The sequence below is a fragment of the Neolamprologus brichardi genome, chromosome 4, assembly GCF_056152115.1.
Source record: "Neolamprologus brichardi isolate AB-2024 chromosome 4, ASM5615211v1, whole genome shotgun sequence".
NCBI lineage: Eukaryota > Metazoa > Chordata > Actinopteri > Cichliformes > Cichlidae > Neolamprologus > Neolamprologus brichardi.
The window spans coordinates 3,339,134-3,473,754 of record NC_142107.1 but is presented as its reverse complement, the minus strand read 5'-3'; the positions used below and the strand labels follow the sequence as shown (position 1 = coordinate 3,473,754).

Below are 134,621 nucleotides of genomic sequence, written 5' to 3'. Positions count from 1 at the left end.
TGATGCAGGTTTTTCTAGAAAAGTAAGCCACAGTATTTCTAAAATAGATCCAGATGAATTAATTCTCAAGTTCCTCCAGAGTTTTGTGTTTTTGCAGTGATTCAGAATTATGATCCAGGGACTTTTTCACAATGCAGCTATAGCCCTTCCTGTTTCGTCTCATCCTGTATTAACATGCATTTAAAATTTATCTTTGGAATAGAAATTTAAGGCTTTCCATATTAGATCTTTGCATTCTATTTTCTAATTATTATTTATTTATTTATTTATTTTTACCAGAAATAATGTACATTAATAAACATTTCTGTAAATTAGCCACAGGTTAGTTTAAACTAAATTTCATCTGTAGTTCATGGCTACATATTTAAAGCACCTAATCAGTGAAGAATGTATGTAACAAGATTTTCAAAGTTAAGTAAGCTGTACTTTTGTAAAATTTTCTAAAACATTTTCAGTGTTCTACTATATAGAGACTGAAGCCAGACTGTGACCATGTAGTAATACAATAATTAATATTGTATTAAAAATGTGTTAATTCTGTTCTTATAACCCTATAATAGCAAATAGCATTTTCTTTATATTCATGTCCTCAGGCTTAAACCCTTAAACCCAGGTTTTGATTTGGTCATGGTCTCCTGACCATGGGCAGTTTTGCTACATTTGTTGCAGTTATGTCTTTAAATATTTTCACAATAGCCTCATTTTGCAGTTTTTCCTCTGTAAAAGACAAATTGGTCACTGTGAGTTCAGTATTTTCATCCTACTATAAAGCCAGTTCTTATATTTAAAATGATGTATTGGGGGATGTGTCTAAAATGTTAAATTAATTCATGCTCTGGACAGCTGGTTGTTTGTGGTCTTCCAAATACCCTTTTCCAAATGGGAAGTTGCAGAGTGCCCTCTGGTGGACAAACTATGCAACATCCGTCATAGCATAGTTGTAGGACAGGGACATTAGTCTCATTTTACATTGTGGTCCACTTTGATCTTAAGCAAGCCAGACCAATTCAGTTCAGTTCAGATCATTTATATCGTGCCAAACACACACAAAGCACCACTAGTAAAATTTCTGTTAATGTACACATTTAATCCCTGAGATATCTTCATAATAGAAAAAGAAGCCTAATTTGAACTGCACATCTCCGTCTTTCTATATGATGAAGAAATGCTGCTCCAGCAAAGAAAGAAATCAGTCAGCATGACTCTGTGGGATTAAGCTGTTCTCAACATGTGTAAAAATGCAGAATAAGATTCTGGGAGCTCATTGCCCAGACTGGGCTGTAAGTATAAATAAGAAGATTTTTATTAATTCACAGAAAAGAAAAATAATAACTTTTCTGTCATTTGATTGTTTTCTATTACTTAATTACTTTGATGTAAGATAAATGTAGCAAAAGCTGTAAAACCTATGAAAATACAGTTAGAAGTCCAAAAATTTTCCAGCGCTATGGAGCGCTAAGGAGCAGGATTGAAGTCTTTGCCAGACTGAAATCTGGCCCTGGGGCCTTATGTTTGACACCCGTGTTGTAGGGCATTTCTCTGACCTTCTCTTTACTTTATAAATATTCATTTTTCTGCTGTTGTAAGTGGGAGTACTGATATATTGGCAAATTGGCTCCACTATTTATATATCGGTTGGATAGTAGAATTTAAGTTATTCTTAGTTAAACCGGTGTTTTTGTAATAGTGAAGATGGAGAAGTTATAGGCTGCGTGCCTGATGGAAAGCTTTATTACATTTTATTTGCGTTTGTGTAATCCAAACAAGGAAAATCAGAATCAAAGACTTACAAACACACCCCCTCAGCGGGAGACGGTCATATAGGAACAAGCATCCCAGAGAAAAGTAAAATGCATCTTCACACACCAGCCAGTGTGGGTAAAATGACAATCTCTCTGACTCAACAGTGTGACCCCCAAACTGGGGGTCCTCCCCGATCCACCAATAAAGCAATTTAAAATAGAGGTGGTCCTAGCTTTTTGGAAAAAACACTGATTAGTAAAGCAATTTCAGAAAGGCAGGCTCTCGCTTTGACCAGTGAGAGAGTGGAGGTGGTCCAGTTTAACCTGATCTCTGTGAAACAGCTGTTTGGGGGTTATGACCACCACCCTCGCTCAAAACCTGCGACCCCGAGTGACCAGAAATGATCTCCTGCCTGACTTACTGGAAAAAGCCCCCTGACTATAACCCCTGGCCGCAATTAGTTATTTTATTACTTAGTTACTTTTAAAAACATACGTAATAAAGCAATAGACCTTTCAGTCCAATTTTCTGCATAATCCATTATTGTGTGGATGCTGCAAAGAGTTAATGTTTCTCTTTATTCTTTATACTTTAATTCAATTCAATTCAATTCAATTTTATTTATATAGCGCCAAATCACAACAAAAGTCGCCTCAAGGCGCTTCATAGATACAGAGAAAAACCCAACAATCATATGACCCCCTATGAGCAAGCACTTTGGCGACAGTGGGAAGGAAAAACTCCCTTTTAACAGGAAGAAACCTCCGGCAGAACCAGGCTCAGGGAGGGGCGGCCATCTGCTGCGACCGGTTGGGGTGAGAGAAGGAAGACAGGATAAAAGACATGCTGTGGAAGAGAGACAGAGGTTAATAACAGATATGATTCAATACAGAGAGGTCTGTTAATACATAGTGAGCGAGAAGGGTGACTGGAAAGGAAAAACTCAATGCATCATGGGAATCCCCCGGCAGCCTACATCTATTGCAGCATAACTAAGGGAGGATTCAGGGTCACCTGGTCCAGCCCTAACTATATGCTTTAGCAAAAAGGAAAGTTTTAAGCCTAATCTTAAAAGTAGAGATAGTGTCTGTCTCCCGAATCCAAACTGGAAGCTGGTTCCACAGAAGAGGGGCCTGAAAACTGAAGGCTCTGCCTCCCATTCTACTTTTAAATACTCTAGGTAGAGTAAGTAGGCCTGCAGAGCGGGAGCGAAGTGCTCTAATAGGGTGATATGGTACTACAAGGTCATTAAGATAAGATGGGGCCTGATTATTTAAGACCTTGTATGTGAGGAGCAGGATTTTGAATTCAATTCTGGATTTAACAGGAAGCCAATGAAGGGAAGCCAAAACAGGAGATATATGCTCTCTCTTTCTAGTCCCTGTCAGTACTCTTGCTGCAGCATTTTGGATTAACTGAAGGCTTTTCAGTGAGTTTTTTGGACATCCTGATAATAATGAATTGCAGTAGTCCAGCCTGGAAGTAATAAATGCATGAACTAGTTTTTCAGCGTCACTCTGAGACAGGATATTTCTAATTTTAGAGATGTTGCGCAAATGGAAGAACGCAGTCTTACATATTTGTTTAATATGTGCGTTGAAGGACATATCCTGGTCAAAAATGACTCCAAGGTTCCTCACAGTGTTACTGGAGGCCAAGGTAATGCCATCCAGAGTAAGAATCTGGTTAGATACCATATTTCTAAGCTTTTCAGTGCCGAGTACAATGACCTCAGTTTTATCTGAGTTAAGAAGCAGAAAGTTAGTGGCCATCCAAGTCTTTATGTCTTTAAGACATTCCTGCAGTTTAACTAATTGGTGTGTGTTATCTGGCTTCATGGACAGATAGAGCTGGGTGTCATCTGCATAGCAGTGAAAATGTATGCTATGTCTTCTAATGATGCTGCCTAGGGGAAGCATGTATAATGTAAACAGAATTGGTCCTGAACTGAAACTCTTCAAATAAACCATTCCTCTGCAGATGATCTGTTAGCTGTTTGACAACTACTCTTTCAAGGATTTTTGATATGAAAGGAAGGTTGGAGATTGGCCTACAATTAGCTAAGACTGCTGGGTCTAGAGATGGCTTTTTGAGTAAAGGTTTAACTGCAGCCACCTTGAAGGCCTGTGGTACATAGCCGATTATTAGAGATAGGTTGATCATATATAAGATCGAAGAATTAATCAATGGCAGGACTTCTTTGAGCAGTTTTGTAGGAATGGGGTCTAAAAGACACGTTGATGGTTTGGAGGAAGTAATTATTGAAGTTAACTCAGAAAGATCGATTGGAGAAAAAGAGTCTAACTTAACATCAATGATACTAAGAGTAGCTGTTGATAATATTACATCTGTGGGATGATTATTGGTAATTTTTTCTCTAATGATAAAAATTTTATTTGTGAAGAAGTTCATGAAGTCATCACTAGTTAACGTTAAAGGGATGGTTGGCTCTGACTTTTTGTCAGCCTGGCTACAGTGCTGAAGAGAAACCTGGGGTTGTTCTTATTTTCTTCAATTAGTGATGAGTAGTAAGCTGTTCTGGCTTTGCGGAGGGCTTTTTTATAAAGCAACAAACTATTTCTCCAGGCTAAATGATGATCCTCTAAATTTGTGACACGCCATTTCCTCTCCAGATTACGAGTCATCTGCTTTAGGGTACGTGTTTGAGAATTATACCACGGGGTCAGGTACTTCTGATTAGAGACCTTAGTTTTCACCGGAGCTACAGTATCCAGAGTCGTACGTAGTGAGGAGGTGAAATTATTAACAAGATAATCGACCTCTGTTGGGGTAGCGTTCAGATAGCTGCTCTGCTCTGTGTTGGTACAGGGCATTGACGATGATAACAGTGGCTGGATTATATTCTTAAACTTAGTTACAGCGCTTTCAGAAAGACATCTACTTTGATAAAGTCCACTCTCCACTGCTGCGTAATCAATTATTGTAAATGTAAATGTTATCAAGAAATGATCAGACAGGAGAGGGTTTTCAGGAAACACTGTTAAATGTTCAGTTTCTATGCCATATGTTAAAACAAGATCTAGAGTGTGATTAAAGTGGTGGGTGGGTTCTTTTACATTTTGAGAGAAACCCATTGAGTCTAACAACAGATTAAATGCCATGTTGAGGATGTCATTTTTAGCATCAACATGGATGTTAAAATCACCCACAATAATTATTTTATCTGAGCTCAGAACTAAATTAGATATAAAGTCTGAGAAATCAGACAGAAACTCTGTGTAAGGCCCAGGTGGACGATAGATGATAACAAGTAAGACTGGTTTCTGAGTTTCACAGCTGGGGTGGACAATGTTAAGCATCAGGCTTTCAAATGAATTAAAAGTCTGTCTTGGTCTTTCATTAATTAATAGACTGGTGTGAAAAATTGCTGCCACACCGCCCCCTCGACCTGTGCTTCGAGATTTCTGGTAGTTAGAATGACTCGGGGGTGTTGATTCATTTAAACTAACATAATCATCCTGCTGCAACCAGGTTTCTGTAAGGCAGAGTAAATCAATTTGTTGATCAATTATTAAGTCATGTACTAACAGAGACTTGGAGGAGAGAGACCTAATATTTAATAATCCACATTTCACTGTTTTACTCTTTGGTTCAGGTGTGGATACTGTATTGTTCTTTCTTTGTAAATGTTTAAGTTGTTTGTTGCTAGTTTTTAGTTTGTTTTTTGTCTTTTTGGAAGCGGACACAGTCTCTATGGAGATGGGTTTTTGGGGGGGTAGCAGGAGGAGAGAAGCTGCAGAGAGGCGTGTAAGACTGCAACTCTGCTTCCTGGTCCCAACTCTGGATAGTCATATTTTGAGGGGTTTAATAAATTTGTCGATATTTCTAGAAATGAGAGCTGCTCCATCCAAAGTGGGATGGATGCCATCTCTCCTAACAAGACCAGGTTTCCTCCAGAAGGTTTGCCAATTATCTATGAAGCCCACATCATTTCTGGGACACCACTCAGACAGCCAGCAATTTAAGGAGAACATGCGGCTAAACATGTCACTCCTGGTCTGATTGGGGAGGGGACCAGAGAAAACTACAGAGTCCGACATTGTTTTGGCAAAGTTGCACACCGATTCAATATTGATTTTAGTGACCTCCGATTGGCGTAACCGGGTGTCATTACTGCCGACGTGAATTATGATTTTATTGAATTTACGTTTACCCTTTGCCAGCAGTTTTAAATTTCCTTCAATGTCGCCTGCTCTGGCCCCTGGAAGACAATTGACTATGGTTGCCGGTGTCTCTAGCTTCACATGTCTGAGAACAGAATCACCAATTACCAGAGTTTGACCCCCAGCGGGTGTGTCACCAAGTGGGGAAAAACGGTTAGACAGATGAACGGGTTGGTGGTGTACCTGGGGCTTCTGTTTAGGACTACGCTTCCTCCTCACCGTTACCCAGCCGTCTTTCCCCAGCTGCTTGGGATCTGCCGGGGAACAGCTAGCGGGGCCTACGCTATCTTCAGCTGCACCAGCTACAGGGGCCTGGCTAGCTAAGGGTGAGTGCAGGGTGCGAAGCCGAGTCTCCAGTTCAGTAATCCTGGCCTCCAGAGCTGCAAATATGCTACATTTGTTACAGATATCATTACTGCTAAAGGAGGCCGAGGAGTAACTAAACATCTGACACAATGAGCAAGAAAGTGCAGAAGGGACAGGTGAAGTAGCCATGGTGCTAGCGAGTCGGCTACGAGCTAAGCTAGCGAAACAGTACAGAGACAGTGAGTGGATACTTTGGCTATAAATTAGGTAGTGAGTACACAGAAAGTGTGCTTTGGATGAAGCACGTGAAGATTATACTATGAAAAAAGAATGTATTAAAAGTTGTTAATTAAACTGCTAAGCAAATAAGCTACTCAGATGCTGTGTCCCAATTCGGGGTATGCACGCTTGAAGTACGCATTTTAAGTGCGGTTACGTCACCGCCACGCGACGACGGCTGTCCCAATTCGAAGTGTACTTCAAATGCATACTCCAAATGCGCCGTCGATTTCCCCAAATATCAAGCGTGGTCCGGTGCACGCTTCGTGGTCCCATATATCCCACAATTCATAGCGCGGCGGTGGGTGTGGATAATTTTGCCGCAAAATACGGCAGAAGGGAGCGGCCGAAAAGTGAACTGTCAAAAGTAAGTACTGAATATGACGTCACTTATTCATGTGCGAATGTTTAATAACGAAGAACATTAAAACATTGCTGTTGGCCACATGTCGGCAAAGTTATGTGACACTAGTGATGTTTGTACTTTCAGCATTAACTTGGTTTTAAAGCCTCTACTTCTAAATATACATATAGTCGACCTTAATCTTACAGAGAATCTGATGATTTTATGGATAATTAAAGTCAGTCATATATCCACAAACACAACAAGCTGACAGTCAGTGAAAAGAAATGAAGCCCTTGAATCATGTTTTACAGTCCTGTGGTCTCAGCCTCAGATACTCAACTAATCAAAGTGATGTCATGACAAAAATGATTGACCAACAAAACAATTTTCTCCTTCATTGCTGTCAAACAAAGCTGTATGTAGCGTGTCTCGCGGTTAGTATCATGGTTGCTAGGCAACCTGAACAGCGCGACGAAGCATATACCGTCCCATTTCACAAGCCTCTCACTTCCGCACTTCTCGTACTTATAGTACGCACCGTACGTAGTACGCGTAGTGTGCGTACTTCAAGCGTGCATACCCCGAATTGGGACACAGCAAGAAACACCACTGTGTTTGAGCAGGAACAGGAAGTGATACTATACCACAGAGCGAGCGAACACCAAGTGACAGCGCCACCAGCAGAGGTTTTATTATTCTTCAAGTCGCTGCTTTCTTTGCTGCTTAACTACTCCCTCAGTTTTCAGCCAATTTTCAAACTTTAAACTGTTCTGCTCTTTCTGCTAATGCCTGCTTGCTGGGCTGAGCCATGTTTTAGCTCAGTGAGATGAGCAGCCGTTCTCAGGACAAGAGGGCGGGGTTCGAGTCCCGCTCATGGCAACATTTTTTTCAGTTAACAGTTCAATCTTTTCAACTCTTTTCAACACAAATTCCAGATTCTTCAGCTAATTTCAGCACAAATTTAAGCTTCTTTACCTCTTTTCAGTTTCTTCAGCTCTTTTCAGCATAATTTTAACTTTTTCACTACTTTTCAGCACAAATTCAAGCTTCTTCAGATGTTTTCAGCACAAACTTCAGCTTTTTTACCTTTTTTTTTAGCAGAACGTCTGCTAATTCACCTGTTTTCAGCGCAAAGTTCTGCTTCTTAACCTCTTTTCAGCAAAAACATTCTGCTGATTCACCTCTTTTCAGTACAATTTTCAGCGTTTTCACCTCTTTTTAGCACAATTTTCAGCCTCTTCTGCTCTTTTCAGGACAATTTTCAGCTTTTTCATGTCATTTCACCAGAATTGTCAGTCTCTCCACCTCTTTTTTTGTGTGAATGATCCCTTACTTTACTCGTTACTTGAAAAAAATTGAATCAGATTATAGTAACTTGTTACTTGTAACGCGTTACTGCCCATTTCTGCTTACAGTGTACTTGTTTCATTGTTTCCTGCAAAAACCTGACTTGTTGCCTGCAAATTGCATGTAAATACAGGGTATTTGCAACCTTATTTGTGGGTCGTCACGTCTAAAGTGTATTTTGACATGCAAACTCCAGAATATTTACATCTTCTCCACAACTTATCGTCGTCATTGAAGCACAGCAGCCACAAGAGGGCAGAAAGAGAAAGCGATAGTAGCAGTCAGAACAGAATATCACAGATTACCTGCGTTAAAATGCAGTATATTTACAAAGCTTTAATGCAGTCATATTCTAACCTAAACACAAGCACAAATGCAAATGCATTCACCAAATGCACAGAGTGTCCAGCATGACTGTCACATCCAGCAGCCGTCATGCTGCTCTTTTCAAACAAGATGAACTATTTGTGAGCACCTGTTTGTACACCTGTGTGAACACCTGTGTGTGAGTGCGCTTGTGTTCATAAGGCACCCATAAGGCACGAGCCTGCAGGCTCTGTTGGGTACGGTGGGCCAAGCCCTGCCAAGCAGCCCCGGGGAGTGAGTCACTACACACCTGAGCTCCCAGTACCGGACACAGAGAACGCACCAATTCACTCACAGGTGAGGGCATCAGGGAGTGTGGTGGGGGAAAATAGGCCCCCGCACCTATGGGAGCCTGAGATGTTCCTTGAGAGTTGGAGTCTAAGACCTGAGCTGACACATAAACATAGAAAAACAGGCACACACAGACACAAGCATGCATTTCCACCCTCATGTACACATATACAAATACACGCACACTTGCCCAACATGGAGTCAAAACGGGTGCACAGACCGTTCTGTGTGCCCACCCAGAGGCCCTATATGTATGTGTCATAAGAGTGTAAATAATGTGAGTGTCTAAGTTGTGCTCAGTTTTATTTTCCTTAGGTTTGAAGAAACTTTGTGAGACACAAGTTTTAAACACTGAAAACAGAAATGGACCCAAACTAAAACTTTGAGGCACACCACTGATAAGGAAGGCAGTGAGAATAGTAGTTGGCAGTGGTGTTGGAAAAAGAGATAATAGTCAGATAAGTCTTGAACCAGTTCGGGGCAGTTCCACAAATACAGTAGATCTATATACAAAATTTACCCAAATGTAGAACAAAATTAGCCTCATTTAACCCCACTCACCACTATCTCCCGTATCGGTGTATTGGTTTATTTCTTTTAATATATAACACAGACCAAAATGAAGCTGTGTGAGATTTGTTGTCATCAATTATCAATATTGTAATGCTTTTGCAGTGCCTAAACTGAACTGAACTAACCTAGTTTTTCTTAATAGCATGTGATGAAATGTCCAGTTTTGCAACAAGTCCCAGGTTTAACAGTAGAACCATAAACTACTTGCCTGTTTTATCTTTCACAATAACCATAACCATAACTGCACATGAACCTGAATTTCAATATGAGCGATAAAATTCTGTGGAAAAAAACACTGTGCCACCAAATTGAACTCGCTAGTTATAGGCTCCAGATTTATTAGTATGCTGCCAGTCGATATAGTTAATATGGTGTATGAGAAGGGGGGCATTGGGCAATTATTGATAAACAGACTAATAATTAGCTACTGAAATTTTAAGATACCTGTTTATCTTACTCTGACACAAATTTCTGTAATCTCCAGCCCGAGCTGACAGGCGTTTTATAGCCTTTACCTTCGTTTAAAGCACGAGGTTGGTACTTTTATAAACTAAGATTAATTGTTGCCATCAGATACCATGAGAAGAGGAAACCCAATCCTAAATCCAGAGTTGTCTTGTTGCACTAAGCCCATGCTGAAGATTTAAATCTTTCTCTGACTAACAATAATATACACTTTTAATGCTTTCTGACCGCCATTAAACAGCCAAGGTGAGATAATAAAACAAAGAGACATGTTCCTTCTAACATGTTATAATTTCCTGTGGTTGATAAAACTCTGAGTAAAAACATATAGAAAGCCTCTTCAAATGGAACCACAATGGGACTAATGACTGTGTGGCCCGGTGCCGACTGTGCAATTACGCCATCATATGTGTGTGTTTGCTTAAGATGTTTGGAACCCTGTAAGGTGGCAGCCGGACAGGAGGCTGCGTGATGTACAGGAAGAAATGATATGTTTGTTGGTTGTGTGTAAACAGGGTTGGGCATTATTAATGCCTAATGTTAGTGGTATGTAAACACAGCACACAGCTGTGTGAAAGACTTTATTTTTACAGGATGCCATTTATATTCACGTGCACAGAAACAAGTAAATCTGTCTTGAAGCAAAGAGAATGAGTCTGCCTCAAGGAAGATTTAGGAATAGATTTGGGACTGCAGCGGTGGGCGTCTTTGGGGGTTGCTTATTTGGTAAATGCGTACAGAGGATGGAAAGATAATGAAGCAACACATGAAATACTTTGGAATACTATAAAATCAACTATGAAAAAACAAATGCATCCATCAAAAATGTGAGATTTGCATGATGAAATGTTCAGATTCACATCTGGTTAATGTCAATAAATCAAAAGACTTCGCAATATTAAATTTAAGGTATAATCCCCACCAGTGTTGGTCAAGTTACTTGAAAAAAGTAATCAGTAACTAATTACTGATTACTTCCCCAAAAAAGTAATCCCGTTACTTAACTGATTGCTTATTTTCAAAAGTAATTAATTACTTAGTTACATAGTTACTTTTTAAAAACACGATTTACAACCTGAATAGGTGATAAAGCGATAGATCTTTCAGCTCAATTCTACTTTTTCTGCATAATCCATCATACAAAATGTAATCAAATGGAAAAGTCCATTTTTTTAAAACTTGTTTTATTAGTTTTAATCTTTTAACTTTATGCATCAAGCAAAAATTAAATTATATGCACCATTCTCTGACTTGAAGAAATTAGTTTAACATTTAAACCTATTTTCTGCACATTCCAGCACATAAAATAAAATATTTTTTGTGTTTATACTCAGTCTTTCAAATAGATGCAAGTAAAACACAGCAGAAAATAAATAAAATCAAAGACTAGCGGTCCTGTTGCTCTATTTTCACCTGTAAAGCAGGAATGGGGTAGGCGGAGGTTTGCCCTGGTGCAGGTGTGCCGCAGCGGTCAGCGGAAGAATCCGTGAGTTTCTCAGTGAATTTCCCATTACATTGTTACGCACTCGGAGCTTGTTTACGTTTTTTTTTTCGGTGTAAAAAGAAGTTTTCTTCCCACTCACAACAGACACTAATGTTTTTGTCACTTTTAATGGAATCAAACTCAAAGTAAGGTCAGTACTTCCACCCTTTAAACGCTGCACGCTCATACTCTCTCCCGCACTCGATATATGATCCATTGTTGATCTGCACACAGCTGTTGTCACTAACGTCACACTTGCTTACGTCACTGTCATGAGACATTCTTGCAAAAAAATCACGGTTTTAGTAACGCAGTAACGCAGCGTTCCTACGGGAAAGTAACAGTAATCTAATTACCGTTTTTGCAATAGTAATCCCTTACTTTACTCGTTACTTGAAAAAAGCGTTACGCGTTACTGCCCATCTCTGATCCCCACACACCAGATGAGTTTTATACAGTAAAGAAAGGTCATTGCTCACTTTTGGATACATAAAGATCCAAACCAGTCTTCCAGCTGAAAGTCATCAGGTAAACTCACTGCAACACTGCATCTGCCTCTTTTAATGCAATATTTTAATGCATCTCTCTTTGTTTTGTTCTTTTTAAACAATGATCTCTAACCTGTGAACAGACAGTCAAAAAACATCTTGTCATATACACACTAGTTGTACTGAAAACAGCTTTAAAACAAACAAACAAAAAACCAAAATCCCTAAACAACACTTTTTCTCTTTATGTACATCTAAATTCTGTCTCATTTGTTGCACTTTGAATGGGTCTCAGAGTGCAAGATTATGAGTTCAAGTCAACACTGCAAGTTTCTTTCTTGCTAGAAAGTCTAACAAGGACATCGAGGGGATGTTCAATAAGTAATAATAATAATAAGAAGAACTTTATTTATATAGGACTTTTTAAAACACAGAGAAAAAAATGAAATGCTTTACAGTTCAAATAAAAACCACACAATGAAGATAAGTGCACATGTTAAAATGTACCGACACATAAACAGAAACATAATCAGCCATACTGACAGACATTCATTCCAACATACACACATTCATGTACACATGGTTGCAAAACATCAGAGTTGGGAAAAGTATGGATGTTCTGTGCTTATGAGAATACTCCAGTAAAAGTTGAGGTACTGATTCAACTTCTTTACTCAAGTAAAAGTTAAAGAGTTCAGACTCTGAAATGTACTCAAAGCAAGAAAGTGAAAAGGAGCTCTTTGGGGGATGATTCTATTTTCGTGCAAAGCTAATTGGACCTTGTAGTTGCTCGTTCTGAGGAAAAAAAAAATCATAACTCACAATAATTACTATTGGGAGCTCTGGTAGATTTTTTTTAGTGTACAGGCTATGATCAGCTTTGTGGATGTACACAACTTAATTCAACAAGATGTCAGCAGATGTTTCATGAATTATCCTGGCTGATTTCCATCATCTACACTGACAGTACACTGTTATGCTATCTTTTTTCTAGATGTTATAAACATGGTATGAAGGTGGAATTCAGTGAATGAATCTCTGCATCATCAGCTAAAATTCATATGAATCTCTGCTACACTTGATATAACCTAACTCTGACCATGACACCACAGCCACTGTGCACCAGTCACACACTGTTCCTTACTTTAAATCTATCACAGTACAGCAAACTAACCTGTTTATCCTGCACTCACCTTTAAATAACACAGTTGGGCTGCCTCAGTTTGATTTGCAGCATTTTTCATAATATGAAATGCTAACATATAAAAATGAGTTTTCAGCCGTTGCAAAAACAAATAAAAGAGTCAGCTGACGTCAACTCTGGTTTTAAAATCAGAGCAAGCGTCAGTTAAAAGACCCTGAGTAGATGATCAGAGAGGGTGGCTGCTCTGATAAGGTGTTAGAAGCTTTGCAAAATAAGCAGGGGCCTGTCCATAGAGAGCCTTATATGTCAATAACAGAATTTTAAAGTGAATCCTGAATTTCACTGGAAGTCAGTGAAGGTGTAATAAGTAAACCCCTGCTAGCTCGTTCTGAATTGATTGAAGATGAGCTATAGAGGACTGAGAGACACATGTGTAAAGTGAACTGCAATAATTCAAGTGGGAAAAAACTGAAGTGTTCAATATGAAGTACTCTTTTGAAGTACTGGGTTGGGCCCACTTTTGCCTTCAGAACTGCCTTAATTTTTCATGGCACAAGTTCAATGACGTACTGGAAACAATCCTCACAGATTGTTAGTAACTCCATGTTAGTAACTCACTGCCCATGATCAATGAATAGTTCCTCTTTTTTAGGCCATTCTTTATAAACCTCGGAGAAGGTTGTATCCAAAAATCCCAGCAGATAAGCAGTTTCTCAAATATTCACATAAGACAGATGATGCGAATCATAAATCTGTACTTAAGTAATTTTAATCAATCCAGTCAAATTGGACAAATCCATGTGAAACAGGCACCATTAAGAGTCTATAGTCATAACTTTAGCTTAACTTTATGTGTCAGTTTGCTCAAAATGGCAAAGCTGTGATGAAAAGATAATCATGACAACACATATTCTATTCAATAATACATTTCACTGAAAGTCAAAGATTTCGGCGTTTAATCAAAAAGTCGGATAACTGGCTAAAGTGAATTCATATTTAATGGTTGTTGAACTCTGTTTTAGTTAGTTGGAAGCAGAAAATACCAAATCAGTGCATTTATCAGGTTATTATGACTTTGCTCTTGACCTTTATCCTGATGTGATAAATAGGTTTTTATGTGATGCTTGTGATAATAATTAAAATACTGTCTTAATTGGGTTCTAATTACACTATTTATAAGCTATACACTAATAGTGTTTTAAATACAGATTATCTTAGTTAGAAGGTACTTAGCTGAGGATTTCAGAAATTACTTGAAACATTGAACAGCACTTCTGAGGATTTAAATGTTTTTTCTTCGGAAAATGCAGTGCACAGGTTTTATGAGCATTTTGCAAAGAATTTTACAGGCTTAATCGACCTGGCTTTTATGGTTGGCAATATTTATCAGCTCCACACAAGCCTTCGCTTTTATGGCCTCCTGTGAGCTTTGACCCCTCAGCATGAAAGCGTCTCCCCCGCCTCTGCGTAAAGACGTCTGCAGTGCAGGAAACAAAGCGGTTAGAAAAAAGGCAAAACAGGTGTTTAAGTGGTGCCACTGTGTACTGTTGTGTTCTGTTTCCAGGAGCCAGATTTAATGTGCTGTTGTTAAAAATCTGACATTGTAATTTGTTCTCAAACTTGACGGGATCATCACTGAAAACAAGGAAATAAACTTTTTTTAGACGGTAATAGGGAGGCAGGTCTAAACTTGGTGTTTATAAACAGGGTAAATTATAATCCTGGTCATTTTTTTAAAGTAAGGTGTCATTCCAGGTAGAGTGTGTGAGTTTTTCCTGCCCTGCCCTCCCTCTGTCTCCTGGCAGTTGTTCATTAACAAAAGGAGACCAGCCTGTACTAAGGTGGACGATTACTGAACTCGGTCTTTACCAAGAGGAACATAACAGCTGTTATTTCTTTTTTTTTTTGGTCTTTAATCTAGATATTTTGAATTTACTGAAAGTTTTGGGGGCCGGATCTTACACAAAACTTCTCTTACCTGGATTCTTGGCATTGGATCAGGAGAGCGACTTCTTTTTGGTTACTGCAGAGATGTGCTGACTTCTGTTTTTGAACTTTTGTCATCAGTGGGGAAGATATGTTGTGCTTCCAGCATCCTGTTTACCTGAGCAGAGGTCTCTATTTTTGACATCTATACTAGAGCCAAAAATTCAGAGGCAAAAATGAAAGTCTCAGTGATCAGGATGTCCAGTTTACTTTACCTGGGAGTACTTACGCTCGCCATGGTCGCCAGTGACATGATTGATGACTGTTTGAATTCAAACCATTCTTACTACATGAATATTGTACTGCTGGAGGACAACACTTATGAATGGAGCATGCCACTTGTGAAGGCGGCCGTGAAACAAGCTATTCTAGCTGACAAGCAGGAGAACGATAAGTATGGTATGGACAGATAGATACCCTACAGAAAAAACACACAAAACAAAACACATCAGGCTTGAAGAACAACAAGAAGGGTATCAATATATATAGTAGTATCTTTAAAGTCTCTCCGCGAATGCATTAACTTACACAAAACATACTTTACTGTCAATTTTCACACTTAGCTTAAAAATTAAAAATTAAAAAACTGGACTGTTTGGTTTTTGTTTGCCTAGTCTAAAAGTATGACATTTATGTATGACTATTATCTTATTTTCACATGAAATTGTATTCATCATAGGTTAAAAAGATATAACATATAAATACATTTTTCTCAAGCTGCCTGCAGATAGATATAAAAGATACCTCTTTCTAGGTCATTTTACTGTGTGTACAAGGCGAGGCTAAAATAGTCGTGTCCTGCTAGGAAACCATTAAAGTAGCTTTTAAAAGTGTTCTGTGTATTTAAATCATTCTTCCAGGAATCTGGCTCACTGATGTTTGACCAGTGTTTTACTGCTCGTGTGTGTTTACCACGAAAAAGTTAAATACATCATTAACTTGTGGTTTATGTACCAAATCATATGTCACTTTCGCTGTTGTTAAATAGTTCAAGGTTGCTCGTTTTATTACTAAAAGGACTGATGCAAGATTTCTGCAGTCAATGCCAACAGAAGGACAAAAGATGACTCACAGTTTATCATCTTTGTAGAAGTACCAGTTCTCAGGAATGTTTAATAGCTACCCGTAACACCATTCGACTCTGATCCTGCACTCCGTCACACACAACCTTGGCTGTGCTGTTAACGGCGGGGCCAGAGCTGCTCTGGTGGACCAAAGCATTTGTTATGATGCTATTTTAAGTAATTTTTAGCATTTTATTCTGTAGGGGAAAACATATTGACAGATATGATACAAATGAAACTAATTTAGGAATTTAAATATGTTATGTTTAGATATGTTATTTAAACATATCTGCTGTATCTGTCATTAAGGGACCCTTTTTAAAAAAAATGTTACTGTTCTTCCTGCTTCTGATGCAAATTCAACCATTAGACCTATTTTTGCCAGTGCATAAGGACAGACTAATCTAATCTCATTGTTTTCCGACATTCATTACTCTTATCAATTTTTTTCCATGACTCAAGGTTTAGACTTCACTTTGACTGCTAACTTCAATGGGTTCAACACCAACTTGTACAAGCGGCAGGGCTGCGGGAGCAGCACGTGCGAGGGGTTGACAATACTCAAGAAACTAAATGTAAGTGTGGTTACTTGCTTAAACATAGCGGGCACAATCAGACATAACACTTTCTGATGTGATTTTCTTGTTCCTAAAGCCCCTGAGTTTTTTTTTTAAGCCTTTGTTTTAGATCTTGTAAATAGGTCTGAGGGGTTTTTACAGTTCTGCCACTACTGACGGTTTGAGGTTGTAATGCTTAAATTGGCTTGTAACTGGCATCATTACACACAGCAGGACAGTTCTAGTTGTAAACATGAACTTAACATCATGAATGGACATTTTTATTTCTTGGGGATGCATGAAAATATTATTTCTAAAACGTCATCAGTAGAAAACAAAGAAATCAGTGATGACGTCAGCTCTCTGTAGACTTTTTCCATAAATGTCATCACTGTTATTCGTCATAATTCAAATAATAATAATAGTAATATTTGATTTATAAAAGAACCTTTCCTCATCCACTATATGAACAAAAGTAATGGGACATCTACATGTTACACCTAGCATTTGCTCCCTAAATGCTTCCACTTTGCAATAAAAACACTTACATCTGATCATAGAGGATCTAGGAGGGAAGAAATTCATGAACTGACTTCTTGCAATGATGGGATCCTATTACAGTGGCACGTCTGAATTCAGCGAGCTCTTTAGAACAACCCACTCTTTCATCAGTGATTGTAAAGGCAGACAGCATGACCCAATACTTTTGCCCATTTTGTGTACCAAAAAGTCATACAGTATAGACCTCAGGTAAACAATAGTCAGTATATAAGGTCTGCAGCTTGGAGATATTATCTGACAAGTGTCCAGTGTCAGACGAGCAGAGATTTGAGAGGAAGGGGGCAGAAGTGAAAGAGATCAGAGAAATACTGAAATATTTTTTGGAGCCGGTGTTGGGGATGACTTGATGACTTGTGCTTGATGCCACAGACTCATTGATTATGTGAAGATGATACTGCCATCACTTGCAAGAGATTAAACTATGAGCTTTGTTTGGTTTAGATTGGAAGGTAACTGTGTTACTGAGCTAAAGAGGAAGTTTACCAGAGGGTTTGGTGATATAGAAGTTATGATACTTATAAATTAGTGGAATGTCAAGATACAAGTATCACCACAAACACCAGGCTAAATAGAAGCACAGTGCAATGTAGACAAAGCATGCTGCATAGTGAACTCAGTCAGTGCAGCTCTTACTTTTTTGCCTCATTAGGCAAAGCAGCTGATACTGCTTCCTCCAGCACAGTCAAGAGCAACAGATTTGTCCAGTTTTACTGGGGACTAATGAAATGGATTTGGGGAAATATTGCAAAATTACAGAGCTAGTAGGAATTGAAGCAAAAAGAATAAATGCAAGTAGACTGTGAAGTAACTGCTCTGAAGTTCATTTTCCTTAATGCAGTTGTAACTTTCTTCAGGCTAATGGTGAAGTCGGATGTGTCATGCTGGGGCCTTCCTGCACATATGCCACCTATCAGTTAGTAGAGTAAGTATGAATCTTTTTCTTTCACTTTCATGAGATTTTTTAATTCATGAGTTTTTAATTTTTGCCCGTTTGTTTTTCTCCAGTGAAAACATTGGTCTGCGTTTAACCATTCCCATCATCTCTGCTGGAAGTTTTGGCCTCTCTTGTGACTACAAACCTAAACTAACCCGAATTCTGCCTCCAGCACGAAAGATCTGTGACTTTTTCCTTAACTTTATGAATGAAACTCTGCCATTCAAGGAGGATCCGTGGAGCCGATTCTACGTCTATAAGAAGACCAACAATGCATCTGAGGACTGCTTCTGGTGAGCCAAACTCAAGCGATTATGGATAAGATCTGTTGTTTCATTTGCACTCCAGCGTCAACCGGCTTTTTGATTTGTTTCATTGCTTTGCCACAGGTATATCAACGCACTGACGGCAGCTACTAACAAGTTTATGCTGGGCACAAACACAGAGACAATTCATGGAGAGGAGGGCCTGAAAAAAATGTTCCAGTCTCCGAAAAGACACAGCAACAGTGAATATAAATATTTTTGTCTGTTTTTGAGAATTTATAGTTTTTTAATAAAGCAGAAAAATGCCTTGGTCTTCTGGGGATTTCATTGTAAGTTGGTTATTTAAGCCGTAGCAGTCGTCAAGACTGAAAGAGCTGAATAACCAGTAGTCTGACTGAAGAAGTGCACTAACACAGCTGAAGAATTTTCCTTCTTGCTTACTGTAAAACTGATTTATTTCTTTCAGTTTTAATCTTGTGTGGGGACACTGATGAGATGGTTTCAGTAAAGGAGCTGGTGGGCCAGATTCCCAAAGACTTCCTGTTTATTCTCCTAGATGTGTACAAGTAAGCTGGACATGAATTTATTGTTTCACACATGCACTGCTACCACAACGTTTTTATTAAGTGGGAATCAAGAAATCTTAATACTAAGAAACTATTTTCCTTCATTCAGCCCTGATTATTATTTAAACACCACATCTTCTGCGGGTATGGAAAATGTCTTAGTGGTCACTCTGCCGCAGAGAAACTACACCTCTGGCTCTTCATTCAATGAAACGGTGAGTCGCACCTCAAGCTCAGAAAGAAGACCACGTGAAGTAACTGCTCCGTCTTTTACCGTCCATTCTCTCGTGCAGGTAAACGATTATGTGGCAGGATATCATGATGGGACTCTGCTGTTTGGTAAAGCACTCAGAGAGAGGATGCTCAGCATACAAAAATACAACGGGACCGACAACGGCTCTCTGGGTGACAACCCATTTGGAAACATCTCATTTTATGGTGCGTATGACCAGAGATAACACAGCTGGAGGCAGAATGCCAGAGGACTGTGATAAGCAGCATCTGGGAGGACACCATGCCTATTCAAGTAGCTGAAATAAGAAGGATGAGTTAAACATTCTTTTATTTTATGCCCACAAGATTGATGTTGCTTAGATCAAAGTTTGACTGCAGCTGAGGAACAAAGATGGCTTTCACATTAAAACACAACCGCCGTCTCTTTTTTAAATTCTGCTGGTCTGTGTTGAGGTTTTGGATGCTATCATACAACAAAACCAATAATACCTGAAGATGACTTCAGATGACTTTGAAAGGATAAAGAGATTTTCATTGCTTGTTTTTTCTTCGAGTTAATATTTACTGCAGTTCAGCTCACTGCAATGTGGAGATTGTCCTCCAAGATACAGAGTATGAGATCAAAGTGAGTATTTACAGCCCTTGATCTTTTGTTTTATGGTAACTTTTATTGTTTTCTGGCTAACTCTTACCCTGTCCTCTTACTTGTACCCAAGTAAAAGGGTCAGTCGGTCTTCTGGATTTTTCTTTAGGGTTAAAGGGTACAGGTATGAAAACGATTCCATTATGATTTCTTTTTCTGTACCGACTACAGCAATAATGGGATGCCACAGACTGTATATAAAAGATGGATGAGTCACCATAAGGTCACCTGCTTCTGGGCTCAGTTTTATGAAGCCTGCATGTCAGGGGTTTTGGAAAATGGCTTTTTTTTTGTAGCCAGAAGTGATTGTCACCTCTTGATTTCTACATGGAGGTTTGATTTGTTCTACGCTTGTGTGAAAATACACATGCTTTCTGTCATTACTACAGTCACAAATAAACAGCTTTTCAATTGTTTAATTCACATAACTGTTGTTTGTTATATATAACATTAGGAATCTATCAGGGCAGGACAGTGGCATGGTGGTGAGCACTGTTTCCTCACAGCAAGAAGGTCCTGAGTTCAATTCAACCATCAGGGTGGGGTCTTTCTGTTTGCGTGGGTTCTCTACGGGCACTCTGGCTTCCTCCCACAGTCTGAAGACATGTAGTTATGTGAGGGGTTAGGTTAACTGGTAACTCTAAACTGCCCATAGGTGTGAATGGTTGTCTGTCTCTATGCGTTACATGACCTGTCCAGGGTGTGCCTCTGCCAATCAATTTTATTTACAGCAGTCACATGTTTTATTGTGAAAGGTAGGGCCAGGAAGAATCCCTTTTTGAACATTCATAGAACAATTTAAGTTTCAGGTGTATTATTTTATGCATGTATACAATAAATCAAGTTTCCACGTATGAAAGTGTTACCGTCGTCAGCAGTCAAAGCAGCCACGTCCTGAACTTTACGCTTTAACAAAATACAAGTGGATGAGTAGTTTTTGGGCTTTTAAACATGGGAGTCTATAAGGATTGAGTCACTTTAGGAGACAACCTCCAGTGGCCACTCCAGGAGCAGCAGTTTTTGCCACTTAATCATTACTTTAATTTTTCAAGTAGTGCTTTTGTAATTTTGTGCGATTTATCTGTTAATCCGTTCAGCTGGCAATAATTTTGATCGGAGTTTATAAAGAATCTCTATGTTTTGTAGTTATTGTGTAAAAAAGAAAAAACAAAGCTTTAAAAGATCAACTTTGACTTTCAGAAATGCAGATTTCTCATGTTGTATAGCTGCAATTAACTAACAGTTAATAAAGGATATAAACAGAATTTATTGATAATGAAATAAATATTTGCAGTTTTTCATGTCAAATTTTTAGGTAACATTGAGTCAAAGCATTTTTTTTAAATGAAACTTTTTGGAAAAGCATAATGCAAAATGTTTTATTGTCTTGTTTATATGATTGTGTGTGCAAGCAGGTATGGGAGGACACTATGTGCTTGATGAATATGGGGACAGAGATGTTAACTTCTCAATCATTTACACATCAGTTAACACTGCCAAGGTGAAACCTTTGTTTATTAATCAGTTAACACTGCTGCATTAAAAGTGAATCGCTGTTTTTTTTTCTTACATTTTTCCTCTCTCTCTTCCTCTATAGTATAAAACTCTGCTATTGTTTGATACATCACTAAATAAAATCATCAATTACACCCAAAACCCCACTCTGCCGTGGGCAGGAAACAAGCTGCCTCCTGACAAGCCAAAGACACCGGATGGTAAAACACACATGAACTTTTTGCAGAATAATTTACAGAATGATTTAATGCTTTATTCAAGGCAAAGCTCTGAATCTTCGACTCTATTCATGCGTGTCTCCTTTCAGAGTTTGACATGCAGGAAATCATTGTGATTGTTCTGAGTCTCAGCGTTGTGGTGGTGACGGGAGTCGCTCTTATCTTCTACAGGTAAACTGCAGATTCATTTCCCAGTTGTGGTAGAAGAGCTCCATGTCACATTTTAGCACAAGTGCATCACTAGAGCTGAGCTGAAAAAATAAGGCAGTATTTACCTTATTTAGGTAAAGGAGGACAGGATAACAGCTCTGTGGCAAATACTGCCTTGTGTTTTTCAACCTGGAGCAACAACATCTTATTATGCAGTAAACATATACGATCATTTACTGCATGCTTTTTAAAAATGTTTTTTTTACTGACAGGCAGAACAGGAAAGAACGCTCTCTACAGAAGAAATGGTCTCACATCGAACCTCACCTGATTGGCCCTCTGGATGAGAAGGAAGTGTCTCTGAAGGTAAATGCTCTTAGCAGCAAACTTTAACTCCAGATTTTATTCCCTGACTGCTGAAGAAATGCAGCTCTATGACACAATAAGGCTATATCTTTTTGATACGCATTAAATAAGATATGACTACATGAAAATGTCGGAGTATGTGCTAAATTGTTAAAGTTCAATAAAAAGTGAAACTGATGTCCAAGAGTCAGGAAATCCCAGCTGATAACAGATGATCTTAATGCCTCTGCAAGCTGCTTTGCAGCCCATGTTGAACGTGATACACCTAGAAGGGCGGTGAATGTGAAGTCATGGATGCCTGCTCTGTTTTGGACCTGTTTGCTCAGTGATTCTTGTGTCAGAACAGGATCATACATCTGCAGCTATCTTATTGAAAATGAAACCTGTTCTTTACACGTACCAGATTTATGACTAAAATGTCCTAAAATGTATGTAAATCTCAAGGTTTTTACCATTGACGATCAAAAAGCTTTCAGATCTATAGCAGTTCAAGATAAGAATGTGTGTGTGTGTGTTTATGAAACAGATTGATGAAGATAAGAGGAAGGACAGTACATACTTCAGGCAGCGAGGCCGCTACGACAAGAAGGTATCAGCAATCCAAAAAAATCTGATTTTAAAAAGATTCAAAGGGAAATGATCATGTCGGTCCTTTTCTCTGTGTTCTTCAGCCTGTAATCATGAAAGAGCTGAAAACCACAGAGGGAGACTTCACTGAGGACCAGAGGATTGAGCTCAACACTGTGAGATATCTCTGCGTTTTAGCTTAGAGGTTAATAAAAGTACATAAAAAAAATAATTAACTCTCCCTGCCACTGTCTTCATGTTCCAGCTGCTGCGCATTGACTACTACAATCTGACCAAATTTTATGGCACAGTGAAGTTTGAATATGGTGTATACGGTGTGTTTGAGCTGTGTCAGAGGGGCTCCCTCAGGGTAAGAGCAGACACTGTTTCTACCTTCATATCAGGTCCTGCTGCTGGCATTTCTGTTCGTAAATCAGTTTATCTTATCGTTTAAATTGTTTTCTAATCTGTATAACAATAAAAAAAACAAACACCCATGAGCACAGAAATACACTCACCAGCCACTTCATTAGTTACACCTGCTGTTCCCAACGGTGCTCGACTGGATTGAGATTTGGTGATGTGGAGGCCATTTGATTACAATGTTCAAAGGACCAATTTGAGATGATTTGAGCTTCGTGTTTGCTGTAGGCCATCTACATCCCGATTTAAAATGCCATGCATTCATAGATATCTTGGTTGTAATGAGTTGTTTGAGTTACTGCTGCATTCCTGTTAGCGTGAAGCAGTCTGGTCCTTCTCCTCGGGCATCAACAAGTTACAACCCAGAGAACGAGACTCTCACTGGATATTTTCTCATTTTCAAACCATTCTCTGTAAACCCTGGAGATAGTTGTGTAGGAATATCCTTTCAGATCCGACATTTCTGAAATATTCAGACCGGCCCAACTGCCACCAACGACCATGTCGTGTTCAAAGTCACTTAAATCACTTTTCTTTCCTATTCCGATTCTCAGTTTTAACTTCAGCAGGTCTTCTTCACCGAATCTGCACGCTGAGTAACTACCATGTGATTAGCTGATTCAGTATTTGCATTAACAAGCAGTCAAACTGGTGTACCTGGTGAAGTGGCCAGTGAGTGTATGTTGTCATTGTGGTGCAGATGATCACATTTCAATAACACTTTTATTAATATAATATAATGGTCAAACTTAGCAATAACTTAATAGATATTGTGTTATCATTCAAAAACTTCTTTTAGCACTTGCACTGACTGCAATGAAAAGTTTCCAATGGCAACAGTTTAAAGACCACATTTGCACACTGCATGCAGAAAAACACAATTTTTGACCCTATGCTGATTTGACTTTTCAGTGCTCAGCGGCACGCATAGTTCACAGTGACTCTGATGTTCACTTGTTGATAAGTTATGGACACACAGTGTTTAAAGAACACTTACAGTGTGTATGAATGCATATGATTCAGACTCTCTCACACACAGACTTGTTTCAGTTTCCAAAAATGCTAAAACCTGAATTTGCTCATGTTTTTCCCCCCCAGTACATTCTCAGTGACAGGATCTCTTACCCAGATGAAACATTCATGGATATGGAGTTTAAAATATCAGTCATGTATGACATAGCAAAGGTATTGTTTCTTTAAGATGCTTTTCTGAGTATGTGATTTATTAAATGCTTTCTTTTATTTTTAGTTTTATTTTGCCTGTTTTCTTTTGGGTAACTGGTTTGTTTTTAAATACCACATTTAAAGCACCTCCAGCACATATTTTGTTTCAGCAACATATAATTTCAGGATTTTCTTAAGAGAAAAAACAACCGGAACACATGATAAAAAATTGTTGAAATAGCAAATAATAACCACTGCTCTGCTGTATATATTCGATAGGGCATGTCATATCTCCACTCGAGCAATATTGCAGTCCACGGCCGCCTCAAGTCCTCCAACTGTGTTGTCGACAACCGTATGGTGGTCAAGATCACTGACTTCGGCTGCAACACCATGCTAAAACCAGGAAAAGGTAAGCTTTAAAAAAATGTTATCAGTGTGGCTGAGTATTGATCTAAGCTCTGAGATCATCGTTTTCTTCTAAAAGCTCCCGCTGAGTTAGAATCCTGCTCTGAGTGTGAGAGTTTTGAGTGTTTGAAGCTTTTGGAGTGTATTTCTTGATTTTAATTTAATCATATAATTTCTTGACTTAGAGAGTTTAACTAGGTTAATTGTGTTTTATATGCTTGGGTTGTATCATCCTTCTCTAATGAGGGTTGCCAGCATGGGTTAGTCTGATGGCTCTCGATGGTCATTGTTGCCTTGCTCTTGCTTTACCTGTTGGTTGAGCTTGGGATGACATGTCTGTGGTCCGGTGAGCACAGTGATGTGGTGGTTAGCACCGTCACATCACAACATCAGGGTCTGAACCTGTTGGCTGTGGCCCTTCTGTGCAGGGTTTGCCTCTTCTCCCTCTGATTGCATGGGTTTGCTTCTGGTATTCTGATTTCCTTGAATAATAATCCTCCCCTCATAAACTGTCCAGGATTTATGTTAATCAGACATAAACATTAGCTTAACTAAAGCAACGATATGACTGGTTTGGCCTCCGACATTACCTTACGGCGATTGCAATGCATGACTAAATCATAACAAGCTTTTCTTGTTAGTTTTTCTCTGACTTCTGAGTCAGTGTGAGGAAAAAAAAAACGATTTTGATGACATAGCTCGTGACTGGGAAGGAAAAACAAATTAGTTTTCTGGCAGCAACACATAAAACACACAACAGTTATTATAAAAGGTATAACTGAAAAAAAAACCTGCTTTTAATTCAGAGAGTTATTTTAAAGTACTCTCGGGAGTTAAATAGGCTGCTTATGAAATCAGAATACAGAATTTTTAACTGAAGAACAATGTGACACTATTGTATTGCTGTAGAACCTCCCGAGACACAAATGAAGGAAATAGAAAAAAAATGCAAAATTTCTTTGCGTAAGACTCCTTCCTGTTTTGGAGGGGGCGGGGTCTGATCGACCTTCGTAACCACATAGCAGAATTTTGCTATTTGGCTGCAACACATAGCAGCAGCATCTCTATCATAAACAGCAAACACCTTGGTTTTAAATGGCGTCCATGTTACTTCACAGAGTAGCATAGATGCTATTTTAAAGTTCTCCTTGACCAGCCAGACATAGACTTTTTTTCACCAGTGGATTCTCCACACTTGGACAATTGTTGGCTCTGTTAGTGTTCAAGGGTACCTTGTAACAGCAGTGGCGGGTCTGAGGTCTGCAGGGAAGCAGAAAATGCAGCCAGGCTGGATCAGGAAACTGGGGTGAGGTCTCAGTAACTTCTGTAGTCATAAAGTCAGGATTGTTTGTCCTGTTAGATGTAATCAGGACTCATTCTGCAGGTAAACAGTTAATCTCTTTGCCTGACTTCCCATCATTGCTGAAGGATCACTATTATTATCTTTTCAAACACATCAACTATGAATAGTCGGAGGTGTTGCTTTGTCTACTGTACCTGTAATACGCTTCAGGGGCAGCTGGAGGTCCCTGTACAAAGCTCCCATAGAGACACACAGTAAGGATTACCAATAGAGAGTCACTATCTGTTTCTGTCAGGCTGAGGGAATATTGCACCGCCTGTGGCTTGGCTGTCAAAGACTAGCTAACCCTTTTCTTTGCTCCAGCAGCAGCTCACTGGGTTACGTGTAATTTCAGATAAGTCTTCTTATTTTTTGTTCAAAGTACTGCCAGACAGCGGAGGGAGATATGTCTAACGTTCTAATAAGGGTGGCTGTAGCTCAGGAGGTAGAGCAGGTCACCTACTGATCGGAAGGTTGGAGGTTCGATCCCAGGCTCCTCCAGTCTGCATGCCAAGTATCCTTGGGCAAGATACTAACCCCAAGTTGCTCTCCGATGCGTCCATCGGAGTATGAATGTGCGTGAATGTAGTTAGAAAAAGCACTAAGTATAGATAAAGTGCTTGTGAGAATGGGTGTGGCTGGGTGAATGTGGCATGTTGTATAGAGCGCTTTGAGTACTCCGGGAGAGTAGAAAAGCGCTATATAAGAATCAGTCCATAATAAGCCAGGCTAAGATGAGCACTGGCTACAAGGGGAAGTCAGAGGAAAGGAGCTGACTTTGTAAATGCTGAACTTATGTTCAGGGTTAGGGTAGCTGCAGATTTAAAAATAGAATTAATATATTTGAAAAATGTGTCTGACATTGAAAGGTGTGATTCTGATTGGTGAAAGTAACTGATGATAAACTGATGTTGCTGGTTTTCTGTCCAATCAGATTTGTGGACCGCCCCAGAGCATCTTCGTAAATTTGGGGTGTCTCCAAAAGGCGATGTCTACAGCTACGCCATCATTGCCCATGAGATTGTTATGAGACAAGCCCCTTTCTACACAGAGTACTGCACTGATGTTAGAGGTAGGCCACCATTATACAGCCATAAACAGCAGAACTGAAAAAATGTGTCTGTCTTTGTCAGTCGGTTTTCATTGATTTAAAGACCAGTTTACACATACAAGATGCAAAATTCGGCACACTGTGAAACACAGAGGTCACAGAGTAACGTGTGTCCCATGCTTATCTTGTTTAACTGACCGCTGTGCAAACCCACAGAGAAGATCTACAGATTGCAGCATCCTATCGGGCACAATGTCTTCAGACCTGACCTGAACTTTGAGGGTGTGTCAGACAGAGAGATTGAGGTAAAAAAAAAAAAAAAAAGCCTTTCAAACGCAAAGGAGCTGTTACAGCAACACAACCTGATTCTTATAGAGTTTATAAAGTTATTTGGATCCATTCAAGTAAATTAAGTAGATAAAAAACACTTTCCTCTTCTTTTTTTCTTGTGTTTTTTATGCGTGTTTTGTGTGTATCTCTGTGTCTATACAGCTGTACACACTGATAAAGAATTGCTGGGAGGAAGACCCAGAACGGAGGCCAGATTTTAAAAGAATCGAGTTAACGCTTGGAAATATTTTCAGGTAGATTCCCATCGTGTGTTTCTTCAGTGTGGCTTCGATTCATTTTTAGAACTTGACACATTCCGAACTAACTGCCAAACACCTCACCTCAAAGACCCAAGTGAGGAGGTTTTCCTCAAAAATACGTCTTTCTGTCATATTCTTTTAAATGAAGAGCAGTAAGTAGCAGTAACAGCTGATATGGTAACATAAAACATTTTTGATCTGATGCAGTAACCTCCATAACCAAGCCACAGAGACATACATGGACAACCTGATCCGTCGTCTGCAGATGTACTCCAGGACTTTGGAGAAGCTCGTGGAGGAGAGAACGGCTTTGTACAAAGCTGAGAGGGACAGAGCGGATCGCCTCAACTTTATGCTTCTTCCTGGGTGGGTTTTTACACTCAGCTGAGGCATCTGACACCAGGAACTTTCAAGTCTGCATTCTCCTCCTCCTTACAGTGTTTCTGTATATGTTGTGCTGATTATAGTGTTGCACACCACACATGTAAAAATAAGCAGCAGGCAGTGGTTTTGTTTAAAAAAACAAACCCCTCTAAATATCCACCTGTTTAGGGACATAGGTTATGCAGATTTAGACTATTTATGAATACTGATATTAATAATGTTATCAAATATAACACATGTATCATAACACATAAACATAATATAATTATAACAAATTTTCAATCATAATCAGTGATTGATAATTGGAGTATTTTGTAATACAATACCTGGCAAAATCTATAGAATCACCACACTTCATTCTTTTATTTGTTTTTGCAGAAGAAAAAAAAATTAAGAAGTATTAAAAACATGTAATACTTTGTTGCACAGCATCCAGCTTTTATAATGGTCAGAATTATATCAGGCCTGGGGTTTACTATTGAAAAATCATATTTTCCATCAAACTGCTTCCAACTTTTTGAGGTCAGAAATAAGTTGCTAGGTCAGTTTTGTAGGGAGGAGGCTTGTTGTTGTCCATTTTTTGTTTTTCATTCATTTTTATTTGGATAGCGATACAGACCTTTTCCTTTGATTGCCTTTCAGCAAGAAAAGATTTAGCATTTGTTGCTCTGTAACAAGATGGATTATCATCCTCAAAGTGACTTTGCCATCACAAATCTAATTATGAATTTGATTGTACACTTGTGCATTTACTGTTGAAGTAATGACCGCCGTCTCTTCTGGGCATTCTATCTGACTATGCAGCCTTATAACTGCATAGTCATGACCAGTGTTGGTCAAGTTACTTGAAAAAAGTAATCAGTAACTAATTGCTGATTACTCCCCCAAAAAGTAATCCAGTTACTTTACTGATTACTTATTTTCAAAAGTAATTAATTACTTAGTTACTTAGTTAATTTTAAAAAACACGATTTACAACCTGAATAGGTGATAAAGCGATAGATCTTTCAGTCCAATTCTACTTTTTCTGCATAATCCATCATACAAAATGTAATCAAATGGAAAAGTCCTTTTTTAAAACTTGTTTTATTAGTCTTAATCTTTTAACTTTATGCATCAAGCAAAAATTAAATTATATGCACCATTCTTTGACTTGAAGAAATTAGTTTAACATTTAAACCTATTTTCTGCACATTCCAGCACATAAAATAAAATATTTTTTGTGTTTACACTCACTCTTTCAAATAGATGCAAGTAAAACACAGCAGAAAATAAATAAAATCAAAGACTAGCGGTCCTGTTGCTCTATTTTCACCTGTAAAGCAGGACCAGGGTAGGCGGAGGTTTGTCCTGGTGCAGGTGAGCCGCAGCGGTCAGTTGAAGAATCCGCGAGTTTCTCTGTGAATTTCCCATTACGTCGTTGCGCACTCGGTGCTTGTTTAGGGTTTTTTTCGCTGTATAAATAAGTTTTCTTCCCACGCACAACGGACGCTAATGTTTTTGTCACTTTCTATGGAATCAAACTCAAAGTAAGGTCAGTGCTTCCAAGCTTTAAACGCTGCACGCTAACACTCTCTCCCGCACTCGATATATTATCTATTGTTGATCTGCACACAGCTGTTGTCACGAACGTCGCACTCGCTTACGTCACTGTCATGAGACATTCTCGCAAAAAAATCATGGTTTTAGTAACGCAGTGACGCAGCGTTCCTACGTGAAAGTAACGGTAATCTAATTACCGTTTTTGCAATAGTAATCCCTTACTTTACTCTGGTCATGACTGAGCGCAGAATTTACACTCCAGCATTTACTCTGTGTAGAGGCTGAAAACCCCCATCATGCTGTATTTGGATGTTTACATGTTGTAGTCATGTAACATTAATATATTCAATTCAATTCAATTCAATTTTATTTATATAGCGCCAAATCACAACAAAAGTCGCCTCAAGGCGCTTCATAGATACAGAGAAAAGCCCAACAATCATATGACCCCCTATGAGCAAGCACTTTGGCGACAGTGGGAAGGAAAAACTCCCTTTTAACAGAAAGAAACCTCCGACAGAACCAGGCTCAGGGAGGGGCGGCCATCTGCTGCGACCGGTTGGGGTGAGAGAAGGAAGACAGGATAAAAGACATGCTGTGGAAGAGAGACAGAGGTTAATAACAGATATGATTCAATACAGAGAGGTCTATTAACACATAGTGAGTGAGAAAGGTGACTGGAAAGGAAAAACTCAATGCATCATGGGAATCCCCCGGCAGCCTACATCTATTGCAGCATAACTAAGGGAGGATTCAGGGTCACCTGGTCCAGCCCTAACTATATGCTTTAGCAAAAAGGAAAGTTTTAAGCCTAATCTTGAAAGTAGAGATAGTGTCTGTCTCCCAAATCCAAACTGGAAGCTGGTTCCACAGAAGAGGGGCCTGAAAACTGAAGGCTCTCCCTCCCATTCTACTTTTAAATACTCTAGGAACAACAAGTAGGCCTGCAGAGCGAGAGCGAAGTGCTCTAATAGGGTGATATGGTACTACAAGGTTATTAAGATAAGATGGGGCCTGATTATTTAAGACCTTGTATGTGAGGAGCAGGATTTTGAATTCAATTCTGGATTTAACAGGAAGCCAATGAAGGGAAGCCAAAACAGGAGAAATATGCTCTCTCTTTCTAGTCCCTGTCAGGACTCTTGCTGCAGCATTTTGGAGCACAAATATATCTGACAGTAATCATATTTTCCGCTCTCTCTGCGTCTCCATAGCCCAGTGGTGCGTTCCCTGAAGGAAACGGGGAGTGTGGAGCCAGAGCTGTTTGAGGAGGTCACCATCTATTTCAGTGATATTGTGGGATTCACCACCCTCTGCTACTACAGCACCCCCATGGAGGTGGTCGATATGCTCAACGAAATCTACAAGAACTTTGACAGCATTCTTGATCACCATGATGTCTACAAGGTAGCTTAGCAGGATAACAGAAACCCAGGCCTCTACTATCTCATCACAATTTCTTTAAGCATTAATCTACAATTTCTAAGAAAGTGCTTAGGGTTAGACATAAATATTTTCTTTTTGAATAAAGACAAAGATTTTATAGATAAGTTACATTTCCATTGTCCCGTAGGTTGAAACAATAGGAGACGCTTACATGGTTGCATCCGGTTTGCCCAAACGTAACGGCAACAGGCATGCATTGGACATTGCCCACATGGCCCTGGACATCCTATCATTTGTGGGGACGTTTGAGCTGGAGCACCTGCCTGGGATTCCTCTATGGATCCGTATTGGTGTACATTCAGGTACCAGAGATTCACAATGATTTTACTATGTTATCATCTGAATTTTGCAAAAGTTGGGATGCTGTGTAAAATCTAAATAAAGACAGAGTTCAATGATCTACAAACTTCATAAAGCCACAAATGATGCTCACAACAGAGAATAAAAAATACATCAAATGTTTAAATTGAATAAATGTAACATTTTATGAAATCTCCTGGCAACTGTTGGCTAACAGCAGCAACATAGGTGATGGGACAACAAAAAGCTGGAAAAAAAGAGGAGAAAATATAGAATTTCTTACCAGTAAAGATTGGCAGAGGTTCACAGACCTGCAAAGATTTTGTGTCTCAAAATTATGGAACAATTTTATAATAATGGTCCTCAAAGTGAAATTGTGAAGACTTCGACAAACTGATCATCTCTACACTGGATAATATGATCACAGATTGAGATATCTGGAGTAATCTCGCAGTGCAAGGGCCAAGACTGAAAATCAATACAAAGATACTTTTGATCTTCGGACTCTCAGGCAGCGCTGCACTAAACACAGACATGATTCTGTCACTGCATGGGCTCAGCAACACTTCCAAAAATCATTGTCTGTGAGCACAGCCGACCGTGCCATCTACAAATACAAACTCTATCATGTAAAAAGGAAGCCAAACGTCAACATGATGCAGGAACACTTCTGTCTATGCTAAGCCAAAACTCATTTAAAATAGGCTGAGACAAAGTGAAAAAGTCTTTTGTAGTCAGATGAATCCAAAAATTCTTTCTTTTTTTAAAATTTTTTTGCAAACATGGATGTACCACTGTCATGATCGGAGGCAATAAGACGCAGGGTTCTCAAGCACGAACCACTTTTATTGAATTGTAGCAGCAGTGTACGTGGCTACATCCATTTTTTGGGAAAACATACACACCAGTATTCTAGCGACCTCTAGTGGCTGCCCACATGGTAGCCTTACTAGGACAACATAAACAGATTTCACAACAACCACATCCTCCAGATTAAATGGTAAATGGCCTGTATTTGTATAGCGCTTTTCTAGTCCCTAAGGACCCCAAAGCGCTTTACACAACCTGTCATCCACCCATTCACACACACATTCACACACTGGTGATGGCAAGCTACATTGTAGCCACAGCCACCCTGGGGCGCACTGACAGAGGATTAAAGAGGGTAGGCATCATCCAGCTGTTCAGCAGCAAGCACTCAGTTCATAATTGTCTATCTCTGATGGTATAGGGGTGCATTAGTGGAAATATCAGTTTGCACATCCCAGAAGTCCAGCATGATTTCATGTTTGTTTATGTTCTCCTAAAAATGTTATAAACCATTAAGTTTAGACCTTTTTGTGTGTAGCCCTCAAACTTGGTTTTCCTTTGTCTGTCATAGAGCTGCTGACATCTAGTGGCCAAATAATATATGTATAGGTTAATGTTAATTATAAGCTAATAAAAAACTAAATACATTTTTTTAAAGGAAGCCTAAATTGAATCCTGTTATGTAATTGTGTCCAGGACCATGTGCAGCAGGAGTGGTGGGGAACAAGATGCCTCGCTACTGTCTCTTTGGAGATACGGTTAACACGGCTTCACGGATGGAGTCCACAGGCCTGCGTAAGACAACCACACACATTTTATATTCTCACAACACTGGCAGTTTAGGCTCTTAGCTTGAGTTGGCACAAAGGGAGGGCAGATGCAAGCACAGAGTCCGATGGCTGCTTTTCACATTATCTTTCCAGCTCTGAGAATTCATGTCAGCCAGTCTACCATCAACATCCTGCAGAGGACGGACTGCAAGTTTGAGTATGAAAAACGAGGAGAGACGTATCTGAAGGTGAGCTGGGTGGTGTTGGGCTTTTTAACTTACTTAAAAAGATCACATGTAGATATTTACTTTAAATGCCATACCACACAAACTGAGGTCACGAGTGTGTGTGAGTGTTTGTGTTTGTCTGCGTCTACACCTCACCCACAGGGTAAAGGAAAAATGATGACATACTGGTTAACAGGCGTGACTGGGGGAAGTTACAACCTGCCGACGCCACCGAGCGCGTGAGTAAAGTCCTATCAATAAAGAATTTTTACACAAACTGTTGAAGAACTCTGGACTGTGGTATACCCTGAACACAATACATAAACAGTATTATGATTTAATAAATAATGTATGTTCGTTATATTATTAGATTACCACCTACTTTAAAGTGCTTCATTTGTTAAGTAATAGACTAATTAACTGTAAATTTTAAAAAAGTTACTACATGAGGATTATGCGGATGTTGGCGTAATACAGACCTTCCCAAAGTGTGGGGCCCGCCCCGTAGGGGGGGCGCAGAGCCATTGCGGGGGGCGGGGGGGGGGGGGGCGGAATGAAAAGGGGGGGAAAAAAACCCTGCTAGCACGGGGCGCCCACAGAAACGCAAAGCAGGAGATGAAGCATCGCTGAATATGTTTCCAAACCAACTTCATTCTAAGCCAAAGACTAGAAAATATGGTGAAGCATATCTTCCCTTTGGCTTCACCTGCACAAGTGCCGAGGTAGGTCTCCCTGCAGAATTGGTTTTACCTTCGTAGGGAGCAGCGCTGGGCTCTTTAAATCACGGACAAACAGGATCCCACAGTTGTTTATGTTTTTAAACCCATTTTGCACAGAGAGGCATTTTTTGAAAAATGTATTGATGCAATGTTGAACATTATTACACATGAAAAAAAAACTACACGTGAGGCCTCTGCCTTTCTAAATGGAGGGACAGTAATTGCGTGTGTACCTGTAAGCGTGTAAAACCTGAAGATTAACAGTATTTTGTCTCTATCTGCCATTCTGCAATTCATCTCATGTAAACAATAACGTGGTGCACAGCGTGACGTGAAAAAAGGCACATACCTTTGACACTGTGTGATGAACACGTAAACGCAAAAAAGGAGTTTTAAAAAATCTCCGTTCTCTGTGATTCGAAACGCCGTTTACGTGTGGACAAAACAACTGCGTTTTCAAAAATACCCATGTAGGTGTGGACGCAGCGTAAAAGAGTTAGTAGTTTATTTTATTACTACCTGTCATTTATTGCAGATTACTTGTATTTGCTTAATTGTTTACTAAATGTTTGAGGTGTGAAATAAACCGCAATGGAGCAAAATATAGGTGTGCGTGGTTGGAGGATGTATTTGTGCGTGTGCGGTGCGTGAGCGCGTGCACGCGCGAGAAGGGGGGGGCGCGCGAACATTTTTCTTGTAAAATAAGGGGGGCCCAGCAAAAAAAGTTTGGGAACCACTGGTTTAGGTGGAGTTGGCCTCCATCACTTGCTAATGTTATTGAATCTGTGGAAGCTCCGCACCAAACAACTGAGTTATTTTTACACATCTCCCTTCATCTGGCCAATCCACCACCTTTTAGTGTTTATACCATTAAAGAAAAAAACAAAATAAAAAAACCCATCGCCCCATAAAAATGATCAATCAAAATATGGTCATCCTACGTGTGTTTATTTCGTGTAAACTGCACATTTCTAATTTATTAATGCACAGATAAACTACTTCATCTAAACACTAATCAAAACTAGCTAAAATTATTAAAAGCGTCGAACATAAGCAGCTTGTACATTGCTGTTTTCGTAAAGATACCTTTGTCTCACACGGAACATACATGTTCTACATTATTAATCTGGCAGCTCTCAGTCTGCATACAGACAGGACACGTTGCAGCGTAATTGCAGACAGGTGCGTGGGCCTGAGCTCCGCCCAGGCAGAATGACGAGTGGAAGAAAGCAGCAACACGATAAACATATGTAGCCTTGCGGAGCCGGCCGGGCAGACACCGAGACCATGACAGAGTGCAAAAATTTTATACTTGACAACACAAAAGGAAAAAACAAAACAAAACAACACACAACAAAAATCAGAATGTGTTTGTGATTTGGATTTTTATTTAAAGGTGAAACCTTTTTTCTTTTCTTATTTTGCCAGATTAGACATTTTGATTCATTTCATTGAAGTATACTTTTTTTTCTTTTTGTTTTACTTTGATGCTATAATAGATGTATTTAAAATTCAGTAATATTTAATACTATATTGCATCATGGCAAAACAACAGTCTCCTCAAGCTGCTTTATACTGTAAGGTGAAAACACTACAGTAAAAGCCAGAAAACCCCAACAATCCAATGATCCCCTTTGAGCAAGCACTGGGCGACAGTGGGGAGGAAAAACTCCCTTTAGGAAGAAACCTCCAGCAGAACCAGGCTCAAGAAGGGGCGGCCATCTGCTGCGACCGGTTGGGGGTGGGTGGGCAATCTCAGTCCAAGAGGGCCGGTGTCCCTGCAGGTTTTAGATGTGTCCTCGAACCAACACAGCTGATTTAAATGGCTAAATTAGCTCCTCAACATGTCCTGAAGTTCTCCAGAGGCCTGGTAACGAACTAATCATGTGATTCAGGTGTGTTGACCCAAGGTGAGATCTAAAATCTGCAGGGACACCGGCCCTCGTGGACTGAGATTGCCCACCCATGATATAGGGAGACAAGATGAAGTATACTTCTAATGGCCTATTACAGGGGTGGCCAACTCCAGGCCTTGAGAGCCGCTGTCCTGCAGGTTTTAGATGCGTCCTTGATCCAACACAGCTGATTTACATGACTAAATGATCAGTTCATTACCAGGCCTCTGGTAATGAACTGATCATTTGATTCAGGTGTGTTGATCCAGGATGTTATCTAAAGCCTGCAGGACACCGGCTCTCGAGGCCTGGAGTTGGCCACCCCTGGCCTGTTAGATTATGTTTGATGAAATTATTAAATGCGTCAATACCCGTTTGTTAAAAATTAACTGCTAAAAATTCAATCAACCGGTGCTAATCCACCATCAGAATTGAGGAAAGGTGGTGTTGATGGAGACTCTACAGGGAGATACACTGGGGAAGCCATACCTGCACTTCTGCCAGAGTGTTTTGGACGTACCTGAATAAATGTAGATTTCCCTGGAAGTGGACGAGGATCAATCTGAGACGGAGTCGGAGTCTCCTCATAACATCTCCCCATCGTGCTTCTATGGATCAATGATGCGAGCTTTTGTCCTTTCTGTTTTTCTAATTTGAGCTCGAGTTCAAGGTCTTTCACTCTAGATTTTAGATGACCTATCTCTTTTTCTTCATTGCCAGCCTTTTGGATAATCTGGTTCACTGGTCCAATAAGCTCCTGTCTTTGTTTGAATAAAGCGTATTCGGAAGACTTTACCATATCATTGTACTTGCTTTCAAATGATTCCAGCTCCCGTGTTTTATCTAGTAAAGCTGCATCTTGATCCTTGCATCTGGTACGTAGACAGTTCAGCTGTTTTTCAAGGACCTCCTTCGTTGTTCCAACAAAGGGGATGCCTTCCACACCGTCTACGTATTTCTTTTTCAAGTTGAGGAACATATCCCTAAATTTCACCTTTTCTTTTTCTCTGAAGTGAACTGCATGTGGAAATGCCTTTTCAAAGGACAAAACGCACTTGTAGAATTCCTCTTGGAAGTGGCGCTCTTTCTTCTCCAGACAATTCACTTTGGTTATAAATTTGTCCCGTTGCTTTACTGTGGAGCGCAGTTTCACTTCGAGCGCCTCCTTTTCAGCCAGTGCCTGATTGTGTTCCGTTATTACTTTATATCTGTCCACTGCTGTCTTTCTGTGTTTTTCCTTCTCTGTGCTTAGGTCCCTTTTTAGGTCTTCATTTTTGTTTTTCAAAGAATCAACTTCATCTTCGACCATAGCCTTCATTTTCTTTTCCAAGGCCAGAGCCCTAATATTTCTCTGACATTTGCGGTTCATCTCCATATTCTGGGCCTTTTGGTCGTCTATTACTTTGCCCATTTGATCTTTCTCGTCTGTTAACGCTTTCACATTTTTATCCATTAATTCATTGTCGTCCTGTAACTTTGTATTTTGTGTCAAAAGACCCTCAATCCAAAACTGCGCGGATTGATGTTCCTCCTCGCGTTCTTTAACTGCATTGACGGTCACACCTGTACTAATTTTTACTCTTTTCTCAAGCTTTTCTATTTGGTTATCATACATTTCAATGACCTTTACTAACTTTGTTTCTGCAGTATTAGCTTTGTCTTCGAGTTTTTTAGTCTTTTCATCGTAAAATTGCTGCATCTTATTTTTTTCCTCTTTGTGGCGTTTTAGTAAAAATTCAACAATTTGTTTGTTGTGAAATTCCTGACGTGCCACCATTTCTTTTTCTGCTTTGAGCAGTTCTTGCAGGACTTTGACTTCTTCCTCATTCTTTTGTTTAAATTCAGCCAGAGTATTCGCCATCTCTGCGCGGAACTTTATGTGAGCTTCGTGGTCACCTTTTATCGAGTTTAACCTCTCTGAGATATTTGTCCTTTCTTCCAAGACCAAACCCAGCATCTTATTATTCTGCCAAAGTTCATTTTTTCCTTTTGTTAGATCCTCGATCTGTTTCTTATGGACTGTATGCTGTTTTTTGAAGTATTCAAGCTCTGTTTTAAGCTTTTCAACTTGATCAATCATTGGATGCAGTCTTTGGTCGAACAATCTGGCATATGTTTCTTTTTCTTTTTCACTTTTGTTAACCATTGTTTTAGAGAAATTAACATCTCGGTCTTTCTTAGGTTTTGAGCTCATTTCTGCTTTTTATGTGCTGTATCACTCCAACAAAACGATAGCTTAATCAATTCAGTTTGACACGTTCACGGTCTATTTAAGGACTTTTGAACATCAAAGGATGAAAGGACTGTCACTATGACACCTCCACGTTCTGTGATGTAATGTCAATTAAACGTCACCACGTTCTGTGACGTAATCGCTGTCTTGCGTTGTTTTTTTGTTTTTTTTTAAACAACACATTCGAACAACAACGGTCTCCGCACACAAAAAATCTGCGTTGTGCACAAAAAAAAAAAATCTAACCTGAATTGAAATTAAAATAAATACGTTAATAATTTATTCTTTTTTGCATTGTGAGTCAGTAGTGACCGGTGACTGGCTGCTCCATTGTTTGTGCGTGTGCGTGAGCGCGTGCACGCGCGAGAAGGGGGGGGCGCGAACATTTTTCTTGTAAAATAAGGGGGGCCCAGCAAAAAAAGTTTGGGAACCACTGGCGTAATACATGCTGCCACTCAGATAACTGCTTTTCCAGCCTTGCTTGTTTTAGCGAGACAATACCAGACTACCCTGTGGACATGTTACAGTAAAAGAGTCAAACTGGTTCAGACCTGGCACTCACTGAAAGTATTTTTCATATTATGAAAGAAAAAATATCACAAAGAAGGCTCCAAATTGTTGAAAACATTTTTCACCATTCATCTGCTTCATATGTAGTGAAATAACTAGCTTGTCAGTCAGCTGTCCAATGACTTTTGAGCCTCTGTAATGCAATAGTTTTTGTTAAACCCCTTGTATTAAAGCTGCAACTCTGCACTTCAGTCACATTTAAAATATTTGATCTGACAAAATTACATAATTGTGGCACAATCCAAAAAACCTATGGCTCTAAGGGATGGTTCAAAGCTTGTCCGATGTTATGCACACTGAGTTCATAAAGAGCAATATTTTAAGTTTCCCCCTTTTAATGTAGTTTTCTTTTAGACAGATTGAATATTAGATAAAATATATTGTAGGCTTTCTAGCATTTGTTTTTCAATTGATATTTTACTGTTCCACATTTTTTTTCAGAATCAGTGTGATACCTAATTTTAGTTTTACATCATTACACAATAATCTAAAACAATGTTACTGTCTCAGGGAGAACTTCCAGTCGCTTCAGAAGGATCTGGCAGAGATGATCGTGTTAAGTCTGGAGAAGCGTGGAGGGGACAGCTTCAAAAAGAGGAAGACCCTGTCCACCAAAATCCGCCGGAGGGAGACCAACAGCAGCGCGCAGAGCGACAGCCTGCCAGAGTACTTCCACCTAGCTGTCACTGAGAACCCGAGCACCTACCTGTGATCATAGAAGAGCTTTCAGCACAAGATGTAGACTTTGTACAAGTTTGTCAAGTTAGATTCAGGACTGCTGGGTTTCTTCGGACAGCTTTGTTCATTCATCGGTTGGAGAGACGACGCCGGAGCAGCAGCACTTCTCTTCATCCCCAACAGCCTAACGCCTTGAGATCAACTCGCCTTACTGATCCTTTAAAGATGTTAAGTAGTTACTGTTGTGGTACAAAGAGTGGCATATTTATATACAAATGTTTCTCCATAAGCGATCCAGATAACGTGGACCCAGTGCACTCTTCTTTACTTTGAGACATCCTTCTGTTTATGTTTCAATGTTGCCTGCAGGAAGCTCACTGATTGAGCAACATGTGATAAAGAAAATATATATTTATCGTATAAATATCTTTTTCTGCTTCAAAGACAGTGGAACTCTATCGAAACAGTCCTCATCAAGACCATTTTGCACTGTAATGATGCTACCTTTCCGTTTTCACAGCATCAGAAATATTTCTGTGTTGATTTTTAGTTTGTTTTATTAAAACATGTTTGAAATACGACACAAGAATTAAAGCAGTTCCTGTACTTTTCCTGTACAACGGCAAAAACAACAAACTATACAGTCACCTGCTACACTATTTCTTTCACACAAGCAGTGCAGAGGAATAAAAACAGCTGTAGAAAATCGTAATCTTATTTTTTAAAACCCATAAAAACATGGTAGAAACACAGAAATCTCAGTATACTGAGTACAACGTGCAGTATAAATGCATGAATATACGTTTTTAAGAACACAGTTATGTTTTCATCTCTTTAGAGAATATTACTTCGACCTTCGACCAGTACTCATGAAAGCTGTACCCCAACCTGAAGCCAAGTCTTCACTCTAAGGTTTAATGAACTTGCTTTTTGCCCACAAAAGGGAGAGGTGTGGCCACAATGTTAGTGAGCAAACAAATGTGTTTCCCCACAGCGTGCTCAAAGAGTACGACCACACACCCGCAGCCTTACATGGTTTTAGTTGTAACTAAAGCAGTGCCACCCAGCTCTGTGGCAGGAAGTGGGATCCTGTGCTCCGCCATTGTGCTGCATGCAGGCGAGTCTCCGCCCACCTCTGCTCCACCACGCATCATGAGGTCCCTGCAAGCTGTGAAGCCATTCTCCCACTCTGAGCCTGTTTGGCTCCCAGAGTGCACGTGAGAGCAGGGTGATGGGGCCTCTGCCGCTCTCTGAAATATCTCAGCTTGACCGTTTCTTTCTGAGGGCAGAGGGAGCAGTTTGGCAGGTGGCTGCGCTTTCTGAAGAAGTTCCTGTCTTGGCATGCCATCCTCTGTGACACAAACAACAGAAAAACTGTCACTGAACGTTCACGCTGAAAGACTCGCAGCCATTCGCAACATTATACCCCCCTTATTTCCTCAATTGATCAATAAAGTGCTTTTTTTATATATGAAAGCTAATCATGTTTTTCTTTAAATTAAAGGTTCATAACATGCTTTAAAAGAATTACACGAATGTCTATCAAAACAGTTAACGAGGTCATGAGATTGATGAGTATATAAATCCTCTGTATGAAAAAGAGGATTTCTTCTGACTGGTTGCCCCTCAAAAACAGAAGGTTAGCACAGAAAGTGGGCGGGACTTCTCACAGGCAGAACTGCGGGCCTGGGATGAATATATTGCCCCTTTAAAGGCTGTACCATTAAAAAAATTGCCACAAAATTCGATTTTTTTTAGTTGATTGTTCAGTGAACCTCCTGACAATTTAAGAAAATTAATTATTAATTTGCATATATGAGTTTTAATTTACATCCTATTTGCTAAATTCCTAATTTTTCATCTCTTAGAGAAAACTTTACTGTGACTTAAAAAAAACAGCTCAGTACGAGCTGTTATCAAAGTAAAGATTGGGAAAAATGTAGGCGTGCAACTAAAATGTTTGAACTACTGCACTGCATTGTGTGCAGAACAAAAAGCAGCTAAGCTAGTAATGTTTTTACATTCCATATTTCCTGTGGTAAGAGGTGTGAGTCGACAGATTATTCACTGACGCAAAGGATGCCCAAGTGACTTGAGCTTCTCCTCAGCCCTTTCTTTGTTTTTCCTTTTTTTTAAAATTAAGTTAAGACTGAATGAGAGCTGCATTCCAGGAGATTGAAAAAAAATGGCCACAGTCATGTTGGTGTATTTACGAAACACAAAAACTCGTGTGTCTGATTCAGGCCATCATCAGACACAGAGGCCTTTAAAAGCAGCTGCTGTTGGCTGTCAGACTGTCAGTTTTAGTTTCACAGGTTTTGTGTTTTCACAAAGTAAATCTGTAGCATTCAAATGTTCAGCCTCGGGCTATGCAGTGCTGTGAGAAAGTAATTGCACCCCTTTCTGATTTCTTAGTTTTTTTGCATGTTTGTCACAGCTGCGTTTTTCGGATTATCAAACACATTTTAGTATTTGACGAAGAAAACCTGAGTAAATACAAAATGCTGTTATTATAATGGATTCATTTATCAAGGGAAAAAATCTATCCAAACATGCATGGCCCTGTATGAAAAAGTCATTTCCCCGAAACCTAATAACAGGCTGTGCCGCCTTTGGCAGCAACAACTGCAATGAAGCATTTGTGATAACTGCCAATGAGTCTTTCCCATTACTGTGGAGGAATTTTGGCCCACTCTTCTTTGCAGACTTGTTTTAATTCAGACACACTGGAGGGTTTTCAGGCATGAATGCCAAAAGATCTCAATTGGATTTAAGCTCAGACTTTGACTAGGCCACTCCAAAACATTTATTTTAGGTTTCTGGAGTCATTCAGAGGGGACTTGCTGGTGTGTTTTGGATCATTGTCCTGCTGCATAACCCAAGTGCACTTGAGCTTCAGGCCATGTGCTGATGCTCGAACATTGTCCTTCAGGATTTACTGCTAGACAGCAGATTCCATGGTTCCATTTACAGCAAGTTATCCATGTCCTGAAGCAGCAAACAGCTCCAGACTGTCACACTATGAACACCATAATTGACTGTTGTTATGATGTTGTTTTTATGAACTCCTGAGTTAGTTAGTGCCAGGCATAACGGGACTCAAATCTTTAAAAAAAATTTCATTTTTTGTCTTATCAGTCCACAGAATATTTTCCCAGAAGTTTTCGGGATCATCAAGAAGTTTTTTGGCAAATATGAGACGAGTCCTTTTGTTCTTTTTGGTCAGCAGTGGTTTTCATCTTGGACCTATTCCATGGATGCCATTTTTTGCCCAGTATCTTTCTTATTGTTGAATCATGAACTTACCCTGCAGTTCTTTAGATGCTGTTCTGGGTTATTTTGTGACCTCCTTGATGAGTGAAGGATGCGCTCTTGGAGTAATTTTGGTGGGCCAGCCAATCCTGGGAAGGTTCACCACTGCTCCACGTTTTCTCTATTTGTGGGTAATGGCTCTCACCATGGTTCAGTGGAGTTCCAAAGTTTTCAAAATTGCTTTGTTGTGTTGATAGACCTCTCTGCATTGAACCATACTTGTTATTAATCTGTGGCTCTCTTCCACAGCATGTCTTTTATTCTGTCTTCCTTCTCTCTCCCCAATTGGTCATGGCAGATGGCCGCCCCTCCCTGAGTCTGGTTCTGCTGGAGGTTTCTTCCTGTTAAACGGGAGTTTTTCCTTCCCACTGTCACCAAAGTGCTTGCTCATATTGGGTCATATGATTGTTGGGCTTTTCTCTGCGTCTATTATTGTTGGGTCTACTTTACAATATAAAGCGCCTTGAGGCAACTTTTGTTGTGATTTGGCGCTGGATAAATAAAATTGAATAGAATCTGTAACCATTTTCGAGACAAACAGATATCAATGACTTTGTCTCTCAGAGTTTTTTTAGATGGTGGCATGCTGTGCTGGTTTGAGATCTTTCAGCTTACTTCACTTTGTCATACCGGTTCTATTTAATTTTTTGAGCAAACAATTACTTTTTTCACATATGGTTTGGATAACTTTTTCCCCTTAAGAAGGGAAATAATCATTTCAAAACATCATTTTGTATTTAATAATGTTAAAATCTGTTAGTTGACCTGAAACATATAAATATAACCAAGCAAAAACACACAAAAAAAATAAGGAAGGGGCCAAATACTTTTTCACAGCCCTGTACAAACTCTGGCATGGAAGAGTCTGTTTATGTGTTTTCAATGTTGTGTGGGGGGTGCCTACGTTTTCTTGCCCAACCAGCGGATGTGTGCTGAAACCAGAATAGATGGTAAGGGAGCGGGACTGACCCTTGGGACAAGTGAGAAGAAGAGAACAGAAACTGTGGAGTTTCTACTGTGCTGAACGTCACAGTTCATCACCTGCCCTTCTGCAGCCCTGTTTCCTCCACCCGACTGTCAGCTCTGCGTTTCAGATCTCCTCTTTTTAAGTAAACCGACTTCTCTCCACAGCTTCAAAAAACACGTTGTCTCGTAAAATATGTATCTTAGGAAAAGACCTCTTATAACTTCACTAGATCACTAGATGTATTAAAGCATCTGATGTATATTTTGCTATTTAGTCTAATGAGCGGAATTTAAACAACTATAAAAGCCGCTTTCAGCTTCCTCCTTTTTCACAAGCGGTCGTCACAGCGGGGAGGTCTGCGTGTTTGATTTTGGTCGATTTTTACAGCGAATGCCCTTCCTGACACTACCCCAAAGGGATTTGTGTCTCCTCCTGTGATCGAACCAGGGATCTTTCACTTGTTAGGCAAACTTATATAAATAAACCGTAACACTCTAAGTGACACAAACCATCAAAAGCTTGTTGTCCTTACCGGAGGTGCTGCTGCGTCTGGTCTGTCGCTTGTATATGATAAACCAAAGAGTCAAAGCCAAGATGGACCCCACCACGACCACGACCACAGAAATCCACAGAGTCGGACTCAGCACCACCATCGAGGTGGGTTTGACAGTGGTGTTTATGGCTTTGAGCTGGTTCACGACAGTCAGGGGCGGCTCTGTGAGGGGGGAGGACAGCCACACGCTGACTACCTCAACAGTTAAACAGTTTGCATTCTGACATGTAAGAAAAGTTTCAGAAAGAAAAAGGATGAACTCAAGTCTGACTCGCTCACTCATTTTATAAGCGGTTGTACAAGAAAAAAGAAGACGATAAGGTTGATGTATTAGGTAGTCAGGTAAAATTCAAGTCTACATGATAAAGTTGTAAAGACATGCTGAATCCACAACTGAGACATACTCCAAGACAGAGGCAGGACGCTGTGAGAACAAACTTGTGTCCAAGAGGCAGAAAAAAATGATTAGAATTCAGTGAAACTCACCTTTTGGTGGATCGGGGTTAGATCTCATTAGTGACTTGCTGGGCACACACATGTGGACTAAGTTGTCAAACTTTTCTCCCTCAGGACAAGACTTCTTATCCATTCCTGGTGCTACGTGAGTAACGAGAAGTAAAGTGGACTGTTGCCTTTGTCTAATGCTGTGTTTGTTGCACACACACAAACACACAAAAACACAGAGCGGCGAGCCACAGAGGAGGGCTATGACGGGAGGATTTGTGAAATGAATGCAGAAGGCCCAACAGACGTTTCAGTTCCTCCGTTTAATAGGAAAGAGTGAATCACTACATGTGTCTCCTGGGGACAGCGTGACAGAGAGAGAGACCACGTTTCTATTTCAAAAACAAAGAGTTCCTGACTTTTAAGCTTGCAGGTTTATATTAAACAGACTATTCACTGCAGACATCTCAACATGACGGCTTTATCAGTCTTTTTCCCCCCAACCACTGGAAACATTGTTTGCAATGAATGCATGGGGTCAGATTTCAGACCCCTTTGCACAGAGGGGCCAAGAATTATGCAGATATTTGACCTTATATGCTGCTGGTCCTCAAACCTTGAGCAAAGACACATATCACTGAATAAGAACTCTGTTTTACACTGAGATGCAGTGACATGTAAGAAATAATGCACTATAAGAAAAAACAAACCGCTAAAATGCTCAAAGCGCATCACCGGGTAAATTTCAGCACCCAGTGATGCGGTTCAGCACACTGGACAGCCAGTTAAAGCAAAGAAACCACAGTGAACTCAGGTAAAAATGCTTTCTGTAACCCCACTGCGGTCAGGAAGAAACAAAAACACATAAAAACAGGCACCATCTAAAAGTGGATCCACAACTTTCAAATTCAAATTGCGCTCGCTACGATAGCAATGATGAAAACAGCAGCTCACCCTCTCTGAGGGGAAAACTACGACGGGAGTTCAGTACAACCAGGCTTTCTTTGCGTTCGCTGGATCGACAAAACCCTGAAACCTCAGCTGGAGATAACGATTGCCGCGACGATGGTTATCAACTTTCTCTGATAAGTCGGGTTTTCTGCTTCCGGTATACCCCGGATCTGTGTTCACATAAACAAACAAACAAACAAAAAAAGGAGCCTTTCTCGGGTCATATGACTCTTCTTCCGCAGAAAAAAGGCGGCTCCTATGAGTGCAACTCACAAATGATGACGATTAAATGTATAAAGAATATAAAACTAAACACAACAGTTAAATGCAATATCTTTGCACACAAGACAAGAGCTTAATGCTGCAGAAAATCTGGGATTTTGTTGATGTTTATTTCTAATTTGAAGAGTGCACATCAGAGCTCTGAAACTGTAATCTGGATACATTTAAACATTAAATGTTTCTGTCCCACAGCTAATAAAGGACGTGGAAATCTCTTTATTTTGTCGGCAGATCAAAGTGAAATGCATTTTGATTGATAGTCGGACTTGGTGACCAAAAAATGTAACTGATCAGTTTTCCAATCTGTGTACTAGTAGCTGCAATTCCAACAATGTAAAATAAGACCATCCATCCATCCGCGTCCGCTTATCCTTTTCAGGCTCGCGGCCGCTGGAGCCTGTCCCAGCTGTCTCTAAAATAAGACTTTACAGCCAATTACAAGTACGTATAAAATTATAAACATTTTTCTGCTTCATTAAATTGACATACGTTTACGGGCAAATACCAAAAATCACTTTTTTCAGATGACAGCTACAGAAGAAGACATGTTAAATTGTCTTACTTTGTTACTTTTCCATTAAATATTTATGAAAGCGTCAAACTCACATGAACAATCCACTTGATCACTAGGGCTACGTCCACACGTACCCGGGTATTTTTGAAAACGCAGATTTTTCTATGCATTTGCACCTTTCGGCCACACGTAAACGGGTTTTTGGTCACTGAAAACGGAGATTTTTAAAAACTCCGGCCAGGGTGGATATTTTTGAAAACTCCGTTTTTGCATTTACGTGTGGACGAGAAAAACACAGCTTCAAAGGTGTGCGCATTTTTTGACGTCACACTGTGCGCCACGTTATTGTTTCGGTGAAATGAATTTCTACAATACTATTATTGTTAATTGTACTCTCTGCAGTGTTTAAATGCTTACATATACACACACAGTTACTGTCCCTCCACACATACCACTCGGTTCTGCTTCTATGCCCCAGCTTTGTTTACTTTTTCCCGCCGAGGCTTCTAGACTTCTGATTGGCCAACATTTCTGCACGGTTAGGAATATAGCGCCACCTGTTGCTTTGGCATGTTCCTAGCAGCGTTTTCCTTCATTTCTGCCTTTACCTGTGGACGGATTATTTTTTAAAACGAAAACGGAAAATCTCCGTTTTCAAAAATATCCGTGTACGTGTGGACGTAGCCTAGATTTGACTTTGGTGACAAAAGATCAAAGGCTTAAGAACTTTAATGCTAAATCTGGTGATAAGTGACTGATGGAGGCTTAGAGCCACATCCATTTAGAGAAGTTCACCACAGAGCTCGATGAGATTCCAATCCTAATGTCGTGGTTTGATTTCTTTTTGATGGGGATCTGATTTAAAGCCTAAACTTGAGCTCACTTAATTTGATGTAGATTTAATAGAACTGAGTTTAGATTGTGAGGAAAACTAACTGAAATCTGAGTAAAGTTTAAACTTAATCACTGAAACATACGTTTTAAAATCTCACACGTCAAATGACCCTGCACCAGAAAAAAATCTAAACCCGAGTAGCTGAAAGTCCAGACTGTGAGAATTTAAGTGTAAAACAAAAATGGAATAAAAGGCATATCGTAGACATGCAAAGAAACAAACACAAAAATACAAAAAGAGGTTTTTAATTTTGCACAGCACAATAAAAAAAGCAGCAAAAAAAAAATCAGATCACAAGAGATGATCAGCTCCTGAGTACGGCATTGCACTGATTGTTTCCTCTACTCCTGCAGCAATCGTGTTTGTATATATGAAGACATTCAAGCATCAAAAATAAAGATTTTACTTTAAGGTGGTACATCTGCTGATTTTGTGATTTGGCATTTTATCATATCATAAAGCTACTGTCAGCGTCAAAGGCACCAATGGCTGCACACAGGACACCCTGAGCAAAAAAATGTGTTTAGAAATAGATCGGAAATCTGTGTTTACCAGTGCTGAATGAAATCCTATAAAAAAAAAAGTGACAGCTGAGAAGAAAGCAGATCTGCTCATGGATGCAATAGCAAACATGCAGAAAAAAAAATCATCTGCTGGATGGACATTGAAAGGACAGATAAAACCCGCCTCCCAGAAACTCACTGGGTTGTACTGATGGACCTTCATTATCCTGAAAGAATCTCTGTCGCGCGCACACAGTCACACACTGATGCTTATGGATCGAAAAGAATGGGCTGCATCTTGATAAAGGTGAAGTTGTAATACTGTGGCAGGCCCTGGTGGCTAATTCTGCTGAATTTGTCCCAAAAGAACGGCGGGAGTCCGTCCTGTGTTGTCGGCCCGTTCACCGCCTCCGCACGGAAATCCCCAGCCAAGTGGAAATCTGTCACCTGCAAAGGGAAAAAGACGCCAACAAGTAGAAAGCTGGGTAGAGCTTAAAAGCATCTGAATTCATGAAACCTGCATGACTGCTACTGATGAAAAGGCTATTGTGGCGCTCTGGGAATACCTTAGTGTCATAGCAGCCTCCTGGTGAAGGCCTCTCTCTTTGCAGGTCGTTACGGCAACAGATGGACTTGCAGGGGTCACCCTTTGAGTACGGATCCTTCTTGTAGTCTGAAACCAAGCAAACCAAAAATATCATGCTTGTGAATGTAAATGGGTGGCTACTGGATAAAGAAATGAAGAGATTTCAAAAATTAAACAGAGATCCAACTAAGTCTAATTCTGTGTCACAGTTCAGCTATCACACTGGCTACTGCAGAAGAAACCCCGGGACACTCGTGGTCCTGGGTGGGAAGAAATGCTCTACCTGTGCATCTTTGGTTTAAACAGACGTGCAACAAGTCTGAACAGAAGAGGTACCTAAAAGAAATGTATACAACTATATCAGCTCAAGCTACAGCTATCAGAATAGCTGGGAAAAGGCCACTTAATTAGGTACAGTTGTTCAACTACTTGTTAATGCAAATATCTAATCAGACAGTAAAACAGCAGTAACACAGTGGATTTATGCACATAGACATGGTGAAGACAACTTGCTAAAGTTCAAACTGAGCATCATTTAAATCCCCAAATCCACTTCAGTATTGTTATGACTGTTATGACCATGTTCTACCAATCTTCTAATGGCTGCTTCCAGCAGGACAACGGACCACATCGCAAAGCTCAGATCCTCTCAAACTGCTAGATGTGATTTGAATCCAGCAGCTTGTTGAATGTGTGCCTCTAACAAGATGTAACTAATGAAGTGTACTGCAGCCAAAAATCTAGCTTATGAAACAGCAACATACAAAGAGTCAGCAGAATGAGCTAAAACTAAGAAGCTGAGATGGAGCCACACACCATTGAATCTCATGATGCGCTTCAAGGATTCCAGGTCCTTAACGTCACACTGGTCACGGCGAAAGATTTTGGCTCTGGGACAGAGGTCATAGGAGAAGTCCTCTCCATGAAGCTCCCACATTTTTACGTAACCACTCATTGTGTAGATCTTCCGATGGAAAGGAATGTTGTAGGACGGCCAATAACCTGTCAGAAATGGACGTGGTGACGAAATCACAGAAAAGTCTAAAAATGAAATACGATACAAAATACAATTGAAGGTAGAAAATGATTAGCTGCCTCTGCGCAGAGTCTGTGTCTGGTCCGAGTACTCCACCAAGCTGGGGATCTGCTCCACCACAGTCAGCGCACCGTCGTCGAGACTGTGGCCCAGCTTCACTTTGCTTCTGTCCAACACCATGTACTGGTTGTTGTAGGTTCCTGCAAGAGTTACAGGTGGATTTATGGAAGAGGAAAAAGTTTAATAAAGAGGCCGGAGCATGATTTTGCTTTTTCTATCAAAACACAGCACAGTTTCTGTGCTTCGTGTATAAAGATCCATGTACATAAGGCAGACATGCTCACCAGAGTTATACATGGAAAAGGTTTTGGCCCATTCTTCTCCAGTTTTTGCCAAACTGTGAGCCAGCCTGACCCTCTGCCAGGCCAGTAGGCTATTTGGGGTGATTGTTTCAAAAAGGGAGGAGTTGAAGACATTGTTGGTCGTCTGCGTCATCATCAGACCACTTCCCAAGAGGTAGAAGTCATCCAGCGACACCAGGAACCCTGAAGCCACAAACAAGCCACATTACAAACATGAGCTTTATGGATGATCTTCTTCCATAATGATGTTCTTTTTGCATGTGTGCCATGTGTGAAGAGGGCGAGATAACCAAAATTGTTATACAAAGACAGCAGAATGAATGGTTGGCCTTCTGGAGATGGCTGACACTGACTGAATTACGAAGTGGAATCATCAGCAAAACTCTAAAACTTAAGCTGATCTCACCAAATTAATTTAAGACGTCTTTAAATGACCCGGAGGCAGCTACTACAAATGTACTGCATGAATATTAACAGCACAGTACTATTCAATAAACTCAGTGACTTTTACTTTTATTTATGTTTGTTTCAGCAGTTCATAAATGTTGGTTGTGTTTGTGTTTTACTTCATCGCTTTTACATTCTTATAGTTTTAGTGTGTTTTTGCTGTGTATTTTCATCTGTGTTGTACTAGTCTGCGCAGTTACTAATTGTAATGCTGCCTGTCTTGGATAGGACACGTTTTAAAAGATTTTTTTTAACCTTAAAGTAATGTTATCCTGGTTAAATGAAGGTTCAATCAAAATAAATGAGGTACATTTTCTCTGATGCTCTTGCTTTCTTATATACCAGGGTAGCTGCTAAAGGATAGTTTTCCAGTGGCTGTATGGGGCTCTGTGATGTGAAAGTCCCAGTGTTTGTAAATCCGCATCGTAGCAGCGTACGTGTACCAGCTGGAATGAGCGAACAGGAGGTTCTCGTAGCCCGGCAGCATCTAAAGATGACGACAGAAATCAGTAATGAGACAATCCTGCGTCATGTCCAACAGTTATGTAGCTTAATCAGCATAATAGCATTGGTTTAGTTAGATAATTAACTTAAATTCGATAGTTTCCTTTCAACAAAAGCAACAAAACAGAGAAGAAGTCAGGACAGGTGACGTTATAGGACTTTTAAATTTGGCCTGTAATTTAGCACAAACATACATTTGTTAAAGCTGAATAATGCGTTACTGCACTGATGCACCAGCACATTCGATTACACAGGAAATTCGCTCTTCACTGGTAGTTTCTTGTTCTTCTTATTTTGCACACCTATGAAAATCAGGTTACAGCTGATGTCAGTGAAGCATTACTAATTTGCTGTGAAGAAAATTTGAGGAACTACTCATATACATCAGCTGCTTTTTGTGTTGTGTGCATTTTTTATAATATCTAATAAGAATAAGAGCCTGATCAGGATCGTAGACTGTATATAAAAGATGGCCACTGTAAGCAGTACACAGACTTGTGTTTTAGGTCCTCATTTCTTGCATTTTATCGGTTGCCATATTTTTTCCCCCTCAAACTTGACGAGCAACAGAAGACACCACATCTTCATAAAGTGAACTTATCAACTGCTCGTTTTATGTTGCAGAAACGAACATTTTGATGTATTCACCAAGACTTGAAACCAGCGGCTGAGAGGAGGAACTGAACAGTAAGATGTTTACTGAGTTCATAGATCAGATGCTTCTTCAAAGTCAGACTACTTTTTGCAACCAGAAGAAAGAGTGAGTTGATTTTAGGAATCGCTAGCTTCACTTTTGGTCTCTATATCCATCTTTTATATACAGTCTGTGATTAACTTGTGTTTTGACCTCTGACCTTGATGAGTGCAGAGCAGTGACCCATCCCTGGACGTTTGAAGTCTCTGAGTGAAGGGTAGGAGCTGGGGACCAGGGCTGGGATCAGATCCAGCAGGTCTCCCACAGAGTTCAGGAACTGGACGTCAAACAGCGTCAGTGGCTTTGGGAAGGACAAGAGATAAACAGCTGGTCATCAAATGCAAACAAACACTGCTGCTGCCCCTGAAGTGAGACGGCCATTTATCAAAACCCCCCAAAAACATACAGAATAAAAGCTACAAAATAATTAATTATGAGAAAAGAAAACACAAAAAGTCCTCTCACATCTTACAGCAAACGAAAGCCGATCCATTAAGCAAATAAAATAATTATTTGAATTCATAACTGCTGGTATGTAGTATTACTGCTAGTGCCATTAATGTAACACTATTGGCTCTATAGCATATTTATAAAAATCTTCTTAAGTACTATTACTTCTACTTTTTATATTTAACATGACTTAAGCCTGTGAAACCTGATATGAAACTGTTGGTTGATGCTTCTGCATCTCAGAGTGCAGATTTATTTGTTAGTAATTTTTCACTGTTCTTGTTTTTGGTCACATGGTTATCCTACCTTCTTCCCTTGCTTCTTGGCCCACGCTGCCACTCCTGCCTGCAATCCGTCCAGCTGAGCCACGATGAAGCCGGCGTGTTTCCACAGAGGATCGGAGCTCTTTTTCCCTTTCACCTGCTGTCTGACCCATGAGTCCTGCTTCCTGAATATACAAGAACTGACATTTAACTAAACAGATAACTGCTACTGTACAATAACCCCACCGTAATACTGCATCAGCAGAAAAACATGATCAAAACTGTTCTTTATTCTGCAACATTATGAACGTCAGGGGTGAACTTCTGTAAGCACTGTTGTGGTCAAGAGTGGCTGAATGCCAACGCTGAGAGTGCTTAAATGTTTGGTTGAACTTTATTCACATGAGGATGTGAAAGATGACAGATTGTGAAGTAGATGTGACATTTCTGCTGCTCGAGTTTTAACTCTAAAAGGAAAAGGGAACATACTCACTCCATAAATTTCTGAACTGGGTCGAGCATCTTTGGTTCGGTGATCAGCTGCGGGTACATGTTGGTGTAGTGGTCCATCATCTGCCTCGGGAGGAGGAAGAATGAGTACAAGTATAAGAATGAATACAAAATGCCCATAGCCTATAGAGTAAAATAAATAAGGTTATAATAAGAAATGACAGCACTTACTGGGCGGTCAGGAAGCCTTCGAGGTAGCCAGCCAGGAAGAAAGTGATCTCATCCGTTTCAGGAGTTTTTCCATACCCTGCTCGGATCTCCAGGACGCTCCAGCCTGTACTGGATAGGGTGTTATTCAGGAACCCGTAAGCATCCCCCTCGACCTCCATCACTCCCTCTTTTAGCTTGACAAGCTTGTGATCGGGGTCCCAGTACACAGTGGCTGCTGTCAGCTCTGAGAACACATCAACATAATGAAAATATAAACAAAAAGGGAGGCACAGATCCCAGCTCCTTTACTTAGGGATTTTTTTTCTATATTTGCTGTGATGAATTAATGGATGCAAACAAAAATGAAAGTTAAATGCCAGGAAAGTTAAAGGTCAGGCTAGGGATCACACTGCATGAAACACTTCACTCAGTCTCCAAAACAACTTAAAACTCAACGCTGACAAAAATGATCTGTACAGCACATTCATACAAGCAGCACGGACGCTGGAAATAAACCACCACTTCATTCCTGAAAGAATGAAACCAACAGATCCTTAAACAATCACCCGTGACTTCTCATGGACTCGTCCTACTTACTGTCAGCAGAGCCGAAGGTCGCAGCCACGCTGAATAAAAGACAGACATGTAACCAATTTAGCGAAGACATGTCTGCGATAATGGAGCTAAAAACTAAAACTGCTGCGGGACATAGAAATGGTTCGAGCAGAAGTGGCAGAAGTAAAGAGGAAATCTGCGTTTTCTACGCAGGGAAAGTCCAAGTCACGCGAGCTCAGAGTTTCCTGATTGGCTGCGGCCAGGAGCGGAAAAAAAGGGAACAATACGTACACGTGAAAACACTATGAGACAAGCAGCAGGAACAACTAAGATAATTGCTAAACAAAATATTTTTAGTTTAGGGACAAGCAAAGAAAGAAAATAACTTTCCACCCCAGATGGGACTCGAACCCACAATCCCTGGTGTTGTGGATAGGCGCGGCTTTGGGTCACGTGGTGTCGGTAGTAGTGACCTGTCACCTGTTCTTCACCCGAGGGAATCTTTCTGAATGAGCGGGTGATGGGGGAAGTCGACTTTTGCTGACCGCTCAAGTCAGGAATGTTTGATCACTGTTTTTCCATGGATTTTAATGATTTTTGACTCCACCGCCGCCACTACACCCACAAAAACGACTTGTCTGACAGAGAAAGAGAAGGCGACAGTGGTAACCTGTGTTTTGTGTTGCGTATTGCTTTTTTGAACGCAGTTTGGATTCCGACCACACGAAGATGATGTTGTGACACGCCCCCCGCTACGTTTGTTTTTGGATTTGGTGGGTGCGTGTGTGTGTGCTGTGGCTCTGCGGGTGTTCAACTGAGTTAGAAGGAATTGCTGTTGCCTTTATTTTGGATTTTGGCATGCTGCTTATGTTGAATGCTTAAAATGAGTGATACGCAAGCTGCATCTGTTGTTGGAAAACCTGAAAAGGATAAAAGATTAATTGTTCTCACTGATAAAGCTTTTGCAAATAAAATTGAAACCATCCAAGCAGATCGGAAAAGGCATGTAAACAAAATGAAACGTGTGATTATGTCTCTTAAAGAGCTAATGAAAGATGATAAAAGTTATTCACAAGTTAAATCACAGTTTGATGAGTTAACACACTTGTTTAAGGATGCCAGTGCATTGCATGAGTCTCTGTTTACTTTAATCTCATTTAACGAGAAAGATAAACAAAATATATGGTTCTCAAGCATGGCTAAATACAATAAAGAGTTTATGGAGGATGTCAAGATATGGCTTGCTGAAACTGAAAAACATTCAGGCAGGCCATCATCTGACAAAGCACAGTCATATGATGGCCTGGAAACTTCCCTGGGAGGAGAAGTGGAGGTGCAAGAGCACATTGGGAAAAGAATCTCAATTATGTCTTAATCCCCAGAATGATGTTCAGGATGACGTGTTCTGTCAAATCAAGGCAGTAGGTCGAGCTCAAGAGTATCATCTACTTCATCTGCACATCTCAGGGCAGAAGCTGAAATGGCTGCTTTGCTCGCACATCAACATATACTTAAAGAAAAACACTCTCTTGAAGAACCGGAGGAGCAGTTGTGGAGAAAGAAAGAACAACTTCAGCTTGAAGCAGATATAGCTGCAACTGTTGCAAATGTGAATGTGCTGAGAACTGGTTCCACAATGCGGGTCGTTGCTTTGTGGAAATCTAATGGAATAGAATCATATTTTAAAACGAAAGGAAACAGGCTTGAAATCCTTATTGTGGATGCAGAGACTTTTGTTCCACAGACGCTTACAAAAGGTAATGCAATCACTGGGAATGCAGAGCTTCAAGTAAAAACAGTGCAACAGAATATGAAAAGGGACAGGTCTGCACCCCCAGTTATGGGGCCTTCTGACACTTTTAGACCAAGTAGCATGTGACATCCAGGAGAGGCAACATCGCAGAGCTGGATTCGTTGACATTGTTTCCTTTCTTGGGTGTCAAGTTAAAATTGCTACAGATCCCGTCTTTGGAAATCTATGTGATGTTCCAGCAACACATCTAACAGCCAAGGGCAGCAATGGAGGGAAACGTTCTCCACATCCAAGAGCTAAAAGGAGTAGCTTTGGTACAACTCTGATGCTAAGAGACAGAATCAAACAGGAGCGCAAGATCGCCACAGTACTGTGAAGGCTTGTTTGTTCTGCAAAGATGGACACACACTGGAGTCATGTGCTCTGCTTGATAAGATACCTCATAATGAGAAGATTTCGTTTCTTAAAAGGAATGGCATCTGTTTTGGCTGTTTGTATACTGGGCACATCAGCAAAGAATGCAGAAAACATCTTTTATGTAAAATTTGTGGTTTCAGACATGCCAGTATACTCCATATCCACCACAAGGAGAAGAATGAAGCCAAACCTGATAATGAGGCAGATAACAATCCAGATTAGTGGTCATACTGGGGCCGGTGAATGAGATTGTAAGCTTGCCATCATGCCAGTTAAAGTAAAATCAAAGAGAGGTCAAAGAATAGTTGAAACATCTGCCTTTCTGAACCAAGGGAGTTCAGCATCCTTTTGTACAGTGGGTCTTATGGACAAGCTGAATATTGCTGGGAGGAAGACAACAATTCTCCTGCGCACTATGGGACAGGAGAAAGTGGTGGACACTTTTATTGTACCTGAACTTGAAGTTGCTGGGTTGGACAGTGACATATACTGTGATAGGCCTGACCTCTTCACTCAGCACAAAATGCCTGTAGATATTGGTAATGTCCCACATCAACAGGTTCTGGATGACTTGCACATTTGAAGCATGTTCATTTGCCAGAAATGAAGGCCAGTGTGGAGCTTTTGATTGGCATGAATATGCTCAGAGCTCTGGAACCTTTGGAGGTCATCCGGAGTGTCGGTGATGGACCTTTCACCGTTAAGACTGTGCTTGGTTGGACAGTGAATGGGCCACTTAATCGAGAATGCTGTGGAAGGCCAGGATGTTTGGCAACAGTTACTGCCAACAGAGTTTCTGCTGTCACACTGGATAAGCTATGGAAACAGCAGTTAAAGATGGACTTCCCTGAGAGCAGCCATGATGAGCAGATGGGCTGTCAAAGGAAGACTCAAAACTCCTGGAGTTGGTGATGGGAAGCTTTGGTATATCCCTCACCATGGGGTTTACCATCCTACCAAGGAGAAGATGCGGGTCACCTTCGGTTGTGCAGCATCATTCCAGGGTGTCTCTCTTAATGCGCAGCTCCTGATTGGCCCTGACTTAACAAATGCTTTGGTTGGAGTACTGACGAGGTTCAGAAAAGAGCCTATTGTTTTGATGTCTGACATACAGGTTATGTTTCACCAGGTGCATGTGCCAGAGGAAGATTCTGACCTTTTGATATTTCTCTGGTGGCCTGGTGATGACTTTAGAGCATGCAAGAGTACAGGATGGGTGTTCATTTGTTTGGGGCAACATCCTCTCCAAGCTGTGCCAACTATGCCCTGCAGAAATGCGCAGAGGACAACAAAGCATACTTCAGCCAGCAGGTGATTGACACCAATCTGTATAGTTTTTATGTGGACGACTGCCTTGCTTCAATAGGCTCTGAAGACGAAGCCATCAATCTTTACTCGGATCTCAGAGACATCTGTGCCAGGGGTGGCTTCCACTTAACAAAGTGGATGAGTAATAGCTGCAGCATTCTGGCAGTCATACCTGAGGAGCAAAGAAAGTTAAGGTCATAGACCTGGAATGTGACCTGCTGAGGGAGCATTGGGACTGTGGTGGTGCCTACAGTCAGATGCATTTAAGTTCTGCATATCCATCCCAAACAGGCCATTGACCCAAAGAGGGATCCTATCCACCGTAAGCAGTTTCTATGACCCTCTGGGGTTCCTTGCTCCTGTCTGCTTCACAGCCAAGAGGATCCTTCAAGATCTGTGCCAGAGGGGGATAGGATGGGATGATGCTATGCCATCAGCGGTTGCTGAAGAATGGGAAAGCTGTGTGGAAAAATTGCACCTCTTGGACAACATCAGCACCAGAAAATGTTGTAAATGTAAAACCTGATTTTGGAGAGACGGCCACTGCTCAGTTGCATCACTTTGCAGATGCGAGTGGAAAGGGGTGTGGCACTGTTACTTACCTGCTGCTGCACACCAGTCGCTCACAGATACACAGTTCCTTCATAATGGGAAAGTCTAGTGTGAGACCTTTAAAACCAGTCACAATCCTACGCATGGAATTGATGCCAGCAGTGGTAGCAGTTCGCGAGGATAAAATGTGGAGGAGGGAGTTGAGACTACCTCTCCTAAACTCAGTATTTTGGACAGACAGCACCGCAGTGTTGGAATATATCAATAATGAGACTTCCAGGTTCCGTGTTTTTGTGGTGAACCAAGTGTCAGAGATCCTCAAGGCTTCTAGTGCCTCCCAGTGGAGGAATGTAAACACAACGCATAACCCTGCAGACTTTGCCTCCAGAGGCATGAAGGCAGAGACCTTTCTACGTGACACTGAATGGATATCTGGTCCTGCATTTTGTTATACAGCCAGAGAACAATTGGCCTGTGAACCCAGAACTTGCAATAACTTTAACATGAAGATCCTGAAGTTAAGGTGTCTGCTGCCATGGATGTCTCACAAGCACATGATGAGGATCATCCTCTGACCCTTTTAATCCATTGTGCCTCATTCTGGACTTGTCTCATCAGGGTGATGGGTTGGATTTTGAGGTTCAAGACCTCACCGAACAAGACACACTTCCAGTCTCCATCTGATACAACTCAGTCTGAAGGTGCTCATCATAGGGTTGAGTTCTGCCACGGCTTTCTTTCATTGGGAGACGTTGAGGATGCTGAGATGCTGTCAGAGGAAAAGATATCCCGAAAGGATATTCCCGCCTCCAAAGGGGAGAGGCTGTGAAACGAAGCAGCCACATACATAAGGTGAATCCTGTTCTGGAGGATGATGTGCTGCGGGCTGTCGGGCATCTGAGTAGAGCTGTCATGTCAGAAGATTCCAAGCATCCTGTCATAATCGCTAAAGATCTTCACATTTCTTTTTAAAAAAATGCTTATTTATAAGATTTTAAGGTCAAAGATCTTCACATTTCTAATCTAATTCTGAAGCATATTCATAAAGAGGTGGTTCATGGTGAAAAGAACCACATACTCTCAAAGCTGCATCAAAAATACTGGGTTCCTGGAGCTGTTTTTTTTTATTAGAAACATTATGTCGAGGTGTGTGGCCTGTAGAAGGTTTCATGGAGCTGCAGGCCAGCTGCAGATGGCTGACTTGCATGAAAGCAGAGTGACCCTTGAGAAATCCCCGTTAAGCTTTGTTGGAGTGGACTATTTTGGTCCATTTGAAGTAAAGCGTGGGAGAAGTGTTATGAAGCGGTATGGCGTTATTTTCACTTGTTTGGCGATTAGAGCCAGGGGTTTACAGGCAAATACCAAAAATCACTTTTTTCGGACGACAACTACAGATGAAGACATGTTTTCAAATTGTCTTGCTTTCTTACTTTTCCATTAAATATTTATGAAAGCTTCAAACTCACATGAACAATCCACTAAACCAGAGTAGCTGAAAGTCCAGACTGTGAGAGCTTAAGTATAAAACAAAAATGTAATAAAGGCATAACGTAGACATGCAAAGAACCACAAAAATACAAGAAGAGGTTTTTAATTTCACACAGCACAATAAAAAGGCAGCAAACAAAAATCAGATCCATAGAGATGATCAGCACCTGAGTACGGCTGTGATTTGGCATTTTATCATATCATAAAGCTACTGTGAGCGTCAAAGGCACCAATGGCTGCACACAGGACACCCTGAGAAAAAAAACGTGTTTAGAAATAGATCGCAAATCTGTGTTTACCAGTGCTGAATGAAATCCTATAAAAAGTGACAGCTGAGAAGAAAGCAGATCTGCTCATCGATACAATAGTAAACATGCAGAAAAAAATCATCTGCAGGATGGTAATGGAAAGGACAGATAAAACCGATGATTGTGGACCTTCATTACCTTGAAAGAATCTCTGTCGCACGCACACAGTCACACACTGATGCTCATGGTTTGAAAAGAATGGGCTGCATCTTGATAAAAGTGAAGTTGTAATACTGTGGCAGGCCCTGGTGGCTGATGCTGCTGAATTTGTCCCAAGAGAACGGCGGGAGTCCGTCCTGCGTTGTCGGCCCGTTCACCGCCTCCGCACGGAAATCCCCAGCCAAGTGGAAATCTGTCACCTGCAAAGGGAAAAAGACGCCAACAAGTAGAAAGCTGGGTAGAGCTTAAAAGCATCTGAATTCATGAAACCTGCATGACTGCAACTGATGAAAAGGCTATTGTGGCGCTCTGGGAATACCTTAGTGTCATAGCAGCCTCCTGGTAAAGGATCCTCTCCTCGCAGGTCTTTACGGCAACAGATGGACTTGCAGGGGTCACCCTTTGAGTACGGATCCTTCTTGTAGTCTGAAAACAAGCAATCCAAAAATATCATGCTTGCTCAAGCTAAAGCTTGAGAATTGAGCTTCAGGATAGCTAAATAAAAAAAGGCCACGTAATTAGGTACACTTGTTCAACTACTTGTTAATGCAAATATCTAATCAGACAGTAAAATACCAGTAACTAGAGAACCTAATAAAGTTCAACCTGACCATGGTCTACCAATCTTGTAATGGCTTCTTCCAGCAGGATAACGCACCATGTCGCAAAGCTCAGATTATCTCAAACTGCCTTTTTGAAAGTGACAATTTACACAAACAAAAAAGTACTGAAGTGGCCTCCAGTGTCACTTTATCCACTAGATATGATTTGAATCCAGCAGCTTGTTGAATGTGTGCCTCTAACAAGATGTAACTAATGAAGTGTACTGCAGCCAAAAATCTAGCTTATGAAACAGCAACATACAAAGAGTCAGCAGAATGAGCTAAAACTAAGAAGCTGAGATGGAGCCACACACCATTGAATCTCATGATGTGCTTCAAGGATTCCAGGTCCTTAACGTCACACTGGTCACGGCGAAAGATCTTGGCTCTGGGACAGAGGTCATAGGAGAAGTCCTCTCCGTGCAGCTCCCACATTTCCACGTAACCACTCATTGTGTAGATCTTCCGATGAAAAGGAATGTTGTAGGACGGCCAATAACCTGTAAGAAATGGATGTGGTGACGAAATCACAGAAAAGTCTAGAAATTAAATAAAATACAAAATACAATTGAATGTAAAAAATGATTAGCTGCCTCTGCGCAGAGTCTGTGTCTGGTCCGAGTACTCCACCAAGCTGGGGATCTGCTCCACCACAGTCAGCGCACCGTCGTCGAGACTGTGGCCCAGCTTCACTTTGCTTCTGTCCAACACCATGTACTGGTTGTTGTAGGTTCCTGCAAGAGTTACAGGTGGATTTATGGAAGAGAAAAAAGTTTAATAAAGAGGCCTGAGCATGATTTAGCTTTTTCTATCAAAACACAGCACAGTTTCTGTGCTTCGTGTATAAAGATCCATGTACATAAGGCAGACATGCTCACCAGAGTTATACATGGAAAAGGTTTTGGCCCATTCTTCTCCAGTTTTTGCCAAACTGTGAGCCAGCCTGACCCTCTGCCAGGCCAGTAGGCTATTTGGGGTGATTGTTTCAAAAAGGGAGGAGTTGACGACAACGTTGGTCGTCTGCGTCATCATCAGACCACTTCCCAAGAGATAGAAGTCATCCAGCGACATAAGGAACCCTGAGGCCACAAACAAGCCACATTACAAGCATGAGCTTTATGGATGATCTTCTTCCATAAGGATGTTGTTTTTGCATGTGTGCCATGTGTGAAGAGGGCGAGATAACCAAAATTGTTATACAGAGACAGCAGAATGAATGGTTGGCCTTCTGGAGATGGCTGACACTGACTGAATTACGAAGTGGAATCATCAGCAAAACTCTAAAACTTAAGAAGCCGATCTCACCAAATTCATTTAAGACGTCTTTAAATGACCCGGAGGCAGCTACTACAAATGTACTGCATGAATATTAACAGCACAGTACTATTCAATAAACTCAGTGACTTTTACTTTTATTCATGTTTGTTTCAGCAGTTCATAAATGTTGGTTGTGTTTGTATTTTACTTCATCGCTTCTACATTCTTATAGTTTTAGTGTGTTTTTGCTGTGTATTTTCATCTGTGTTGTACTAGTCTGTGCAGTTACTAATTGTAATGCTGCCTGTCTTGGATAGGACATCGTTTTAAAAGAGTGTTAAAAATTTTCTCTGATGCTCTTGCTTTCTTACATACCAGGGTAGCTGCTAAAGGATAGTTTTCCAGTGGCTGTATGGGGCTCTGTGATGTGAAAGTCCCAGTGTTTGTAAATCCGCATCGAAGCAGCGTACGTGTACCAGCTGGAATGAGCGAACAGGAGGTTCTCGTACCCCGGCAGCATCTAAAGATGATGACAGAAATCAGTAATGGGACAATCCTGCGTCATGTCCAACAGTTATGTAGCTTAATCAGCATAATAGCATTGGTTTAGTTAGATAATTAACATAAATTCGATAGTTTCCTTTCAACAAAAGCAACAAAACAGACAGAACAAAAGTCAGAACAGGTGACGTTATAGGACTTTTAAATTTGGCCTGTTATTTAACACAATTAATTATTAATTAATTAATTATGTTATTTAATTATGACACTGACAATGAAACTTAGTTTCTTTAAATAATAAATAAAGATGAATAATGCATTATTGCACTAATGTACCAGCACATTCGATTACACAGGAAATTCGCTCTTCACTGGTAGTTTCTTGTTCTCCTTATTTTGCACACCTATGAAAATCAGGTTACAGCTGATGTCAGTGAAGCATTACTAATTTGCTGTGAAGGAAATTTGAGGAACTACTCATATACATCAGCTGCTTTTCGTGTTGTGTGCATTTTTTATAATATCTATTAAGAATAAGAGCCTGATCAGGACTGTAAATAAAAGATGGCCACTGTAAGCAGCGCGCAGACTTGTGTTTTAGGTCCTCAGTTTTGGCATTTTATTGGTTGCCATATTTTTTCCCCCTCAAACTTGACAAGCAAGAGGAGACACCACATTTGTCAGGATCTGACGGCGCCCTGACCGGTCGACCTGCCAGTGTGTATATTTGTGTGCGTGTGTATGTGTCTCTCCTATCACCCTGTCTTCCCCTCCGGCTCCGCTGTGTGTTAGGAGGTAACCTAGCAACAGGCTACCTCCGACCCGGAAGTGCTGTCGCCCGGAGCTGCCGCACCTGCAGCCAATCCACCAGCTGCTGCCCATCAACGACAATCTTCAGCAGGGTTACTTAATGGTGTGGCTGAGCGACAGACAGCGCTGGAGTATTGCACTAAGCCTGGTAGTGTTTTCGAGTCGCTAACGTTATAGAAGTACTGTCAGAGCTTCGTATTCATTTTGCTGTCGTGTGTGTGTTCACCCAGGGATTGAAGCACTTGGAGGAGAGACGGACACTCACTACCACGCACGGGCTTACACGGAAGGAGGGACGCACTATCACCATCGTTGCACATTTTGAACTGTTGTCACCTTGCTGCATTGTAAATAAATGCACTGTCATTATTTCTGAGCTCCGCGCCTGAGTCCACTCTTTAACAACCGTGACAACATTTTTATTAAGTGAACTTATCAACTGCTTGTTTTATGTTGCAGAAACTGAACATTTCGGTTTATTCACCAAGACTTGAAACCACTGAGTGATGAGAGAAGGAACTGAACAGTAAGATGTTTACTGAGATCATAGACAGTGTTGGGAAGGTTACTTTTAAAATGTACTCCACTACAGATTACAGAATACATGCCCCAAAATGTATTTTGTAACATATTCCGTTACGTTACTCAATGAGAGTAACGTATTCTGAATACTTTGGCTTATTTAATATATTATCAAGCTTTTTACAACTACATGAATGTACTATTGCTGTGATTTATTACTGTTACTGAAGGTTACTCACCATACCATTACCAACTAGATGTTTAAATCTTAATATAAAATGAGTAACAGTAGGGTGGACATTAGGTAAGGCTGCACTCTCTGCAGCGATCTCGTATATAAAATTATTCCGCACATATATAAAACAGGTCCGCGGCTCCGAACCGTAGTAAAGGGACGTCTGGCTAATGCGTTGGGCTCCGTGTTGGGCTCGTAGCCAAAAACTAGCTTTACTTTGTTGTCTGGGTCAACTTTGCTAATGAGAGACAGAGAAAGGCGTTGAAAGGCATTCTTTAGGGCTATACCTGTACCTTTTGCCTTCATATTAAATAATTTGTTGAACAATAATTTTAAAAATATTTCATCACGTCATTATGCAGGCCACAAATAGAGGTGACATGGGCTACGAGATGGAGACACAGGCATTAGAGCCTCTTAATGTGTGTTTTATTTATTTCCACCAGCGTGGAATTACCAAAAATAGAAAGGGCATAGCCTAACATATGAAACGGGAAAAGACCGTTACTCATATTTTGTATTTTAAATACGTAACGCCGGTACATGTATTCCGTTACTTCCCAACACTGTTCATAGATCAGATGCTTATTCCAAGTCAGATTTCCTTTTGCAACCAGAAGAAAGAGTGAGTTGATTTTAGGAATCGCTAGCTTCACTTTTGGTCTCTATATCCATCTTTTATATACAGTCTGTGATTAAGTTATGATTTGGACCTTGATGAGTGCAGAGCAGTGGCCCATCCCTGGAAGTTTGAAGTCTCTGAGTGAATGGTAGGAGCTGGGGACCAGGGCTGGGATCAGATCCAGCAGGTCTCCCACCGCGTTCAGGAACTGGACGTCAAACAGCGTCAGCGGCTTTGGGAAGGACAAGAGATAAACAGCTGGTCATCAAATGCAAACAAACACTGCTGCTGCCCCTGAAGTGAGATGGCCATTTATCAAAAACAAAACAAACCACAGAATAAAAGCTACAAAATAATTAATTATGAGAAAAGAAAATATCAAAAGTAATTCACATCTTACAGCAAATCAAAGTGGATTCTCTAAACAAATAAATTATTTGAATTAGTAACTGCTGGTATGTAGTATTACTGCTCCTGCCATTAATGTAACACTATTGGCTCTATAGCATATTTATAAAAATCTTCTTAAGTACTATTACTTCTACTTTTTATATTTAACATGACTTAAGCCTGTGAAACCTGATATGAAACTGTTGGTTGAGGCTTCTGCATCTCAGGGAGCAGATTTATTTGTTAGTATTTTTTTTTAACATTCTTTTTTTTTGTTGTTGCGTTTTTGTGGGACAAAAATCCACCCAAACGGTTATCCTACCTTCTTCCCTTGCTTCTCGGCCCACGCTGCTACTCCTGCATGCAATCCATCCAGCTGAGCTATGATGAAGCCGGCGTGTTTCCACAGAGGATCGGCGCTCTTGTTCACCTGCTGTCTGACCCATGAGTCCTGCTCCCTAAACGTACAACCCTTATATTAGACTGACATTTAACTAAACAGATAAATGTTACTTTACAAAAACCCCACCGTAACACTGCATCAGTAGAAAAACCTGATCAAAAATGTTCTTAACTCTGCAACATGGTCTTTTTTTCCGCCCATCCCGTTTGGTTCTTTAGCCGTCAGAATTACTGTCTGAAGGCCAAGAAAGATGCCCAACAGATTTACTTTGCCAAGTGGGTCATCACAGGCTTGCCGTATTGGTCCACTTTAATGACCTTCATTATTATTATTCATTATTTTATTTTATTTTCAGTTTTACAGACGGGACAGACATGACTGGGGGATAGGAAGGGGAGAAAGAAAGAAAGAGAGGGAGGGAGCGAAAAACAGAGGTGAAGAGGGACAGTGAGAAAGGGCACTTAAAAAAATCATCTGGATCACCTGTTGAGAGAAGGAAAAAAAATAGAAAAAAAGAAAACAAGTAAAAAAGAGAGCAATATAATAAATTCGACACCGTCGCAATAATCTGGCTAAGTGTAAGTAACCGTATATGTTGAATGTTATTGTGGAGCACGCAAGACTGACAGCGCACAATGTGCCTTTGCCAAGAAAGGTGTAGTTTGTGTTTGTGAACACCCGTGTGTACACCTGTGCGCGACCTGTGTGGATGAGCACACTTATATTCAAAAGGTTTCTCCATTAAACGAGCTGCTAGTGGGTGTGGGGAGCCATACCCCCGTCCCCCAGGGCATGAAGGTCTGTGGGCTCTGCCAGCAGCCAGCTGCGCCAGAGTGGACCGAGCCCAAGGAGGCATCCCCGCTCTCTGGAATCCACCAAGGCCGGGGGGCCCAGGCCCATCTGGACCAGGGCCCACAAAACCCGGAGCAGCCCACCCGATCCATCATCATCTCCCAAACTACGCAAGACAATAGACACGCAGGTTAAGTTCGTTCTCCACCACTCCTATATTTCTCCCCAGCCTCTTGACCACACCTCTGTTGTGGTCAAGAGTGGCTGAATGCCAACGCTTAGAGTTAAATGTTTGGTTGAACTTTTTTCACAAGAGGATGTGAAAGATGACAGATTGTGAAGTAGATGTGACATTTCTGCTGCTCGGGTTGTAACTCTAAAAGGAAAAGGGAACATACTCACTCCATAAATTTCTGAACTGGGTCGAGCATCTTTGGGTCGGTGATTAGCTGCGGGTACATGTTGGTGTAGTGGTCCATCATCTGCCTCGGGAAGAAAAGGAAGAATGAGTACAAGTATAAGAATGAATACAAAATGCCCAGACTCAGAATTTGAGTGAAAGAAATAAGGTTATAATAAGAAATGACAGCACTTACTGGGCGGTCAGGAAGCCTTCGAGGTAGCCAGCCAGGAAGAAAGTGATCTCATCTGTTTCAGGAGTCTCTCCATACCCTGCTCGGATCTCAAGGACACTCCAGCCTGTACTGGATAGGGTGTCATTCAGGAACCCATAAGCATCCCCGTTGACCTCCATCACCCCTTCCTTTAACTTGACAAGCTTGTGATCGGGGTCCCAGTACACGGTGGCTGCTGTCAGCTCTGAGAACACATCAACATAATGAAAATATAAACAAAAAGGGTGGCACAGATCCCAGCTCCTTTACTTATGAAATTTTTTCCTCTATATTGTTCTGATGAATTAATGGGTGCAAACAAATGAAAGTTTAATACCGACCAAAGGATCACTGGATCACCTCACACCCTGGACACTCCCTGTTTGTACTGTGTGCCCGAGGGCAACAGTTCAGAGCAATTAGTTTAAGGACAAATAGACTCAAACACAGCTTTTACCCAACCGCAATAACATGTCTGAGTGCTGCTACTAAAAAATGTCCATCACGCCAATCTTGAAATGATCTATGCACTGACTGAAGCATGTGTGTGGGAATGTTTGCTCATACTATTCTTATTAGCACTTTATTTATTTTATTTAGTGATTTAATTAAATTTTATTGTTTTAATTTAGATTTTTATATTTCTATGGATGATGCACTGATCGGATACCACTTTTATTTTGGATGTACCTGCGACAATGACAATAAAGACATTCTGATTCTGATTCTTCATATCCTTAAACAATCACCCGTGACTTCTCATGGACTCGTCCTACTTACTGTCAGCAGAGGCGAAGGTCGCAGCCACGATGAATAAAAGACAGACATGTAACCAATTTAGTGGACACATGTCTGCGAGAATGGAGCTAAAAACTAAAACTGCTGCGGGACATAGAAATGGTTCGAGCAGAAGTGGCAGAAGTAAAGAGGAAATCTGTCTTTTCTATGCAGAGAAAGTCCAAAGGTGACGCGAGCTCAGTTTCCTGATTGGCTGCGGCCAGGAGCGGAAAAAGGGAACAGTACGTACACGTGAAAACACTTCGAGACAAGCTCCTGAAACAAGTAAGATAGTTGCTAAACAAGAGAACGTGTTTTTTAGTTTCGACACAAGGAAAGAAAGAAAATAACTTTCCACCCCAGATGGGACTCGAACCCACAATCCCTGGCTTAGGAGGCCAGTGCCTTATCCATTAGGCCACTGGGGCTGTATGGCTTTGTACCTCTCACAGGAACCTGTTTAGAGATCATAACAATCACCCTGCGACGATTTCATATCGTAGGTACCGTAGCCGGAGTCGTGTGGGGGCTTTTCGAAGGTTTAGTTCAGAGTAACATGACGCGTCTACAGCGAAGAGAATTCTTTCTGCGTAGCTGGCATGTTTCCGTTCCGTTTTACAACAGAAAGCAAAAGCCCCATATTCATGTCCATTGGAGGCTTCGAGATTACATTCTTATAATTAACACACAACCCTCCTTTATATTTGGATTTACTTTATTTGATATATTACAATGTCACGGACAGTGCATCTGCGCAATTCATGTGGCAACAGACCCTATCGAGGTAAAAGAAAGTTAAAATAGAAAATAAACTGACAGCATATTCATTAAAATGATCATATATTTAGTCAAGTTCCGAAAAGTCATTATGACGTAGTACGAAGTAACCAACCAAAAAAATCAAGAAACACAAACAATGGGTCCCTTTCTTTGCATTCAGAGAAACAAAAAGAAACATTTAAGAGCTGATGCGACACTGCCCCCTAGCGATAGTTTTTGGAACAGTTTAATAAACTATCAGATTAACTTTACCTTATTAAATTTTCAGATATAATTTGATAAACACAATAAATAAAGTAAGTAAAACAGCTTTTACACCTCTTTCCTTTTTCTACACACTTCTAGTGTTTTTTAAAATTCCTTTTTACAACACAGTGAAGCTGTGCATCCATTTAGTTTCTTCATCATACTGTGAGGGCACAGCTGGAATGCAAATGTAGTGAGGGGAATGTGAACACTCCACCTGAAGCATGCTGCCCGAGAAGATAAAACAGACACCTTAGACAAAGAAAAAAAAGAACCTCGGTCGGACAACTTAAAATGTGCAAAGATGGGGGAAAAAGGCTGAATGTAACAAACACCCTGACATGTTGTAAAATTATCCAGTGGTTTGTTGCACTGAGAATTTCTCTCTGCAGTGACAAACATTTAGAGTGTGATATCATTTCAAGCAGGTAAACAAATAAACGTCAAAGATGCAGCAGGTTCTGCAGCAAAGAAAATAAATATTATCCACACTGAAACAGCTCAGACCCAGTACACCTCACTGCACAGAGAGCAAATAAGGCACACCTCATATGCTTACAGATCCCAGTCTGAAACATTAAAACCCAAACACATCACTCACAACAAAATAAAGCTTCATTCAATTGATTGTGTCCCTCACACTCCTTCAGTGATGACCTTATGAGACACCATAAATGATTTTCTTTAAGTGAAAATTTGCAAATGTAAATAATATCATAAAGTAACCGTAAAGCTATAGAATTTTTAACAATCCACAGAAACAACTGTAAAAACACCCACATACAGTATCATAGCAGCATTTCTAATCAGTATTCCTCTCTGTGTGAACAGTGTTAACCGTTCCTGCAGCTGCTTTCTGCTGCAAGCATCACTGCCTGCTGAGCATGTAGACATTAAATGTAACTGATGGTAAACACAAACGCATGCGGGCATTCTCATTCGTCATCGATCAGCTTCTCCGCTCCGTTTTCTGCTTGTCTGCCAGCACTGCTTCCTCCTCCCTCTCCGCCTCCCTCTTCCTCCTCGTCTTCGTCTGTGTAGGAGAACGGCTGGCTGCTGTAGTTGATCATTGTGCGGGAGAGGTCCACCTCGATGGGGAACACATCTGCCTCCTTCAGGACGGCGTAGCAGTCATTGTAGTAATGTGACATTCCCGACACGAAGCGCTGCAGCTGGAACACGATGTCTTGAACTGGAGACGAGGAAGAAAGAAAACAAAAGTAACATGTTGATGCTACTAAATCCTCAGCATCTGTTTACAGGCCACGGAGGACAGAGGAGGGAATAGCTAAAGGTGAAAAACAGCAAGAGCAGACCGTGTTTCTGATCCAGCAGCTCTATCTTCTCCAGGACGTCTTTCCTCATTTTGGCAAAGCGGGCGCGGGCTTCCTGCCGACACCGAAGCACCAAACGGTACTCATAGTTACCAGTGCTGACGCGGTACAGAGGCTCCCCCATGGCCTGTCAGAAGAAAAATAGGATTTACTGGTTCATATTAAACATGTTTTCAGCTGCGGAAATCCAAGGAAAGCTTATAGCCAGTTCTTCCCCAGAGTGCTTATCAGAAAATGAGAGAAAAAAACTTGCACTTGCTAAGTCTGCATCAGTGTGGTGAACTAAAGTTTGACTGTGAGCATGAAGGATATAGAGGCGGTCATGCTGAGATGGTAAATATCTACACCATGTGATGTTCAATCTTCTTACAGTCAGTTTTTCTAATGTTTTCAACATCTTTCTGCTTTAGAACGTTCAAAAAGTAGCAGGTTTTGGTTACATTTTTCCTGGGGTCAAATTTTTCCTCCTAGAAGAATAATCTGACACACTGAACAGGAAGAAAATGTTGCAATCAAAATGTCAGTTTTACATCAACTGTCAATATCATACTGATATAATTAAATCAGTAAAAATTGTGACTCACAATGCTGCTGTATTCTTCATCATCCATTTCCTTCACCTTCAAGCAGTACGACTGAAAGACACAAAAAACCCGTCTTGTTATTCAACCTACAGGCTGACAGTGAACTTCAGTAAACAGAGTGACAGCACCGCAGGTCTCACCAGATATTCAAACTTCACATCCAGGTACTTGCGGATGGTGAGCTTGGTGTCTGGTATGGCCTTATTAAGGTACGTGTTCAGATCATGGAGCATCTGCACAACGAGAGAGACTTTAAAATCTAACATCCACTGGAAAACTGACATGTTACATAATATATTTCACTCTGACAGATTTAAGGAACACAATATAAAGTATACACAGACAGTATAAAAGCCTGAATTTTTCCCAAAGCTTTCTTTAAAATGAATGTTTTTAACTGATGTCTGCACCTTTAGTACAATGAATGACTCAAAGCATGACTTAAATCTGTGCTTACAGGTTTGATGGTCTTTAGTAGCTGAATGCCGTATTTCTCAATGTTGCGGTGAGCATCAGCAAACTTCACAAAAGCCTCGCTGGCAGCAGCCTGGGGCTCTCGTACCCCGATGACAGAAAACACATCTCCAAATGCTGCAAAGGGACAAAACCAGAAACCGCTCAGATATAGCTACGAGCAAAGATCTGCTAAAGTTAGAAAACAAAAAGTATTAAATACAACTCCACCAGCAAGCAGACACTGTATGAAAACATGACATTTTTCTTCATTTTACGGTCACGTTTCAACTAAAAGCTCCACCAGGTTTTAGCCTTCATTTGGGAAAAAAACAAAACAAAAAAAACAACAGCAAACTTTTGCTTGGGGGTGAGAGTGGATTATTCCACTGGTGTAATACTGTTTTTATCGTTTGTGATTTTGGATATAGTGACTGACCTCTGTGGGTTTGAGAAAGCTCAAAAAACGCTCTCAGTAGTCTTTTCGTGTGCTCCATCAGCCCTGCAACGCAAACAGAGAACAACAGTGTCTCTGTGGATTAAAAGCTCTCTCATATCTGTGATTATGGAGTTTTCACACTACATGATTAACTTGTTTAGGTAAAGAATCTTATCATTCTTTACCTTTGTACAGCTCTGCCGTTTTCTCCAGCTCTTCCAGTCTTTTGACAAGTCCATCTGTAAAAAAGAATGAGTTAAATCTAAGCAGATATGAACAAACCTGCAGTTACCATCCTAGCAGTCTTACCATTGCATAGAATAGCTCTACTGAGTCCAAGAGCATCCGCTGTTCCTGAGCTCAAATTCTCTACGAGTCGATGTTTGACTTTTTTCAGCACTGAAACATATAAAATATCAATGTTTAACACAAACTAACGCAGCAGTAAAAAACTATTTGTTGAGAATCTGCAAGAATGCAGTACACAGCACTGCAGTGCATGCTTCAAAAGGAAGTAACATAAATATAAATACCTATGTCCAGAGACTTCCCCTGTTTTGGGTCAGCTTGCAGCTTATTGTAGTGGATCACTGCCTCCCCCTGTGAAAATAAGATCAACAGTTAAATGAACCAAATAAATAAATGTAAATATAGGATGGTGAAAGGAAGAGCATCTATTGCAGCAGTACTAAATATAAGAAATAGAACTGTTTTAGCTTTTGTTGAGATTATGCAAAAATGCAGTACAAAGCACTGCTATGCATGCTTCAAAGAAAGTAACATTTCACCTTAGTAGATAAGTTAAAATTAATAATGTGCAACATTTATGGTGGTAAGTGTGAAATGTATTTTCAGTGACGGGCAGCAGCAACACCACCTAATCCTTTTAATCCCACACTGAACCCCATCTTTATCCCACCACGCAGGAAGTCATGGAATTTTTTGGGTTGTGAACAAAGGATGCCAAAAACAACAGCGCCACTATTCACCGGTGATGGTACGCCACATGCTACGGGCTATTGTCCCGACCTCTTCAGCACAGCTTAGCAAACCGGTGAAGTCACTCCTACAGTGTCCTGTCTACAGTGGGAAGGTGGGCTTACACTCATATCTCACTAACTGTTGGACTGTGCTGGACATAAAAAAGTGAGTCATCTTTTAACTATTTTCAAAATTTCTTTTAAATGACACACAGCGTTTCAACATGCAAGTAAAGCTGTGGTTTGGTTCTTTTTTCTTTCTTCATTATGGGGCATTGGTCATCAGAGGTGAGGGTGAGTATGAAGAGTCGCTGTCTTTAGGTTTAAAAGATTAAAAACAAGAGTTTCAGGGCTCATGTTAACATCATTATTTCAACATGGCTGTCATAAGATTTTCACTGCAATGACACTATTACTTTATTCAAAATAATCCATGGAAATAATCATCACATCACAACAACTACCAAAAATCTGAAAAGGCTAATAAAGCTATCAGTCAAATGCATCTTTTTCTTTAGTGTGTATGGAGATGGTGAGAGTTTTTGTAGCTACAGATGCACAAATGACTGTATTATTATTCTAAACTGTGTGCATTTTTGTCACACTGGTAATATTCAGTGTTAAATAGCAGTTATGGTCAATAGAGTAATGCTGAGTTTTTAATAACCTCCCACTTTCAGAGTCGGTGTACCTGCACAGCTTGAATCATCTTGGCCACCTCCACCTTAGTTTTGCCCTTGACTGCTTTCCCGTTCACACCTGTGATTTCATCACCTGCTGCCAGCGTCCCATCCAAAGCTGCCGGTGTGTTATCAAACACCTGCAAAGCAGCAGCAACCGCATTTTAAAAAGTACCGTGACAAAGTACAGTTATTTTTCCTGAATAAGAGGCGATAAGCTGCCTTTAATGACCCATATGCTAAACAACAGCAAACTGAGACAGATACAGTCTTATAACATTTAAAGCATGATAGAAACATCTGGTGATCGATGAAATGTTAATAAATAAAGTCATAATAAATTATTCTGTGTGCACCTGAACAATGTAGAGGCAAGGGCAGTACTGAGCCCCACCACCAATGCTGATGCCTATAAGATTATTAGCATCTTTCTTCAGAGTCACAGTCCCAGGCACTGTTGGTATCCCCCTGTTAAGACAGAGAAAAAAAACACACTCATTGAGCTTTGAAGCATTTTGTTCAGCTTATTCTGGGACATTCTGTAATCAGGGAACTATATCACAGTTTATATCAAGGCATTCACCCTATCAGTTACTGTTTTAGATGTTTAATGATGTATGGCAATTATATGTGATTCGGAATGGGTAGAGAAAGCTCATTAATGACTCACAGTTTGTCCTCCTCCAATTCATAGTCCATATCTGTGAACATTGCAGGACAGCGTCACTCCTGTCCCTGTGAAACCTGCGAGAGGGTACAATAAAACAGAAATCAAAGGTTTTAACTGGCTCTAGTGATCAGAAACCCAAGAAACGCTCATTAAAAGAGTGACAATCAGAACACGTTTAAGAGTTTGAGCTACCGGTGAATTTAAAAGTGGTTTATAGTCAGATGGACTATCGACAATCACCAAAATTGGCAGCTTTGCTTTCCTGATGCGGCAAATTTAATCGCTGTGGAGTCAGTGAGGAAACGCTGGAGCAGAGCAAACAGCTGGTAACCCGCAGTGCATGCTAACATCCTAACAACAACCATTTAAATACGTTTTAATTAATGTAGCTGTTGCACTTAATATATCTGCATGCACACACAAACCAGTCACTGTTAGATTTCATTACAGTGACCGAGGTCAGTAAGGAAGTTGGATTATTAGCTGCTAGCCTGTAGGCTAATAGCAGGTGCATTTAGCTAATGTTGTCCCCTGAAACGTCAGCAGGCCATTAACAATTTACCTTTCTTAGACGTCGCACAGAGTCGTCATAAAGATATTATTCAGTGTGCATAAAATCAAAATATTTTTTGTTGAATCGCCCTTTTTATTCGCAATTATCTCAACTTCTCGACCTAAAGACAGCTTCTATTTACTTTATTTTGTCACTTCCGGCAGGATGACGGAAGTTGTTGTTAAAACGTATTACAAAAGGAAGGACTGGATGATCATTTTCTATTTTTTTCTTACAGTCTATAATTCCATATTCCTCAGTGTAAATGATACAGATTATTTCTTTTAAACTTCTCATCAGCTCATATGAAAACACTGTAATTGTATTTTAGCAGATTTAATCAAAGTCCTTCCATGATTCGCTTGTTTCTAATTTAGATTACGCGTTTTACTGCCATCCTGTGGTTAGAGTGTCAACCTGCACCTTCATGAAATTTGTCAAATATAATATTATTACAGATTTGTTTTGATGGAAAAAGTGATGTACATTTCACTAATGATCTTGTTTGTAGATCATTTTAAATGTCAAGCATAATTCAATTCAATTCAATTTTATTTATATAGCGCCAAATCACAACAAATGTCGCCTCAAGGCGCTTCATAGATACAGAGAAAAGCCCAACAATCATATGACCCCCTATGAGCAAGCACTTTGGCGACAGTGGGAAGGAAAAACTCCCTTTTAACAGGAAGAAACCTCCGGCAGAACCAGGCTCAGGGAGGGGCGGCCATCTGCTGCGACCGGTTGGGGTGAGAGAAGGAAGACAGGATAAAAGACATGCTGTGGAAGAGAGACAGAGATTAATAACAGATACGATTCAATACAGAGAGGTCTGTTAACACATAGTGAGTGAGAAAGGTGACTGGAAAGGAAAAACTCAATGCATCATGGGAATCCCCCGGCAGCCTACATCTATTGCAGCATAACTAAGGGAGGATTCAGGGTCACCTGGTCCAGCCCTAACTATATGCTTTAGCAAAAAGGAAAGTTTTAAGCCTAATCTTAAAAGTAGAGATAGTGTCTGTCTCCCGAATCCAAACTGGAAGCTGGTTCCACAGAAGAGGGGCCTGAAAACTGAAGGCTCTGCCTCCCATTCTACTTTTAAATACTCTAGGAACAACAAGTAGGCCTGCAGAGCGGGAGCGAAGTGCTCTAATAGGGTGATATGGTACTACAAGGTCATTAAGATAAGATGGGGCCTGATTATTTAAGACCTTGTATGTGAGGAGCAGGATTTTGAATTCAATTCTGGATTTAACAGGAAGCCAATGAAGGGAAGCCAAAACAGGAGAAATATGCTCTCTCTTTCTAGTCCCTGTCAGTACTCTTGCTGCAGCATTTTGGATTAACTGAAGGCTTTTCAGTGAGTTTTTTGGACATCCTGATAATAATGAATTGCAGTAGTCCAGCCTGGAAGTAATAAATGCATGAACTAGTTTTTCAGCATCACTCTGAGACAGGATATTTCTAATTTTAGAGATGTTGCGCAAATGGAAGAACGCAGTCTTACATATTTGTTTAATATGTGCGTTAAAGGACATATCCTGGTCAAAAATGACTCCAAGGTTCCTCACAGTGTTACTGGAGGCCAAGGTAATGCCATCCAGAGTAAGAATCTGGTTAGATACCATATTTCTAAGCTTTTCAGCGCCGAGTACAATGACCTCAGTTTTATCTGAGTTAAGAAGCAGAAAGTTAGTGGCCATCCAAGTCTTTATGTCTTTAAGACATTCCTGCAGTTTAACTAATTGGTGTGTGTTATCTGGCTTTATGGACAGATAGAGCTGGGTGTCATCTGCATAGCAGTGAAAATGTATGCTATGTCTTCTAATGATGCTGCCAAGGGGAAGCATGTATAATGTAAACAGAATTGGTCCTAGCACTGAACCCTGTGGAACTCCATAATTAACCTCAGTGTGTGAAGAGGACTCTCCATTTACATGCACAAATTGGAGTCTATTAGATAGATATGATACAAACCACTGCAGTGCAATACCTGTAATACCTACAGCATGTTCTAATCGCTCTAACAGGATATTATGGTCAACAGTATCGAATGCTGCACTAAGGTCAAGAAGGACAAGCACAGAGATGAGTCCACTGTCAGAGGCCATAAGAAGATCATTTGTAACCTTCACTAATGCTGTTTCTGTGCTGTGATGAACTCTAAAACCTGACTGAAACTCTTCAAATAAACCATTCCTCTGCAGATGATCTGTTAGCTGTTTGACAACTACTCTTTCAAGGATTTTTGATATGAAAGGAAGGTTGGAGATTGGCCTATAATTAGCTAAGACTACTGGGTCTAGAGATGGCTTTTTGAGTAAAGGTTTAACTGTCCACATACATACAAAGCATACAAATACAATTGTGGCAAAATAGACGTATTGCATGGGTATGGTGCACTAGTATAGATTATTTTGTTCTAGAGTCATCTGCAGTATATTGAAGGCCCTCATTAATGTGCAAAATGAATTCCAATGAAAAATACAAAAATCACACTAATTTGTTCATATACTAATTTGCTGTTACAGGTGATTAAACAGAGTGGTGCTTGTACTGAATATGGTATTTGGCAAAGATGATGATGATGTTGGATGAGTCAGTGTCAAAAGAGAAACTTACTAAAACTCATGTCTTGCATCATAAATAAACTAGAATTCACAGTTACCCAATTTACCTTTTTTTTCTCCCGGCACGGTAGACTGTACCTCTGTTGAAACTCTATCATCCAGGACTGTTCACCAGCAACCAGTATGAGTATGGTAAGCTTAGGTTTGTGTATGCCACTACATGTCAGCAAATTAACTACATTTTATCCTTTAATAAATTATTTGCAAAACTGAAAATGCAAAGTTATTTCATTCTCAAGACTTCTTCAGATTATATTCTAACCATGTGTTCAGGAACTCGAACTGAAGAATGTGGATTTGAGAGCCGGAGATGAGCTGAAAATAAAAGGGGTAATTCTGCATGATGCAGAGAGGTAAGCTAATAAAACATAACATTTATTTTTTCAGTATGGTAACCATATAAACTGAATGAAAGCTACATATGCTGTTAATCCTGCAGTAGGAAAATCTAATCTAGCACAAAGTGGACTTTTACAAATTATATTATATCTTGTACTCCACTGTGTGATCATGTGTTCAAAGCTCTGCAAGCCATTGATATTAAAACCTAGTTTGTACAACCTCTGATCAACAGATTCCAGATCGATCTCGGCTGTGATGCAGATGACCTGGCACTGCACTTCAATCCTCGGTTCCATGATGACACTGATGGTGCTGTGCTGGTGTGCAACTCAAAGATTGCTGGTTGCTGGGGCGATGAAAAACGGGAAATTCACAACCCCCTACAGAGGGGTGCTGATGTCAAGGTGAGGGAATGTGATCGAAGTAATTGATGATGTACTGAGTGTCTGAGTATTAAAAATATCACAAAGGTTTTTGATTAGATCAAATGGATGTTTGGTTTACCCAAATAAAACACAAAAAACACACTAATACTCTTGCAGATATTAAGCTGGGGGATGCAAGTTGGGTTGCAATTGATTGTGTCTTGGAAAAAATGTTTACTTGTTAATTTTTCTTCTGTTTCAGATTGTGTTGAAACTGGCTGAAGACACATTTGAGGTGGAACTTCCTGATGGACAGGAAGTCCAGTTTCCAAATCGTGTTGGTATGGGTACCATCAGCTACATCAGAGTCACAGGAGACTTTAAACTGAAATCCTTCAAGATCTGCTAAGAGATACAACTATAGTAAACAGATGCTGTGTTTAACACTTCAGTTACAGATGAAGTCTGAATGTCTGAATGTTATTCTTACAATAAGAGTCAGTTATTGACTGAAGAATCATTAAGAGATAAAGAGAAATTAATACATTTAAGTGAATTAAAATGTCCTGTTGTGCAAAATGATATAAAATGTTTACAGTCAAATAATCATGTTTTGTCATCTTTAAGATTTTGCAGCCTCTCACAAACACAGTATAAGTCAAAGCATGAAAGAGTAAAAGTATGATGACACGGAACAATAGAAGAAAATGCAAATATATTAGTTCTTTGCTAAATCTGATGACTGATTATTTATAGTCATGTAAACATGCAGAGAAAACATGCAGAGAAAATGGCTCCAAATGATACAAAATGCATGTGGGGCACAAAGGTTCCTGGTTAACACTTTTCTATGTGGAGTTTGTATGTAGTCCTTGTGCCTCCATAGGTTTCCAATTTCTTTTGAAATGCATGTTAGGTTAACTGGTGATTTGGTGTGCAGGACTGCATAGAGTCCAGTGGAAACGTTCTTTTTTACATGACTTTCATAGCTCTAGTCTAGTCTCTCAAACAACTCAGAGTGCTTTAGACTCCCTTATTGTTTCAAAAGAAATTAGGAGAGTAAGTAGCTGCTAGGTGCTAATCTGTGTAATGCTCAGAGAAGCTTCAAAATACACCAGAGTTAGATCTCAGACTCTACAGATCTCAGTTGGCATATTAAGTGTTGAAGTTCATGACAGTTCAATTAAAAAAAATGATTAAAAGTATAGCGTGCTTGGAATGGTGGTAGTGAAAACCTCTTCTACATGGCAACACAGCTTAAGTTTGTAAAGTTTGATGTAAATAAACCACAAGACTTTTAGAACAATTTGAATTAGACAGAAAAGATCAAACATTTTGGGCCGTAAAGCAGCGGTCTCCAACCTTTTTTGCGCCACAATATTTTCACGGACCGGCCTTTAAGGTGTCGCGGATAAATACAACAAAATAAAACTAGTACCGGTACCGAAAAAAATAAGTTTTATTCATAACACACGTGAAAAGACCAAGGAAAACCGAGTTAACGATAAAAACGATAACAAAATAATGCTGAAAACCGATAAAAACCCTGAAAACCATACATTTCACACCTGAGCCTCAACTCTCGCCCGGTACCAAACGACTCACGGACCGGTACCGGTCCGAGGCCCGGGGGTTGGGGACCGCTGCCGTAATGCACAACACAGGATCGCATTTGGTGAAAACCAAACAAGCACATCAGCACAAACACCTCACACCAACTGTCAAAGTATGGTGGTGAAGGTTGTGATGATTTAGACTTGCCACAGGACCTGGGCACCTTGCAGTTTTTGAGTCACATTATAATTCTGATAATTTAACAGTACATAACCATATAGTTATATATATGTATAAAAACACATCTCATACTTGTGAGACTTCAGAGGTGTAAACATCACAGCAGATGCCTTTGTGTCAAAGTAACTGAGAATAAAACTGAAAAATATGAAGGTGATTTTCCTGACCTGGCGTTTTATAGCAGATAACCTTAAAAATATTCTGCAGTAGAACAAGAAAACCATGAATCAACATATGACCATTACCTGATGCTGCTGAAGTGAAGCAGAGCATCTTTTTGTAGAATCCTTTTACCTGCTCTCATTTGCGGTTTTAGCTGTTTTACATTTTTTTTAATTGTTTGTGAGCTTTCACTTGATATTTTTTTTTGCATTTCTGGCAAAATACACTTATATTTAAAAATCCATTGAGGATTTAATTAATCGATTTCACATTATTCAAACTAAGATTTGGATCGGAAAATCGATTGTTTTTTTTTTTTTAAATTCACCCCTATATATTAGGTAGAAAGTGAATTTTTCATCCTCAAATTGATGTGTTAGAAGCAGGAAAAATGTGTAATAGTAAGAATTTGAGTAAGTTTGACAAGGAACAAATTGTGATGGGTAGACGACTGAGTCACAGCATCTCTAAAACTACAGCTCTTTTGGGGTGTCCCTGGTCTGCATTTGTCAGTATCTATCAAAAGTTGTCCAAGAAAGGAACAGTGATGAATCAGTAACAGGGTCATGGGGACCCAAGCCTCACTGGCTGGCTTGTGTATTTCGAGATTAGCTACTTTAACGCAGATCATCAAAAAAAGTTCATGGTGGTTCTGACAGAAAGGTGTCAGAATACACAGAGCATCACAGTTTGGTGCATATAGGGCTGCATGGCCACAGACCACTCAGGGTGCCCATGCTGACCCCTGTCCACCACAGCACCAGAACTGGACCACAGAAGAATGGAAGAGGGTGGCCTGGTCTCATCAATCAAGTTCTCGTTTACATCACCTGGAGGACCGGATGAGTTTGCATTTCTTAACAGGGGAACACCTGGTACCAGGATGCACTATTGGAAGAAGGCAAGCTGGCTGAGGCAGTGTGATGCTTTGGGAAATTTTCTGCTGGGAAGCTTTAGATCCTGCCACCCATGCAGACTTTACTTTGACATGTACCGCCTACCTCAGCACTGTTATGGACCATGAACATCCTTTCATGGAAACAGTACTCCCTGATCGCTTTGGCCTCTTTCATCACAATAATGTGCCCTGCCACAAAACAGAAATGGCTCAGGAATAGCATGAGGAGCACAGTTTGATCCATGATCCATCCACAGAATGATCCAATTTGATCCACAGTTTGATCCAGAGGCAGGCTTAACTGTGGTGTCTATTTTAAAGGGTCTAATGAAATTTGGTTTGTTAGACTCGGTTTGTAAGAGAATATTTTTAGAGGAAAAAAAACCCTTTTGACCTGCAGCATAGCCGGTCCAACAACGATCTGTCAGCTACTTATTCTGTTCTGCTGTTTGAAGCAAGGCTGTTTTGATGTACTTCCACAGATGTCAACAGCAAGGAAGATGGAGTGGGACTGATCAAACAGGCAATTTAGGCTCACAAAGATCAGCAGTTTGATACCTTAGAGAGGCTTTGAATGAAGACAACCTGGTGGAAGAGGAGGTCAGGGAATTATGGGCATATTCGACCCAGGTGACCTCCAGGTGGAACAGAAAATAATAAATATCAACACTAATAAACAGTAAAATACTTGTGCTAAACTAAAAACGCTCATTCATTCTCAAGTCTTCTTCTCATTCTCAGCAACTTGAGCTGAATAATGTGGATCTGACAGCTTGAGATGAGTAGAAAATAAAAGGGGTTATTTTGAAGGATGCAGAGAGATCCATTGTAAAGATTGTTCATTCCTTGCTCATATCCCTCAACCTCTCGATGTGTTTGGTCGACTTTCAAGTTTTTTAGTTTGTGTCATCTGGTTTATTTTTAACACTTTCAAGCAAAGCTAGAAGCTAGCATAATGTCAGGTTATATTTTTAAGCAGTTTAAAAATATATATATTTAAATGAAAAGACTAAATTTATTTTCCTTCTTTAAAAAGGGAACATTTTTCATTTTAATGGGCTAATTCTGACAAATTGTACACTTTAGCATCAATCATCCTCTGCTGAGCATCCCCTGAACCATGAAAAAACTCTCTTTAACTAAATATTGGTGTAGATGTTGTATTTCTTGTAACATGGTTATGGTGTTTTACTCAGTTTTGAGTTTTGGTTGTGGTGAAGTGCATGCCTCGTGTTTTTTTTTTAACGAGATATTCACACAGGAATATCTATTCTGAAGAAGGTCTGTTAATAGACCTCTCTGCATTGAATCATACCTGTCATATAATCTCTGTCTCTCTTCCACAGCATGTTTTTTATCCTGTCTTCCTTCTCTCACCCCAACCGGTCGCAGCAGATGGCCGCCCCTCCCTGAGTCTGGTTCTGCCGGAAGTTTCTTCCTGTTAAGAGAGAGTTTTTCCTTCCCACTGTTGCCAAAGTGCTTGCTCATAGGGGGTCATATGATTGCTGTTTTTTTCTGTATGTATTATTGTAGGGTCTACCTTACAATATAAAGCACCTTGAGGCGACTGTTGTTGTGATTTGGCACCGCATAAATAAAACTGAATTGAATCAAGAAGCATCAGTTGGAATAAAAAAAGGAAAAAAACAAAACAAAAACAAATTTGTCATGAAAATTGTGAAGAAACAGGGCACCTGTAACTACTAAGGTGTTTTTATAACTTTTATTTTACAGCATAAATTCATTCATTAGGGCGGCACAGTATGTGAGTAATGACTTATAGCACAGGTGTCGAACTCCAGGCCTCGAGGGCCGGTGTCCCGCAGGTTTTAGATGCGTCCTTGATCCATCGCACCTGATTTAAATGGCTAAATTACCTTCTCAACATGTCTTGAAGTTCTCCAGAGGCCTGATAATGAGCTAATCATTTGTTTCAGGTGCGCAGATCCAGGGTGAGATCTAAAACTTGCAGGACACCGGCCCTCGAGGCCTGGAGTTCGACACCCTAAGCAGTCTTTGAAAATGGGCACGGTTGCTCATGTCTTATATGCCTTGACCAAACTCAGGGACAAAGAAAATTCCTCAACACATCAGGTGAGTCTATACCTTCAGCTCACCTTGAAACCCTTCTCTTCAGAGAGAGAATTACGACATTGTTTTCTGCTTAGCATTCATCTGGAGATTGACATCCCTGATAACCAGAAGGAGCCCCACTATCTGTTTAACGTCTCCCATGAACTTACAGTGGCCCCATTGTGTATGTATGATCAGTGACAAGCTTCCTAGGCCAACAACAAGCATAAGGCCCATTTGTAGTGCACATGCATACAACTGCTGGCATAGTGATTCTACAATTACTAAAGTGATATGGTTAAAATGTGTGATCAAGACATCAGAAAATAAATCTTCCACCACAATTATCATCTGTGACTAAGATCATGTATTTATAGTTATAGGTAAACTGTGATAGCTTTGTATATATTGGATAAAAGACACAGACGATCAGTGACTTGAGGAATAGAACATAATCTCTGTTTATTATCAGTCTGATAATTACATTGCAGTTATAGCCAAAGAAAAATCTCTAAACCTTTTGCCAAAACATGTCATTAAAGGTATGCTTTCCAACAAATATTCTAATATTCTGTATGTATGGTGCTACACATGACCTTGAATCAGACCAGCAGTTAAGAAAATGAATAGATGTTGCACAGATGGATCACTGGCTGTGGGGTGAGTCTGGCAGATGCTGAGGCACTTCAGTTTTTCTCAGTACACATTTATTACTGGATGTACCATCAACCCCTTTAAGCGTCATAATTCATCTTAATTTTTTCATGTTATACTACTAATGGTGCATTTATCAGCATTGTAATCAGACAAAATTATCCTTAATCATAGTGCATTAGATTTGTTACTTCAGATAAACAATCTCAATTTCAGTGTAATTTTTGGCTGTTAAACTGAGAGAAAATATTTCCGTTGATCTACACATTTGTTTGACAAGCAAAAGTTTTGTTGGTTCAGTTCCAGCTAGAGACCCTTTCAGGGTTGCACAAGGAAAGGCACCTGGCTAAACCTCCACCAAAATCGAACATGAGGAGCTATTTGGTGCGGTGAATCCTTGTAAGACAGGAGCAGCAGAAAGTTGCTTTTAAAGCATCAGAAACATAATATCTCTCTGTTCATGTTCAATTTAAAAAAAAAAAAAAAATGATGCTCTTATATAATATATGTAGAGAGTATCAAGAAAAATTCATTCTGCATGAGCTAAACTTCAAATGTTTCAGATATGATTAAATACAATATTTAAACCATCCTTACATACAATAATTTCATCAGTGCTCTTTGTGTTTTTCTTCAAAAATAAACAAAAAAACTAAATAATGTGTTCTCCTTTTCCTTCATGAGAAAAATTTCCTAATCACGAACTTTGTTGATGACACAGTGATTTAGTATTAACATTGACATATTTCTCACAGCATTCTCAAAATAATTATTGTTCCTATATTCTCTCTCTCTGTTTATGTCTATGAAGCAGTTTTCTTTTTACCAGTTTAATCACTTATTGATTCTTCACATTAAATGTTTAAATCAGTATTATATGTAATCATTATCTATTTTGTGAATTATCAACTGAGAACAGCTGGTGTGATTTTCAAATTTGCTGACTCACTGATAGCGTGTACTGTACATTTCATCTAGACTTTCAATAGCATCTTCTTTAGTGTGTGTTTTCCACTCACTGGGAATCTCACCATCCCCTTTGAATTTTAAATCATAGTACTTTTCCAGTTCCTCTTGATATTGCCACACAAACCATTTCCAGTACTTCAGCTTAGACTGATCAGGGGTAATGCTCCAGTTTACATATGGTGGTCCAGCTGTTTTGTAAATTTTGTAAGGAATGGATTTTTCTGAATCACTACCAAAATAAAATCTCAAATCACTTGTAACCTTTGTTGTGCAGAACTCAATACTCATTTCCTCAGTGCCTCTGAAGGATCTACCAGTTACTGCAGAAGATCGATGAAAGGGGACACTGTGATCTTCAGGACTGTGATCTTTAACAGTGTTGGTACAAACAGCTCTACAGAATGGGCAGGTTTCCCAGCAGCAGTTACACAGCTGATCAATGAGGATTTGCTCAGGTTTCAGTCTGAATTCTTTCATCTTATCAAGAGAAAGCTGGCTCATCTCCTTTTTGATGGTTGCAAGACCTCTCTCAATCTCCTCTTTAAGGAAGTCAAAATTATTTATGTCCTTGAAGTTTTGAGAAGAAATGGCATCAAGAGTCAGTCTAACTTTAAGGAAAGTGGAAAACTCCTTAACCCACATGTCAATATCTCCTTTCTTGGTTTTGACTATAACTGTTGCATCAAATAAAGCTTGACAGACAAACTTATACACGTCGTCCACATTTTTCCTGAGTGTATTCAGGGCTTTATCTTTGGATTCTCTGGACATGTACATGTTTACTCTCTCTTCAATAAAAGCCTCGACTTGCTTCCTTGGATTTCGAATGTAGGTGATGAAAGCACCAAAGTTACCTTTCTCTGCAAGTGACTTCAACAAATGTTTCTCTAAGTTCAGTCTGTTCTCTTTGAACGCTGGGAGAGTGCACCTCATCTCTCCAGCGAGATCAATGGCAGTCTTGTTACAAACAGCCTCAACAATGGAAACCTTCAGTTTTTCATGGATCATTTCTCCAAACACAACAGCAGATGAGTTTCCTTTGCAGAAGCTTCTAAAAATGTTATAGTATTGTGTTTTCTTGCTTTCCAAGTAAGTGTGTGCATCATTTTTCACAGTGAATATTTTGTGAGACTGTGAAAGCCAAGTCGCTGCCCTGTCAAATACATACAGTAGGAGATCAACTGTGAACTCCTTCTTGAAAGCATACTTCTTGTTTTTTTCAAACTCCGTCACTGTCCGCTGAACATTTTGAGCCACTTCTTGTAAGTAAGTAGGACTGTAGCCTCTTGTTGCTACAGGTTTCTTCATAATACCATGAAGAGACTGGTTTTCAACATTGGTTATTAGTGATGTAATCAGTTCCTGGTCCCCATGCTCAAGAAGTCCTTTAAAGTGACGTTTTAGTTTTTCAGTTTTATCTTCAAAATATGCATACATTTGGCCGGCAAGCCCCTGATCTTTTGTGTTTTGGTGCTTGCGAAGGACTACGTATTCAGTGTAATCACTGACCTGGGATATTGTTTTGTATCTGTCATTGTTTTTGCATTCAAATATGAGATTCCATTCGAAACCAAGAATATGAAGGATATTTGCCTGGTCATCTTCAAGACTGATGTCCTTAATGGGTTGTGTATCTCTAGTTAATTCTCTCACCAAGTCCCTCCAAACACCATCGAACTGTTTTTGAAGTTCCCTGTCATCTTTTGGTTTGTCTTTTAACTGATGAGCGAGCTCTTTACTCTTTTGTAGCAGCTTGTTCTCAAAGTCTGTCTTCTTATCGTCCAGCTTTTTACAAGCTTTCTTCTGCTGAATAACTTCATCCAGTTTTCGTTCCACACCTCTCACCAGCTCCTCTTGGAACTCCTTTATTTTATTTTCAAATTGGCCTCTCCACTGAACCAACATTTCTTTGTCTTTGTCATCCTCAAAGTACTCTGACATATCTTTTTTGATGTTTTCAGATGTTTTGCTCATTTCTTTAAAAATATCACTACGCTTAATTTTGTCAAGTTCTTCATTTTCAATTCTGGTGTGAAGCTGGTTTTCAATAGTCAGCATGTTGCTCCTCAGGGCCCAGGTCCAGTTTCCATATTCAACCTCAAGTTTTCTGTAAACTGCGATTTCCAATGTGTTTTTGAAGCTGAAAACAAAGTGCTCATTCATCAGGGCTTTCCACAAGTCATGAATTTTGCTTTTGAAATGTGACAGTTTTACGCCGGCAGACTGTTTAGCCTTAGACAGGATGATGTTTTTCAGCTCTTGGACACTCTCACTGTAGCCTGGATTTGGAGGAGCCATCGGTGGACTTCCCTCCCATAACTGGGCAAAGTATTTCACATCTGTTTGCACATCAAAGGAAATGACATCACCAAAACACTCAGCATCACATGATTCCTCTTTAGCAGCTAGCTGAGCCATCTGGTCCAGTTTTTCTTGTAGGCGTCTTTTCCCATCCATGTTTTTCTCTGCAGCTGTGATATCTGTCACATTCTGGTGAACAAACACACAACTCGGAGAAAGTTTAACTTTCTTCATCCTCATGAAAGCCTGAACAACAATCTGCAGGACATCCTGCATCTCAGCTGGATTCTCACCAAAGATGTTGATCAGTGTCATGTTTCCCAGGCCAACAACAAATGTTGCTAGTGCATTGTCATGATGATGAGTACTATTTCCTGCCAGCTCAAGAGCACGAAGTCCTTCAGTGTCCACCACTAGAAAATAGTCAAACTGGAAGTCTTTCTTGATTTCCTCTGACATTTTGACCAGCTGCATGAAGGCACCTTTGGTGCACCTGCCTGCACTCACTGCAAACTTCAGTCCAAACATGGCATTCAGCATTGTTGATTTTCCACTGCTTTGTACTCCCAAAACTGACAACACAAAAACTCTCTGGTCACCTAGTTTCTTGATAATTTCATCTAAAAGACTAGAGATCCATGTTAGAGGCACATGACCTGCATCACCATCCATCAGCTCCACTGGGTATCCTGAAATCATCAGATCTGCAGCCAGTTTAGGGTATTTAGACCAGTCAGTTTTTGTATGTTTTGGTTTTACTGCTCTGCTCTCTGCTTGTACTGCTCTATGGGCTTCATAGATCTGTCCCATTTCTCTGAAGATGTGCTCCAGGCCAAAGGTTGCAGACTGCAGTTTTTCGGAGATTTGTTCAAGCTCAGTTTGTTTACTTGTTAACAAGGCAGATTTGTCGTGTTTCTTCTTCAGAGTCAAGACCTCAGTCCACTTTTCATCATAGCTTTGAAGAATCAAAGAAAGATCATCTGTGGATAGGGCATCTATTAAGATCTGAGTCCATTTCAGGAAGTACTCCTTGTGTTTTGATGGCAAAGACAAGAGGCTTTCTGTGAATGACTTCATCAGTTCACTACATGAAGCTTTGCACTGATTTTGTCTTATTTGCATCAACTGTTGTTGTTTCTCACTTTTTTCCTGCTCGGTGTTTCCTTTAAGGTGATACAGCTCTTTATTTATTTTACACCACTCATGCCACAGATCGCCTTGACAAGGTAGAAATTTAACTTTGATCTTTGAAATTTCCATCCCTTGAAGCATATTAACTGTTTTCAATGCAGCTGATTTCCCTTTTTGACAGACTTCATCATCTTCATCCACTGTGACTCCAGGGACTTTAGCCAAGGATTCAAGCTGGAAGGATCTATGAGGTCCAGATAAAATCTTTCTGATAATTCCTCTCAGTCCTTCAGAAACATCTGATTGACTTCTCTCTTTCAGACCCATTTTGTATTTTCCATCTTTCACTTGAACTGCACCACGGTCATTATCAGCAATGAGAATAATGAGAGGGTTTGGTAACTTGTAAAGGTCTTGGATTACTGTAGTACTTTTCTGGCCTTTTTCCAGAGTTGGCACAAGAACAACATTAACTGATGATTTTTCTGTCAGTATCTTACACTGTTTTTCAAATGACAGAGCATCACCATGAAGATTACAAAAGGCAATGCAGTCAGTGAAGGAGTCATTGGGTTTTCCAGCTGGACAGTACCAGGCAATCTCTGCCACACCATCCATCAGCAGGCGAGATTTGGTGCTCCCTGGACAGTTCCTGTGGAAGAAGGTGCTGTGACGGTCATTGATCAAAGTGTTCATGAGCTGAGATTTTGACACTGGCAGTGAACCCAGGCGGAAGAAAAACACCATGGGTGTCTCAGCTTTGCAGATTGGCATACTCTTCATGTTGACAACATTTGAATTATCTTTGATTCTAGCTATCTTCCATGTTTTTGTTATTTGCCTGAATGTCCACAGAGGACATTCAATATCCTTTGTGTCTGGGTCAGGGACAAACAAAGGTAAGGCGTACTGACACTGGGATAGCTTTGTAACCAGGTTCTGCTTCAGAAAGTTATCTGAACAGTGAAATACTGCCATCTGAACATCCATTGGGTGCACATTAGATTGTATTGAGCTATCAGAGTCTACACTGTCACTAAATAGATCATCAAAGTCTTCACTGTCAGACACTGGGACAGACTGTGAATAACTCACACCAGGATTGTCTTGTTTTACCTGAATATGTCTGGCTCTGTAGTCTAACATCATCAACCTCTGAATAAATGTATGAGCTAGATCGTCTTCAGATGTGTCATGGCTCTGTTTCACAGGAGGGCCTAATTTAAGAAAGTCTGCTGGTGACATTTTCTGTTGTTTGTGATGAAGGTTAAGTCTTCTAAGCAGTGTTTCACTTTCTGCTTGAAATCGTTGACTCTTCCTCTCATCAGAAATATTCAAAGTCTGTAGTTAAAAAAAAAAAAGAAATTTACTAATTAGCAGAAATTATAACATTTTATCGCTAACATCATACAAAATAGTATAGGTTTCTGACCTTATCCTTGTTCCCACTCTCATCATTGAAGACACCTGCACAACAGATTTAATTATGACATGGAGAGCAAAGAGATTAATTCACCATGGAAGTATTAACAGTACAAAGTTTGAAGACATCTACTCTTTTTTCTGTTTTTGTTTTTTCTTCTTAACATGTTGTGACCATCAGTTATATTTGACCTCTTCTGAGCAGACTGCATGAATCAGGCTCCATGATGGAACTAAGAAACAAACTAATTGGCCCAAGAAACAGATGGAAAAAAGAGTTGACAAGTGTAAGCAGCTCTAGTTTGTTAAAAGGAGATGACTGCACAATACTCAGAATTTATGACCAGATTGTGCAGTTGTGGGGTGTCTATGCATATGCTTATCAAACCCAACTGCTTTGCATCGTCTTTCTAATATTTGATGCTTTATAGCCAATACCAAGCCTTTTGCTAAAACAACAATTGAGAGGGAAGCTCTAAAATGATCCCTACAGCTTTGCAGTGCTCTGAAGTAAAAACAAGACGATTAAAGCTGAAAGCAGTGATTAAAAGGCCCTTGCAACCCAACAAACCATAAACATTTTTATGGCAATGGAGAATACTAATCAAATACTAATCAGTCAATTATTTGTATCATGGGTGGAATCAGCAATTTAACTTTCATCTAGATTGGATGATGACCATAACTTACTCTATATTTCCTACCTTCAGTAGGTGCCACAATATTTGTGACCTAATACTGATACATAGATGTTTTGAGACTCAGACTCCCGTCAAGTATGTAGTTTGGATCATATTGGACAATGTATAATTGGGATTTGACAATGTTGTGTTCTGTGGTGAATGATCGAAATTCAACATGCTGCCACACCAGCTCAAAAACTTTGCAATTTAATATCCCCAAGATCTTTAGATTGGTGGCACCAAAGATCGTGTTAATCTGATGCAATTCCTTGGAGGAGTTTTAATTCAAAGAGTATTAGTTTAAAATGAGGTCTGAAAATTGTGAAAACTGCAGCCAAAATTTCACATTATTTTTAGTGTGCTATTATGGCTCCAAGGCTGCCAAATTTCTGAGTCATAGATGAAAGTTAGTGCAGGTGCAGATGTTTAAAGATTTTCTAGATGGTTTTGTGGAGCCATTTTCCAATATTCAATGACCAGAGCCATAAAAGCTAAAACGTTCATTACATTGGAGGCGTGTGTCAAATTTCATGGCGTTTCAAGCTTTTCAAGCCCCTGTTATGAAATAAATAGATATTTTTAAGGCTTATCTGCTCATTAGATCGTTTTATGAGAGGCCCAGACTTGACTAGGTCACAGGCCAACCAGAAACTGCATGTTTTTGCAGAATATCAGCAACAGACAGAGTGAGACTAAGTTTAGACAGGTTGCCCTGGCAACAGACCTTAGAAAGGGGAAGTTCTTGCAAGCTGCACAGGAAGTTTTAGTGCACAGGCATATTAATAAATCAGACACAGAAAAGAGGAACTGAGTAGAAGGAGTTTGTTTGTAATGAAACTGTGACGTGTGAAGTACCAAAATAATACCCATATGAGACACAGTTTCTAACTAATGTTAGAGATCCTGCAACTGGCGTTTGGGCTGTGCAGGGGTCTCTCTCTTCCGGAAGATGATTGAATAAAAAGAAATATAAAATGTTTAGACCACTATGAGTCGTTTTTTCTCTGTTCTATCATGGGGACAAAAGAATCGGGGTTAATACCCCTCAAAAACGACTTCCACTTTCATGGCGAACTGCAAAACTGCCAGGGTATACCACACTATATTAGTGTGGATGCTGATTAAGCATCCACACTAATAATTACATTTTCCGTTCCCACTAGGTGGCACTCTAACTATTGCTGATAACGAGCATATCAAACTATTTGGGGCAAGACCCTGATCATGTTTATGAATTTTAGTGCAGATTTGACAGAGCACAGAAAAGTTTTGTAATTCGTGGTGAAACATTGAAATTCACCATGCTGCCAAGGATCCACCCTTTCATAAAAATCACTGATTTTAAAAATAGCTTGCAGTTGCAATTCAGAAATCCAGAAGAGAGCGCCATCTTTCCTCTGCTATGTTTTTAAGGGGTACAAACCTCATAATATCAACTGCACGAAAACTATATTCAGTAAAAAAAGATGGATACAGCTATTGGAATCTCGCCCACTGGTTTCAGAAGTCCCATTTTGAAGGCTCAAGATGATTGTTTGTGTAACAGTGTTTATGTGGTATTATTCCACTTGCAACAAATGTCAGTGTAATGGGGAAACAGCGCCCCCCTCTCGGTGTGGCTGGTTAGGTGAGGCTGGCTGCAGTAATCGCTGCCAGTCTGCCGTGAGTTGTACAGGTGAGTTGTATTGTTCCGCACACGATATAGCTAAGTAGTACAGGCACATAAAACATGTTTGATTAGCTGATGGGCTAATACGTGCTTAGTGGACACATGTCCAACACCAGTTTTATGTACTTTTCATTTGTTTATTATTGTGTAAAACTGTATGCTAAAGCGGAATGCTAATGAGATGTTCTGCCATAGTGTGCTGTGCGGAGTGGTGTGTGGCGAGCCTGTGCACTGATAAAACACCGTTGTTTCCATTCAGGTACATGATTTGTTGTTGCTGTTATTTTATTGTATATTAGAAATTGTAATATGGCTGCATTAATCGCTGCCAGTCTGCCGTAGCCATACGAGAGTGTGCTGTGCGGAGTGGTGTGTGGCAAGCCTGTGCACTGATAAAACACCGTTGTTTCCATTCAGGCAATAAAGTGGCAACGATCGATAAGAGACTCCTTGTCTTCTTAAAAACACAACACAACGCAGAGTCAAGGAGTCTGTTTGGGCCGAACTGTTGCAGCGGGATGAAGCAGAAACCAGTTACGTTTGCAAATTTGTTGCATTTCATTTGCAAAAACCTGGATGTGATATGAATGGGTGGGGATGACTACGAAACCACATGCTTTTCTAGTAATGAGTTGAGATTGACAAGTTGTTTGCCAAACCGTCAAGACAGAAAGCCATTTCCTACAGATCAATGAAACAGGAAGTCTATTTGCAACAACAGCAACTGCCATTAGAGGTCTTCAGCTAGAAAATGGTTTAAGGCACTTTCAAAATGGCTTCATTTTTCTGACCTCGAAACTACATCAATCTTTTATACCAGCGGTCTCCAACCTTTTTTGCGCCACGGACCGGTTTATGCCTGACAATATTTTCACAGACCGGCCTTTAATGTGTTAAATACAACATAATAAAACTAGTACCGGTACCAAAAAAAAGAAGATTTATTCATAACACACGTGAAAAGACCAAGTAAAACCGAGTTAACGATAAAAACAATAACAAAATAACGCTGAAAACTGATAAAAACCCTGAAAACCACACATTTCACACCTGAGCCTCAACTCTCGCGGCCCGGTACCAAACGACTCACGGACCGGTACCGGTCCGAGGCCCGGGGGTTGGGGACCGCTGTTTTATACTGGCTATGATACAAACTCTGGGGTCAGAGGAGGGCAACCACTAGAATAACATCCAACTCTACACTGTTGCCTCATTCTGTTACAGCAAGAGCTGTAAGTTCTACCATGTGAAAAAAAAAACAAGTTTTTGAATTAGTCAAACATTTGAATTAGTAAGCATGCAATGTAATTCTTCAATAAGATGTTACCTTTCTCCTCAGTTTCAGCTGATCTAGTCTTGTGTCCACCTTCTCCCCCTGCGCTGCCATCATTCTGCTGGGAGTGTCCAGCAACTCCAGGTCCATTCAAAGACTCACACTATGAAAAGGATTATTTTAAACAACTTAAGTTTATTCTTCATTAGTCCAACACTTGGACAATTCACATTATTACAGCACCAGAGTGGACAGAAAAAAAATAGATTCAGCATATGCAGTGGCGGAAAACCAGAGTAAGACGGTTGTTGTGATTCATGTAGCAATGCCAAGTAATAGCAACATCAGAAGAAGGGATGTGAGAAGGTCAACAAAAACCAAGGGCTAAGAAAGGAGCTGGAGCAGATGTGGACGGTGAAGGTAAGAGTGGTCTCTGTGGTAATCTGAGCACTCAGGGCAGTGACTCCCTGTGTGAGTCACTCCAGCAGATCCAAGGAAAGATCTCTGTACAGAAGAGCACAGTTCTAGGAACAGCTAAGATACTGTGCAGGACCCTCAAACTGCCAGAGGACTCAAGCTTGACACAAGCTTTTCTGGACAGAGACTTCAGATGTTGTTCCTGGGATCTGCTGGAGCCACTGGGGGTTCACTGTCCCAATATACATACATAAAATCATGCATTTATCAGCAAACCGGAATGATTCACAGTGAACTTGTTGGATGTTTATTAGCAGCAGATGATGAACTACACTGAAAAAAAGAGAATGGCCATCTCTTGGATTTATGTAAGCATCTTGCGCGTATTCAACACAAGTGCCTCATGCTTTAAAGTTAAGTGTAACTATATAGTGTAGAAACTACATGATATGCAGAGAGGGTATATTGAATTGTTCATATCATGTTCGAGTGAAGTAAGTCAATAATATAGGAATGTTAAATCTTGCAACACTGCATGTGATTTCATCTTGCGCGCTTTGGATTGTGGTTTGAGGAAGGCATCCATCTCAGTCAAGTTGAGCAGCCGCCTCTACTTTTCTAAAGGACATTGGGTAGTTGTTACATTTACAAAAGTCTTAACTTGTAATTTGAACAAAATAATTTCACGTTTCTATGGTGAACATAATTAAATCATGTAGGATTTATAAGAAATTCAACAACTTAATTTGTTCTTATTTAGATGACATGATACAATCTAGTCAGAGTGGTTAGTTGCCTGGACTCATGAAATTCACAAGATCACATGAGATTTTAAACTGCAGGAAAATCACTCGAGTTGTAAGTGGCAGAGAACTACACACACCAAATGTATGCTATCGCTATTTATTGTGGTTTAACCTGTCAAGGACAAAAACGTACAGAAATCATAGCTTTCGTACTTCATTAAGCCTGGATTGGTGGCATGGTGGCTAGTGCTATTGCCTCACAGCAAGAAGATCCTAGGTTCAAATCCACATTCTCACTAGTTTGCAGTGGGTTCTCTCTGGGTATTCTGGTTTCCTCCCACAGTTAAAAGTCATGAAATTAGAGCTAGGTTAATTGGTGATACCAAATTGCCCATGAATGTGAGTGCAAATGGTTGTTTGTCTCTACGTGATAGACTGGTAAACTGTTCAGGGTGTACCCTGCCTCTTAACCTTTCACTTCTGGGATATGCCCCAGCCCCTCTGCAACCTGGATAAAGATAGGATGGTAGTCATTGTAAATCCAATTGCTTTTTATGTTAACCACACTCTAGACTTTGTTCAACATTAAGTAATATAAAGACAACATGTAGTATTTAAGTAGCCAAGTAGTGTAGTGGCAAATTTCTGTCCCAAGCTTTGAAAAAATAATTCTTCCACTTCTTAATGTGAGCTGTCCAGACTTATTTCTGACTCGTACATACAAACAAATGATGTCACGGTCAAAAAACTATTTGCTGCTGCAGCTCACATTTCCATTGCTGTCCTGGCTCATTCTGACCTGCTACCACATGCGCTGTAATGTTTTCCTACCCGACACAAATCAAACATGCAGCATATATTCTCTAACAACATATTATACAAAATCAAACATGTAACATAAGAACTGAAACAGTATCAAAAATATAGATTGGCTCTAACAAGTAGTATTGGGGTAAAGGTTATTGAATAGTGTTGGAATAAAATTACAAAATTGTGATGAATTAAAATATTCCAAGACCTCAACTTGCTTCATCTAAATATGTTTCAATCCATCAACAAAAAATGCACAGATTTATTTAATATGAATAATTTGTGTTGATTTGACTAAGTTGTTTATGTTTCTGCTAAAGCAAAACAATTGTGTGCAACCAATGTCCACTATAGAATTAAGTAAATCCAACATGCTCTTTTTTTAGTGAAAGACCCTCCATGTACATAAAAAAAAAAAAAATTAAGATCAACAGGACAGACAGCAACAACAGTATAGTAAAAATATGCAAAGTTCCAAATTTTATCTTTCAAAGCTGGAACTTTTCAGTTAGAAAAAGTCTGAACTTTAAATTTTTTTATTGCTATAATGAATGTGAAGTACATGAAAAAAATAATCTTACCTTTAGATTTTCAGTCGAATTCTCCCCCTCTTCTGATAAAGGATCATGTAAGAAGAAAAAGATTGGACCAGGTCATAGCATAGTTTTATAACACAAGAGTCACCTACTATATATTCATTATATGTTGAAATTTTCTCATCCAACCGACCCTTTAATTTTTTTCCTTTTGCACTATTCATTAATTGTGTAAGTTATATGATGTTATTGCAGATATAGAGCACTTTGTGAAAAGACAAATCAAGTCTTTACAAAATATTTAAAAAATACTGGACCAAGAGTTTTAGGTTTGGGGATATTTTGAGTTTTCTCTAGCTTTGGATTCTTAATCATATTTGTGTAGTGTTTGTATTATTATTTAGCTTTGTGTTATTTCTTAGTTATTATGGTGTGATGTTGATAGTCCTTATATATATATAGTCTGTGCCTTAAGTTCCTCACCTAATTGACAATAGGTTTGTTAATCACCTCTTGCATTCTCATTCTGTTCTTCTAGTGTGCTGTCTGTGATGGTTTAGCTTCTGTCTTAGGCCTGGTCTCAGTGATAGTTATTTCATGTCTTATTTTGACAGTCCCTTGTGTGAAGTGCTTTAGGCCGATTTCTAATTACCCTGACTCCTTATTCTGTGATTAGTTTCTGTCTTGTCTTTAATTATTTTGTATGTGGTTTGTGATCAGCAGTGAACCTGCTTTTTAATTTTATTCCCCTTTGAAGGAAAAAAATTAAACAAAAAACAAAACAAAAAAAACCACAAAAACTATAATAATTAAAAAAAACAAAAAACAAAAAAACCCTTTCATTTAGTAAGCATTGTGAGAATGTAGCAGACCACCAGGGGACTCCACTCACATCCAGCAAGAAGGAAAGTGGGAGGAATAATGTTTCTGGGTTCTAAGATATGTTTTGCCACCTTGTGAAACCATCTGAGTGAAGCTGAGATTAAAGTTGTAAAATATGATAAGATCTCATGTCATTATTACATAACTCCACAAGAGGACAAAAACAGGATCAAGTGCTCATAAAATTAAAAAAAAATACAGCATTCCCTCAAAAACCCAAATGCTACAAATATAATTACCAAACGTTTTTCAAAAATGTTCAAATCCTTGCTTTAATATAATAATTATTCCAGTTATACACATTAAAATCTCACCATGTCTGATACCTTTTTCCTTGTTCAATTTGCGGTGTTCTCTCTGCTCTTCACGTTCACTGCAGCAGTTGTTCTCAGAGACCATGACATCTATTTTTTTTAACAGATCTATTATGTTGTTGGCATCTGTCATGCATCTTGTGCACGTGTGGAATCTTTTTTCATTAAAACCGCTGTGAGCTTTCAGGTCTGCCAGTGCACTTTCACATTTTTCACCTGGCTTATGAGTAACAACTGTCATTACATTAAGAAGAGATCTTTTCCCAAAAGCTCTTTCTAGCTGCTGAACTCTCGAGCTGTAATGGTTGTTATGCAGACCATATGGTAACAGTAATAGAAAGGCATGAATATCCTGGTTTACCGGGATTTCTTCAATGTTTTCTAAACCAAGCATGTTAATGAGAGAGATGTGTCGACCACAGAAATCATACAGTTTGGATGAAAACTGTTCCACGTTTCTTCTCTCTTCATGGTCAAGTAAGATGTTTTTTGGTCCAATCTCAATGGAGTTTGAGTCACCAATTAACAAAAGTGTGAGCTTAGGCAGCTCTGAAACAAACACAAGAACATCAGTAGATTACACTACAGATTATAAAAACAGCATTGTTGAAGCTGTATAAAGCTTTTCTTAAACAAACAAACAAAAAATTACAAAAACAACTGAAGTTTAAACTATCAAATCAGTAGTATCATCAACATTTTTAACAAATGTTCTTTAAAAAAATTCTGATTACCTTTGTTCTTTGTCACAGAATTGGTTTCACTTTCTCCTCCCTCTCCAGTTGCTGTGCTAAAATTGTTGTCTTCCATCTTATTGTCTGTTCATCTTTACAGTCAAAGGAAAATAGAGCAAAATGTAACATTAGTATTTGAAATAATAAGTACTACTTTTAAGTATACATGTAGTATAATTCTGCATGAAAATTTTCAGTTTAGGGGTTATTTCCTACTTTCATTGTCCTCAGGAATAGATTAACATGTGATTCCGTTCTTCAACACCCGAGGGCGCCTAAATTTTGCAGAAACATTGATGTGCACACAATTTAGTTCCGAATGTCACTTTGCTCCTTTGTCCAACTTGTACAATGACAATGTTACTCTTAGTGTTGCACTTTGCAAACAGTGCTTGCACACTTGTCTCACAGCCAGCTACATTTAGAGACCCGAGACATTAATGCTCCAGGTTAGAGGAGAACAATTACTTTTAATGAAAACCAGCTTGCAGTTTGTTGTACTCGTTAATAATATGATTGATGAATTTTTCCTTCGGTGTTGCACTTTGTTGATAATTCCTTATCCTTTTTATTGTTTATTTATTTATTTTTCTATTACTGACATATAAATAATTACAAGCGTTATCTCTGTAAAACCCAATAGCATTAAAGAAAATGGACAATTGTAAGAGAATTTGTAAATTACACAAATAAATAAACACACATAAATAAATACATTATATTAAACAACTCATTCTAAATGTAAGAGCATACTGTGTGTGTGTGTGTGAGAGAGAGAGAGAGAGTTCAGCCTGCAGAGGAAATGTCACAACATGAAGCACTGAGATTGTTTAGAAAGGTTATTGTTTCCACTGTAAACATTTATTATCCAACATGAGTTGGATGCCAGGACAAGCTTCTGAACTTTTGTGTCATTTACCTCCTCTCTTCTACCGATCCCTTTTATACAAGCACAGTGCACCCTCACGTCACCCTTTTTGGGTTCGGTAGCCTTCAGAGTCACCAGAGAACAAAATTTTCCAATATTTAAGACTAAATTCAAAACACCATATCATGATATGTAAACCTACCTTTTACTGTGTGCGTCCTTAGCTCAGCCTGGTCTGCATAGATGTTGCAGTCTTATCAGAAATGTTCGCACTGCTCCCGTTATATATACTGAGACCCCCACAAACCCCTCCCACAACATAGTAAAAGTGAAAGTAAGAAAGCTGTGTTTCCCAGAAGCCCTGTGATTCCCAAGAAAGCAGTTAGACTTACTGGCCACATTACCCCAAACCTTTTAAACACTGCTGTCAGGTGTAAGTGTGGGATCTGCAGCAGTGTTCCTGTACCTTTAGTTAATGAGTACTGAAGGTAAGAATAGCTCAACAAGTACTTGATTTAGTGATTACTAGTAATGTCAATATTTTCTTAGTTTTTTAAAATCGGATATTGGATCTATATATGATATTTTTCCCATATTGTGAAACATCCTACAAAACAAAGAAGAAAATAGCTTATTTTCAGTGAGTTCATTGTGCCATACAACGATTAATCAGCTAAAAATAGCACATACACACACTGGTTGCATGCACATTCACCCCCACTAGTTTACTCCCACTTACTGCGTTTCATTGTTCTTGTAACAGTGACAATAAAGATGAATTCTACTCTTATGTTTAAACAATACCTTATATTGAGCCTTCAGTTTTCAGGCCCCTCTTCTGTGGAACCAGCTTCCAGTTTGGATTCGGGAGACAGACACTATCTCTACTTTTAAGATTAGGCTTAAAACTTTCCTTTTTGCTAAGGCATATAGTTAGGGCTGGACCAGGTGACCCTGAATCCTCCCTTAGTTATGCTGCAATAGATGTAGGCTGCCGGGGGATTCCCATGATGCATTGAGTTTTTCCTTTCCAGTCACCTTTCTCACTCACTATGTGTTAATAGACCTCTCTGTATTGAATCGTATCTGTTATTAATCTCTGTCTCTCTTCCACAGCATGTCTTTCATCCTGTCTTCCTTCTCTCACCCCAACCGGTCGCAGCAGATGGCCGCCCCTCCCTGAGCCTGGTTCTGCCGGAGGTTTCTTCCTGTTAAAAGGGAGTTTTTCCTTCCCACTGTCGCCAAAGTGCTTGCTCATAGGGGGTCATATGATTGTTGGGTTTTTCTCTGTATCTATGAAGCGCCTTGAGGCGACTTTTGTTGTGATTTGGCGCTATATAAATAAAATTGAATTGAATTGAATTGAATATGGGAAGGACCAAGTGACTGTTTGTCCTCACAAGTATAGCAGCATGCCAATTTTCTGCCCTCAAAAAGATGTCTAAACATGGTACACACACGTGTGTATTTGTATTCATGTGCGTTTGTGTGTGAAAATAAAATCACAAGGCCATAAATACTTAAAGTTGTATACAATTGTATTATATACAACAACAATATAACTCTATTAGTGTATAGTATTAATACAAATTCATAGTACCTTATGAATTTATGAATTTGTAATTACATCTCCAGAGCTTACGTTTTGTTATAAAGCCCACCTCATCTTCTAATGCATTTACCCGTCCAATTCTCTAACATTTCCTCTTCTCTCTCTGTCCTAACACAGACTCTCTGTCAGCACCATGGAAGAGGATTTTCTGGACTTTGGAGACCTAACTCCCTGGGATTGTCAAGAATATTAAACTTCAGTATATTAAGCTTCTGAGTCGTCTGCTCTTTATAAGAAATCTTAAAGTTTAAAAGTCATTTGCTATATTTACATATTTGTTTCTGCAATCTGCAGTAACATTAAGATTGATCTTTAAAATATAAGCCAACTGGTTCCCTCCTCTTTGTGTTGGTGGGATGACTGTATATGTATAATGTTATCTCTGAGTGAGCAAGATTACACACTACAGCAAGCACGTGTTGTGGATTTTATTATAACATATATATACCTGTATACACTAGACATGTAATCATAGTCACTTTCATAAATTGTGTGTAATCATATATACTCATATATACTATGCATACTCACAATGAAGTGTTTTATATAGTGGAGTCATGGTATTAAGCATTTAACTTGCATGTTCAAATCACATAACCCATATATTTAGGTTAAATATATCTACCATTGTGTTAATGAAAGATTTGTGCCACTTGCTGAATGAACACATGTTGATTAATACTGTTTAAAAATGTAACAATGAGGATCAGTAAGAAACCTTTGATAGTGTTATTGCCAACTGTGACTAGTCCAACAAATGGTTAATTCAGCTTGGCACACTAAAGTATGCGCAGAAGTCTCTGGAATCTACAAAAAAAAAATCACAACAAGATGACATTCAAGAGTATAAATTAGTGTTTTGAAGATAAGAGTACAATGACATTCTGATGCAGCTTTAAAACTTTTTTTAAAAGCATACCATCTATAGGGAAGACATCGACATCAGACTGGGGAGATCGCAAAGCTGTGTCGGTTTGTGTGTTGTGCCCAGGATTTTAATAGTTTTGCAATTTTCAGTAGTTTTTATTTTTATTTAGTTTTGACTTCAGATTTTCAATTTTATATCAGTTTTAATTAGTTTTTACCAATTGTTTGGTAGTTTAGTTTAGTTTTTATTTTTTGAAAATCCTTAGTTTCAGTTTAGTTTTGATTAGTTTCAGTTATAGTTTTAGTTGTGTTTGCAATAATTAAGTGTAACAAAATCCCAGTTTCATCATATCAGTCATTCTGCTCATCCTTGGGTATGTTGCTATTCCAGCTACCATACCCTGCACCCTGGACAGGTCGCCTGTCTGTCGCAGAGCTAACATGCAGAGACAGACAACTCACATTCCCACCTATGGGTTCTTTAAATAAATAAATAAATAAAGGCAGATGAACAACCATTGATACCAGGCAACTATAAAACGTATATCTTGGCCCCAATGAGACTATTAACTCTTGCAGCACCGGGTGTTCGTAATTGTGGCTCAAGTGAATTGATAAACTTTTTGAAGGTAATTGACTCACACAGTTATGTAGATATTCCCGTCCTGTTGTCTCGGGATGCATCACGCTGCCTTGCCTGGGGTTAGCTTCTGTTTTCTGGGGATGAGGGTTGAGTGTGCTCTCTTACCTTCTCAAGGTAAGCTAGGTTAGCCTTCTTGTGTGAGCTTTTCAAGTGCACTTTAAGGTTTGTGGGATTTTTTTCCCTTTAGAAATGTCCCTCATAATTTGTCTCTTTCCACTACAAGACACTTGCTTTATCCAAAACACAGTCATATTCAAAGTAATCCCAAATTGGACTCTGGCGCTTTCTTCCGACTTTTCCTGACATGATTCTGCGTGTGGACGGAGCAGCAACACAGACGACTCGACTAACGTACTTGCCACCTGCTGGCATAATGAGACACAGCAAGAAAAAAATCTGGAAACTAAACTTCGTTTTCACCCTTGACTACTGTATGACACGCACACATCAACGAAAACTAAACAAATTTTTGCTATAAATTCAGTTAATTTTAGTTAGTTTTGTGAACACTCATTCCAGTTTTAGTTAGTTTTCCTTTTTTTGTTTTTATTTTTATTTCCGTTAACGAAAATGTTTTTTCACTTCTAGTTTTCGTTATTTCGTTAGTTTTCGTTAACGATAATAACCTTGGTTGTGCCGGAGTGGCGAAAGGTGCCAGAAGCTGATAGCAAGAATTATGATGGTTGCTATCAGTGGGCTGGGGGGCAGACTGCGGAGTGGTGAGGGCTGTTTAGAAAAAGATAAGCTTTTAAGTATTTAAGAATACAGGCAACTTGTCAAAAACGTTTCCTTGTGTCAGACACAGATATGTACACAGACGCTAGACAGTATTTTATTACCTGGTATTTTCACTCGAGGGGCCTGGGGAAAACGTTTTTTTAGGCTGCTCATCCTCTGAGTCCGTATATGTGTACAGGGGATTTGGTCTAAAGAAAAGAAATTAAAAACGGTCATAAGTAATTGTAAATGTGCTGTTGAGAATTATTTTATGAGAGGCCCAGACTTCAGTGTAAAACTAGGTCGCAGGCTGACAGGAAACTGCATGCATTTGCAAAATAGGAGCTGCAGGCAGAAAGTGAAACTAAGTAGCGTGTTTGATCAAAACTTGAAGTGTGTGTGATGTCTATATGCACTATATAGATAACCAAGCTCCCTGTTTTTGCTTGAGACTTCGGCTGGCGTGTCTGTGTGTGTGCTGACTCTCCATATTCCAGAATATGTAAAATTAAAGATCATTTTTTAAGTTAGACCACTTTGAGCCATGTCTTTTTTGGCCATTAAAGAATACAAAGAACTGGATTTAATAGTGCTTTTGGCATATTTTTTCCTCAAGTTACAGTTTCATTTCTAACAACACACACAGGAAACGGAGACGTGCAAGAAGGTACGGTAAGTTGGCGCTTCGTCATCTGCTTCAGTATCACTTTTATCTGAATCAAAAGGTGGTGCATGGCAACCAAAGCTGTCAAAACTAAAGTCACAGTCATTATCCTTGTCGGGTGATACATAGTTCTCACATACTTCTGAAATCTGCTCATAGTGACTGTTAAATTCTTGACTGTCTATACCTGGGTGACAACAGTGGGACACACCAGACTCTTCTGCCACCCGTGGTCGCTTAACTTCAACCTGTGCATTGCTGCTTTGGTTATGTTTTTCAGCAACCATCTCTTCAAAGTGCCCCGAGAATATCTGACTTTGCTGCCTCAACCATTGACCTTAATTTGCGCCTCCTTGACTAGCGTGATGCCATTGTCAGTGTATATCATATTAAACAAATAGTGCTATATTTGAAAATAGCCAAATAAGTAAATGGCTTAACACTAGGAATTTATTTAAGGATGTGAGTTTCTTACTTATTTATGGGTGGATGGTAGTTAACAATTCTGATCTGAAAAAAAGAGAAAAAAGGGGGCACAATGTCAATAAAAAGAGGGAAAAGTCATTGAATGCATTTATACAGTTAACTTTACGTTTACCAATCATATATCACAGATTTACAATTTTTTTTAGTACTAAGCAAAAAAGCAACCACAGAGCGACAGTCTGGGTCAATGGTGGCCGAGGCGACGGCAAGGCTACAAAGGAACCCTCGAAGCATTAGGCTAGCTTTGTAACGGAATATAACGGAAAAGTATGAAACGAAAATGTTTTCTTTGTTGATAGACTGTGTTCGCAGTGCAATTTATTTGTTGCCGGACTGTAAGATGAAAGTAGACACAATTTCTGGCTCCCACATTTTGTCCGAAACTGTACATTAACAAGTTTTTTACTGTTATTCAAATACGACCGTGGAAATAACGAATAGAAGAAAATTCATTCATTCTTACCTTATACTAATCGTGGTGCAGGCCAGTGCAGTGCATGAACTTATATGCCTTCTCCGCAGGCACGTGCAGAGGGGGGGGGGCTGGAGGGGCTTGAGCACCTGCCCCTTTCCTGATGGGTGCCCTTTTGTTGAGGCAGCTTTTAAAAAAATGATTATTATTATTTTTTTTTTTTATGTGTGTGCGCGTGCGGAGTCCTGTCTGTGCCCCTCAACAATAATATATACTAGGGATGCACCGATACCGATACTGGTATCGGGTATCGGCCTCGATACCACATTTTCTAAAGTACTCGTTAAAAGTCCCCCGATACCGGGGACCGATACCACGGTCTGAGACCTGTCTATGTTTGAGCGGCATGTAAGGGGTTAATCACAGGCCCCAAGTGCCCACCCCCAGGCCCCGGCTGCAGCTCAGAGCTGAGAGAAGGGCAGGCGAGACAAGGCAGCCATGTGGAACTATTTCAAAGTGAACGAAGACGCGAAAACAAAGGCGGACTGCAAATTGTGCTCAGTGAAATTGTCCAGAGGAGGCTCTAAAGGTAGCGCATTTAACACAAGTAATTTAATCAAGCACCAAAATCCCAACACGACAACGAGTACAAAGAGTTTACCCACGCTTATTTACCCATGCTTATTAGCACAGAGGAGCATAGCTGATGCTATAGCAGTGGGACAGAAAATAGTTGGGCATTTTAAACATCCCGCCTTAGCCTACTCCCGCCTCGAGGACATTCAGGGACAGCTCAACCAGCCAATAAAGAGACTGCAGCAGGACGTACAGACACGCTGGAACAGCACATATTACATGCTCCAGTCGCTCATTGAGAAAAAGCGAGTGCTGGGGGTGTATGTGTCCGAACTCCCTGACTATCTCACCGCTCACCACTGGGCTCTTATGGAGACGACTGTTGCCATCCTCGCCCCCTTTGAGGAACTAACTAAAAAAGTGAGCAGCTACGACGCACTAGCCTCTGATGTCATCCCAGCTGTGACTGTGCTAGTGAGACTTCTAAACAGAGAAGCAGACGAACAAATTTAAAATTTAATTTTGTTTTTTATAATTATTTATTCTGTAATATGTTGCATACAACATGCTTTTCATTTTAAATAAATGTTCTTAATTCCAAACTAGTCCCCTGTTGTTGTTGTTTTTTTGTTAAATTATAGGACTAAAGCTGTTACCTGTAAATTTAAATCATGTTTTTATTAAGTACTCGGTATCGGCGAGTACTGAAATGCAAGTACTCGTACTCGTACTCGTTTCCAAAAAAGTGGTATCGGTGCATCCCTAATATATACTATTAATCACAGTTTTGCTAAATAAAAGGATCTGGCTTTCATCAGTCACATGATCACATTTAACCAATGATCGCCCTTGACGGCAGAACGCGCTGGTTACGAGCTCACAGAGAGCACGCGCATTTTTTGCAGTCTGGAGCTGTAGGAGAAACACAAATTTACTTAGAGACACAGACTGATGCGACAAAACCAGTAACTAGGTGTACAGCGTACACTGTAGTGTATAGCACCCAGGAGTATTAGCTTATTATGTACACGTTGGTAAGTTGTCTTGTGGCAACTGACGAACTGAAACAAATGAGCATGCTGTGTGTGCAACAGCGCGACAAACATTACCTGTCCTTTTATTAACTGCACAGGTAGTGCTGGTCATAGCTGCTGGCTACCTGGGTAAGGCTGCCATGGGTCTGTAGCTCTGTCCACCGTTTTAGGGAACATATTTAGTTTTAAAGTATTTAGAACATATTTAGTTTTAAAGTAAGTTTCTGGGCTTTTCCTGCCTTTCTGGAGGGATTATATTTCACTAAAAAACAATTTAATATGCATGTCCACATAATTATGCATTATTATAATATTTTAAAAAACACACGCTGTATTTTAAAGAACATACATTAAGAAGCAGATTATATTAGATTTATATTTTAAATAAGACAAAATTTGGATTTTACAGCAGTAAAATTATTGTATCTCTACAGTTTAAAAATGTAATAAGCTTTGCCCCTGCACAGAGTGGATCGTGAAACAAATGGAATCATCATAAATACATTATTTCATATTTATTACTTCCCCCTCCTCATTGCTTTATTATTGTAGCTCTAGTAATAAATAATAATGTAAGGATTTTGAATCAGCAACGTGATGCCCATAGTGTATACAGTATTCTGAAGAAGGTCTAAAATGTCACTGTGTGTGCGTGCATGTGTTTGTTTTATGTATATGGATTTTTTTTAAATTATTACTCATGATATAACATTGTCCAGACATGCCTGGTAGGGACATGAGGAGGAAACAATAGGAGCTGTGTGAGGCTACTAAAGGCAGTGCTATAACATTTTTCTGTCATCATTTTATTATAGATTAAGTGCAAGAGTTGTTAGGTGTGGATAATTAGATTATAGTTTTTTGCAATAGCAAGTTGTGCCTTGTTCTCAGATAGACAGCAAGTGGAGAGCGATATATGAAATGATGGGATGGAAGGAAGAAGAGAAGCAAAGAGTGATTCACAGGCAGAGCCTAAATTATTTCTCAGTTTTTTGTTGCCTTATGGTTCCAAGCGCGGTCACCAATCTTTGCATTTTGTTATTATCTCATGATACTTGCTTAATCAGCTACCCTCTCTCCTATGGACTTTTTATTGTCTACAGTCTCAGATCAACACAGACCTGCCCTCCAGCACCATCAGCAGCAGGAGCAGCAGAAACCCCTCAACAGCAACATTGTACCCACCAGGTAAAACATCGGCTACGTTTGCTTTGCCTTGTCGCCACCTCACAACAGTGATATAGTATGATGCAATCCCATATTAGATTCTTGATGAATGTGTGTTGTTGTTATTCAGCCTGGTTCAATGTGCCCCTTTTTAACTTTGAGCACCCGCCCCTTTAAACGTCTCTGCACGGCCCTGCTTCTCCGGTCAATTCTGCTGAGAGTAAATCTAATGTCCCGCTCTACTGTACAAGACTTGAATGGTTACCTGGAGGGATGTACCACTGTGAGAGGGGTGCTACGGAATAGTCCAAGTGATCGCTGCTTTAATTTCCCGGTCAACTATACATAAATTGCACATCGACATGATTTTTTTTAAAGTTGGTGAACTGTAACTAGACCAGAAATCATTGATAACTAAAGAACATTCAATCTACTTTCTCCGGTACTTTATACCCGCTCAGTTGCAATGCAATTTAACGCTTAACTACAAATCAATGGCTTTTTGATGGTGACCTCCCATATGGAAAAGAAATAGTAAAAACTTATATGACTTAACTCATGAAAGTGGCCACTTTCATGAGTAAATCATATAAGGCCAGTGTTGGGGAGTAACGGAATACATGTACCGCTGTTACGTATTTAAAATACAAAATATGAGTAACTGTATTCCGTTACAGTTACCATTTAAAAAGGTGGTATTTAGAATACAGTTACTTTGTTGAAATAAATGGATTACACGGTGGTACTTCCCTGTTTCATGTTGTGGCGGGTCAGGACTGTTTGGGTTTTGTTTGACAGCTACGTTCTGTTGTTCCAGGCTGCAGCGTTACGGTTGCCATGGTTACAGGGTGACGCTCTCTCTCTGCGTGTTTCCTGGGTGAGAGAGGCCTTTTTCTTGTTGTTGTGCTAAGCTAATAGGCAGAATGCTACAGGTATAGCCCTAAAGAATGTAGCATCATAGGCAGTGTAGTCCGTGCTGCAGGGAGAATGGACTGCCATACCCGTTATGTGTCTGTGAGCGAGGGAGGGAGAAAAAGGAAAAGTACCAGCTGTTATCAAGCAGAAACGGGAGCTGGAAGCATGTAAATATAATAATAACCACTGCAGCCAAGAAGAGTGCCTGACGAGCCCAGTTGTAAGTAAGCTATTAAGACTCGACTGTACACCGTGTTCGTGTTTTCCTCCAAAAACAATAAGTTCCTTTGGAGCAGCCATTCAACGCCTCTCTCTGTCTCTCGCTAGCAAAGTTGACCCAGACAACAAAGTAAAGCTATTTTTCGGCTACGAGCCCGACACGAACCCGACGTATTAGCCAGAGGTCCCTTTACTACGGTTCGGAGCCGCGGACCTTCAGTAACAGTAATAAATCACAGCAATAGTACATTCATGTAGTTGTAAACAGCATGATAATATATTAAGTAATCCAAAGTATTCAGAATACGTTACTCTCATTGAGTAACATAACGGAATACGTTACAGAATACATTTCAGGGCATGTATTCTGTAATGGAATACATTTTAAAAGTAACCTTCCCAACACTGTATAAGGCTTACATGATTTACTCATGAAAGTGGCCACTTTCTCATTACTTTCATATATTGTTTTAGTAAGTATCCAAAACATACAAGTTTCATTATATAATTTTTCAAGGGATCTTATATCTGTTTTTACTCTTGTATGCTTTTCATACAAGTTTCACACAAGACAGATACAAACTTTATAAGATTTATATATATCTTTTCCATATGGGCTGACTCTGAAACAGGCGCTTCGGAATGATCGCCACTTTGATCTCTGGTCATCTATAAATAGACGTTTTTTCGACGCTATTGTTGTCACCTGGTCGACTACAAATAGATCAAATATCAATGACAAAAAAAACAATGGTAAATCAACATTATTACAACGTCCTTACAGTTAGACTGTGGGTTTACCACAGTATTTCTATGTTGTTACAACATTGACATTTCAATTCTGACCATAACGACGGATCGGATGAAAAATCAACATCAGTTCAATGTCGTCTTGCTATCTGGGCAGCAAGGATGCCAGTCTGCTAGCTTGCTTACATGTTAGCACTATCCTGCCACAAGTGCACTATGCCACCTACCAACAGAAAGGAAAAAATAATGTGCATATTTCCACAAGAGAAATCCCATGCCTGGACCGTTGTTGACCGCCGACATGATTCTAGCTTAGCACAGTGTCATGTGCGCGTTTTACATCCAACACGAAAACTGCAGTTGTGGTGCTTTCGATTGTACTCAGAACTCGGAAATTCTACCTTCCAAATACGAAGATGTAGGTAACACCAGACTGCAGATTAGCTGCATACAGGGCTGGACTGGGACAAAAAATCGGCCCGGGCATTTTGACTAGAGACCGGCCCACCATTATAGGAAAAATCATAAAGCCTTTGAATGAAAACGCTGTTGTGACAGTGATGTACACTGTTTTGATGGTGTATATGCATCAATCTATCAATCGTTTATTGTAAGATTCAGATAATTATTTTTTAAAAGCTAGATATTTTAAATGAGAATAAGAAAGAAAAGTACTTCTTTGCGCCCCCCTCTCCCTGTTAATGCCCCACCTGGCCCCCCTGGCAAAACTTTCCTAGACCCGCCCCTGCACAGTTACCAGCTGTCAGCTACGTTAAAAAAAGGATCCTGGGGTTATCTGTCTCTCAGAAACAGTGTTGCCAACTTAGCGACTTTGTCGCTATATTTAGCGAGTTTTCAGACCCCCTAGCGACTTTTTTTTTCTAAAAGAAAGTCGCTAAAAAAAGACGTGAAAGACATTACAAAAAACAATAATTGCTAAAAGAAATTTAATTTGTAGTTCTAAATAAATTCTAAATGCATTTAGGACGTTTTTTGCTCACTTTGTCTGGTCCACGATGTTATTTCTCTCTCCAGCAGCGTAGGTTACAATTACATTAGCATGACCAATTATGCAAATTAGGTGATGACGTCATTTAGCGACTTTTAGGACAACCAATAGCGATTTTCCTTACTGAGGAGTTGGCAACACTGCTCAGAAACAGTTCATAACTTCCCTTAAACTCATTCATGTCACCTGTGGCTCCAGCAAACATCAGCTGATACTAGAAATGAATATTAAATACATTCTAGCAACAGCTGACCAAGCTTAAACGTGCTGCTGTTGTTTAACGCGACATCCGCTGGTTTCCTCTTTCTGGCGCAAAGTGGGTGATAAACAAACAAGAGAGAAAAGCCGATCAGCTGATCATTGATCAGTTTCATGATTGAAGAAGAAACAGGAGAGGGAGGGGGAGAGAATGAGAGAAGAAGAGGCAGCTGTGCAGCAAAGACACAGAATAAATCCAGCTTTGTGTCTTTTTCATTGTATCTGAAGTCCGGGACAAACTGTGTTCCTTTTCACCTGAATACAAAACGCACAATATTTTCTCTGAATACGAGACAGTTCCTCTAATAATTAACCTTATGAACAAAATAAAGTTCAACATCAGGAACATCATAGCACCCACCCAGTTGTATAGAAACTCCGTCACGCTAGCTAGTATACAGTAGGAAAAAGTCAGCATAACGAAAATAAACTACATCTGAACTTGGTTTATGACCCAGATAGACTGCAGGTCATAACTTCTTACCTGAAGTTCAGTTCACCTGACACTCGGACCGGCGGCCGCTTCGGGTCTCTGCTCCTACCGCCTCCCCTTTCCCTCATCCACCTGCTGGCCTCCACCACTTGCTAATGTCACTGAATCTGTGGAAGCTCTGTGATAGCCACCACACGAAGTAACGAATAACGACCCTATCTAAATCCCAGTAACGATTAACGCGTTCCTGATTTTGGTGTAATAACTAGTTACCGTGCTCGTTACTACAATAATAACGTAGTTACTGTAACGCATTACTTAATAACGCGTTAGTTCCTACACTGCTAGCAAATACTTAAGATCTTAAGAAATGTTTTTTTTTATTTACAATGTCCGTATTTTTATTGCTTTATTGTGTTTGTTTTTAACTCCACATAGTGAAGATTATTTATTTACATAATTTTAAGCTTCTTATTTCTAAATTCTGAACAGGATTAGTAAGACATGGAGGACCAAGAAAAACCCTTAACTATCCAGCTGATGGAAATATTGGAGGATTTGTCACATGAAGAGTTTGAAAAGTTCAAATGGATCCTGCAGCAGGATGAAGTCTCTCCAATCCCAAAGAGACATTTGGAAAAAGCAAACATAATGGACACAGTGGATAAAATGAAGGAGACTTACAATGAAAACTTAGTGAAGAAAACAATTGAGGTATTGAGAGTGATTAAAAGGAATGACCTGGTGGAGCGTTTAGTAAGTTTGGCATCAAAAGGTGAGTAGAGAGAAAATAAGTAGATATGTAACTAGAGTTCAGTTTGCTTGAACACTTATTTGTGATTCCAAAAGTTTCCAAAAAAGTAAAATGCAAGACAGAGCTTTCAGTTTTCAGGCCCCTATTTACTGTAGGTAGGTATTAGCCCATCATGTCAAAATTATATTCAATCATCTGCAGATCCAGTGCATGAGTGTAATGTCTGGAAAAATAATGTAATTTGCTATTGCTATTCACTATATACAGATGAAACTTGAAAAATTTGAATATTGTGCAAAAGTTAATTTATTTCACTAATTCAACTGAAAAGGTCAAACTAATATATGATATAAACACATTACATGTAAAGCAAGATATTTCAAGCATATATATATATATATATATATATATAGATAGATAGATAGATAGATTTATATTATAGATAGATATCAATCACAGTTTTGATTATTATGGCTTACGGCTTATGAAGACCCTAATTTAAATTTCAAAATCTCAGAAAAATAGAATATTACATGAAATGAATAAAACAAGGATTTTAAATAGAGAGATGTCCGACCTCTAAAATGTATAATCATGAATTACTGCCTCAATGTGGCATGAGATGGATGCTATCAGCCTGTGGCACTGCTGAGGTGTTATGGAAGACCAGGATGCTTCAATAGCAGCCTTCAGCTCTTCTGCACTGTTCGGTCTCATGTCTCTCATCTTTCTCTTGGCAATAATTCTCTATGGGGTTCAGGTCAGTTGAGTTTGCTGGCCAAGATGGCCAAGCACAGTAATCCCATTGTCATTGAACCAGGTTTTGGGTACTTTTGGCAGTGTGGGCAGGTGCCAAGTCCTGCTGGAAAATGAAGTCAGCCTTTCCATAAAGCTGGTCTGCGGAACGAAGCATGAAGTGCTCCAAAATGTCCTGGTAGACTGCTGCGTTGACTCTGGATTTAATTAAGCACAGTAGACCAACACCAGCAGATGACATGGCTCCGCTGGAATTCAAGCATCTTGGATTGTTTGCCTCTCCATTCTTCCTCCAGACTCTAGGACAGGGGTCGGCAACCCGCGGCTCTGGAGCCGCATGCGGCTCTTTAGTCTATATTTTGCGGCTCCGGGTGGTTTGGTTTTTTTTTTTTAACTTGTAGTTCTAAATTGGAAGATTATTGTGATTTTGAAATATAAAATTAAAATTATAACTTATTATTTTTTCATCGCTCAAAATAAGCATCACACTCGCGGAAGCCGGTGTACCCGCCGAAACGCAGTGCATTTATTGAGACTTTTGACCCCAGGTAGGCCAGTTATGGATCTTCGGATCCACATTATGTCAGCAGCTATTCTCCACCATGAACTATGTTAAAAACAAACACCGCTCACGCCTCACAGATGGCAGCTTACAGTCCTGCGTAAAGATGAAAGCCCCGATTTGCAGATGCTGTGCGCAGAGGTTCGGGACCATAAGTCTTATTGTAAACATATCACGGCAGACCCGACGATGTTTCCATGAACATGCTTTTCAGCATCTCTTTATTGACCACTTTTCACACACGGTTGCTGTACGCATACAGCCGGCTGTAGCTTTTCAGCTCACAGCCCGACAACACAACAGCAGAGAGAGCACAGACTTTAAGGCAGCGAGGCGTGATTGCGGGTGCTGCTCAGGTGCGTCCGCATCCCCTGCAGCAGCGCTGCAGACCACACCCCGCCACACACATTAACCAGGTAAAATACATATTTAGGCAGAATTCTGCAAATATCTATTTATTTATTTTTAGCAGCATAGTGCTTTTTTTTTTCCAATTACTTTTTAAAAGTCAGGTCAAGGCTCCAAAAGCACAAAGGCGATATGAGGGTGGCGGCTCACAACAGTTTTTGTTTGCTGGATCATTTTAGTTCAGCTGGGTGTCTTTCCTTTTGTTATATTTCTTTAAGAGTTCAAAATGTGTTAATTACATAAATAAAATGTAATTTTCTCTGTAGCACTTCATGGATTTCATAAGCAACACAGCTTAGTTGCTCTGTGGATTCTTTTAAAAAGCAGTTAAAAACTCTTCTGTTCAAACAAGCCTTTTGTTGATCTACATATTTTATATTCTTTACATTATTTACATTTGATCTTTTACATTGTGTATAATGTCTATTGATTGTATTGTTTATTTTAATATTTGTGTAGAGCGCTTTGTGACTGCCTGTCTGTGAAAAGCGCTTAATAAATAAACTTTACTTACTTACTTTAGTTGTTCACACAAAGCATAAAGGTTAAAAAAAAAAACAATATATACAGTGTTATCTTCATTTTAGATTTCAAAAAGTATTTGCAGCTCCCAGTGTTTTCTTTTGCATGGAAACCGGGTCCAAGTGGCTCTTTGGGTGTTAAAGGTTGCAGACCCCTGCTCTAGGACCTTGGTTTCCAAATGAGATGCAAAATTTGCTTACATCAGAAAAGAGGACTTTAGACCACTGAGCAACAGACCAGTACTTTTTTTCCTTTAGCCCAAGTTAGATGCTTCTGATGTTTGTTGTCCAGTAGCGGCTTGAAAAGACTATTTAGTGTACACTAACTCTAGCCTCAGTCCACTCTTCAGTCCTTTCCACATAACGTTCTATTAATGTGCTTTGATACAGCACTTTGGGAACATCCAACTTCTTCTGCAATTACCTTTTGAGGCTTTCCCTCCTTATCGAGGCTGTCAATGATGTGTTTCTGCACAACTGTCAGGTCAGCAGTCTTCCCATGATTGTGATTACTACTGAACCATACTAACAGACCATTTAAAGGCTCAGGAACCCTGTGCAGGTATTTTGGATTAATTAGCTGATTTTGAATTTGGGGTTTTCATAAGCTGTAAGCCATAATCATCAAAATGAAAACAAATAAAGGCTTGAATTATCTCGCTTTGCAAGTATTGAGTCTATATCATATATTAGTTTCTTTCAGCTCAACTGATTGGATCATTTTTGAGACTGAATGACAAACCTTTGCTTCACTTTTTGTTTATCGTATGTGGTTGTTATGGTTTAATTTCTTCAGTATATTTCACATTCTTAAAATGTAAAAATTAAAGATAAATCCTTGAATGAGTAGATATGTTCAAATGTTTGAGAAGAACTAAAACATTTTCCACAATATAGTAAGCTGTCCCTTTGCTAATCTGTTAAATCATTGCTGTTCTACAGTTACCCTCAATATGGATAAGCCTGAATACAAGGATAAGGTTAGAAACTCTCATTTATTGTATAAAATCCAAAAGGTACAATCTCATTGTTCTTTCCAACAGTAAATACAAACACTTTTTTATTTACAGGAGTCATTTGATTTTTCTGAAGAAATCTGCGGAACGGAGCAGCATAAGAGAGAGTCTAAAATACTACCCACAAGATTTCCCCTTCAAGACAAATATGAACAGAAGTTCTCACCAGCAGATCTCCTTAAAATAGGCCCTCCTGTGAAACAGAGCCATGACACATCTGAGAAAGACTTAGCACATATTTTTCTTCAGAGGTTGATGATGTTAGACTACAGAGCCAGATATAGTCCTGTAAGACAAGACAATCCTGTTGTGAGCGGTTCACAGTCTGTTCTAGTGTTTAACATTTATAATATGTTTAGTGACAGTGCAGTCTCTGATAACTCATTGCAGTCTTATATGCATCCAATGGATGTTCAGATGGCAGTATTCCACTGCTCAGACAGCTTTTTGAAGCAGACCGTGATTACAAAGCTATCCCAGTGTCAGTACGCCTTACCTTTGCTTGTCCCTGACCCAGTCACAAAGGATATTGAATGTCCTCTGTGGACATTCAGGCAGATAAAAAAAACATGGAAGAAAACTGAAATCAAGGATAATTCACATGCCATCACCATGAAGACAATGCCCATTTGCAAAGCCGAGACACCCATGGTGTTTTTCTTCCGCCTGGGTTCCCTTCCAGTGTCGAAATCTCAGCTCATGAACACTTTGATCAATGACCGTCACAGCACCTTCTTCGACAGGAACTCCCCAGGTAGCAGCAAATCTCACCTGCTGATGGATGGTGTGGCAGAGATTGCCTGGTACTGCCCTGCTGGAAAACCCAATGACTCCTTCACTAACTGCATTGCCTTTTGTAATCTTCATGGTGATGCTCTGTCGTTTGAAAAACAGCGTGAGATACTGACAGAAAAATCATCAGTTAATGTTGTTCTTGTGCCGACTCTGGAAAAAGGTCAGAAAAGTACTACAGTCATCCAAGACCTTTACAAGTTACCAAAGCCTTTAATTATTCTCATTACCGACAGTGTTTGTGGTGCAGTACAGATGAAAAATAACAATTACAAAATGGGTCTGAAACACAGAAGCCAGCCAGATGTTTCTGGAGAACTGAGAGGAATTATGAGAAAGATTTTATCTGGACCTCATAGATCCTTCCAGCTTGAATCCATGGCCGAGGTGTCTGGAGTCAGAGTGGATGAAGATGATGAAGTCTGTCAAAAAGGGAAATCTGCTGCAATGAAATTAGTTAATATGGTTCAAGGGATGAACATTTCAAAGATCAAATATACATTTCTCCCTTGTCAAGATCTGTGCCATGAGTGGTGCAAAATAAACAAAGAATTGCATCACCTAAAAGGAAACATCGAGCAGGAAAAAAGTCAGAAGCTACACAAACTGAGGATAATAAGACAAAATCAGTGCGAAGCTTCATGTAGTGAACTGATGAAGTCATTCACAGAAAGCCTCTTGTCTTTGGAATCAAAAGAGAAGGAGTACTTCCTGAAATGGACTCAGATCTTAATAGATGCCCTATCCACAGAAGATATTTCTTTGATTCTTCAAAGCTATGATGAAAAGTGGACTGAGGTCTTGACTCTGAAGAAGAAACACGACAAATCTGATCTGTTAACAAGCAAACAAACTGAGCTTGAAAAACTATCCCAAAAACTGCAGTCTGCAACCTTTGGCTTGGAGCACATCTTCAGAGAAATGGGACAGATCTATGAAGCCCATAGAGAAGTACAAGCAGAGAGTAGACACGACTGGGCTAAATACCCTGAACTGGCTGCAGATCTGATGATTTCAGGACACCCAGTGGAGCTGATGGATGGTGATGCAGGTCATGTCCCGTTAACATGGCTCTCTAGTCTTTTAGATGAAGTCATCAAGAAACTAGGCGACCAGAGAGTTTTTGTGTTGTCAGTTTTGGGCGTACAAAGCAGTGGAAAATCAACAATGCTGAATGCCATGTTTGGACTGAAGTTTGCAGTGAGTGCAGGCAGGTGCACCAAAGGTGCCTTCATGCAGCTGCTCGAAGTGTCAGAGGAAATCAAGAAAGACTTCAAGTTTGAATATGTTCTAGTGGTGGACACTGAAGGACTTAAAGCAGGAACTGCGACTCTTCATCACGACAATGAATTGGCAACATTTGTTGTTGGTCTGGGAAACATGACACTGATCAACATCTTTGGTGAGACTCCAGCTGACATGCATGATGTCCTGCAAATTGTTGTTCAGGCTTTCATGAGGATGAAGAAAGTTAAACTTTCTCCGAGTTGTGTGTTTGTTCACCAGAATGTGCCAGATATCACAGCTGCTGAGAAAAACATGGATGGGAAAAGACGCCTACAAGAAAAACTGGACCAGATGGCTCAGCTAGCTGCTAAAGAGGAATCATGTGATGCTGAGTGTTTCAGTGATGTCATTGCCTTTGATGTGCAAACAGATGTGAAATACTTTGCCCAGTTATGGGAGGGAAGTCCACCGATGGCTCCTCCAAATCCAGGCTACAGTGAGAGCATCCAAGAGCTGAAGAACATCATCCTGTCTAAGGCTAAACAGTCCACTGGGATTACTATCTCACATTTTAACAGAAAGATTCAAGACCTGTGGAAAGCCCTGATGAATGAACAATTTGTTTTCAGCTTCAAAAACACATTGGAAATTGCAGTTTACAGAAGACTTGAGGTTGAGTACGGAAACTGGACCTGGGCCCTGAGGAGCAACATGCTGGCGATTGAAAACGAGCTTCATACCATAATTGAAAATGGAAACCTTAATAAGGTTGAGCACAGTGATCTATTTAATAAAATGAGCAACAAATATAAAGAAGTAGAAAAGGATATGACAAAGTACTTTGAGGATGACCGAGACAAAGAAATGTTGGTTCAGTGGAGAGGCCGATTTGAAAACAAGATAAAGGAGTTTCAAGAGGAACTGGTGAGAGGAGTGGAAAGAAAACTGGATGAAGTTATTCAGCAGAAGAAAGCTTGTAAAAAGCTGGATGATAAGAAGACCGAATTTGAGAACAAGCTGCTGCAAAAGAGCAAAGAGCTCGCTCATCAGTTAAACGACAAAGGAAAAGATGACGAGGAACTTCAAAACCAGTTCAACTCTGTTTGGAGTGACTGGGTTAAAGAATTAACGGCAGATACAAAACCCATTAAAGACATCAATCTGGAAGATGATCAGGCAACTATCCTTATTGAGCTTGGTTTTGAATGGGCACTAATAAATGAATCCAAAGGCAGTGGCATTTACAAAAAAATATCAGCGCTTGGTAGATACAATGATTATATATTCCAAAAAAAGCAGCAAGAGAAAACAGGACAGATGTTTTTTCAAGTGGTTAAATTTTTTGTTGATAAAGCTAAACAATGTTTTGGTTTTGGATTTTCAGACACTGAACTTATCAGATCCCTCATAAACAACACTGAAGAAAAGTCTCTTGATGCAGTTAAGAGCAATCCTGTAGCAACAAGAGGCTACAGTCCAACTTACTTACAAGAAGTAGCCAAAAAGGTTTTGGAAGCAGTGAAGGATTTTGAATCAAACAATAAATGTACTTTTAAGAAGGAGTTCACAGTTGATCTCTTACTGTATATATTTGACAATGTGGGCAGATTGCTTTCAAAGGCTCACAAAACATTCACAGTGAACAATGATGCACTCACTTACTTGGAGAGTAAGAAAACACAATACTACAACATTTTCAGAAGCTTCTGCAAAGGAAGCTCATCTGCTGTTGTGTTTGGAGAAATGGTCTGTGGGAAACTGAGGGTTTCCATTGTTGAAGCGGTCTGTAACAAGACTGCCATTGATCTCGCTGGAGAGATGAGGTGCACTCTCCCGGCATTCAATGGGAACAGACTGAACTTAGAGAAACATTTGTTGTCGTCACTTGCAGAGAAAGAGGACTTTGATGCCTTTATCAACTACATCCGAAAACCAAGGATGCAAGCTGAGGCTTTTATCAAAGAGAAAGTAAACACGTACATGTTCACAGAATACAAAGACAAAGCCCTGAATATACTCGGGAAAAATGTGGAGGACAAGTATAAGTTTGTCTGTCAAGCTTTATTTGATGCAACAAATAAAGTCAAAACTCAGAGAGGAGACATTGACATGTGGGCAGAGGAGTTTTCCAGTTTCCTAAAAGATAAACTGACTCTTGATGCCATCTGTTGCCAAAACTTTAGGGACATAAACAATTTTGACTTCCTTAAAGATGAGATTGAGAGAGGTTTTGTGTCCATCAAAAAGGAGATGAATCAACTTTCCTTGGATAAGATGAAGGAATTCAGACTGAGACCTGATCAAATCCTCATCGATCAGCTGTGTAGCTGCTGCTGGGAAACCTGCCCATTCTGTGCAGCTGTTTGTACCAACACTATTAAAGATCACAGTCCTGAAGACCACAGCGTCCCCTTTCATCGATCTCAAGCAGTCAAAGGTTGGCACTACAGAAACACTGAGATAATGAGTGTGGAGTTCTGCACAACAAAAGTTGCAAGTGATGGACGTTTTTACCTTAACTATGATTCAGAAATATCCATTCCTTTCAAAAAGTACAGAACTGCTGGGCCAAAATATGCAAACTGGAGCATTACTCCTGATGAGTCTAAGCTGAAGTATTGGACATGGTTTGTGTGTAGATTTCAGCAAGAACTGGAAAACTACTATGGTTTCAAATTCATGGAGTATGGTGAGATTCCCAGTGAGTGGAAAACACACACTAAAGAAGAGGCTATTCAAACTTTGTATGAAACGTACAGTGCAAACTGTGAGTGAGTTAGGACAGCTCACAGCCCGGCGTAGACGCGAGGTGCTGTCTTAGAGCTTGACTTATTTGCTTGATTTATTTGTTGTGGATAGAAGTAATTATGCCACAATAATACGTGAACATTGAAAATACACAACCCGTTGAGGGGATGTATGACATTTATGTTTGGGCAATGGGAAGGTTTCATTTTGTCTAGTATGGATTCTCTTGACACATTCTTAGCTATTATTTTCACATGCAAGTAAAGTTAATGGGATATCTCAGATATAAAAGGGGGAGCTTTTAAAGAATAAATATATATTCTTAGTGCTTATTTTTTTGTTTATATTGTTTTATGTAGGCCACTATATTAAAGAGGCCACTTTTCAGTCATAAAGTGTATTTAAGGTCACAAGGTGGTGAGCGAGACTGAAATACCATGCAAGACAGGAAACTGTGCAGAATACGCCTTGTGCAGAGCTGCAGAGTACAGGATGTGGAGAGGAAGTGAAACTAGGCAGAGTGCACTGCAGAGTTGTTTTGATCGAAACTATGTGCGACTCTAACAGACTATATTATGTGCATCCGGCTTAATGCTTCAGATCTGCAGAGGGTTTAGCCTTGTGCACAGTCCCTTTCCGGAAAGTAATGATTGACTAAAATAATTATAAAGTTTTGACCACACTGAGTCGTGTCTTCTCTGCTCAGTTAGAAGAATAAAAGAACCGGTTTTGATACAACAAGCGACAAGTCCTTTTTGTCATGTGGATACTTATGAATCAGACTAGTATTTAGAAGTTTATTGAAATAAACAATCACACAGGAAAGCCCACAGGACATTTTCAGAATGTTATGAGAAATAAAAATTAATATGTTAATGTTAATTTTGAATTACTGTGTAATCCACAAAGGATTTCTGCACAGGAGAACATTTTTCATGAAGGAGAAACAGAACACAATTTCATCTATGTATTCACAGATGGAATTTCTACATGTTTTGGTTATTTTAGATTTGATTAAATCACAATATGAAATATCTGAAGCTCATAATTGTGTTATGAGTTAAGTGGGTGTCAGTTGAGTTAAAATTACATTTTATAGTATATAAAACACATTTTATTGTTGCCAACTGAATAATTTCATTTGAAATAAAATGAACATTTTCTCTGAATGTTTTAGTATGTGGATTGTCCAAACATGATAAAGAACATAACACACACACACACAATATTATGCTTTGGTATTTGAACTTTGTCATGTTAACTTCATTCTCATCAACATCACTTTTTGTTTCTTTGTTTCTTTGTATTTCAATTTATTTTGGACTAATGAACTTTGATTAAAAAAGCAATGTTTTAATTTATTAGGTTGTTCATTCAGTAATAACACAAAAATAATTTGGATTTTAATGTTTATTAATTGTAATAAAAAGTTATAACTTCATAAAAAGACCCTGTATTTTTGAAAAAGTCTTTAGGATTTTCTATTTTTTCATCCAATAGTTGTTTCATAGTAACTGTTTAATGCCTCACAAAACACCTAATATGTGGTATTACTGTTGTCCGTATTAATGTCATATATAAATACAATTATGGTATCTTGAAATTCTTCTTCTGTTCTTAAACATTTGATGTAATCACCAGGCACTATCTGCTACATGAAGTGGAATAACTGATGATGTTCACCAGCAGTTTTTTTGCTTCTGAAGCCAGCAATGCCACAACAACAAAAGTTTCTAATGTTCACTACTCTTTTCTAACCAAACATGAAAGGCAAACAAAATATAATTCTCTATCTTTGAGGATGACAGAGAAGAAAGAAAAAACAGGAAACAGAAAAAATTTTCAAATTGACCAATCACATCTTCATAGATAAACCAGATGACATATGACAGGTTGGTATTGGTTAATTGGTTAAGTCACGCCCAAGTAAAAACTGGACTAGATCATTAATGATGAGACGGATGGGTGGGTGGGGGGACTGGTCTTACAATAATACATGCATGAAATACTTAAGAAGAATACTACAAATATACAAAAAACATAAAATTATTACAAATGAAAGCATTTAATTAAAAAGTGCAGCAGTTAGATTAAAAAACAAGATGACATCATAGCATGGGAGCACATTCATGTGAGAATAATTGGCAGAGCAGAGTAACTGTTAAAAACTGTTAAAAAAAGAATAAAAACATAAAAAAGGGTACAGTTCACAAAAACCAAAGTGGAACATCCCGCCCTCTGAAAGATTGAATTAATGAATACAGAAGTTCGATCAAGAGGAATGGAAGTATAACCAGTCATGTTGCAAGACACTTCAATGATAAACATCCAAATTCTCTGTTATTCTTTCTAGGCATTGAAGCCGTTAAACTAAACCAAAGAGGTGGTAATATTAATTTTAACTGGAAAAAAAAAGAAGCATTTTGGATATTCCGTTTTGAGAGTCTGCACCCTAGAGATATGAATGAGGATTTTTCTATCAGTGAGTTTTTGTAAACTGTACCCTTTTTCATGTTTTTATTCTTTTTTTTAACCAGTTACTTTGCTCTGTCAATTGACTATGTGCACGTTAGCATATGCTACTTCCGGTGCGGAAACTCCTGTGGGGAGCTTTGTTTCCGGTGTCCTATTTGCGCCCTGTTTACGGTCCAGAACAAGTTAAGCAAATGAATGAATCAAGCGTCGACTGACATTTCTATAGATGTCTTGGGCATTTACCCAATATATCTGTAAATGATGTTCATCGACTTGTTGATATTTTTTCAGGATGCAGGACACAATGTGACGTAAAAAAAAAAAAGCATGCAAACTTGCACTAAAAAATCTGCGAAACAGCGAGGTGAAAGGTGAACCGCGTTATTAGCGAGGGACCACTGTAATTTTTAAGGTAAGTCACAACATACCCTTCATAAATACTAATGTATAGAAACCCTTACCAGCAATCGTTCATTTTTTGTGTGGCTTTTTTCACGGTTTGTTAACATGCTGTGTAGGTGTGTACTTGACTAGCTGATATCGACATAATGGGGGAAACATCTGGTTGGACTATTCTTCACCTGTAGTTTGAATGCTGAACATTTGCCTGTTTAAATCATAAGACCAGTCACTATACAGAGATGTGCTTCTGAATGTGGACGATGTGTCTTCTGCATGCAGTAATGCATTTCTGCTTGTGTTGAGTGATGTAAACAACTGATCGATCTAAAGTCTTTAAACATCAAAACTGATCATTAGATTTTTTTATGACACAACAGTGGTGAGTGTTCCCACCTTCTGCTCTTTGTAACTCAACGCGATCTTTCCGTTTTTGAGTTTTGGACATGATTTTGGAGTATATCTTCGCAGTAGCGATTGACCGCAAAGTAAAGCTACCGGAAATGTACAACCCTACATCCGGTCTCAAACTGTGCACAGGGCCTATTATTCTTGCATGGGTAATGTTTATTTATTTGTTTCCTGTTTTTTATTTAACCCTGGAGAACCCAAGAACCATTGTCTTCTTTGGAAAATTATGAACTACGCATTAAATGACTTATATAAGTTCACTGAACACCAAAATATCCACTTTTTCAATATTAACCCTTTATTCCTTGATTTAGGATTTGGGTCAAATTTGACCCATTGGGCTTTAGGCATATCATTTTAAAAAATCACAATAACAAACACTATCAATGTAAACTATTTTAAAGTTAGGTAAATAAATCAACCACACAGCTACATTTAACAAGGTTTTTTTTTTTTTCTTTATTTGTTGCATGTCAGAACTGGATTCAGTTTGAAACAAAAGAACACAAGGCACAGTTTTCACAGTCACTGCATATCAGTTTTGAGGTCCTTGCACACAGTTCAATGATGGCAATGTTCCTTCTTGACAGGCCAATGGGCGATTTGGTCGAAACGAACATCTGCACTCTTGTAAACTCAAACTAATTTTTGTGGTGAAAAAAACCCCCAAACCACAGGCATTTTCTTATCCATGAATTCACACTAGACATTGTGGTAGTCTTTGAAGCAATTTCTTTTTTTGTTGATGCAGAGTGGAATAGCACATTTTTCACAGTGCATTTCAGTTTTGTGGTCCTTGCACACAGCACATCGACGGCGATTTTCCTCCTTGACAGGCCAATGGGCGATTTGGTCGAAACGAACATCTGCACTCTTGTAAACTTGAACAAATTTTTGTGGTGGCGGGGATGAGAGGCCAGAAGTTGTTGGCCTACCCCGACTTCTTGCTGTTCCAACTTGAACCAAGCCTTCAGCAACCAAACCTTGAAACTTGCGAAGTTTGAATACTTTCGATGTTGGGATTCCCTGGGCCTCACAGTCACGCTGGTAAAGAAGCCATGCGTTGATCACCGCAAAAGACAAAAAATGCAAGAAAAGTATCATATACCAGCGACGGGAAGCGTTGTACTCCTTGATGATGTTTGGCTGATCAATGTTGATGTACTCTTTTTTGGACTTGTCCCAGTGGCGGGCTTTTCCCAAAGGCTCTGGTCCAGCATATGTTGACATCAAAGTGACTGCTTTTGTGTCTTGCCATTTCAAACACACAGTATTGGTGTTGGACTCGATTCGATTATCATATGATCCACGGCCTTTCTTGGACAGGTCTTTGTCATCAGGGTGCACTTTGACATGCGGTTTTTTCGAACAGTTCCTGTGTAGTAGATTCCCTTTGCCAATAATTTCTCAATGAGGGGCATTGAAGTGAAGAAATTGTCAGCAAAAATCAGGAAACGTACTTTCTCTGCAAGCGAGTCGCATAGCTTCACCACAATGTAAAATGTATTATACAAATTAATTTATTTCGAGGCTTTTGTCAAATACAGGACTGTAACCATTCTCCATCTACAATGTCACTCAAAGAACCAAAGGGTCATTTTTGACCCGACAATTTTTAACCCATACACCCGGAGGGTCATTTTTGACCCATTGTTTTTTTAACTAGCTCAGAGTGGCTAATTTTTACAAAAAGAACATAAAACATTTTTCTAGGCATTCTGCAACTTATTACAAAGTAGATTAACAAATAAAACACAATTTTACCAACATTTGATTTGCTACAAAGATGATTTTTGGGGGGAAAGTTTCCAGCTCAACAAAACAGCATGTGGTCAGCCATCTTCTAACTACCACTCTGGCTCATGTCAGTTCAATATGCATCCACTAGATGTCTCTATGCAGGGGTCAGAAGTGGCACTTTGGGATTTAGAAGATAAATTTGACCATTTTTTTTCTTTGTACATTTTGAGCAGCAGCAATTAACAGTGGCCAAATTTGACCCCATGGGTTCTCTAGGGTTAAGCACACTTCTACTATGTGTTACTATAACCCTGATGATTTGTGTTGGATGTAAAACGCGCACATGACACTGTGACGTAGGCTAGAATCATGGCGGCGGTCAACGACGGTCCAGGCGTGGGATTTCTCTCGTGGAAATATGCACATTATTTTTTCCTTTCTGTTGGTAGGTGGCATAGTGCACTTGTGGCAGGATAGTGCTAACATGTAAGCAAGCTAGCAGACTGGCATCCTGGGTATCCAGTTAGGGAAGCAATACAATATTAAAAACACAATTCTGAGTAAAACCAAAGTTACTTTCCCTAGTAACTAGTTACTTTGAAAGTACCTACTTGAAGTAACTGAGTTACTTTTGATAGAAGTAACTAGTAATGTAACTAAGTTACTAATTTAAAGTAACTTACCCAACACTGCTCATAATGAATCTGTGGAAAAGAGTAGAATTCTTAGGAAAGATTTTTTTTAAACATTGTCATATGAACAGCAGAACAGTACATTTAAAAGCAGAAATAAAACATAGAAAGCAAAGCAAACGAAAAGCGAAGCAACCCCAGGGTGTAGAGCCTTAAAGCACAAACAGAAAAACACACAAAAGACAGACAGGGTTAACCATTGTTGGACTAGTCACAGTTGGGCATAACACTATCAAAGGTTTCTTACTGATCCTCATTGTTACATTTTTAAACAGTATTAATCAACATGTGTTCATTCAGCAAGTGGCACAAATCTTTCATTAACACAATGGTAGATATATTTAACCTAAATATATGGGTTATGTGATTTGAACATGCAAGTTAAATGCTTAATACCATGACTCCACTATGTAAAACACTTCATTGTGAGTATGCATAGTATATATGAGTATATATGATAACACAAAATTTATGAAAGTGATTATGATTACATGTCTAGTATACAGGTATATATATGTTATAATAAAATCCACAACAAGTGCTTGCTGTAGTGTGTAATCTTGCTCACTCAGAGATAACATTATACATATACAGTCATCCCACCAACACAAAGATGAGAGTGTCAGAGTTTTACCCCTGATACTGCTGGATACACAGAAACTCACTCAGGAACGAGGTCACACAGAGCTCAAGTTTTCACTCGTGAGAGGGATTAGTTGTCTCCAACCCACTTCAACTTGCTTCCCCCTGCAGGCTGCTTTTATTGTTTACACATATGAATATTCATGAAGCTTGTTGCTGTGTTAACTAAGAAAATTACTATATATGGTTACAAAGTGTGTTGTGCAAGCGTGGTTATACGATGTGAGTGCAGCCTTCCCAGGAAGTTGTTGTTATCTTGTACCGCCAGGTGGCTTCCTTCATTGAGTGCAGTCTGTTCTTCTCAAGGCTGCTTGTTCCCTTTATGCAGGTTGTGCACATACTCATATGCATGGGTTACATAGGGAGAAAACAAAAGCATTCTAGTTTTTAAATGGCAACATACAACACATTAACCCTAACAGAGAGAACCAGTTGGCTTAAATTTTAAAGATCACTCTTACTTACTGCAGATTGCAGAAACAAATATGTAAATATAGCAAATGACTTTTAAACTTTAAGATTTCTTATAAAGAGCAGACCACTCAGAAGCTTAATATACTGAAGTTTAATATTCTTGACAATCCCAGGGAGTTAGGTCTCCAGAGTCCAGAAAATCCTCTTCCATGGTGCTGACAGAGAGTCTGTGTTAGGATAGAGAAAGAAGAGGAAATGTTAGAGACTTGGATGGGTAAATGCATTAGAAGATGAGGTGGGCTTTATTACAAAATGTAAGCTCTGGAAATGTAAATTCAAATTCATAAGTTGATAAGTTACTATGAATTTGAATTAATAGCATACACTAATAGAGTTATATTGTTGTTGTATATAATACAATTGTATACAATCTTAAGTATTTAAGGCCTTGTGATTTTATTTTCAAAGCTTAGGGCATATTTTAAACTATTATATCATCATACTCCCAAGTGGTCAAGGTAAAGCATATTTATGTCATACATAAGATATCTAAACAAATTATTGCATAACTTAAACAAAACATTATTATTAATTATAATAATAACAATGATGACATAATATATAAAGTAAGAGCAGCTTCTTGGGGTAAGGAGTTTCAGGGGTCTTCATCTTCTTCATCAAGGACAATCCTATATAAATGCCACTTTGGTAGCATCTCAAAGGCCCAAGCTGTTATCAAAAGAAGAGGAAGAAGAAGAAAATGTGATTTTATTGCATTAACTCAAGAAGCATCAGTATTTAGTGGCCACAAATAATATAAAATCAAATTATAAATGATCAAATCAAACATAAAATCAAATTACTATTTTAACACTATTTTGGTGCAGCACTTCTCTTAGAGTATTCTATGCTTATATGAATTCAAATGTAACAATTAAATTTGAAGTTAAAATATGGCGCACCATTCCTCCTCATGATATTTAACCTTATAATATCAACAGCACCCCACAAATTTTATTTGACCTAAAATTTTGGGGGTCAAAGGAGGGCCGTATCTGACTGAAGGTGGTTCAATAATATTGTACTTCTCTATTTTGCTACCAAAGTAAAGCAAGAAAATGAAAAAGGAGGTCAAATTGCATGAACTTTTGGATGGGTGTCCCCAACAGCAGCAGGGGATGAAAGATTCAAGGATGTCCAAAAGAGAAAGTGCTTGAGGTTTTAGCCAGTGGTTGAGGAGAACAAGGTCATGAGATGTCAGGCTTAGTCAAGCTAAACAAAAGTTTTTCAGATTGACATTTGGGGTTTCTGTCTACACAGGGCCTAGGTTTAGGATGAAAAACAACAAAAAGCATGCAGGATAGAGTACAACACAGAAGATGTCTCCCTCTTCTCATCTACTCTGTCCACGAGAAGAAAGTATAACAATCCAGAAAAAGATTAGGCCCAGGAGTGTTATGGTAAATGGCAATTACCACTTAAATACATCCCAGCAAAGGCTTGAACAACATTCAATACCATGTTGTTGCCTCATTAAGTTAAAATAGCTCCTCAAGAGGTGTTTGCTACATGCTCTACAGTATTAAAAACTATCCTTGAATGAGTGGGTACGTGAATGAAATGTTTGTTAAGATGTTACCTATTTTTTCCCTTTGTCTGAAACGGCATAAGCTTGAGTTCACCCTCTCCTCCTGTGCTCTTGACATTTTTCTTTGAGCATTCAGCAGCATAAAGTTCACTTAATGGATTGTGCTATGAAAAAGATAATATAGCTCAAATTGAGTTCAGCTAGTTAGAATGTGAGGAATCACAATATTTTCAGAAATAATAAATAATAATAATAAAAACACAACACTTAAGCCCAAACAAGGTAATTTCCTATTTTTATCTCTAAAAACTCTAAATGTTGATCTGTGAGTCTTAACTAGCCAAACTAGAAAAGACACGTATCTTCAGGAAACCAGTGCTGTTTGTCATAATGATGATCAAGCATATTAAAAGGCTTTTACTTTTACACCCTCCACTGTATTCTCAGTCTCTTCTAATGCAGGATCATATAAGAAGAAGCAGAGCAATAAATAATGACTTAAGTCAACTTTTATTTTGGCAATTTCTTTTTAAAATGAACACTATCCTTTCTTCTTCCTTATATATTTTTTCCATTGGGTAGCTCATTGATACCGGTTGGTTGAGTGAGCTATATAATTTATGTAATTTGAAATGTAGTGTGCATTGTGAGAGGACAATGGCAGGTTATTTTATCAAGTCCTCATAACATATTTATTTCTTTGAAATGATCTGACTCTTAAAAACATTACTTCCTTTAAGGTTCACTTGCTACTCGATCCTTTTTTTGTAGCAACCAAAAAAAACCACAAATCAAACCAAACAAATAAATAAACAAAAACAAACATAAAAACAAACCACGAACCCATTTTAACCCCTGACTATGGCACACAGTTTTGTCTATTTCATCTCTTTTTATGCAACATACCCTGGTGGTTAATACACAGAAAGCCTTTCATGACATTAAACTCTCAAACTTTAAAATAATGAGCCTGATTTGAAAATGTAAGAAGTATAAAGTACAAATATTTGATTAAATATGTATAAGGTAAAAGTAAGAAGTTGTCAGAAAAATTCTGCTTCAGTACAGTAAGTATTTGTAGTTTATTACTTCCCGCCTGCGATGGTCAGTTAGAATAAATTGTATCACAGCAAAGATTAGAATGACATTGAGTGACATTCATCTTTACCTCATCATAATGAAAGACCAGACAGACAAAAGTAAACAAAACTTTAAAAAACCTTTAATGAGTATGTATGTCAATAACATTTTTGATAGGTTGTCACCTTTTTCGTTAGTTTCAATTGGTACAGGCCTGAGTTCACCCTCTCCTCCTGCTTGGTCATCATTGTTCTCCAAGTCTTCAGGAACACCACCATCAATTGGTGGGTCACACTATGAAAAGATCATTTTAAGTGAGCTTTAGTTCATTTTGTTAGAGCCAGAGTGTCAAATTAATTTTGCATTGTGGGCCACATTCAGCCCACTTTCATTTTAAGTGGCTGGACCAGTGAAACTCTACTTTCTGTCAATGTAAAAAAGTTACATATTTAACTAATGAATACATTGCATCACAGCAAGGTTAGAATGACACTGAGTGGCATTCATCTTTGCCTCATTGTAATATAAGACTATATAAAACTATAAGACTGTAAATTTAATCAATTTAAATGAAGCCCTTTTTTTTTTTATTCAGTGTTTTTAGAAAAGTTTTATTTTTATGTGTGAGGTTTCAGGGCCTGGAAAGTTTGAAACCTTTGGAGCTCTGCAATAGAAAGTGGCTGAAATTTAAAAAAAAAAAAAAAAATCACTTTAGCCAGCTCCTAATTTGGTCAATTCTTCACTCAGCTTGGTAGTCTCCAATATCGTTGAAATGCAGCCAGATGCTGCTCATTTTGCATTTTTGCTGATTTCTTCAATTTTTTCCAACACGCTCACATTTATATCCGGCTCCCCACTTCTCTGTGTACCTGGCCTGTACCACTACACTTGCCCCTTCCCAGTTGTTATCTATAAAAACTGGAGCTGTTGACGTGTGAATCCATAAATCCTAATGTAACAGATGCGTGGCCGACCACATATTTGCACTTTCAAAAATCATGAATATCATGACTAAAAAATTTACCACATGTGGGACTAAAACAGGTTTATCTTTTCTTACTTTGTCTTATCTTATCCTATGTTGTCTTATCTGATTTTATCTTATCTTTCAGCAAACTTCTTTATTCAGTTGATGTTTCAACAATACTTGGATGCAGCCTTCCAGCTGCCAGCAACACCTACACCACAACAACAACAAAATTCAGGACCCAGTACAGACCATGCCCCGCCACACCTATCTAACTAAGTCTTGCTACAAAAAATATAAATAGCTTAAGAAAACCAACTGCTGTTTGTTATAATGATGACCAAACATATTAAAAGGCTCTTACCGTTATAATGGCCGCTGTATTCACCATCTTTTCTAATGCAGGATCATGTAAGGAGAAGCAGACTGTATTATAAGTTATTTAAGCATATATTTCGTATATACAGTGGCTTGCAAAAGTATTCGGCCCCCTTGAACTTCTCCACATTTTGTCACATTACAGCCACAAACATGAATCACTTTTATTGGAATTCTACGTAAAAGACCAACACAAAGTGGTGTACACGTGAGAAGTGGAACGAAAATCATACATGATTCCAAACATTTTTTACAAATAAATAACTGCAAAGTGGGGTGTGCGTAATTATTCAGCCCCCTGAGTCAATACTTTGTAGAACCACCTTTTGCTGCAATTACAGATGCCAGTCTTTTAGGGTATGTCTCTACCAGCTTTGCACATCTAGAGACTGAAATCCTTGCCCATTCTTCTTTGCAAAACAGCTCCAGCTCAGTCAGATTAGATGGACAGCGTTTGTGAACAGCAGTTTTCAGATCTTGCCACAGATTCTCGATTGGATTTAGATCTGGACTTTGACTGGGCCATTCGAACACATGGACATGTTTTGTTTTAAACCATTCCATTGTTGCCCTGGCTTTATGTTTAGGGCCGTCATCCTGCTGGAAGGTGAACCTCTGCCCCACTCTCAAGTCTTTTGCAGACTCCAAGAGGTTTTCTTCCAAGATTGTCTTGTATTTGGCTCCATCCATCTTCCCATCAACTCTGACCAGCTGCCCTGTCCCTGCTGAAGAGAAGCACCCCCAGAGCATGATGCTGCCACCACCATATTTGACAGTGGGGATGGTGTGTTCAGAGTGATGTGCAGTGTTAGTTTTCCACCACACATAGCGTTTTGCATTTTGGCCAAAAAGTTCCATTTTGGTCTGATTTGACCAGAGCAACTCTTCCACATGTTTGCTGTGTCCCCCACATGGCTTGTGGCAAACTGCAAACGGGACGTCTTATGGTTTTCTGTTAACAATGGCTTTCTTCTTGCCACTCTTCCATAAAGGCAGTTGGAAGTTGCTGTAAATCCGTTGAATTTTTTTGTTGAACATTATGTAATATGAATACAACATGTACTACAGACATAAGTTACATTTCATTCATTCAACAAGATTATCATTGGTGTAACAAACAAATATTTTACTAGTTCATGTAACAAGGCTGACTTTTGATGTGCCAAAGTGTTTAAACAATATAAGATGAATTTAAATAAATTTAATTAGACTAACGTGGTACAAACATGTTGACTGAACAAAAGTCAAATTAATTGAATGTTAATGTTAATATTATGTTAAACCTACACACATATATCGTGTTGACACAACACAACCAAGATGGATTAATATAACATGATTTGTTTAGATGGAATATAAGTGGCAAGATAAAATTAAGTTCATCCAATTAATTTTTTTTTTGAGTGTGGGTGCAGTTCTCGAACAGGCGCTCGCTCTTTTTGAACTTGCATTCCTTCACCTTCAAGGTTGACTTGTGGGCACAGTTCGTGTTTGTACAGCAACCCATACACCTGGTTTCATTCCCTGGAGGGCAAAACATGAAGATGGTTTTGCATAAGTGTTGTGTCATTTCTCCTATTGTTGGTGATCCAATATTTATCACACACACAGGCAGCTGGGCTGTGCCCGGCTTCTTTAGCAATATTATGTCCGGCAGTGGGTCTGACACTTGAGGCCGGGCCAGTAAGTCCGTCTCTTCCAAACAGTCCATGTTACTGACTGGGCAGGTGACCAATCCTGTGAGGTTTAAAAGTGTCAAGAAGTTGGCCGCTATAGCCAATAGACAAACGGTCTTATTCTCTGTAATGTTGTATGGCCACAGTCTTTCATGTGTGTGGAAACAAAGGCATATGAACACACACATAGCAGTTTGTCTTATTGTTCAGGTGAGCAGTTGTATTCATAAACTGCCACCAGGAGTTCACTGAAAATCCATGAGGGTACTGGGTGTGGTTTCTTTTTTCATAGAGGGAGTCCACCGTTGTCCATGACAGTGTCAGGGTTATTATGCCCAGCAGGGTCAACAACACTTTTTTGGCCATTCTAAGTGAGTAGTGGATCCGTTGATTTCTTCACCAGTTTGAAACGAGGGGACCCTATTGGTGCCCCACCCCTTTGTACCTCGGACTTTTCACCACTACTCGGTAATGGCGTCAAAGTGTGTCACCTTCTTGCAGTGGCTTTGGTGTATCTAGGTGGGTCGCTCCGTGATCTGTACAGCTGTTGGTGTTATCAGCAGTCTGCAATGGTCCGTCCCACCGTGGTTTCGACCAGCACTTTCTTTTTATGACTTTTATTAGCACCCAGGCTCCTGACTTCAGGCATTCTTCCTGTAGGGGAACAGAATTATCCGGCAGATTATTTGCACTCATGACTTCTTTGCTTTTCAGCTTTGGGTCTCAAGTTCCCCTGAGCATACATGTTCTACAAAAAAGTTTTTTCCAGGGGGTGTTATCCCACTGCTGCTACCTCCCCTCTGTTGAGACAGGGCGTGGCCCATGGCTCAAAAACTGCAGCAGTTTCATACAGGTGTTTTCAAAGAGATAGTATACATTAACTTGTAAGCTTCCCCCTTCTCTTTTTTTTTCTTTCTGTGCTCTCAGGAGGACTTCCTCCTTTGCACTCACTGCAGCCTCAACAGTGACGTGTGTGTTTCCTGTCTGAGGTAAATGTGTCAACAATGTTAGAGATATGGTTTGTTCTAATATCTGTTAGTGAACAAAAGTGTAGTTCAGTGACCTGTTATACAATAAGTCATTTTAGTGTCAATGCTGCATGAAAGTAGTAGCTATAGTAATAAAATAACATCAAATACTTGCAAAACACTTCATGCGATCACAAAACGCAAGCATCAGTTAATCATACTTCTTTCACAGTGTAAAAACCCCAGCATGAGTCAGTTACTGACACTTAAGAGTTAAGTGAAGTAAGACTAAACACGTCATACCGGCAGATACAAAAAGAATGTGTTTTGTGAGTAAATAAATATTGCACAAATATAAAGAGATATATTCATATATTTTTGTACGGAGTCTCCCAGCCCATGCATGTAATGTTACTGAACTGCAGAGCTCCTTCAGTGACAGACTGCTGCATCCTAAATGTCCAAAGGACTGTTTCCACAGATCCTTCCTCCCTGCAGCTGTCAGACTGAAAATCAAAACTGCTCCTTACAAACATAGATGTTTACATCAGTGCTGTAATTTGCACTAATCAACCAAACAACTACAACTGTTATAACATGCACGCTATTTTTCTCAATCTATATATATATATAAAAAGACCTGTACTTAACGCTTAATAACTTTACAGTACTCTGTTTTTGTAACTATTGTCCATGATGTTAATGTTTTCTGCAAAAACTGTGTGTTTCAGTGCTGTTTGTATATGTGCTTTTCTTCTGCTACTATTATAACCAAATTTCCCCTTGTGGGACAATTAAAGGATTATTCTATTTATGTATAGAGAAAAAGCATAGTTTCATTTAGCCAAAGTCTCAGACTTCTCCCTCTCTCTTTTTTTTTTTTTTTACCCTTTTTTTAACACTAAGACAAGTAACACATTTTCAGTTTTTCAGCCTTATCACCTAAAACAAAGCAGACAACAACGCTCTGAGCGGGCTCTGAACTTATCATCATCAAGGTTGCATGGTGAGAGCCACTTCATGAGTAACAATATCCCTTACTCAGACAACATATCAAAGAAAGAGTTAGACAACATGCACAAAAACTCAGCACACGACACAGAGAACAACAGTCACCAAAATAACACAGGAAGGAAGACATAAATCAAGGTGCTGTTCTTTGTTCTCTTTGTACTTTAGAATAAACTTATGCTTCATCTGCATTAGTAAATCATATGCCTAATTACTATGTGCTACTGTGATCCACAAGTATGATCACAAATTTATTTATTAATTTATCTACTTTTCAACCAAAGAAAACAAACAAACAAACAAAAAAACATATTGCTGTTGTTGAACTCTACCTCAAGAGACAACACAGGTGTAACAGATGACATAGTTATAGCTCAGTATGTGTAGAAAATACTTTCATAAACCAGTTTCTGTATAGAATCAGCAGTTAATTGATTTAAATTTCTATCTTGACCTTTACTGGAAATCAATAATCTGGTTTATTGCCCTATTTTTTCGAGGTATTCAGACAGTGTTAAATTGCATACACTGTTGTGTAGATCACTTTTATCAGTTATGCTACAAACATAAAGCATTTCACCTTCAGACTGAGTGCTAAAAATAAGACTGTACTGTACTTATTCCTCCAATTGGACACCCTTTATATGTTTATATGTCTCACAATGCATCATGTCAATAGTAATATCCCAAAACCAGAAAGCATCGCACGTCATGTAACAGAGGGAAAAAAAAAAAAAGGTCAATAGACATGTATCATTTGCAAAATACATTATTAAAAGATAAAGTTTCCTATTTACATTTCTATGTTTCATGTCACTTTGTATTATTATTTACTCCGGGATGGGGATGGATGATGTGCGTCCTGCGCCACCCGTACGATCTGGAGCTTATCTGAGCCATTTCTGGACTGCTTGAGCAAAGACAAACTCAGACATAGAGTTCGCCCCTACCTGCTGCGCCAGGCCATCTAGGACAAAAATAGACACACACACACAAAAAAAAAACCAAAGACAAAAAAAGGGAATTAGAGCACATGAATAAGCTCTTGTTAATTGTCTTCACCAGGGAGAAAGTATGTAAACTCCTAGGCTGATAAACATGAAAGTCACCAGGTGGAAATCAGCAAACATCCGCATTTGATTCCCAAAGAGCTATAAGCTGAAAATGTGATATGTCTTAGCATGGTACAGAGGCCAGCTCGTTTGTAATAGCATAAGCCATTACACGGCGGACTCACACCTCCAGTGTGGTCCCTCCAATCAACGCAAAGCGTCTCACCCATAGACACATTTTAAGAGATGGAATTAGGGTGTCTCATGTCTTAAATGTGTATGTGTGACGCCCACAAGTGTATGGTCACAATTGTAATTTTTTTGTGAATTGTTTTGATGTAAAAGACCTGATTTTATGGTGGTATTGCATTTTTTATTTAGAGTTATGGACAATGTAATTGCGTGGCATTGCCACAAGGGGGAGATAGTGGTGAGTGTGATAGGCCGTTGCAACGCAACGGAGCCTGCAGACCGAACGCAACTGATGTCTCCTGTCTCTGCTTTTCTGTTAAAAAAACAGGTTAGTAGTTCAAGTTTGCTCACTGCAATGCACATATAAAGGCAAGGAACCCTTTTCTGTCTTAGTTTAAAGACCGCAAATGTTGTGAAATTCACATGTTATGAAAATGTGTGTTTTCGCCGATTGAGAGAAAGCTAACTATACCGCCATTTGTAATGGAAGTCGCCATTCCACTTGTAGCTGGTCTTGTTACCTGTTTTATTTTGTGACAAATGCAGCTCATAGACACTTCTTTTATCCGGACATTATTGGAAGTTACAGTTGATTAGGACCTACCCAGTTCTTATGTGTCAAATGTAAATAGTCTGATTTTATATATACTGTTTGTGGATGATTGTAAACTGTTTGTGAGCAATGGTAGAATATTTTTGTTTATTGTTTACAAATGTAATATATGGTTTGAATCTGTTAGAATATAAAGAAAGTATAATGGTATATAAGCGGGTTAATTGCAGTGTTAGTGGTGCTGCACAGACAGTGTTGGGAAGGTTACTTTTAAAATGTATTCCATTACAGAATACAGAATACATGTCCCAAAATGTATTCTGTAACGTATTCCGTTACGTTATTCAATGAGAGTAACGTATTCTGAATACTTTGGATTACTTAATATATTATCATGCTGTTTACAACTACATGAATGTACTATTGCTGTGATTTATTACTGTTACTGAAGGTCCGCGGCTCCGAACCGTAGTAAAGGGACCTCTGGCTAATACGGTGGGTTCTGTGTTGGGCTCGTAGCCGAAAACTAGCTTTACTTTGTTGTCTGGGTCAACTTTGCTAGCAAGAGACAGAGAGAGGCGTTGAAAGGCTGCTCCAACGGAACTTATTGTTTTCGGAGGAAAACACGAACACAGCGTACAGTTGAGTCTTAATAGCTTACTTACAACTGGGCTTGTCAGGCACTCTTCTTGGCTGCAGTGGTTATTATATTTACTTGCTTCCAGCTCCCGTTTTTGCTCGATGACAGCTCGTACTTTTC

The 134,621-nt window shown here is 39.5% G+C and overlaps 9 protein-coding genes, 1 long non-coding RNA gene and 1 other non-coding gene across 17 annotated transcripts; 4 read left to right on the top strand and 7 right to left on the bottom strand.

Moving 5' to 3' along the window:
* Positions 1–15,198: 15,198 nt before the first annotated feature.
* Positions 15,199–40,090, top strand: gucy2ca (guanylate cyclase 2Ca). Its single transcript, XM_087839626.1, has 27 exons — positions 15,199–15,400; positions 16,528–16,640; positions 18,038–18,105; positions 18,189–18,410; positions 18,507–18,625; positions 18,850–18,949; positions 19,059–19,164; positions 19,243–19,387; positions 21,242–21,327; positions 21,424–21,541; positions 21,649–21,730; positions 21,982–22,075; positions 22,602–22,664; positions 22,747–22,818; positions 22,908–23,012; positions 24,164–24,250; positions 24,509–24,641; positions 26,914–27,051; positions 27,247–27,335; positions 27,523–27,614; positions 27,828–27,986; positions 30,761–30,953; positions 31,120–31,294; positions 32,799–32,897; positions 33,026–33,120; positions 33,262–33,338; positions 39,027–40,090. The coding sequence occupies exons 1-27, from the start codon at positions 15,199–15,201 to the stop codon at positions 39,226–39,228; spliced, it is 3,234 nt and encodes a 1,077-aa protein (XP_087695752.1). The 3' UTR covers positions 39,229–40,090.
* LOC148102893 (uncharacterized) lies at positions 35,185–38,036 on the bottom strand. Its single transcript, XM_087839627.1, has one exon. It carries the CDS (start codon positions 37,905–37,907, stop codon positions 36,114–36,116), a length of 1,794 nt encoding a protein of 597 aa, XP_087695753.1. The 5' UTR covers positions 37,908–38,036; the 3' UTR covers positions 35,185–36,113.
* On the bottom strand, positions 39,753–46,682 carry LOC102781090 (uncharacterized). Of its 4 annotated transcripts, none has more exons than XM_006797965.3 (4): positions 46,670–46,682; positions 44,513–44,623; positions 44,006–44,188; positions 39,753–40,545 (listed from the first exon to the last, which is right to left on the bottom strand). In XM_006797965.3, the coding sequence occupies exons 2-4, from the start codon at positions 44,613–44,615 to the stop codon at positions 40,223–40,225; spliced, it is 609 nt and encodes a 202-aa protein (XP_006798028.2). In that variant the 5' UTR covers positions 44,616–44,623; positions 46,670–46,682; the 3' UTR covers positions 39,753–40,222. The 4 variants fall into 4 exon arrangements, with proteins under 4 accessions (XP_006798028.2, XP_087695756.1, XP_087695755.1 ...); XM_087839630.1 differs by lacking the exon at positions 46,670–46,682 and adding an exon at positions 46,310–46,486; XM_087839629.1 differs by lacking the exon at positions 46,670–46,682 and adding an exon at positions 45,425–45,693.
* A 659-nt stretch (positions 46,683–47,341) lies between these two features.
* On the bottom strand, positions 47,342–53,583 carry LOC148102892 (lysosomal leucine aminopeptidase-like). Its single transcript, XM_087839625.1, has 11 exons — positions 53,215–53,583; positions 52,639–52,861; positions 52,451–52,534; positions 52,001–52,142; positions 51,405–51,545; positions 50,389–50,533; positions 49,582–49,782; positions 49,297–49,437; positions 49,018–49,203; positions 48,182–48,288; positions 47,342–48,062 (listed from the first exon to the last, which is right to left on the bottom strand). The coding sequence occupies exons 1-11, from the start codon at positions 53,282–53,284 to the stop codon at positions 47,886–47,888; spliced, it is 1,617 nt and encodes a 538-aa protein (XP_087695751.1). The 5' UTR covers positions 53,285–53,583; the 3' UTR covers positions 47,342–47,885.
* A 5,208-nt stretch (positions 53,584–58,791) lies between these two features.
* plbd1a (phospholipase B domain containing 1a) lies at positions 58,792–66,810 on the bottom strand. Its single transcript, XM_035910837.2, has 11 exons — positions 66,686–66,810; positions 65,888–66,110; positions 65,694–65,777; positions 64,419–64,554; positions 63,798–63,938; positions 61,392–61,536; positions 60,638–60,838; positions 60,353–60,493; positions 60,074–60,259; positions 59,477–59,583; positions 58,792–59,357 (listed from the first exon to the last, which is right to left on the bottom strand). The coding sequence occupies exons 1-11, from the start codon at positions 66,753–66,755 to the stop codon at positions 59,181–59,183; spliced, it is 1,611 nt and encodes a 536-aa protein (XP_035766730.2). The 5' UTR covers positions 66,756–66,810; the 3' UTR covers positions 58,792–59,180.
* Positions 66,811–67,037: 227 nt separating this feature from the next.
* Positions 67,038–67,110, bottom strand: trnar-ccu (transfer RNA arginine (anticodon CCU)). The gene has a single exon. It is a non-coding gene; the product is annotated as a tRNA-Arg (tRNA).
* A 269-nt stretch (positions 67,111–67,379) lies between these two features.
* Positions 67,380–73,557, bottom strand: pick1 (protein interacting with prkca 1). The gene is made up of 13 exons (XM_006797960.2): positions 73,411–73,557; positions 72,849–72,922; positions 72,535–72,646; positions 72,190–72,318; positions 71,052–71,118; positions 70,828–70,917; positions 70,704–70,757; positions 70,519–70,581; positions 70,084–70,217; positions 69,767–69,859; positions 69,627–69,677; positions 69,025–69,169; positions 67,380–68,900 (listed from the first exon to the last, which is right to left on the bottom strand). Exons 2-13 carry the CDS (start codon positions 72,887–72,889, stop codon positions 68,644–68,646), a joined length of 1,236 nt encoding a protein of 411 aa, XP_006798023.1. The 5' UTR covers positions 72,890–72,922; positions 73,411–73,557; the 3' UTR covers positions 67,380–68,643.
* LOC102780043 (galectin-2-like) lies at positions 71,530–77,330 on the top strand. Of its 2 annotated transcripts, none has more exons than XM_035910843.2 (5): positions 71,530–71,664; positions 76,106–76,166; positions 76,308–76,387; positions 76,609–76,780; positions 77,004–77,330. In XM_035910843.2, the coding sequence occupies exons 2-5, from the start codon at positions 76,158–76,160 to the stop codon at positions 77,148–77,150; spliced, it is 408 nt and encodes a 135-aa protein (XP_035766736.1). In that variant the 5' UTR covers positions 71,530–71,664; positions 76,106–76,157; the 3' UTR covers positions 77,151–77,330. The 2 variants fall into 2 exon arrangements, with proteins under 2 accessions (XP_035766736.1, XP_006798025.1); XM_006797962.3 differs by lacking the exon at positions 71,530–71,664 and adding an exon at positions 73,139–73,174.
* A 4,775-nt stretch (positions 77,331–82,105) lies between these two features.
* On the bottom strand, positions 82,106–97,467 carry LOC102786198 (interferon-induced very large GTPase 1-like). Of its 3 annotated transcripts, none has more exons than XM_087839616.1 (7): positions 97,280–97,467; positions 96,210–96,301; positions 95,476–96,024; positions 94,325–94,356; positions 91,825–91,933; positions 88,156–88,190; positions 82,106–88,064 (listed from the first exon to the last, which is right to left on the bottom strand). In XM_087839616.1, exons 2-7 carry the CDS (start codon positions 96,283–96,285, stop codon positions 83,268–83,270), a joined length of 5,598 nt encoding a protein of 1,865 aa, XP_087695742.1. In that variant the 5' UTR covers positions 96,286–96,301; positions 97,280–97,467; the 3' UTR covers positions 82,106–83,267. The 3 variants fall into 3 exon arrangements, with proteins under 3 accessions (XP_087695742.1, XP_087695744.1, XP_087695743.1); XM_087839618.1 differs by having other exon boundaries at positions 95,488–96,024; XM_087839617.1 differs by lacking the exon at positions 97,280–97,467 and having other exon boundaries at positions 96,210–96,352.
* Positions 97,468–105,186: 7,719 nt separating this feature from the next.
* Positions 105,187–113,177, top strand: LOC102785903 (uncharacterized). Its single transcript, XR_015718973.1, has 4 exons — positions 105,187–105,276; positions 109,332–109,614; positions 112,783–112,820; positions 112,911–113,177. It is a non-coding gene; the product is annotated as an uncharacterized LOC102785903 (long non-coding RNA).
* A 35-nt stretch (positions 113,178–113,212) lies between these two features.
* On the top strand, positions 113,213–119,070 carry LOC102785617 (interferon-induced very large GTPase 1-like). The gene has a single exon (XM_087839619.1). It carries the CDS (start codon positions 113,253–113,255, stop codon positions 117,648–117,650), a length of 4,398 nt encoding a protein of 1,465 aa, XP_087695745.1. The 5' UTR covers positions 113,213–113,252; the 3' UTR covers positions 117,651–119,070.
* The last annotated feature ends 15,551 nt before the right edge of the window (positions 119,071–134,621 follow it).

Bases quoted from the DNA above. Each gene is read 5' to 3' on its own strand.
- LOC102781090 (XM_087839628.1), bottom strand. From the start codon at position 44,309: ATGAGTGAGCGAGTCAGACTTGAGTTCATCCTTTTTCTTTCTGAAACT. The intron at 40,546-44,005 runs GTAAGGACAACA...TTTGTGTCACAG, and splicing joins CAGACGCAGCAGCACCTCCG to AGGATGGCATGCCAAGACAG.
- LOC148102893 (XM_087839627.1), bottom strand. From the start codon at position 37,907: ATGAGCTCAAAACCTAAGAAAGACCGAGATGTTAATTTCTCTAAAACA.
- gucy2ca (XM_087839626.1), top strand. From the start codon at position 15,199: ATGTCCAGTTTACTTTACCTGGGAGTACTTACGCTCGCCATGGTCGCC. The intron at 19,165-19,242 runs GTGAGTCGCACC...TCTCTCGTGCAG, and splicing joins GCTCTTCATTCAATGAAACG to GTAAACGATTATGTGGCAGG. The intron at 27,987-30,760 runs GTGGGTTTTTAC...GCGTCTCCATAG, and splicing joins AACTTTATGCTTCTTCCTGG to CCCAGTGGTGCGTTCCCTGA.
- LOC148102892 (XM_087839625.1), bottom strand. From the start codon at position 53,284: ATGTCTTCGCTAAATTGGTTACATGTCTGTCTTTTATTCAGCGTGGCT. The intron at 51,546-52,000 runs GTAGGATAACCA...TCCTTCCCAAAG, and splicing joins CCAAGAAGCAAGGGAAGAAG to CCACTGACGCTGTTTGACGT. The intron at 48,289-49,017 runs GTGTGTGGCTCC...GCTTGGTTTCAG, and splicing joins GCGCATCATGAGATTCAATG to ACTACAAGAAGGATCCGTAC.
- LOC102786198 (XM_087839616.1), bottom strand. From the start codon at position 96,285: ATGGAAGACAACAATTTTAGCACAGCAACTGGAGAGGGAGGAGAAAGT. The intron at 91,934-94,324 runs GTAAGATTATTT...TCCTTTTCATAG, and splicing joins ATTCGACTGAAAATCTAAAG to TGTGAGTCTTTGAATGGACC. The intron at 88,191-91,824 runs GTAACATCTTAT...TCTGTTGTGCAG, and splicing joins AGCTGAAACTGAGGAGAAAG to GTGTCTTCAATGATGAGAGT.
- plbd1a (XM_035910837.2), bottom strand. From the start codon at position 66,755: ATGTGTCCACTAAATTGGTTACATGTCTGTCTTTTATTCATCGTGGCT. The intron at 64,555-65,693 runs GTGAGTATGTTC...TTGTACGTTTAG, and splicing joins CCAGTTCAGAAATTTATGGA to GGAGCAGGACTCATGGGTCA. The intron at 59,584-60,073 runs GTGTGTGGCTCC...GCTTGTTTTCAG, and splicing joins GCACATCATGAGATTCAATG to ACTACAAGAAGGATCCGTAC.
- LOC102785617 (XM_087839619.1), top strand. From the start codon at position 113,253: ATGCATCCAATGGATGTTCAGATGGCAGTATTCCACTGCTCAGACAGC.
- LOC102780043 (XM_035910843.2), top strand. The intron at 76,388-76,608 runs GTAAGCTAATAA...TCTGATCAACAG, and splicing joins ATTCTGCATGATGCAGAGAG to ATTCCAGATCGATCTCGGCT. The intron at 76,781-77,003 runs GTGAGGGAATGT...CTTCTGTTTCAG, and splicing joins AGAGGGGTGCTGATGTCAAG to ATTGTGTTGAAACTGGCTGA.
- pick1 (XM_006797960.2), bottom strand. From the start codon at position 72,889: ATGTTCACAGATATGGACTATGAATTGGAGGAGGACAAACT. The intron at 69,860-70,083 runs GTAAGCACAGAT...CTCGTTGTGCAG, and splicing joins TACTAAAGACCATCAAACCT to ATGCTCCATGATCTGAACAC. The intron at 69,170-69,626 runs GTGAGTCACAAT...TTCTTCTGACAG, and splicing joins ATGAAGAATACAGCAGCATT to GCCATGGGGGAGCCTCTGTA.